Raw genomic sequence first — 144,179 nt, 5'->3', positions numbered from 1 at the left:
TAAAACAAAAATGACCTAAGCAAACAACTAGAACAGAAACAGAATCACAGAAATGGAGATCACATAGAGGGTTATGAGTGGGGAATGGGAGGGAGAGAATAGGGGAAAAGATATAGGTAATAAGAAGAATAAATGGTAAGTACAAAATAGACAGGGGGAGGTTAAGATTAGTATGGAGAAGCCAAAGAACTTATATGTATGACCCATGGATATGAACTAAGGTGGGGGAATGATGCTTGGAAGGGGAGTGCAAGGTGGAGGGGAATAAAAGGGGAAAAAGTGGAACAACTGTAACACCACAATCAGTAAAACATATTTAAAAAAAAAAATTTTGTATTCACCTGAGGAAAAGCAAAAGAGGAGAAAAGAATGCTATTAGATTAAAAATAATATACTCTTGAATTGTGATATCTGCTCAGGGATGAAACACCTAGAAAGTGTGTTGCTCCCAGCCTTATGGGGGAAAAATTTAAAAAGCCAGACAAACTACAAATTAACCACACTCCTTGAGGTTGCAATGCATCAAACTGAAAAATTGTGGGCAGGGAAAGCCTGGACATGAGCAATGGTTTTATGAGACAGTGGGATACTGGGAAGAGTACAGTTAGCACAGCTTGAGAATTGTAGGGCATTGGGAGCACATTGGAACAGATGAGTAAAGCCCCAGGGGGGGGGGGGCGCAGAAATTAGGGCATCCATACTCTCTCCAGTGTTTTTTCCTTGAACCCCACTGAATGCTCATGGAAATTATTGGATAAAGTTGTAAAAGATATCCTCTATGTTGTCAACAAGCAAAGGAGAATGGCAGCTGTGATGTGAACAGTGAGCAAGCCACATGTTTTTCTCCAGTCTCTCCCATTGGAATAAAAGTCCCATATGTGGATGTAAAAACAACAACCATTGTCATCATTGGGTGCTGAAGTACTAAGTGTACTATGCTTGAAGGACAGGAACAGGAAAAATTAAAAAAAAAAAAACTGTCCTGGAGGAGAGGTAGAAATGCCAAGTGGACTCAAAAATAAAACCAGGGAGGGGCAGGGGCACCAAAAAGAGTAATAGCTGAGACTCAGGGATTTGGTGCTTGTCTAAGACTAAGGCAAAATTAGAAAGACGAAGCACATGCTCCCCTCAATACCAGGCTAACAAGAGTTGAATACTGTATTAGTCAGGATTCTCCAGAGAAACAGAACCAATAGAGTGTACGCACAGTACCTCAATGTTACAGAATTTTCTGATTAACTTTTTAGCCACAGGACAGCTGCTTTCTGCTTCGTTTCCCTGCTTCTTGTACTCTACACTAGCCTTTTGGGGCTTGTCCAGTGCTTTATGGGCATATTGCTTATAAAATAATAGTTTCATGAATGTTTTTATAGTTCTTTCTTACATTTTCTTCATGATTATAACCTCTCACATCCTGGCAGCTTGGAAAGTGCTAAAACTGTGTTTATTTTATCCCTGGCCCAGCAAGCACTCAGGAGGATCTAGATTACTACTTTTTCTTCAAACTCTAATATTTTCCAGGAGTCAACAAATGGTCAAAGTGTTCAAGGAGTAACAGCACTGGTGAATCTGAGACTTCTTCATTGTCCTTATCTGTTCTCTGCAATCTCAACCCCTTGATTTTGGGCTGGTGGTGATGTTTTCTGATGGCTTCAAACAGCTGTTTGTTTTTCATTTTTTAACCTAGGTTTTATAAATATTAATGGTGGAGGTTTAGTTTTACTTTTTGCTGAGGTCATTGATGATGTGTATTCCAAGGTCATTTTCTTTCTGTTTTCACTACCAAATCTTTGTTTTGTGGTATGGCATGGTTTGTTAGTTGTTTGTTTTATTATTGCTATATTATGCTGTCCCCTGTTCTTAAATTTTGGCAATTCTAAGATGTGTGCACATCTCATAGAGTTTATTTAACCTGAAGGTAGATGCTTAATGGTTTATAATATAGTTTTCCTTTACTAGCTGTTATTGGGGCTAGTATATGCATACGTGAAGGGCTGAAACAGAAATATAGCTGAAGATGGTATAATCCATTTTACCTCCCATGACTGTGAGTTCACTACTGAAAAGTGTGCTTTATTATTAGATCACTTAGGATCTTAATCTTACCATGCCTACTGGACATAGTCAAAGCTGTGAACCTGTTGGGAACTTCCCTGACTGGTATCAGAAGCTGAAAGCCCTGCCTAGGCTAAGGCTAAGGGAACACCCTTGGAACCGTGAGCCAGCAAGGAGACAAAAGCTTATCTCCCTGGCAGGAATGCTGCTTCTGCTGCTTTATTCATAACTGAACCCCAAAAAGCTTGGTCGGTTAGCCAAAGATGGGTAAGATTCCCCAAGGGGTGAGTGACCTAAGACAGGCACGATCACTTTGGGAGGCCCCCCAAAAGAAGGACTTGGGGGGCTGCAGCAAAAGGGGGTGATGGACCCTCGCTCCTCGGCTTTGACATAGCCTGAGTTCTCATCGTCTGGGAGAAAAACTCCTTATCTCTTGGTTGCCTTAGTTCCCTTGCTCCACCTAAGCCTGAAACAATGACAGGGTGGTGCAGCTCTGTGCTGAAAAGGGGCAGATTCCCTGGGTGATCAGGCCTAAGAAAGAATATGTAAATTACCGTGAAACCTTCTTTGTTTAGAATGTTCTCAGTTGAATGAGAAGGGTCCAAGGAGGAAGTTAGTTTGTTCCTCAAAGTCTTACAGCTCTTTGACCCTGACTCAAAATAGACCAGCAGAGTTCCTTGTTTTCTATGGTTCCTTACTTCCCCCTGATAAGTACTGTACATTACCTGAATTATTATGCAAAATGAGCCCAATAAAAGCAGGTATGGATGGTAAATCGGCACGCTCCCCTCTAGGGGGGGTGGCCATTTTGTCCCTACTTCCCCAGTGAAACTAGTTTGTCTCTGTGCATGTTTTTTCTCGGGTGTTTTCGGCGAGCCATCCGCAGCGTTCTGTGGTCAGTGCTGGCTGGTGACCCACGCATCATGAACCTGTCCTTGACTCTCATAACCACAAACCTGAAATTGTTTCTCATGACTTAAAGAATAAACATTCTGTCGTTATATCCAGTTCTGAGGAAAGTTTGGAAGTGGGAAAGGATTTATAATTTTGTGTGAATAGTCCTAATACAGTACTGTTAGTTACTGTAGGGGGCTGAATAGTGGCCCCCTGAAAGATGTATCTAACTCATAATCCCTGGAATCTGTGACTATTATCTTATTTGGTAAAATATGTTTAAAGGTGTAATTAAGGTAAATCTGAGATGAGGAGATCATTCTAAATCAGTGACTTACAACTAGTGTGCTGCGATAATGTTTAAATCATGCCTGACTGTTTAGTCAGGAGCACTGACCTCTTTTCTCTTAGGTTGTCAACTAAGGAAAAGACAACAGCCAACCCAACAATAGCCATCCAATGTGAATGAGTAAAATTATATCCATTCTTTTGTCAGATCAGCAAAAAATATATTTTTTGGTGTGCTGCAAAATTTGAGTAATTTTGTGCCATGAGATGAAAAATGTTGGAAGCCACTGTTTTAAATTATTTGGGTGGGCACAAAATCCAATGACAAGTATCTTTTTTAAGGGAGAGACAGAAGAGAAGACCTAGTTACACTTAGAAGACAATGTGAAGACAGAGAGGCAGCAGCTGAGAATAATATGACTCCCATGGAAGGTCACCAGAAGGTGGAAGAGACACAAAATTGAATCTACCCTAGAGTCTTTGTAGGGAGTACAGCCCTGCCAATACCGTGATTTTGGATTTTTGGAACCAGAACTATGGGAGAATTAATTTCTGTAGTTTAAGCCCATAAGATTAGGGTAGTTCATCACAGCATTCCTAGAAAATAGTTACCTTCCTTTTTGTGGAGACATAACTTCTAATTTTTGAATATTTGAAATCAGTCACACTTTTTTCAGTGTACTTGCTCTATAAATTTTTGATACTTGGTTAACTTCTTCAATATTATCCAATGCACTTGAATTTTCCGAGATGCCTCATGAAATTTGGGTCATTGTGTGTTTTACAACTTGGAGAGAGAAGAGAAAGCTGCCTACCACAATACTCAATCCACTAACTTGAACCAATCTTCATCATATCCTAAATATACTAATTCTAATCCATTTAACACAGTTACTATATCAAGACAAAAATATTCAGAAGAAATTGTATTTTCATTATTTTTCAATTGTATTTTCTTTAGGGTTCATTTTCATTTTACTTAAATTTCTTCAACCAGAAAATAGATCATTATAAAACATGGACTGAACACTACAACTAGTTTTCTTTTCTCGTAGATCTTCTTTTTTGTTTATAATTTATGTTGAAGTTATCCCAGCTATATATGAAAGAAAGGAAACTGTAGAAATTAAATAATATTATATATAAAGAATATGGATATCAGAATATTCAACTTAAGAAATTTGGGAAGACATTTCTAACAGAATTGATATGAAAGTGTTAGCAAATTCTACAAAGTTTACTTAAGTATCTTTATTTGCTGATGCAAAAACAAGCAATAAAAATTAAAGAAGTAAATAATTTTCACAAGTTCCAGGGGGATTTGCATTATTTAGACCTTTGTTAAATTTCTATTTCACACACCAGAGTTTTGAGGGCTTTGATTTTTCAGTACATGACATACTCAGCCTTGGAAGACTGTGTTTTGTCACTGTAAATTAGTCATATTGCACACACTGAGATTTATCATCATTTACAGGCATTTCACACTCCTTTTAGAGGTTTGAAGCCTGGTTATGAACACTTTTATTACAGACTTTGAAGAAGCCCCTAGGGTTCATCAGTCAGTTTAGCAAGTTGAGATCTTAAATAACTAACTCATTGGCTGGGACAGAAAAGACAGGTTATTTTTGGAGAGTTTAACAGTCAACATAAAATTATTGGTCTCATGATAGAAATTCAAGTCTTGTAATTAAGCTGTGACCTTGGATGCTGATTGTCCAATTGATGTGGAAAGCCGCCACTGAGTCTTAAGTTTCAGTAAATAAATGATCTATATATAGCTGTTCTAGATAAATGTGCAAAAAGAAAGAACTTTAGTAAGGAAAATGATTATGATTAGACTATTATTTGAGCCTATTTTTTAACCTATGGGGATTGCCAGAAAAAGCTAAAGTGATATTGTTTAGTGCAAGTTTACAATCTCTTTAGTAGAAATTGAGAATGAAGCTCCATTAGCCTTATTTCAAAAAAGGCTTTTTGTGACATTAAGGAGTAAATGAACATGCCTTAACATTACATTTTAAAAGAGCTTGTTTTTGATAAGCATAAAATCATTAAACACACACTTGGTGATCTGACTTGTAAACACTTTAGTTTCTCTGGAGGAACATGTTTACAGACCATTTTTCTAGAATCCTGGAGGCTGTCATATACAAGTACAGTGGACAAAGAGCCAATAAATGAATCTCTTGGAAAATAAATAAATATCAATTGTTAAAAGTTGAACATGAAAGTCTCTATATACAGGGCATCAAATTTTACATATATTTGATTACAAGAATAAGTGATTTAAAAATTCTTACTTGAGGAATATTATAGTAACTGAAAAATTAATTCCAAAACAACTCTAGCTTTAGCAATGATCAGGCCTTAAACCGACATGTCCCACACAGGATTTTGCCCCAGATACTCCAGTTTCCTTGCTGGTTGAAGGTAACACAGTTTAGCAGCTTAACTCTGGCCTAAATCCATAACGAGGCTAGTAATGAGTTCCCAGTGGGTGAGCCCTGCTATCCTGGCTCTCATTTGCCTGGCCAACCATGCAGATCAAAATGAGTGTGTCGCTGCACCCAGTGTTTCAGCCTGTTGTTTCAGCCACTAAAAATATAAGGGGGTCACCACAGAAGTTACATCTCCCTGTTCCCCTAGCTGACTGTGGTTCATATAAATACTTTAGTCTGAAATATTCTGCAGTTCTAGTGAAGCTCAGATGCGGGAACATTGCCAAATAAGCCCTAACTTAAATTTTTTATATTGTTTCTCAAATATAAGAGAGCTATTCACAGATTCACTACATACACTATTGACCTACATGTGAAAAATATATACTAGTTATATATAATGAATAGCAGGGAGTGTTGTTAAATGAATTTGCCACAGTTATTATTATTTTTATTATTCCATGTTGGCTTAGCTATATTTAGAGATTTAATATTTAGAAATCTCTGCCTATTAGTTTATGACTTTTTTTAAAGATTTTATTTATTTATTTTTAGAGAGGAAGGGAGGGAGAGAGAGAGAGAGAGAGAGAAACATCAATGTGCAGTTGCTGGGGTTCATGGCCTGAAACCCAGGCATGTACCCTGACTAGGAGTCAAACCTGCGACACTTTGGTTCACAGCCTGTGCTCAATCCACTGAGCTACACCAGCCAGGGCTACTTTATAACATTTTTATAAAGTAAGTGTTAACAGAAATTTCTGATAAAATAATCATAAGTATTTATCATTTATTATAAACCCATATTTTGCCATGTATAATGTACATCCATGTTTTTGTGTGTATTATACATGGGATTATTATCATTGTATCTAATCATGGTATCTAATCATTATACCCATATATAATGCACATTCTTATTTTCCCACCAACTTTTGGGCAAAAAAGTATGCATTATGCCCATCAAAATACAGTACTCTAAATTTATAAATCACTTTTCATTAATATTTTCTATTTAGTAGAATTAGAAAAGCTCATTTTATCCAGAATTGGTAAAAATAATTACATTTCTGCCCTGGCTGGTATGGCTCAGTGGATTGAGTGCTGGCCTGTGAACCAAAGGGTCATAGGTTAGATTCCCAGTCAGGGCACATGCCTGGGTTGCAAGCCAGGTTTGCGCATGAGACGCAACCACATATTGATGTTTTTCTCCCTTTCCCTCTCTCTAAAAATAAATAAAATCTTTTTTAAAAAACCTTAAAAAATTACATTTCTTTTAATAACAAAAGTATTGCTTTAAAAAAACTGATAAAAATAATATATGTCCCAGCTACACTTTCCATCATTCTTTATTATAGGAGTTCAGTGTAGGTTTTACTATTTTTGGTTTTATTTGGGAATTGGTAACAATTCCCAAAACATATCTCTTTGAAACCTCACTTAACAATTTACTTAATGTAACTATTTCATTAATTTTTTAACTTAATATCTTTAGTTATTCAATTCCATCAATTCTTAAAATATTCGCTTTATTTAATGTTTTAGGTTTTTTGCTATTTTAAGCACCTTATGTTATCAATTAATTTGAAAACCTATGTCATCAAAACATAAAGTCCAGAAAACTCAACCAAATAATTTTTAAAAAACAGAATTATATCATTAAATCTACAGTTGATTGCTGGGTTAAAAATTGCACAGAAGAAACTGACAAGGACATTAGACAAAAACTTTGAATGGTATATAAACCAGAAACAAACATATCACAGACAAAGTCATATTTGGAATTTTACAGCAGAGATTATTTTCATTCATACATCGCATTGGAGATAATTTTTCACACCAACTTCCATTGCTTCTTACATTCTTTTGTTTTTTTTTTTCTTTCCCTCAACAACACACATACTCTGAAAGAATCTGTTTAAGCTGTAGTCTCATCCAGAATTCTGGTTTAACTTGGAGTAAAGTGGAACAAATAGTGCAGCAGACAACTCGGTGTTTACTCCTTAAGCCGTGTTTTAAAGTCCACCCAGAAGTGAGCTGTTACATATTATAATAGACAGGTTTTGCTTCAGAGGCTGATTGCTTTTATTGATTAACACTAGAGTTGATTTACTAGCTTTTGCCTGCCTAGAGAGAGCCTGATTATTTTAGGAATAAGTTGAAGCTTGTGGAAAAACATTGGCCAAACTGTGTCCACTAAAGCATAACAGAGAGGAAGTGTTTCTCTTTGCATTCAGTAAACCTGAATGAGTAGTCCTAGGAACAAATAAAAATTTTTGCTCTGGAAATACTGAATACAAGCAAAAGTTTAAACACTATAATTATAAAAGAAAAGGCTGTGGCAGTGATGTTTATAGAATCCTCTCCCCCAAAATTAGCATTTAAAAGATGCTGGAAATAATGACATAGATAAATTGCAGGGTTTTGTTTTGTTTTTGTTTTTTTTTACATTTTTACATTTTCAGTCTGTATATTAGAACTCTATGTAAAGATAATGGCATCCAAGAAATTATGTTTTAATACATAACTGAAATATTCAATGAGGTAATTACTATAAAAGATATTAGATGTCACTCTTTAAAATAATTTCATAGGTGGATGTAAAATGAGTTTCAGATATATTAGAGTAATGTAGGCAAGATTCTAAAGTCAACAAGAACCATGGACATTACTCTGATACCATTGCAGTTCTAGTTCCAACTCAATGGGTTGTCATTACAAGTAAAGACATGTTAATATCAATATTCAACACTATCAGTAGAGAGTGGATTAAAAATTATACTATTAATTTTTTGTATTCATAAGGTAGTGATTGTCATTGTACTTAGGAAAATCATAATCTTTAAAAAATTCTAACAGTACAAAAAACACACAGCAGCAATTAACTATTCAAGTACAAATGAAAAAATTAAAAGTTTTTACCGTGACTCAGCAGATAAATGAAGATGACTACTTAGATTTACAATGAAAGGACTGGATAAGGACTCCAATCCGAAATCATTTGAAAGGTGAAACCTGGATAAAGAATAATAGGTAAGAATGTAGAAAGAAGTCAGAGATATCAAGATTCCTCTCGGCAATATTTAAATATGACTTTAAAATGTTAGGAAAGAACCCTTGAAAACAAACTAACATACATACTAACAAATATATCTTTTTTCTTCTTGATACTGTTTATGTATGTATGTAAATAATTATAATAAATAAGAAGTGAGACATATAAATGGGTTTTATGCAGTAAGAGTTAAAGAGACAAAGGTTAGAGTTTATGGCCATTTAGGAATTGAATTTACAAGATACCAGAAAAAAACATAAGCTTTGAAGAGATTTTTATTATTGCCTATGCTTCAGAAATAACCTGTGTCTTCTGTATATTAAAAAAAATGAACATTATAACTACTTTCTTGGGGATTTTTAGATTTGTATTTCTCTTCTTACCCAAATGATTTTTTAATACAAAGTTTTCTTTAACTTTCTGTTAGAAGAAACTTTATTTTTTATTATGTTTTATTTTATTGACAATTTTCAGTTTAATTGTTTTGTGATCATAGAATGATGGGATTTCATTTCACAAAAATTATTTTACCCTATAATCATTTTTAAAAATTCATATGCATTTGGAAAAGTGATATATTCTCTTTATCACTGTATCAATCTGATACATATCTGTAAATCTATATCTTTGATAATATTTACTTTTTCTGTGTCCTTTGTATCACACCATAATTCCATTTTTATCTCTTCTATTGCAGAAGTAACAACTACTGTTCAGTTGGAGAATTTCCTCTTCATCCATGTTTAATAATTTTACTACACATTGCTGAGTATAATAAACAGATTTAGCCCTGACTAGTATGGCTCAGTAGATTGGGTGCCAGCCTGTGAGCCAAAGGGTCACTGGGTTAATTCCCAGTTGGGCCACATGCCTGGGTTGTGGGTAAGGTCCTTAGTAGGGGGCATTTGAGAGGCAACCACACATTGATGTTTCTCTCCCGCTCTTTCTCCCTGCCTTCCCCTCTCTATAAATAAATAAATAAATAAATATTTTAAAAAGATTTTATTTATTTATTTTTAGAGAGGGAAGGGAGGAAGAAAGAGAGAGAGAGAGAAACATCAGTGTGCGGTTGCTGGGGGCCGTGGCCTGCAACCCAAGCATGTGCCCTGACTGGGAATCGAATCTGCGATGCTTTGGTTCGCAGCCCATGCTCAATCCATTGAGCTATGCCAGCCAGGGCAAATTCTTTTAAAAATAGATTCATTTCCTTAATAACAGAAAGCATTTACTGAGGTTCTGCTGTATACTAAATGTGCTCAAAGATTACATATATTATATCCTTTAATTTGTCAACAACTCCTTGAGATGGGTATTGATTAAGTCAGATGACATAAATGTGTAACTACAATGTTCCATATACTTTTAAATTCTGGCAATATAATATTTTTTAAAGTATGAAGTTTATACCCTCATGAGTCTTATATGCTGATGGGATGGGGAGAGAAGAAAGTCAAAAAATAAACATAACAATTTATTATAATACAAAATGTTATATGGAGAGAGATGTTACTTTTAAAATACAGGGAAAGGTAATAGAAGGGGTGAGGTTGGGGGAAGTGCTGTTATAGATTGGATAGTCAGAGCAAGTCTCCCTTAGAAAAGTATATTTAAATAAAAATCTAAAGTAGACAATAGATTGAGCAATGCATGTATCTGGAGAAGACCATCCAAGATACAAGGAACAGCAGGACAAATCTCTTGGAGGAAGAATGAACGACATGTTTGGGAGTAGCTAGAAAGACAGTGTGGCCTAAGGGAAGGAATTTTAGGGAAGAGTTTAAATGGTGAAGAGAATGGCAAAAAAGTATCAGATCCCACAATATTTGAGATATTTGTAAGGACTCTGGTTGCCACTCAGAGGGAGATGAAGGGTCTCTAAAGTGATTTCAGCAGAAAATAACATACATCTACTGAAATACACTTTGGTTCTCTTGATGAGAATGATTGAAGAGAGAAGAGAAGCAGGGAGATCAGACAGGAAGTCATTGTGGTAACTCATCTGAGGGCCGATTATGGCTTAGACCAGTGGCCTTATGACTGTAGGGCTGATGAGAGTGTTGAGAAATGGTCTTACTGGGAAAAAGGCAGAGTCAGTAAGATTCTGCTGAAGGTTTGGGTATCAGATGTGAAGGAAGAAGTGGAGTTGAAGCATTTAACCTGAGCACCTGGAAGGAGGGAGCTATAATTCATTGAGATGGGAAAGATTAAAGTGAGACTATCAGAAGTTTATTTTTTTGATGTGTTAAGTTTGAGATACCAGTTAAGTAGCCAGTAAGTAACAGCAAGTAAGCAACTGCAGATACAAGCCTGGATTTCAGGGGGAGGTCAAGGTTGAAGATATAAATCTGGGAGTTGTTAATAAATAGGTGATACTTTATGAACTATAACACTGGATGAGAGCAAAAGGGAAAAGGGACTAAATATTGAGACCCAGTCACTCGGTGTTTGGAGGACATGAAGATAAAGAGGAATCAGCAAAACACTCATCAAAGGTAGCCAGTGGAAAAAACAGAGGATGCAGAATAAAGAATGATGCAGAATAAAGAATGCTTGTGAATAAATATTTCAAGAAGGAGAAATTGACCAAGGGAATTTAGCAAAGCAAAGGTTATTGCTGACTTTAAAAAATCAATTTTGGTTGAGAGGCTTACCAAATAAGAGATGATTTATGGAGACAGGAACTGTAGAAAACTCTGTTAAGAAGAAAAGGGAAGGAAACAGGGACATAACTGGAGGGTCACAGTGGGTCAGGAGAGGTTTTTATTAAGGTACAAGGAATATAGCCTCTGTGTTTACTGATGGAAATGTTACAGTGGAGAGGGGAGAAATAAATACATGATTATGCAAAAAGAAGGGAGAAGTCTGGGATGATATACTTGAATGAAGGAGACAGAATGGATGTATTAAGCAGTTGGCATCTTTTAAGAGCAGAGTACTCATACATATTTAGAGGAGAGAAGGCAGAGTACTGGAGCACAGATACAAGCAAGTGGGGGCATATGTGATGTTGGCAGCTTGCTGAAATGTTCTCATGTTTTCTTTCTTAGCAAAGTGGGACGTGTATCAACAATTGAGTCTGTGGATAAGGAAAGGTAGTAGGTGTTTGAGGAGAGAAATAGAAAAATGAAATAGCCATCTAGAAAGAGTACAAAATTGAATGTCAGAGAAATGTAGCATTATTGGTAGGCATAATTATAAAACTGGTAGAGATTAATTATCTTCTTTATAAAGTAAGACCCATCATAATTATGCTCATTTTGCAAATGAAAGAATTTAGGCAGCTAAAATAGTAGCATGTCAAATGTCACAGAGCTAGTAAATGCCAGAATTAAAACAGGCATTGCTTCTGAACCTAAAGATGGTTAATTAATCACTTTATTCTAATTAATTTTTATAGCTTTATCAACATTCCCCATGGATACCAGAAGGTAGAGTGCTATCAACATTTGAAGCAAGTCATTCCCCATTCCCTTATGAAAAGACACTACCTCCACAGCTGGAGTTTAGGAGACAGCAGCTCTGAAAGCTAAAACAGAACTAAAGAAAGCATATATCCCTAACTTGACAGAAACTCACAACCATAAGCAAATATAGAATAGTCACACCTACTTGTATATGCCATAAGATTTTGGTAATGATAAGAAAAAAGTGCACATAATTTTTAAAAACTGCAGAAAAACCAAGCCACTTATTTGCTTAATATTCTTCATTTGACACCTGCTGACAATATCATCATGATCAACAATTCTTTAAAATATCGTGTTGTATGCTTAAAAATAATTTAAGTGGCAAATTTTACTACAATAAAATCAAATCATATGGAGTATAAAAATATGTGGGCATTCATTCTCTAAAAATATGAATTTTAATATGAGGTAATTGAGTTACAAAGTATAGCTTGATAGACATAATACAAAAACAAAAGAAAAATAATTTATTGGGTATGAGCAAGGCAAGTTTCTTCATATTATTAAGTTAGGAAAAAAATGAACATCTATCAAATAAGCTCAATTTTAATCTCAGAAGTTCCAGAGCAGGTGGTATTAGGAGAAATAATCAAGAGGGTAGAAAACTTAATTAAATAGAGAGAAGGGAGAAGGAGAGCATCAGGTGGGTTGACCCTGTCCATATATCTACATGAAAGATTTCTCCTTGGACCACTGATACCATGTCCTCTGAACTGTTGACATCCTCGGCTACACTGTCTCCACACTGATGCATAGCTAATGAAAATGGAGTAAGATAAGCAAAGATTCAATATTTTCCAGACAGAAACATTAGCCATAATATATGGAACGTGGAGACTTGGTAGGATGGCTTCAAAGTAAACAAGGGGACTATGAAAGGAAGCAAAGTCATTCAGAGCCAATGAAAGGCAAGGAGCTGGTGCTCTTTAGTCAAAATGTTAATGTTATTTTTCTCAATTATAGTTGTAACATGAAATGTTAAGGAAGGAACAATTTGGACAGTCTTATATTCCAGAGTTGCAAATATTCTTGTCCCTCGTAACACACTCCAGACCAGATGCATCTTTGTGTATGTACATCCTTGCTTTTGGAGCCCTATGACCAGTTTAAAAAAATCTCATTAAGAAGGTTTACAATTTTCACATTGCATTTAAAATGTAAAAATGTAAAACCACACTGTTTTCTTTTATTCTCTTTTCACTAAAATTTTGTTGTAAAATGAGAAATGAAAACTGCAAGTTGAATAGAAGCTGGCCATTACCTGATCTCTTTCTGAAACAATCATTATTTGTAGTTATATTTTGGTCCCATAATGATGACTCAACCAGAATGAGAACCTACCAAATAATTCTAAACAACCCTACCTTTACTACAATATCTCCAGAGACATAATTATTTCTTAACAGCAGGAAGCTCTTTCTACCAATTGCCTTTTAGGGATGAGATGATGCATGGAACCTGATCATCAAAGATCAGAAACATTTTGTGGGTTTTTTTTCAGGTTTTACTATGAAACAAGGAAAATTTTAAAAGAAGTATTAAATCCATCAAGTTAGAAAGTTGCACTATAGAAAACAGGATTTTTCATTTTACTTTAAATCTTAAATAGGAAGGCATTAGTTTCCAGTTGTTTTGGTACAGCAAAAGTATGGATTTATTTAATTGATAAAATGTGTTTCTTAGACCATGTAAGATGACCTACCTGATGCACATTTTTCTGTGCACTTGCTTTATTGTCCCCAATTTAAACCTTGGATAAGTAGAGGGTGGGCATCATGTAAATCTCTTCCTATACAGAAAAGCTTGTAAAATTCAAGTCACTGCAATAGTTCAGAAACTAGCAGGTCTTTTTTAGGGCATTCAGATTTCCATCTTTATCTTTTCAAGTGTATTATCATGGTACCCCAGAAAAATCTAAATTCCTGCCAAACAAGTTTCTACCTTCTATGTTTTAATTACATGGTTCCTTCTAAAACAAATTCTCCCTGAGGCCCTTCCCCTATTCTCTCAAATGAAAATTTATTCTATCCTTCTGCTTTCAGTTGTCTTACCCCCTCCAAAGAGCCATCTTTGACCCATGAAATATTTTACTCTGAGTGAAAACACACACTGTCAACAATGGAAACTTACAGGACTTTTGGTCCCTCTTATGCTATTCCACACTTCTAATGTTTTATGAGAGTTATGTGTGCATATGTCTACTTTTACATAATAAGCACATACTTTTGTGCAGGGATCAGTACTATGTATCATGATAGTAGGGCTTCCAAAAAGAGTAGTTAAATCTTACAGAATATCAATGTTAAATTATCATAGGAGCACTTAATACCATATAGGTTTAACAAACACTTGACAGTAAATATTGACATTCCTACTGCCATGCCTTCCTGATGAAACCTGAATGGTGGAAAGCATAGAGAGGGCAATTTATAAAATGGTTATGTAAATTTTCTAGGCCCAGACCAAGCTACAGAATAAACAAAAAGAATGAGCCTCAATTTCTCAACCCAAGGATATTTTTTTAGACATCATTGCCAATAAATAAAACAGGAAAGACAATATACATATGCAATTATATCTACATTAACTTGATCAGAATATATGGGGGAAAAAAGAACAGATTTTCAAAATCCAGAAGTGCTCACAAACATAATTACTCAAGGTAATTCATGTATTCCTAACTTAAAGTGATTTTTATATGGCCTCATTAATTTGTCTTTATCCTAACAATTTCCCAAATTTTCTTTAGAGCTCGCACAGAGGTAGATAAAAATTTTTTATGACAATACATTCTGATTAATTCATTTACCTTTCATCGATGAGCAGGAGGGTGATGATCAGAGTACATAGCATGTTCAATATTTATTTATGCCCTAGTTCTAGCACTGTAGTAGTTAAATACCTGTTCTTCCATTGACTCATCTCACTTCCTTGGTCTAAAACATGCAAACCATTTCATGATTCTATTGATTTTCTCCACGTGTCTTATCACTCTTTTCTTGTAATTTCCAGTGATCTTTATATGTTTAACTTCAAATATATTCAAATCAATATATTTATAAAATTAATTTTATTTCCCTCCTCATAAAGTAGATATCCATCTCTTAAAATCCAGCAACCCGAACAACAAATAACTAATTTATCTATAATGTTAAAGGTAGTTATTTTGAATATTTATGATAACTTTTATTATGTTTATGTACATGTCTTGCCTAAGTAAGGAGAGAATGAATATATAATTATACAATATTCAGTCCATATATAAAAATGGAGCTGACACAAAATCTGTAGCCACCAATCCAGGAAGCCAAACCACACGCTGTTCAGAAAGCTGCCTAACAGTCAGGACAGTCAATAACTGACAGCTTCCCTAATTTTAGCCCTTACTTCCAAATGAGGATGGACTGGAGAAAGCCAAGTATGTTTCCCTAATCAATATAAAGCTTTCAAATTCCAAAGTGCTTCCTATCAATTAGCAAGCACATCATCCTGTGCCTTGAACCAGAATTTTTAAGTATATTAGCATTTATTTGCTAGTCTTTTCTAATCTTGTATACTGCCTATATTTATATCTAATACTTTATACTAAGTAACATGTTGTATGTATTTTATATCTTTTGTTACTCTCCAAGATCTATCATTTATAAGTGTAAATATTGGTTAAGTAATAATCTAATATATTATCTTATTAATCACTTACTTTGTGTGACTATGGTAGTTATGGTAATATCCTAATAAAATCTAATTGCAAGATATCACTGCTTTATAAAAGACATTTTTAAATGATTTAATTTTTTAAATTGGAAGAAATCTATTTCACTGATTTTACTGAGGTAGGTGATCTGTAAATTATCTTATTAAATACATAAATTAAGCCATTTCCTATGACTAATTAACCACTTACCTATTTATTTGATAGGATGGTAAGTACAATCAGGGTCACCCTCAATTCTAACCTTAATTCTATTTCTTTTACTTTCCAAATATCTCCAGGTATATATTTTTGGTTTGTTTGGAGTTTTTTGCTAATTTTTTGCATTTTTTAAATTTTGTTTCCAGTGTCTTGAATGTCTTTATGCTTTTAAGTTAAAACTGCTTGAAATATATTATGTCTTTGAAATATCCATGGATATAATAATTTGTACAAATAAAAATTGTTATGCTTACTGATATGATCTTGCTGGGTCTTTTTTAAAGATGGCTTTCAATTTTGTGGTGTGCTTTTTTAAATCTTCTTGTTATAAATAAAGTCCTTAGAAGTGATAACTTTTGCATTCTCTTTTAAATATATATAAAAGGTAAGAAAATATGAGGAATACTAAAATTAAAAAAATGAAGTATAGTTTTTATTTGGCATAAGGTAAAAACATAAACTTTAAATTTTTACCTAATATTGAAATCTTTCATTTTCATTTTCTATTTTAATGCTGGTATTCCTTCTTAGAAGTTTAAAATGAGTCCTTTTGAAAGCCTTAATTTTTTGTGAAATTCTAAGAATATAGTATATATTTAGTTTATAACCAATGAATTCATTGAGAACACAAATGCTGCTGTTGATAATATGAAGCTGGGACAATAAAAGATCATCTATCTTTCTATTCTATTTTGGAACAGACAACAAAAAAATTCTTATATTACAGAGCATACAATGCCTAAGTATTTTTTTCTCCAGACTTCTTCCATACAGTATATTCACTTATTTTATAGAAATAGGACTGTCCTTGTAGTGGAAACAAAACTCTCATTTGCTGTGTATCAGCACTTTTTAAAAATTCTCCTTCAGGAGACCTTTCTTTCTTATTTCATGATAAGGCTGGAAATAGAATGAGCTCAAGGGTATTATTTAATTACATGCTTTCTCAGCTAGACATCAAATAAGTCACTTTTCTTTGAATAAAACCTTAATGATAAATGAAAAAGGCATCAGAAATTTTATTAGAATAATGCTAGTAAAAAGCAGATACTGCTATGGGACAAATCAAGATACTTGTCTTCACTAATAATGACCAGTAGTAGGTACCTTAAGACTGCCTAGCCAAACCAATTTTTTTCCCAATCAAATCTATGCCTTTCCCCATGCCTCACAAGGGCAGACCTCCAGTGGAGGTGTCCGCACAGTGGGCCCCACCCATGCCACAAGTATCTACACAAGAAATCCTGACCTAACCTAGTACCCTCAGACTTCATGCTCCAGGATTTGAAATTAGTATTAGGCAATTGGTTTCTAAGAGCTTAAATTTTAATATGTGCTAATCTTTTTATAAAGAGGGGTGTCAAAAACTTGGACACTGAAGTACCATTTGACTATAGTATTTGGACAAATTTTCTGGTGAAACAAACAAAAATAACTCCTACAAATAAAGAACAAGAACAAAAAGTACCAAACAATGATCATAAAGTAGATAAAAAGAACCATAAATGAAAATATTTTGAGTTCCTAATGTATTTCTATCTTCTATTTTAGTTGTTTCCCTAGTCCTGGGGATAGTTGGGCCTTTTGCTTTGAATCCTCAAAATCAAGCATTTCTTTTTCTTAAACTCAAGTTGGTTTCTGTTATTTAAGGATGATGTTAATGTAGAATTAATATCACATATGCCAGCATAGTCTTGGCCAGAGATGAACTGCCTTTTCAAAATTGTTTGAGCTTCTATTTTTCTAGATCACACAGTATGGTACCCTAAAATATATTGAACCCACAGATTCTCATGGTCATAAACTGACAGAAGAAAATAATTTGATCATATAAGAAAATAAAAAATATGAATTTGAAGTCAGAAACTTCTAGGATCCTTTCCAATAGACAAATATTCTCCAGAGTTTATGTTTTCCCCAGTTACAATTCTTTGTAAAAATCTGGACATTTTTTTCAACTAAGGTTATGTAAGTTGGATTATCAGCAGAGGGAGGAATAAAATTATCAGTGGTGATCCCAAACCAGGGGGCATCATCCTAAGCAGCCTTGGTTGTCAAACTCTTAGCATGGGATCTCTGCCAAAACTGCCACTACAATACTTTGGGGTCCCCTATTTGGCCCTATTGTTCTGTCAAAGTTGTCAGACATCTTACACTGTGGCTGGCTAACAAGAGAACATATCAATGTGTAAAGGCAGAAGCGTATTTCTTGTAAGAAGCAACCTTAGCAGTTTATACAAGGTCACCTTGCCACATTCTATTGATCCAATTAGGTCACAAGGCCAGTCCAGTTTCAAAGGGATAGAAAAATAGATTATTTTTTCATATTAAGAGTTACAAAGGTTTTCATCTAAATTTAATTCATCACCCTAACGATCTGACATGGGTCCTGAATCTTCAAGACCAAAAATGGGGCTATCAACTTTAAAAATGACAATAGTCAAACAAGGGCCTCCCTCGCCCACAATATGCTATAAAATATTGGGTTGACCAAAAAGTCCATTATATTTTTTCTGTAAAATAAAAAATACATTTTTCATTTTCACCAATAACTTTATTGATTTGGATACTTTGAGTATGTCAGCTATCTTCTGCTATTAACTTCTAGTGGGTAGAGGACAGGGGTGCTGCTAAACATCTTCCAATGCATAAGACAGCCCCATAACAAATACCAATTTGACCAAAATGTCAATAGTACCAAAAAACTTCACAGACCACTTTTGACATGTTAAATCAGTCACAGCACCTTCTCCATACACTGCACAAATCCTTTTTTGTGTTTCAGTTGTGATTCTACCTTTCTTGTAATAGTAAAGTGTAATACACCAAAATGTTGCATTGTATATTTTCTTCCATCTTCAATATTAAAACGGCTGCACAAAAATTCACCAGTTTTGACAAGTTTTTTTAATGCACAATGATCTGACAGCTATCCCAATACAATCTAACAAAATTGTTTCAAATAAAGTCAAAGACAACTAAGTACTACTAGAGCCATTGTACAGAAAAAAAATGTAATTCGAATTTTGGGCAATCCAATAGTTTTAATCTGATTTTGGCTTCTTGAGCAAGATAAAGCTTTTAGATATAAAACTCTGGAATATATCTGGTATCACTGATTTTTAATATTAATAACTGTTACAACTTATAAAGAAATATCAAATAACATAGTTCATTCCCTTAGCATTTTATTTTCATACATTCTAAATCTAAAAGAGATGTATTCCATTACATACTTACCTATATACTGTTTTAGGTACTTATACTATAAGTAAATTGTACATCTACTCCTTCTCTAAGAATTGAGTAAACATATGATAGGGTATTTAGCAAGAAATGAAATGAGAGATTAAATCTTTGTCCCTGTGATAAAATATCATGAGTAAACAATGAGGTACTTATGAAAATTCCTTTTTAATAGTCAATGGAAAAACACATAAAATATATAAATGATATGTGATTTTGAGACAAGTGTTTGGAAACGAAAACAAGCTCCGGTCATAAGAGGAGGTGTTAATGCAAACAGAAATTCATAAAAATTCTGCAGATATTCCAGTGTCTGTGTGGATACTTGGCCTTTATTTCGCAGTGATGGTTATGAATTTGTGAACTATGGCATAAGCTCCTCAGGAGGCTGGAATGGGAAAGAGATTTTGAAATCTAGCCTTTGGCCAGGGAAACTAGATTTTTCTTAAGAAAGGATTTAATATTATAAGAAACTTCACTGGTAATTACTACCTGAACCTTGCTGTCAAAATTTCATGGAAGCCTCAAAGTTCAACTCTGCAGTCTTTGTCCCTTGTTTTCAATCTCCCTGGAACCTAATCCTGTATCTAAAATAACTAAACAGCTACATTGAGATGTTCCATTTTCATCTCAAATTTGGCACTTTGACAACTAAATTCATAATTTCTCTGGGGGAAAAACATTTTAGGCTTACTTGAATTATCTAGTTTTTAGTTTCTATGTTACTTCTCTCAACCATTCCCAAATAAGGGTTTTTTTATATTGTTATATTATTCTCATTGCAGTGTAACATAGGATACCAAGGACCTTCCCTAAACCAATTGTATAGATGAAATTAAAACAAACATAAATAAAACCAGGGAAAATTTGAAAATGCAATTTTATGTCTAAGCGGTTATGGATGATTATCTGTCACAGAGTCTGCTCTGCCTAGAAGAGAGATGCCTCAGACAAGGCTGCCCATGTGGTTGCAGAGGTTGATTACCACAGCAGATTGTTAAAGCAAAGCAACTCAATTTGAGAAATATTGAGGGAAATATCACTTACTCATATTTATTTGTTTATCAAACATTGAATGGTAACTTCCTTCTTAGCATCAGCCAGCTCATCTGGGACTTACTGAAAAGCATTCTGACAGGAATGGCAGCCTTTCCAAAGAAACACAAGCATAATTTGAAAGGTCAGCTATAAAAATGTATTTCTTTCAGTCAGTTGTGGTTTCTGTCACATGCCACAGGTGACGTGGTTTCTGAGTCCCAGAGGTGAGGTGCAATGAACCCATGTCAGAGATGACAGAGGATGGCTGACAGAGAAGGGACACTTGGATCCTTATAAAGGCACTGCACGCTCCCTTTGGGATGCCCCTTTGGGGTTCCTTCCAAGTGCCAGCTGGAGTAAGTCCACGTTGTCCAAACTGTCAAGAGTAGCTTTGTGATGTGCACTTCTTCAGAGTCCTGAAAACTGTGGATAGGGGAGATATTCTGTGCTTGGAGAATTCTGGTCTGTTATTCTGTTTCAACCCAGCTTTTACAAGTTTCTCTAGGTACTCATGCAAAATAAAAAGCACAATTCCCCCAATTATATTTCCATAATACTGACATCCTTTATAGATTTTTAACCTTCCATGATGTTATTGATTTTCTCAATGTAACTTTTGTAAGCCAAACATATTTTTGTGTTCATTTTGTGAAATTTGTGAGAAGACATCATTAAGCATTAAGTGATATATGTGATATTTTTAGTATGTGATAAAATGGGCTAAAATTAGGTGAGAAAAATATATGAAAGCTATAGATGATATTAATATGAAAAATATAAAAACATAAGTGGGCTCCAAAATCAAGCCAAATAAATCATTTAAAATAAAAAGAATAATATACCTTTCAAAGAATTTTTGAAACAAGAAAATATTAAAGTCTTATTTTAGAGGATGAAAAAGAATGACATGAGGATTTCAAATATTATCAATTATTAGTTGTATAATTATCTAATTTGGAAACAAAACACATAAAGAAAAAACACCTGTCTGAACCCATCCAAATATAATATAAGATGATTCTTTAACAAATTCTCAAGGATTACAAAACATCCAAACCCTATTTATATGATTTTTAATGCAAGAAATACATCGAAAACAAGGTGAAATAAGTTACTGAAGGTAATAGAGAAACAAATAGTGGAGCTAAGTCTATAGTCTTAGTTTTCAGTTTGGGATGTTGTTGTTCCTTTATGCTCCATGAACTTCCAAAGACATAAGTACACACATGTGATAAGAGATTTTATCTTTTATCAGAAACTAGTGGGACTAATGATACCTAAGAAAATGATGCATGATAAAGTTTCACACAGGATACTGGTTGTTGGACTAGCCTTAAAAAATGTTGTAGTTGGATTCATTTTAAACATGTATATTGAAAATACTGAAGGTTTCAGAAGTAGAAATACTTCTGCAATGGCAAAGCAGGACCAAATGGGTTAGACTGATGTTCAGGTAAAATTCCAAATCAATAGACTGTTGTAAGATGTAGAGAGCAGGAACATGGAAATACATCATCTGAATTAGACATTAACCCAGCCTCTTTGGGAAACACTGAGATTAATTTCTTCTTTACTGTTTAATCTACTGAGTTCATCTTTCATTTTATCATAACTCTAACTATAGAAAGTTAAAATTTTTGACACATAAAAATCACTTGCACTTGGAAAATCTATTTCTGAGGAAACAGTTTTAAAGTAGTTTAAGAAAAATAAATGTGGTTATTTTCTCTGAGATGAAAGACTTTTTAAATCAATATAGACACTTTTAAATCACTGGAAAATGTATTATTTTTGGATGATATTGACCATGATGACACTTGTGTCTGTTGCTTAAAATTCTCTGGGTCAATCTGTTCAAGTCCATGCTGTCATTACAGTTATGAGAAATTGTTTATACTGGAAAAGAATGTTCTGATCCAGGGGTAAATTTAGTAAAAAATGTGAATAATCAGTTTTGGAAAAAAATAGGTTTTCATTTTTTATAATAATGGACTTCAGAAAGTAAATTGTATTTACTGGTATTAAGAATATACTGTAAATTTTTTGAAAAGTCAAATAAGTATCATACTAAACTAAAGCAATAATAAATAAGGTAATGTTACTGTTATATTTTAGTTACTAAGTACTATAGTTTTAATATTTATGTGTAGAATCATGTAGTTACATAAGATTTCTACATAGTGACTAATATGTAGCATAAAGTTTAAATTTAATGTATTATTACATAATTTACAAGTAGCATATTTCATCATGAATAGTATATAACTATATATTTGTTTAATAAATTCAGATAATACATCATTGCCTTTAAAATTAACTGAATCTTTTAAAAGAGCATTTATTCTGATTCATTATCCTCCAGTAGCTTGAGCATCTATTTTTAGAAGTAGTGGAAATAGTGTATATTTGTTTAACTTTGCTATATTTAAAAATTATAGATATTTATTTTTGAAAGTAAAGGAATAGGGTTCATAAGTAACTTTTATCAAAGATATAGTTTGAAAAGGGACACAATCACTTGTTTCTAATAGGATTGGAAGAATAGAAAAGTAAAACTAAATGTTAAAATAATATTTAACTTATAAAATAAATTAAATAAAATTTAAAATTAACTTATCATAAAATTAAATAAAATAAAATAATATAAAAATCTCTTCTGCAGAGTATTGTCAAAGAAATTGATAGAGTGTTTTATTCCAAATGGACAAATATATACCAAACAGTGTGGTAGCACAGATTATGTCTGTCTTAGCCACCATTGTATCCCAGCACCTGTAAGAGTATTTGGTATGTATAAGATTAATAGATATTTGCTAAATTTATGAATAAATTAAATAAGTTGGCCTTTAGCAAGGCCAACTCCAACTGCCAATGAAGCTTCAGTCATGAACAAAGTATGAGATAAAGGGATGTTGGAAGAATGAAAATATTTCTGAGCACACAAATGACTATAATTAGCTAATGGACATTCACAATTCTATGGTGTAAATACAGTACTTTATTCATAGCGTTAATCCTCAATTCCTTTGTAAGATATAGAACCCCCAAAATATTGGAATTCTAAAATATATTAATATTTTCATAGCATTTATCTACTATTTAATTTGAATCATTAACCTCCTTCTGCACTTACCTGCTCCTACTTTTTTGGCTTCTGGTTGTTCTTCCTTTTCTGACATTTTACTCCTTCCTTTAACTTTCTTCAAGATACAGCTTAAATTAATGCCATCCATTCTTTCCTAACCCATTAGTCTTTCTCCATCCTTGTTAGACTTTTTCCAAATTTACCTTCAATAATTCTATAAAATGTATGGGATATGTCCTATGCAGCAGGGGGAACTATTTGTCTAATGTCATATTTGATGATTTTATGATCAATTTCCTAGTATTAACCAAAGTTTATTACTCAAAGTTTTTTTATAATCTAGTATGGATTATTTAGAATTCTAAATTCTAAATTTCTAAATTCTAAATTCTAAATTTCTAGTAATAAATAGTATATCTACTTTGGTTTCATTTGCATGTATCTGAATGTGCAAGAGTTTGAGATTTTCTCCTTGTTTGTTAATCCTCTGATTTTCTTTTTCTCTAAATTGCTCATATCTCTTGCCAACTTCTTTTGTGATATTTATACTTTTCATGTTAAACTATATAATTTGGGGGGAGGATATTCTCTATTATTCTCATCATCTGTTTTAGACATTGTAAATATCTTTCTCTGTCTATTTTTATACAACTTGTATATACTTATTATAACAAATTCAAATAATAGACCAATGTGAATTATGTAAGTAATTGACTCCCCTGAGTATTTATGCAAAAAATAGGGTTATTTCTTGTTGGTAGTTGGATCTCCAGCATATTATGCAGAGTCAAGCATAAAATATGGAATCCCTACTATACACATTTTGCATATATTAACAGAAAGTAAAAGCACAATCACCTTTAGAGGCAGGTAAGAGTTTTCATACCCAGGGCTCTGTGTTATAGGTTGGGGTCCCCAACCTCTGGGCCAAAGACCACTACTGGTCTATAGCCTGTTAGGAACTAGGCCACACAGCAGGAGGTGAGCTTGAATATAATGTGCTTAAATCATCCTGAAACTATCCTCCGTATCCCTGGTCCATGGAAAATTTTTCTTCCATAAAACCAGTCCCTGGTGCCAAAAAGGTTGGGGACCACTGTTCTGGGGCACTCAATATTGCTCTCCTTCAGCTAAGTCCTTTCCAGGGTGAGGGATCCATGTGATAAAAGTTAGCTGCTTTATAAGTTATATAAATGTCTAACTACTACGTGATACACCTGAAACTAATATAGCATTTTATGTGAACTATAATTGAAAAAGAAAAATAAAATAAAGAGAAAATGTGATCTGGTGTAAGTCTAGATATTTAAAAAAATTGAACAATAGAGTCCATAAAAATTTTAAAATCCTTGTATGACACACTGCTCAGAAAAATATATGGTAAATTTTAATTTCAACCCTTACCTCACCTCCTACCAAAAGTGGTATTATCCAGGTGAACTTAAAAGTTAAAAATAAGTAATAAAGTCTCTAGAAAAATATATAATAGAATATGAACAAGAGTTTGGAATAAAACAAATATATCTTAAGAGAGGTTTTTTTAAAAAGCAGTAACTATAAAATATTTATTGGACTTCTGCAAATTTAAAACTTCTACTCATTAAAAGGCCCTGTTAAGAAAATGAAAGGCATAGCGCAGGCTGGGAAAATGTTTGCAATACATGTATCTAACAGTGGATTATTATACAGAATACATAATGAAACTGACAACTAAACAAACAACAAAGAAAACCACCAATTTAAAAAATGGAAAAATACTAAAAGAGATCATCAAAACAAAAAATGCAGCAGTGACCAATAAATACTTAAAAAGTTTATCATGTTCAAGATGATCAATAATAAGGAAAATGTTAATGAAAATGTCTATATCATTTCATACTCACTCAATGGGCTAATATTGGAAAGTCAGAGAATTTGAGGCATTACACCCAGCCACTTGTTCTTTCTTTCTATCCAGGCTAATAGGAGTATTTGTGCTTCATCTAAAAAAGATTTTCTTATTGCTGATAATCCTACTTAAAAGCAACTGGATGCCATGAAATGGCAATTACACATTAAGATATCTTAATATTCTATTATCTAAAAATTCGTGATGAATAAAACTTTTTAAACGTGAGTGATATGAACATTTGAGTTACTTATTGTACTATTTTTATTCCAATTTCATCATGCTTTATCCTGAGATGAATGTCAGGTTTCGATCTGAGGATCAAGACATTTCACATCCTGCACCAGGGTGAAAAGTCGGCGTGGATTCGTGGAAGCAGCAAGGAGCAACTCTCTTAAGAAAACAGGAATGTGGCAGATCAAAATCTCCCAGCAGTTACTTCCTTGGGGGTGAGTTTGGATCTATGAAGATGATTTCTCTCATGGAAAGTAAAACCTCCTCTGATGCACCCCCACTTCTGCACAGCATTAAGCTCATCTAGTGATCAGGAACAAAATGCATAGAACCCTACTATATATTTATAAAAGCAGAATGGACTTGACAAGTTAAAACAGGCAGCTTAGTCCTTTTCACTATCTTATTTCTTTTTTCATGTAACACTGGGAAGACCCTAAGCTCTAGAAAGATTAAAGTGTGGAAAACATTCCTTTGATTGAGAATCCCAGCCAAGTTCAATAATTTATATCACAGTTGGTCTGTACAACCCCCATAATACTTAAAAGGATCTGCTATACAGAAAAACTCTAGTGGCGTGTCCATGAGAAAAGGCATGCAAAAGTTTAACAGGAAACAGATACATTAATAAAGCAGCAATTACCATGCATGCAGATCTGTAGAGGCTAACAACTTGTAGTTAACCTACAAGCATATAATAATGGCAGTGTGTCCCCACTGAAGGCTGGAGGCAAAATTATAGTCCATGGGAATTTCCTCTGGTTTCATCTATGAAAACTTCAGTATTTCCTGAAAATAATGCAATTATTTTTAAGAAACTTAGAATTTTTTAAGATCTTAAAAATGGGAAAGGAGATAGAATCAAAGCAAACACATGCATATCTGTGGGTAGGAAGGGGAGTGTGACAAAAGGTAACAGTGTTGAAAAGTACAGTGATCATAACTTATTACAGTTAAGTTACTTTTGCTAATTTATTTAAAAAGCACATGTGGGATCATTTTTCCCTAGAAGTTACACTTTTCATAACTTCTTACATTTCTCATAAGTTACACTTCTCATATACTTCTGCATCTTTGAAGAGTCCCACGCAAACAAGAAATCTCAATGAAAAATTATGGTAAATGTCTTCACTGGATAATATCTTCTGATTTCATTTCATTGAATACTTCATATTATTTCACTTCTTGCCTCAAGCAAAAAATTGTTGCAAAAAATAGGGAAATATACAGTACATGAAGTTGCTTAAGGCATTTACGTATATGATAAAAATAAACTAAAAGGGGCATGTACAAATATTTGTCATGCTAAGAGGAAAATACACTTAAAATATGGCAAATAAATTAAGGGTATTTTGATTGGGTTTTCATTGTCACTGTGAATTAACCAAAACAACATATGTTTAATGATGAGTAAACAACAGATTGTATTACATTTATGAGCAATGAATATTTTTTCCAAAAAACTTAAGTTTTGTATCTTCTATTTACCAGCAATAATTATGCTTTAGGTAAACCTCATAATCTGTAGCATTAATATTGAGTGAAAATGTCTCAGTCATTTATGTGAAAGTGGTTGAAAGAAAGCATTTATCTTTTTTAGAATAATGTACATATTTATTGGCTCTAACTATTAAATAGAGGAATATTCTCTGTTTCAGTGGTACTAAATGGACATTTCAATTATGTTCACATATACTATATACTTATAAAGTGGCAAACATGAAGAAAATGATTTTATATATGTTGATTATTCATTATTATAGCAATTTTAACATCTTAAGACTGTGATACAATAAAATATTTACTAATGGAGAACATATTGCCTATCCTTTTATTTTTTTTTTATTTTAATCATTGTTCAAGTAGAGTTTTCTGTCTTTTACTCCCATCCCAGCCCACCCTCCCATCCTCTTAAATGAGAAAATCTAACTGATAAACACAGAGTTAGGTCCTAAGTACATGTATTCTGGACCCTCTTGTAGGTCTTTGTTTCTCAATAGAAAGGAGGTTGTGGCGTATCTGCTCACCAAAGGGTATGCTTTTCTTTTTGTAGCTGAGAGTTGTCACTAGGCAGTGCTTACCAGCTGGGGGCCGTGTTTCGCAGCTCTTCTTACATTTGGATGGGTCTTTATGAATAATTTTCTAAAGAAACCATGATTGCAAATGAGATTTTGTAACTTCCAGGGAAAAGTTATGAGAAGTGTAACTTCTAGGGGAAATGGTTAAGAAATGGAAATACCTGGCTCCTCTTTTTCCCCTAAGGGCTAACTGGAGCCAAGGGAATCCAAAGCTTTGGCAGAGATCCAAAGGAAAAGATTCTGTGTCCTCGTATCATCAACTGGAATAAAGCCACAAATGAAACTCAAACATGTACATTGCTCCATTACCTGAATAAATATTTCTAAATTACAACTTGATGAAAAGTGATGCTTTATTTGTGACAGCAGCTGGAATTACTCAAATAAGATGAAATTAGTTAACTGGACTAGATAAATTCTAAAGTCCCTTTCACAAAAAGATATTGGTTTTCAGTTAAAGGAATGTAATACTATATATTAATGATAAACTATTTTCCGTGATCCATTTATACGACCATTTTGCAAAGAAGTTTATGTGTTAAAAGGCCTTCTTTTTTGGTACACTCACTATTCAATAAGATGACTCCTTTTTTAAGAATTTTTTTGCCTCTAAATCGTGTATTTAAAATTCTGCCTTTTTTTAAAGATTTTATTTATTTATTCCTAGAGAGGGAAGGGAGGGAGAAAGAGAGAGAGAGAGAAACATCAATGTGCGGTTGCTGGGGGTTATGGCCTGCAACCCAGGCATGTGCCCTGACTGGGAATCAAACCTGCGATGCTTTGGTTCGCAGCCCGTGCTCAATCCACTGAACTACACCAGCCAGGGCTTAAATCATGTATTTAAAAATTCTGCTTTTATACATAACTGAAATGTACATATTCTAGAGCCAATGACAAAGATTTTGTAAACATTTTCCTAAATTCCTAAAGCAATGTTATTATTGGGCACTTATTCTATAACCATTTTATTGATAAATGAACTAAAGCTCAGAGTTTAAGAAAGTTCCTGAAGTACGGGAAGTACAGAGAGTTCCAAACAAGGTAGATCCAAAGAGGCCTACACCAAGTGACTCCAGCGAGTCCATCCCCAGACACATTTCTCACAGGGGCAGTGCACCAACCACAAATAATGACTGGTTTGATTCCCAGTCAGGGCACATTCACAGACAAGCTAAATTGGCATTCAAGAGCAAGCCTCCTGTTTTCGGTTCAAGATGGCGGAGTAGGAAGATCCTGAGCTCACCTCCTCTCATTGACCCCAAAACTGCAATTTCATATAGAACAGCTATCTCTGAGAACCACCTGAAGACTAGCAGAACAGATTTTCTACTACTACAGGTATAAAGTAAAAGCCACACTGAAATGTGTAGGAGGGGCAGAGACTAAGCCTACTCAGGACCTACCCTATGCCCCACTCCTCACACAGTGACTCACAAGTGAGAGAGCTATCACCACGGAGGTCATCCTGAAAAGTGGAGAGTCTGACCCCTAGCCTGGTTGACTTAACTAGGAAGTGGAGCCCTCATAACATCTGGCTTTGAAAACCAGTGAGGCCTATATCTGGGAAAACCAAAGGGCTGCACAAAACCCAGGTTGCACTCTTTCTGAGTTCTGGAACAGAGGTAGCAGTTTGAAAAGCACCTAGGTCATACATGAAGGTGATACATTGACTAATTCTGGGGTGTGTGCTGGACGGACATGGATCTGCTGGAACTTGATCTTGTGTCAGAGGTACTGGTGGCACTATTTTCCCCTTCTTTAACCTAGCTGGCCTGAAACTGGTGGGCACCATATCTGACACTGTCTGTTAACCTTGCTAACAATGTTCACTCCACCCCAGCATTTCCCTGAGGACCAACCTAGGGTAGCACCCCTCCAAAGCACCCTCTGCCCTGCCACATCCAGAAGGCCACATCCCTGAGCACCAGCACACAGCAATGTGCCTGCAACAGCAAGGGTGGGCTTTGCAGCAAGCTGCATCCAAGGCTTTCCCTATATACCAGTGATCCTGCAACAGTTGTGGCCAGGCCTCACAGCCAGCAGGCCAGAAACCAACCTTGCCTGCCAGTGTGTCCAGCCACAACAGAAGGCCATGCTAGTCTACCCATTAGAGCACCGGGCTCTGGTGACAAGGGAGACATCTTCTAAATGAGAGCCCCAGAACACTTTCTAAATAAGGCCAGTTTTTCAAGACCAAGAGATTTAGCTGACCTACCTAATATGATACATAGAAACAAACAGGCAAAATGAGGATAGAGAAGAATATGTTCGAAACAAAAAAACAGGACAAAACCCCAGAAAAAGAATTAAATGAAACTGAGGTAAGCTGTCAACTACATGCAGAGTTCAAAGTAAAAGTCATAAAGATATTCATTCAACTCTCTAACTCTTAAACATTAGAAGAGTGCATCATGGCCTAGACCATACAGGGTAACAGTGACACTTAGAAAATGATCCCAAGGAATTTGCAAGATATGAGAAAACAGCCCTGGCTATTGTGGCTCAGTGAATTGAGTGCCAGCCTGAAAACCAAAGGGTCGCTAGTTTGATTCCCAGTCAGAGCACATGTCTGGGTTGCAGGCCAGGTCCCCAGACAAGGGGTGCATAAGAGGCAACCGCACATTGATGTTTCTCTCCCTCTCTTTCCCTCTTCCTTCCCCTATCTAAAATAAATAATTAAATCTTTAAAAAAATAAGTAAAATCTTTAAAAAAGACACTAGAAAACATAATAGTCACTAACTGATTGTTAAGTTATCTTCAGATAGATTTTAGCCTTTGTTAGCATACCTCTTTTGTTGGGAACCTTATGTACAAAGAAAATACTTTTTTCTTCCTCCTGGGTATAAAACATGCGAGAAAGGAAATATGCTCATATAGTTATCCATAGTAGATAGCAATTTTCATCCTCAATAAAGTGCTATTTCTAAGGAAAAAATTGTGAGGGCTTTAATTTTTCTTATGTTTATTTCTAGAGTATTCATGTAGGCACTCTCCTTCCAAGTAGTTCAAGTAAATATAAACATAACCAGTAGGCAGACCTATATAAATAAAAACAGAAAAGTCCATATCATAGAAAGATGTGTACAAAGAAAACATAATTTCTTATGGTGCTTCCATGCAAGAGTAGAAGGATGGGGTCTGTGACATTATAGTATGTTATCAAAAAGGAATATAGATATTTTAATAAAAGAAAATATAATTTGAGTACCTCTACTTTAATTTTATATTGACTATAAATGTAAGAAGATTTTAGGGGCTTTTTCCCTACTATTTCTTATCTTTTTAAAAAATATTTTATTTATTTAACTTTAAAGAGAGGGGAAGGGAGGGAGAAATAGGGAGAGAAACATCAATGTGCAAGAAACACATCTATTATTTGCCTCTCGCACACCCCCAACTGGGGACCTGGCCCACAACCCAGGCATGTACCCTGACCGGGAATCAAACTGTTGACCTTTCTGTTCACAGGCCAGCACTCAAACCACTGAGCCACACAAGCCAGGGCAAAGATTTTAGGTTTTAAAAATTAAATTGTGAAATGAAGCATAAGGGAAGATTGAGAGCTTCATATTCAGAAATCATTCAGCCAATCCAAATTCCAAAGTATTATATATATGTTTTATTGTACATGCTCAATGATTGCTGCAAATAAAATTAGATATCATGGGTATGTTGGGTTCACAGAAGAGCAATAATTGCCAAGCAAAATCATAAGTGAACTTGTAACTAGTTCTCTGTTGCTATGGTAAAGGAAAACCTGCAATATAAACAAGCATAGTTAGGATAACTTACTATATGACCTTGAATCACCACATACTTTCTCTGTCATTTTTTCCTATGGGTAAATGTAGGGATCTGGACTTGAGTGATTTTCAAACATCAGCATGCCTCAGAATCACCAAGGGAGCTTATTAGAAACTGGATTATTGGTCCCTGGACCAGAGCCTCTAATTCAGCAGGACTGGAACAGGACTCAGAAATTCATATTTCAAACAAACTCTCAGGTGATGCTGATGCTGTGAATCTAGGACCACACTTTGAAAATCATGTGAGTAAATTAATACTAGTTTTTTGAGCAGATGGTAAAGCATATTAGATTCACTATATATGCATTCTCCTCCCCACTCTTTCATTTTTTTCTTTTCTAAGTGATTCTTGGAGTCTTGCATACCTTGCTAAGAATCAGTGGATTATGTGGTAATTTTAGCCTAGTAATTTCTTAAATCTATGTCCTTAATGAAATCATATGTAAAAATATGTTAAAAAGAAAGAGAAAGGTAGAGGGGGAGAGGGAGGAATTCTGTTTGCACTGAGTTATTACCTGTACCTTGAACTATGATAGGTAATAGAAAAATGAAAGAACTATAAAGATCCTATTGTAAAAAGTTTAGTAATACATGACTAAATGCCATAAGAAGAGCAAATGTAAAGTTAATAGAAAAAAAGATAGAAGAAACCAGATCTGAGAGTAATTGAAAAAGCTAGTTCATTCTCTTTAAAAAATAAAGCATGTGATAAGCAAGGGTTATGTGCTGAACTCTGGAAGTTTCAAAATGAAACTATACATGAGTTCAGTAGAATACATACAGCATCTTAGAAATGACTGAAATTGCACTGTATAAATGGTAATAATTAACAAGATATGAACACTGCAAATAGCACACACAGAATCCTCACAAAGCCTCATCCTGGTTTTAAAAGACGCCATCTCCATGACAGCTCCTAGACAATGGTGCATGTGCAGTGCATTAGCCCTGTGAGGTGAGAGTCTCCATGGAGCACAAACACAATGGCCTGCAGAGTCACTAGCATTTGCCACTGCCTTGCAGTCTAAAAAGCATCTAGTGTTGCCGAGAGAGTCAACAATCCTGTTCTGCGGTTTGCAAGAGTCAGAAATATCAAAATATGTTTCCAATTAATGAGTTGAGTATGGGAAAAACTACTGCATTCTTTGGATGTCAAAATTCTTGAGGTTCTCACACTTTGTAAGAGATAAGAAATAATGACAAGGTTTGAAACAAGATGATCTCAATATGATAATGCAGCCCTAATGAATTTTCCAAGTAAGACTGTGTAGAATTCTGAGGATTTCCATGGCAGCTTCTCATTATTGCATTTCTGTGGTTACCAAGTAATTCCAGTAATAAAACACCCCACTGAGGAAGCAAGCCGAGGAAATGAAGGCATGTGACTTTCTTCATTTTTGAATTACAAGTGTGAAATATTTATTTGGGTAGGTCCCGTAAAGGAAGGGCTATGTTGCATATCTTAGGCAGTTTGCCGCACACCTGAAGACCACTGCATATTTTCTACAATTTCCCCCATCTGCATCTGCATCCCTGCCTTACTATAGTTCTGTGAAAAACATGGTGCTTCTTGAGTTTGGAATGATCTGGATAAAAGAGGCATATTGTCCCCTTTTGGACATTAAATGTCCAAAGGACGGAAGAAGGAAATGGTTCCATGGAAATGAAGTGAAAAAATTTATGAAAATTTTCTACTTTTTAATAATTGTCTACAGGTGTCTAACGATTACCTACATGTAAACAATGTAACACTTAAGATGACAGGAGTCACTTGGAAATGAATGATTGGAAATAAACATACATAGGCTTGACCTACATCATATAAGACATAGTGTCATTTACTGTCTTCCAACAATGATAAAAGATTTGTGAATGGAGCACACCATGAAAGTTGACTAAAATTCTCCTGTGAAGGAAAAAGAAGATCTTATGCATCTAGCAAAATTATAATCAGAGTAGAGTAATATAAATGCTTAATTTTGGTAGTTAACTACATTTGTAACTCTCTTAAAACTCTCCTTTGCTTATTTTGGGAACTTAACAAGGGTAAGATCAAGCACAGAAAAACGTATTTTCCACTCTAGACATCTTATTGATGTCTGCAAGACACGTGCATGAGGCATATTACTATGCCACTGACCTTGTTGCTACTGTCCTCAGGAAAAATGTCCCTTCCTCACCAAAACTTCTACCTACAGATGTATAAATGTATACTACATACACCTGTGGAGAAGCTTTGCATATTAGATATAACAGGTGGTAGTTTTCCAGCAAATAGTGATAAATTGTTTTATTCTTACAAATCTGATACACTATTATAATTTTCTGACAGAGGAGATTAAAATGTCCTTTGGAGGTGGGGGATTTATTTAATTTAACAAAAGTCCCATAGAAGTTATAGATAGTTCTTTTTTCCTTCCTAGGATATTTTCCAAATAGAAACCCTTAGTTGCTAATCAAAGTGTTGTGTGGAATATTTAGTGAAATAAATTATACAGCATTTACCATTTCAGGAATTTCCATAATAATAAAAATCCAAGCACATTTCCAACTATTAAAGATATGTCAATATGCTTTAAGATTAATATTTTTACACCATTTAAATAAACTAGATGACTTGTGAAATTTGCCATAGTTTCCCAAGTCACAAACAGATATAGATTTGCTCCAAATTCATAACACATCCAATTCAGACTATTTAAAGATCAGTGGGTTATATTCACAAATGTATTTCCTGATGGATATATGCAGTAGTTGGATATGTGAATGGTTTAATTATGAGAAAAACTACATCCATAGGGAAAGAAGTGACCCAAAGTTTTTACTTTTAAAAATGTAATTTAATGAGCCTTCAATTTCTCTACACCTTGGTATGAAATTGGATGGGAAAGTAGTTCATACTACTATAACTCAAAAATCAGAAATCAGACTGATACATGAAAAAGAAAGAAATCATATAATAGAAAATGCTTTTTCAATTGAATTCAGAATGGACAGCCTGGTAAAATTACAGAGACATTTAAAACAAGAAGCTACAAGATGAGGGAGATAATGAGAAAAGAAATCAGGAAATCTAGATGAGCTTCTCACCCAGAGACAGCTGTATGCTGTCCAATGGAAACCCTAATGGTGACCCATATGACACCAAAACATACCTCCCCACACACCCAGAGCTAGTGTTTCAAGGGAATCTTATTTTCCATGCCTTTGTGTACACATATCTTCTCAAATACTCTGATTTCCCTCTCTTTGTTAGTAAAATGGAGAAACGGCCTACAAACTTCTAAAATCTTTATATTGGTATAGATTGTCCATGATCTCATTTTTAAAAAGAAGCACTTTTATAATGTTTCTGTGATATTTAAATGGTTAAATTTAGAATTCATATTCTATAATAACAGTAATCACTCAGTATATGTAAAAAAGAAAAAATCTCTATGTGGCTTCGGGAAGTCATTTTACTTCTCTGGCTACAAATTCCTTATCAATAAAGTGAGATATTATGTGTCCTTATCTAAGAGGTTGTTGTGGACTGCTAACATCTTAAAATTGATTCAATGGGCCAAGAGCTCTAGAGGTGAGCAGGTCTATCCAACTATGAAATATTTGGTATGATGTGTTTGGTACCTGATTTTTACTTTTAATAATGTTGTTGACAAGAAACACCAATCAGGAAGACTGTTGTTTACTGCTTCTCCTTTTATTTAAATTTCATGGCAAGTTGAGAACAGGCTTTCAAAGTAAATTAAACATGATTTAATTTCTACATGTCTTTTTATTTTAGTCATCTAAATGGGATATTTTCAATGACTTTTTTTCTTCCTAGTATATGTTATAGCAATTGGGAACTCTGTATTGTGTATTGGTAAAACATTTTAGGAGTTCTGATGGAATAAAACAGAGATGCTATAAAGTAGGTGACAAAATATGAACCCAATGGAGGTAAATCCACAGAACTGCATAGTTAGTGCTCTGTGGAAGGCACCTGTCCAGTATATATGTGCTGGCGGATGCAAAGCAATAATACAATTCTTCCTGCTATCTCTTCAAAACACACATCGCACTCTGAGCACACAGGCTGCAGGCAGAAAATACAACAGATGTAGTTGGTCCACCATATGTCATAAAAATTTTGAATTAGTTGCAAACATTGAACAATTTGAGTATTTCAAATACAGGTCTGGATTTTTGCTTTGTTTTTGTTCTTTCATAAGAATGAGAAGGGGGAAAGAAGAAAGAGAAGGCTTTCTGGTGCATCTGAAAACATCCTATTTGTAAATGGGCAACAATGGTCAAAGGCCACTTATAAGTTGCTGTTTATCACGATGATTTTGTTGTCTTTCTCCCACCCAATCAGTATCACTTACATCATCTGCCTGCCCCAGTGGGCATCAGTGCTTACAACTCCCATATTAATATCATCACATATGGATTAGTGAAAAGATTAATACAACAGAAAGCATAAATAAAGCTAATTTTGATTAATTTATATTCACATTACAATCTTCTGTTTCTTTACCTTAAAATTGTGACAGTATCAGTCTCAAAAGGGTTATTGTGAGGATTGACTGAAAACATGTTTCTAAAAAAATCAATAAAATCTCAAGAAATATTTATTACAAATATTTCTGACTAAGATATGAGGACAACAAAGAAGTAAATGCTTGAACTGATACTAGGAGTAGATATTCCTCCATGGCCATGCAGATAAATTAAAATATCTTTATACACCTCATAAAAAAGCAAGCTAAATTAGAATCCAAATCAGCTATTCTTAAAACAGCATTATTTGGTAATCTGAAATAATACAAAAACATCTGAATTTATATTTGTATTTAATTTTAGTAACACAACTCAAGATGATATTAGAAAAAAGTCCCATAATGTCCAATTCTTAAGAACTACAATATTGTCTTTTCAAATCTCAAACATACCTCTTACTTATCTTTCCTCCATGTCAATCTCTTTCTTATCAGAAACATGGACAGCAACATAGCAAGCACTGCACTTTTCATTTCTGGAAAAGGCATAGAACACCTTGGAATAGGACTGCCACTGCGAGATAACCTAGTAAACTTGAATCTGAGGAAACTGAGATTAAGGCAGTTAATTGATCTGAGGTATCATAGGTTAACAAAAGATCAATGACTTTAATCTAGAAATTCTAACTCCAAGTTCAGTGTTTTCTAAAAACAGTATGAAAAGAGTATGCTAGTTCAACCCACATTTAATTATAAATATGCATGCAGTTCTTCAACTAAATATGCAATCATATATGCTATCGAACATTGCCCTCCTAAATAAAATTGTAATAGATATATATTTCTTAAAAGTAGAGCAATAAAAACAAATCATTTAATCTAGCAATTATTACAGTATATTATTGCCACTAGATTGACTGAGAGAGAGTAAGCTGAGAATATTTACAGCACCGTGACTGACAAATAGGAAGGACGTGGCTTGTTCAACCTTGCCCCTCTGGTTCTTACAATTAAGTCTTATTTCCAAAGGGATACATTTGAGAGCATTAGAGGGAGAACAAAAAAAGGTAAAAATATAAGCATCATATTGGAAAATATATTTTTTAATATCTGATAAGGATGTAATAAAGTGTTTATACAAAATAAACAAAGAAATCTTAAAATTCAATAGCAAGAAAACAAATAATCCAATTGTAAATGTGGAAAAGATCTTTATAGATAGTCCTTGGGTGAAGTATCCCAAGAAGATATAGATACTTTACCCCAGAAGTATCTATATAGATCTATAAAAATAAGCTTTTTATATAGATATAAAATAAGCTTATAGAAAGATGCTCATCACTTGTCATTAGACAAATGAGAATTAAAACAATAATGTGATATTCCCATAGATCTATTAGAATAGATAAAAATAAATTAAAAACTGAGACTACAAGTTGCTGGAGAGGATGTAGACAAACTAAAAATCTTGTTCATAGCTGTTTTGGAAGATTATTAAAGAACTAAACATACTTTACCATATGATCCAGCAACCGCACTCCTCAGTATTTACCTGTTGTTCAAAATTGATGTTCACACACACACTTGCGTACCAATGTTCACACAGATTTTACCCACTATCTCCAAAAACTGAAGGAAATCAAGATGAATGTTTGGATAAACAAACTGTGCCACATCCATACAATGGAATATCATTCAGGCATAGTAAGGTATCAGCTATCCAACTATGAAAAGGCATGAATAAATCACAAATGCTTATTTATAAATGAAAGAAGTCTGAAAATATGACTGCTTTTCAATCATATTACTTTCTGGAAAACACAAAACTACAGAGATAAACACACTGGTGGTTGCTGGGGGTTAGGAGGAGAGAGGGCTGAGTGGATGAAGAACTGGAGATATACCAGGGGATAAAATGTGTGAGGTCCTAAGGTGCCTACTTTGAAGGGGACTGAAGCATCAATGTCCTATGTTCAATGTTTCTTGTATCATGTATCTTCTTCAATAAATGACTACATTTTTCATATTACATGGCTGAATACTTGCTGGACAGTCCTTGTACATATTGTTTACAGTAAAACTGTTTCAGTTTCTTGAGGAATGGCTATGTATTAGAATACTCATATTTTTTAAATCATTAAAGGAATATTAAGTGCTTATAATGTATCTTCTAGGAGAAGAAATGAAAGAAAAATAATTTCTGCCTTGATAGTACTTTTAGTGTAATGGAGGAAACAGGCAATAAATAAGATAAATAAGTTATGAAAACTTAGATAATGATAAAAACAAAGGAGAAAATAAGACTGGGTAGTATAATAGTGCCAGGGAGGTGGTTACAATTTAAGTAGGGTGGTCAGGGAAGAGTTTCACTCAAAACCCAATTTAGTAGTAAAGACCTAAAAGAAATAAAGGTTGAGCTTATGTACATCTATGGAGGGGCATTCCCTACAAAGTGACTGGCAAATGTCAAGTCTCTGAGTTGAGAGCAGTCCTGTTATGTTTAGAGGAGTAGAGGGGAAGCCAGTGCAGCTGAGCCAAGGTGAGAAAAAGTGGAAGAAGTCCTGGAGGAGCTAGATCATGCAGACCCTCAACTATGTTCACAGTTTGCTTTTTCTCTGACTGAGATTAGAAGTCATGGTAAGGCTTGGGAAGAGACTGACATGAACTCACTTATATTTTCCTAGTATCACTCTGGCTTAATTTTTAAAAACAAACAGAAAAGCAATCAGGGCAGAAGCAGAGAAATAGTTAAGTTTCTATTGTGATAATAGAATCTTAACAGGCAATAAATTATGGGGCTATAGACTACCATGGAGTCTTACAATGATGGAAAATAGCTGAATTCTGTATGTGTTTCAAAACCAGAGAAATAAAAATTTTCAATATCACAAAGGTGCTTGAGCAGTCCTCTAGAGTTTCTTAAAAGGAAATTTGAGGTATCATTTGCCTGGAAGGAAGAGGTAGAGCTCAAACACTAACCTTCTGTAAAGAAATATATAACCAACCGTGAAAGCTCTTCTGCCAACATTTTCTCCTCACACACACACACACACACACACACACACACACACAAACACAAAAGAAAGAAAAGACGAGACTTTGAGTATAAAGTTAGAATAAGAAGAAAAAATATTTAACCAGAACTTTTCGAGGTTAAGTTTAGGGGTCCCTTCTTCCCAGTATGGGTTGTCAGTTTCAGTTCAGAAATATCCAAAGGCAGGAAAAGAATTCTAAGACTCAGGATAAGAAGCAGTGTGATAGCCCCCAGGGATAGCTAACCTATCTTCCACAATAAAGGGCAAAGAAAATCACGAGACCCTTGGGGCTTTCCTTCAAACAACTTTCTGCTCAACAACTTGAAGACAGAAGAGCTTAATGCAAAAGCAAAACCTTGTGCTCTTAAGAGTCCCTTCCTAGAGGAATGCTTAAACATAAGAATTTGTATATGCATCTTTCAACTAATTCTGGTATCGAGAGGAAAATCTTCTCAACTTTGAGTATTTGCATTTTCAACACGGAGTGGAGAATATAACTGTTTGCCAATTGCTCATAAAGGAGGTGATTTACACATATGTTTGCACACAAATCTTTGAGTTTATAAAGAATGCATATTTAACAAACTGTAAGAGTTCTAAGTTACACATGATATCTTTGTTTAGCTAATTCCTCGTACTAGCTATTGTAGCTATTGTACTGTGAGTACCCTTTATTTTCCCTTGTTGATACCCCTCCCTTATTGTACAATACCTTGCAACTGATGCTGCATTAGTTCATTTTAACACATTCTGTCCTCTCAAGTAAACAAATGAATACTGATTTTTGTCAACCCCAGGTCTCATCTTTTGTAATTTGTCATGCTAGATTTCATCAGCCACTTCTCACTGGCTTTATGGAAAAGCACAACAAAATCCAATTGATTCAACACCAAACAATTTATCACAACATGACACATTTTAAATGATAGTTCCAGGATAGATAGACTAAAACACATTGTATTATTTAAAAACTCTCATGAGAAAAAGGAAAATAAACACTTTCTTGATTATTCAATGTTTACAAGCATTTTGCTAGACATTTTCATCATTTTAATAAGAAATAATATTGTTTAAGAGTAACTTCCTTGATTATACATGTAGTGTATTTATGTAATGTGCATTATGTATATCAGTCCTTTTTTGCAGACTCAAAACCTGGCCAGCTCAGTTTGACACCGATGCACCAGGTACAGCACACTCCATGTTTACTCATCAAGTTTACCTTTATTTTCCAAAGATTCAATTCCAGCCTTTTAGCGTCTGCTGATTATGAGAAATTCAACCTCTAAGTTCATCTGAATAAAATTTTGGAGTGCCTCCAAAACCAGCACTTCATCAAGAAAAGTAGCTAGACTCATTATCCAAAAATCTGTGATTACGATGTCAAATGAAGCTTTTATTTTACTGGTTTTCATTGTATCATGGTTTTTCCTGGGAAGTCTACCAGCAGATAGATTTTTTTTTAGATAGCACCCAATGGGCATCCTGTAAAGCCCACATGTCAATTACCCTAAATATTACATATAGGGATAAAGTGAATGATCCTCATATACATTTAAAAAGACACCATCACTGCACAGGCAACTTCTTTAGATAGTTATCTTTCTAATTTACACACATTTAAGCATAACCCAAAGAGTTATACATGTTTATTATATGGCTAACATGGTATTAAGTATAAAATTTACAACTTACAATGATAGGGTATGGTTAAATTCTATTCATTCAACACACTGGAATTAATAATGGCACTGTACTAAGTCTATGATTTCACTTTATTTTCATATCTATCCAAGGAATACAAGTATATCTTTATTTCAATGGTAAGAAAACTAAGTACTAATTACTGGGATTCAACAAGCCCTAACCTGAGATTTATGAGGACACACAATTTAAAAATCAATTATAATTAAGTATAATGAATGTTAAAAAAGGGGTGGTGGATAACAAGGGAAACTGGTCAGCCTCAGAGGATCAAGAAGAATTCCAAGAGATAAGGAATTTTACAGTAAGAATTAAATCAAGACTAGAAGTTACCAGTTAAAAGTAATGAGGAGGATGAGAAGGAAGCTGCAGAAAAGGCTTTAGCATATGACATGCATTAGATATGGAAGACCATATGTAACTGAAAGTATAGTATGTTTGAAATCAAAGCTAATGGTATAAAGGAAAGATGAATCACAAGAGAAAGACACTACCAAATTGTGAAAGAGTTTGTACTCTGTGACAAGGAGTTTAGTTGTAAGGCTAAGGGCAGTTGTTAGGCATTAAAACATTTTAATCTCAATAGTTTCACGTTTTAGAAGGCTGCTTTGGCTTCAAATGGGAAAGAAAAGATGAATAGCTTTGAATTCACAGAAATTACTGCCATAACATATTTATTTAAAATTAAATTTAACCTGAAATGGGAGGGTAAGAATAAATAATAAAGGTAGAGAAAACGTACAGGAATCAAAATCAAGAGCGGTGCCTTTTAAACATTAGAATGTGCCAGAATCACTTGAAAGGCTTGTTATAACACAAACTGCTGGGTCCACTCCTGGGATTTCCAATCCAGAAGATAGGGAATGGGGCCAGGGAATTTCTATTTCTAACAAGTTCCCCAGGCAATATGATGCTGATGCTTCTGGTTAAGGGCTCCCTTTGAAAACCACAGGTCAAAAGAAGGAAAATAGGAAGAGAGCCAAAAATTCAATGTCCTGCCATCACACCCTCTCCTCACACAGTTGTTGAATTCAGGGAGAGGAGTTCTTCAAGGAATTAATTTGAAATAAACTCAAATTGTTCTATTTCCATTAGGACTCAGGATTCTGCCTTTCCTGAGACCGCATTTCCTACAAACTCTGTTGATACAGTACCTAATCACACTCTAACAGCATAAACCAAGAGAGAGCTTTAGGTAAAGAAGTAAATTGGGTCTCAGAGTCAGTTTTGGTTTCGTTTTAGATTATGCATGTGCAGAAATGCATTAATCATCATCCTCGTTTCATGACATAAGCACTGATCAAAGTATGGCCCACCTTTATGGATTGTTAGTTTAAATAATCAAGTAAGGATTCACAAACTGATCACCTAAAAACAAAGTAAGGATATTGACAAAGCAAAACAAAACAACCAAAAAAACCCTGCATTGAACCACATGGTAATCCCTTAGCCCGTGTACTTGTGGTGTTTCCCAGTCTGACTTAACTACCCCTTAAAGTTTAATCTCTTATGTCCCTTTCACGTAACTTTATGACTGTACTTATGTATGTGTTGCTGAAAAGAACATTTTTAAATCTTAGGATTTTTTTAGTTTTATGTAAGCTATAGTATACCTTATGTTATGTTTGGGACATAATTTTATAGCTAGTATAATATTGATGATTATCTATAATTCCCTCTGTCACTATAGATCAGTTATGACTACTATACAATATCTCTTTACATGAATATACAAGTTTTTCATTTTGTTCTTCTTTTTGTGAAAAGTGTCACAGTAACCATGTTTAGTCATTTATCATCCTTTAAACTGTCCTAAATTCTTTGTCTTGACTTGAAGGCAAGAATAGAGAAATGCTTTAAAAAGAGACTTTTTTTCCCATTCCAGAATTGGTGAGCATAATCATATTTTGCTTTACATTTACAGTCATGAACTCTTAAGCTGACAGCTACAACCAAGAACCAAAAAATGGTGCACTCAGCTTCTTGTAATTCATCTCTGCTAATAAATTATAAGAAATATAATTAATAAGAGAAAATATATCATTTAGGTGATTTCCATAAACAAGGGACCATATAATTCTTCTTCATTACTTTTCATCTTTGTAGTTTCTTTAAGCAGTCCAGAATGCCACAAAATTTTTTTAAAGTATTTCATGTAAGAATTGTTTTAAAACTTTTGTTATTATTAGAGTAGTTGTAGATACATTTCAAATATAACTAGTAATTTTTATTTTTTAAGTCATAGTATTTTTTATTGTTGTCCAAGTACAGTTGTCTTCATTTCGCCCCCACCACTCCTCCCACTCCAGCCATCCCCACCTCCCACCCTTGATCCTACCACCTTTTGCTTTTGTCCATGTGTCCTTTATAGATGTTCCTGAAAACCCTTCCCCCTTCCCCCCCCCATTATCCCCACCCACTGTGATTTTTAAAAGCTTGAGTACTGACCTAAGAAGCAATTGTATGAATTTACTCTAGAGGGAAGGGATGATCTCAATGGAGGTTGTATGACTTTTACACCTCTATGCCATCAAATAGAGCTAAGAAGATTGATTGTGCAATTCTGCTGTTTAACGGCAGCTAGTGGCCTCCTTGGCCTGATCTGGAAGGGCTAATATTTTAATTTGCCTATTTCATTGTAAATTAATCCACTCTAGCTTTTAAAAATTTGGTTGAATGTTTTTCTTTTTAAATATTAAAAAAATAAAAACTGGAAGTTCTTTGCTTAGTTATAAAAAATACTCTGGTACATGTTTGGCTCTTCAATACTTGATATAATCAAATAGATTTGTTTTTAAATTTGATTTCAAATGAGACTAAAATTGCATTTTATGGTGATTTCAATTTGCCTTCTTCATTCTTGATCACTAATAAGTCTCAGCACCATTTTTTGTATTTGTTAACTATGTGTGTTTCTTCTTGTATGATTATTCCTTTTTTCTAACTATTTTATTGTTTTTTTGTTTTTTTCTTGTTAATTTAGACTCCTTTAGATAATCATATTTCTATTTTCAGTTTCATATATTAATAATATAGTCCTCAAAGTTATAGCTGTCTCTTCAAATGCTTTAAATATCTTGATAATCAAAAGGTCTTGTTTTTATTTAAAAATATATACTTTTAAGCCCTGGCTGGCATAGCTCAGTGGATTGAGCACAGGCTGGGAACCAAAGCATCACAGGTTCGATTCCCAGTCAGGGCACATGCCTGGGTTGCAGGCCACGGTCCCCAGCAACCGCACATTGATGTTTCTTTTTCTCTCTCTCCCTCCCTTCCCTCTCTAAAAATAAATAAAATAAAAATTTTAAAATATATATATACTTTTTTACTTTCATAATTATTTTTGTTTTGTCTTAAGAAATCATTCAAGAAATAAAAGATATTCATTCACCTCTATTTTTATATATTTTGGCAGTTTGTTTTTTGACACTTGCATACTAAATCTATTGTTAGTTATTGTATAAAGAGATCAAATTTAATCTCTTATATAAACAACTTAATAGATACTAAGAAAATAGTATAGAAAAATGATAGAATCCAACAAATTTGGATTTATCTAAGATACTAAGGTTGGTTAGAAAAAAAACTATAAACATAATTTACTACCTTAAAAAATTCAAATGGAAACTGTATTATAATCACAAAGTGTTTGGTAAAGCTCACTACCATGTTATTGTTTTTTGTTTCTTTTTTAAAGAGGCCCTGAATAATTTAAGAAGGGATATTTCTTAGCCTTGTAAACAAATACCTATAAAATCACACAAACTAAAAACCTGAGCTAACTGTACCCTAAATATATAAACTTTACCTTTAAAGCCAGGAATAAGAAATGCCAACTGTACTGTTGAGAGTTTAGCTAAACTACTTCATGTCACTGCCTGAGTATCCATTTTGTGTGGCTAAGTGGTCTGAACCGGCCTGTCGCTGACATCAGTTCCTCTTTAGCCCCTGTCCTAGACAATGTTCCACACAGTCACAAGTAAAGGTAAATTCGTGGTATGACTCCCAAAAAGGCCCTCGTAAGCAGTCTTTCCCCCCTCTCCTTGGGCCTCCTCCCCATGTACCCCTTAGATAAGACTCCCACAAAACTGACCAAAACCCTATTGGTTTGCTTTGTGATTTGAATGAACCAATCTTTGGGTTGGTGTTTTGGTTTGGATTTGGTTTGAATTAACAATCTGGCTTTAGCCCAGGAATCCCAAAGCACTTCGACTGAGAACCCTAATAAAGGCACAGGACCCAAGTCCAGCCACTGCTGTCATTGCCTGCACCCTGCCTTGACTTCCTCCTATGGACTTTCTCTGCTCGCCCTCTATTTCCTTCAGGACCTGAGAGTAATGAACTTCTCTCTTTCAGTTTCACTGTCAGTCTTTTCATTGAATTTGGGCTCACCATCTGACACTCCAGGGCTCTACCTAACAAATGTTAGTTTTAAAAAGTCACAATGTATATTAATTTTATTTAATATTGTAGACTTTAGTTAACAGTATAAAACCAAAACAAGAATTTAGAAGCATAAGCATTAGAAAGGAGGAAACACAACTTCCTTTTTTTGTTTTACAGGTTATATGACCATTCACATAGAAAATTCAAAACAATCTACAAATTCTAAAAAATAATAATAGAGTTTAATCATTTAGTTGAATGCAAAATTGATATATTGGCTCTGATATCCTCTTTCCTTAGAATTAGTGCTTCCCAAAAACTCCATATTGGCTCACAATGAAATAGATTCCCAATTAAATTACCGTTCCTTTATGCATAGACACATTTGAACATCATTTCTAAATTACAAAGTTTAACACAATTTACTGTCAACCTGAAATCTCTCTCTCTCTCTCACTCACACACATATACACAGTTAAAATTTAATAGCAATGTTTTAGGGAATATAATATTTTTATTCTAGAAAAGAGAAACACAATTATTGAAAAATTATGTAAAGTACAAATAAGCTAAACAATGAGGAGTCATATAGATGATTAACATTAATTATTTGATGAGTAATATTTTATGCATTTTGATTAATTATAATTGCTCTTGACTGTATAAAAGCTCCATGTGAAAAAAGAAAACATTTTTTTAAATTAAGGGAACAGGGCATAATTGAGATAACCAGTTATCCTATGGAGATTATAAACTTTTCTTTGTTATTGTCACAAGCATATGCAGGGAAGGTTAACAACAATATTTCAAAAAATGGAAATGAACATAACACAGGGAGCACAAATAATGCATTTTATTGGGCATCTTTAATGCTTCAATAAAGACAAGTAACACTAGTTAAAATTTTGAGGGAGAAAGACAAGTAGAAAATCTATTTTAAAGAGTGACATGATGTTATATTTTCAACATACATCATACATTTACAGGAAACTGAAGTGATTAAATAACTTAACGTTTTAATCAAGAAAGTCCTTTGGATGTCTATGGAGGAACGACTTTCTGGTTCTGGGTAAGAAGCAGAATCACATTATTTTAAAATAACAGTGGTAATTTTAATCAAGATTTTTTGCCTAAATTTGAGAGCTAAGTGAATTACTGATTACATAATAATCAAAAAAAGTAATCTTGTGAGGTGATGCCCAAATTTTTGTGTCTAAAAATAATCACTCAAGTTTTCTCTCCAATTAGATCCCCATGTATTTGTAAAAGGGGGGGGCAGATGTTTTCTAAAAGGGGGGGCAGAGCAATTCTTATTAGTAGAATTTAGTAATGAAAATATTACTACTGTTGCATAATTGACCCGAAAATAATATTTTAATTTTTTAAAAGAATTGCTAAATTCTTGAAAGATTTCATATAGTTCAATATTATTTGAATACTTAGGTAGTAATATATTTGTTTCAAGTTTCTTATTTTCCTTCAATTATCAAAGTTTATTGAGAATTTACTATGTTTTAGGCACTGTCCTAACTTTTGAAGAAACATTAGTGAATGAATTATATAAAATTTCCTTTCCTCATTGGAGTTTAAATTATAGTGCAGGGAAATTATATACAATATAAAATTAAAATGCATATGATAAATATGAAAAAAACTAAGGAGAAAATCAGAGCATGAAAGAAGTATGTTAGCTCAGCACGAAAGGGTTCTGGAATTTGACTAGGCGTTTAGAGATGTACACTGAAACTGATCTATACATCTCAGATCCTGTGGTCCTATAGGACCCACCTAACCCTGAGTTTTGTCTGCCCCACTTCCAAGCTGCCGTGGCAATAAGGGTGGTTTGCCCAAACCATGAGAGTCCTGAGTCATATATATGCAGACATTCCCACTGTTGCTTCATCTCTTAATCCCAGTGACTGTACTTGGATTATCTCAGGAATGAGGGTAGGTCTTCCACATGCCCAGATTGATGGGCCTCAGCAGCCCTAGCACTCTGGGCCAGCTTAATTGACTGATGGAGGTTCTGTCTTCACCGCTGATAGACCGGAAGAACTGTGTATCACAAACTGTAAGTGTGTGGGAATTTATATGCAGTAAACCTTGATGAGTGAGAAATACAAGATTGCCAAAAGACTATATAAATTACTTGCTCTTCCTTTTTCTGATGGCTGGTTCCAAGAAGCAGTGGAAATGTCTTGAGTAACCCCAAAAACAGCGATATTTCTTGTGAGGCCATCATCAGCTCAATAGGACCAGTTTATCAGCTTATAGTACTAACTTCTTCCATGTTTTTGCATAATCTTACCTAAACTTTGTCTCAAACCCTGCTTGCTAGTGAACACAGAAATAATAGTTATCTCCTGTTGTATAAGAAATTTTCCTAAAAGTTGCTAGATTAAAAGAATAACCATTTGCTGTTTTATGAATCCATGGAATGCCAGGGTAGTTCTAGTAATCTTGGCTGGTCTTGGCTGATCTCAGCCAGTTTCACTCATATCTGTGGCTGGTAAGCTGGAGGCTGCTAGTTTAGGTTAACTTCAGCTGGAATGAATTTGCTGTAATGCACAAGGTCTTTCATCCTCCTGTCCCAGGTTTGTGTTCTTGGTAGTAACAGGGCTCCAATAGCGTAAGCATAAGTGTTCAAGTTCTCTTAAGACTTACACTTAGGATTGGAATTTATCACTTCCACAGCAGACTATTTCCTAAAGCAAATCAAAGGTCATACTAGACTCAAAGGGTGAAAACCTTCTAATCTTTGCCATCATGCAAAGTTATATTGCAAGGGATATTCAGAGGGAGAGAAAGAACTATAGCCATTTTTTGCAATCAATCTTATTACACTAGAATAAAACCAGAAGGCCTCACTAAAAAGCTGACATTGGAGTAAAAATATGAAGTAGAAAAGAGCTATAAAGTTACCTCAGGAAAGATCATCTCCAATCATAGAGAACATCAGGGCAAAGTCTCAAAGGCAAAAGTATGCTTGGCTATTAAAAGAAAAACAGGAGGTGAGTGCAGTTAGAGCAGAGGGAGCAGGGCAGAGAGTCCTTGGACATACGCCACTGAGGCCCGGAGGAAAAGCGAATGAATGATTTCAAATTTTAAAGCACCAACTTCATGACATAAAATTCACTTTGACCCTCTGGCTCTCAATTCCTCATCTCTAAATAGAAAGAGAAGTGAAAAGCAGTGTGTTCCAGGCTGTTTTAAGCAGCTGAGATTATTTCTTCCAGTGAAATGTTTTATGGAATTGCTACATATAAAAAGTAAGCTCGGACATGGTCTCTTTGAGTGACAGTCGGAGGAGCCGTGCTCAGCCTCTCACCCCGTTTGTAGCAGTTAACAGCCTCTTTCTCAGAAACACTTTTTAATAACTAGATAGATCACCATTAAAACCTTTTCTGTGTCTATGATTCCACAGAAAATAAAGTTTTCCACACACTGCCTAATATATCGGAAATTCAGCAATTAACTGGCCGTCATTCCTAGACCCTCCCTCAAGCAGCACTGAAACCTGTCACACACACACACAAACAGCAAACAAAAAACAGCCTTGGAAGATATTTTTTGTCATTAAAGTAGAATCCTAGCCACATATTTAAATTATGTATATTATGCCTATTTCAGAATTTTTCCTAATTGCTGTTTTGCAAGTTAACTCAAGGTAATATTTCCTAGAACCAGTTTCTGAGCCTCAAAAAATATCATTGGCTTCTGCTTATTTATGATTCCTAAGATGCCTAAAAGGAAGAAAAATATTACTAATATGAAAAATTGATTTATAATGTAATTTTAGAGTAGGTTTGTGATTCTAATTTAGGTGTGGGATAAGCTAAGATTTTATTTTTGAGCCCATGGTGAAATTGCAGATGCTCGGAGAACACATTGCTTGACTACATCCAGTGAGGTCAGTGGGGGAGCACCAAGGGGTGGTGGAATCTTCTCATTTTTATATCTGACCGTGAGATTCCATTCTTTCCAAAAGCCAGCAAAAGTAAAAATAAATATTAATGAAGTATATAAAACACTTTGAAGCCTTTAAGCAGGGATTTCTCACACTGAGGGCACCTTGGACTATATCAGTGAATCTTATACAGTATTTATAGTTCCAGCAACTCTGTTTGTGTACTGTCTCATGTTTAAATCATTTAGCAAAAACATGGAAAGATCATGTGTCCTATAAGCAAACATTTGATTATAAAATAGAGTTTTTTAGCTGTAAATTAAGGCCCACGTAGTATAAACTAGTGTTAGATACAACATTTTTTAAGGGAAATCAGTATTTCCTTAAAATGAGTGGTTCTCATTGGTATTTTCATTGATCTCAAATAGTTTTCACTTCATTATGATATTTAAAATAAACTTTAGTAGATATTCAACAATTTGAAAGCTTGTTATTATAATCTTTTCAATTATGTCATTTTTTTCTGCTCCCTTTGATCCAAATTACCTGATTTTAAATTCTCATTGCCTACATGATTTATGTCTTGATAGGTACTTATTTCTTTTCTGCCTATCCAGAAGTGCTGCTTTTAATTTTGAAAGCCATTTGCACAATATAGCCATTGTAGATAGTGCCACAAACATAGAGTCAGAAAATGTCAAAGACTATTTCTTCCCGTCCCTAGTAACAGTGCATGACATTTTTAAAAATTCCTGTCAGCAGAATACCGAAGATAAATAATTTCCTTTGCATTCCTGTAGAAATCAACATAATAATGAATCTTTGACCTAAAGTGATGGTTATTAACCTGTATATGACATTGACCACAACATTCATCCTAATATTTTAACAGTCATCTTTCCTCTTAGACTCAAAAATGTAAATACATTAATTCTGTAATTCTTATAAGACTCCCATGGCTAGGTAATTATTTTTATTCCTTTTTTATTGATGAAGAAAGCAAAGCATTTAAATTGCCTAAGAGTTATGCCAAAAGTTGTATCTGACTTTGCAAGTGAGAGTTGTGTTTTAATTTCTAGCTTTCTACTACAAAGTTGAAATTTCTATTCAAAATATTTTGGCATTTTTCCCCCAAAACATATTTTATCTAAAAGATAGTAGAGCACATAAAAACATTTCTTCTTTGGTAAAACAACCAAAAATAAAACTCACTCCTAAATATTGTCTTAAGATTTTTCAAAATGTGAACTATGAATAGTTATACTGAAGAAGCTCTTTGAATATTTACTGCGAGGAAGGGATGTGTGGAAGGCAGGATCTGAGGGTGTGTGTACATTAGCAATGTAAGATCAATTTTCATTATGTACATAATATTCTATTAAATTATTTAGTGTAGCCAAAAAGTGATGGAGAAAAAAGTGCTAAAGGTTGAAGCATTGCTACTCACATCACTATGAAAATGGCTACAGTGAAATACGCAATTTAGAGTTACAGATAGAGCAAGAAGTCCCACTGCAAGTACAGACACAGAGTTATATGAACATTTTCATGATCACACTTCATTAACAATAATACATCTGAGGAGTCATCATTCATCTCTCGGCCTATGTCAAAGCCAGTATGCTCCTGGAGCACCATGGCATTCTCATAGCAGTTAGCAAGCTGTGCATTTACCTTTGTTTGCAGAATCATTCAATTATCATTCTCTTTTGCTGGACTGCATGAGGGCAGGCATCACCACTCAAAGTACTTAGTATCATATCTTTCATATGTTCTATATGAAAGTATTAATGAAATAAAGCATTTTGAATGAGATATCTGACTAAATTGTATTTCAGATAAAGATATTTTTTATATTATGTATAAGGATATATTATCGTTATGGTGAAACATCTCACTCTATTTACTTATGTAACATAAAGGGGTGATGAGTGTAATAATGTTTCAGGCATTTTTTGGCCTTAAGATGACTTTTAAAAATGGGCCAAACAATCTACCTAAAATAATGTTAGTTCATAAATGTAGCTTATTTTGAGTTTATCATACTTCTATTGAAATAAAGTATTATAAATTTAATTGATTTAGTAGATCCCTTGAATAAAACTCAAGTATTTTGGATGAATTACTTTTTATTCTCAGACTGTGCCAAGCCTTTTGTTGCACCACTTTACTAAGTTCCTTTTAAAGCTCTAGAGAGCATTATGTATGGGACAGCGAATGGATTCCCAGTATGAAATTCAATAGACCTATTTAGTATATTGTTTAGAACTGCCCAGAATTTCTCAATTTCTAGAAACTTTATTATTTCAATAAACAACCTTTGTGGGATCAACTGAATTCTAAAATGGACAAGAGTATTATGTTGTATTACCTAACTTAAAAGAGTTTACACTGCATTAACTTGCTTAAAGTAAACAAGTTTTTAAAAGCTTGGTGCAAAAAACAAACAAAAGTAAACACATTGCATAGTACCACATTATAGAACAAAATGCTTAAACACAGTAAACATGACTTGCATTATAACAATTACTTGATAACAATAAATTTGCTATTTAAGAATGCCCTTAATCAATATCAGCATATGCATGTCAATGAGTGTGTACAATTGAGAACATGGCACAGCTCAACGAAGGCAAATGTAGAATTAAAAGATCAATTGTTTAGCATCACACTGTGACACACACCGGTCCTAGCCTGGTCAGGAGAGAAACAGGAGTCTTCTGAGGCCGCGGCCATTGCTCATCCTACCCACTGTCGTCAGAAGGTCTGCGCTTCAGGACAGCTCCCGGGACCCCACACCGTGTACGGTCCTTCCAGCACCTGACTCAGTGTCTAATCTCTGTATTGGAGGTATGAGAGTTATTTTTACTTATATAATTTACTGAAGTGCCTTAAATTTATAGGCAAATAATGGGCATCTCAATGTTTATTCATCATGGCATTTCTGGTGTTTAATAGTGTAAGGTTTGTGTGTATGGTTTAGCAACTCATGCTACTTTCAAATTTATTCAGTTTCATGGACACATAGCAGAATATGGTTTGCTTAATATAGAGTCATTTGAAACAGAAATCTCTATTTTTTATATTTTAATGGTTTTTCCTTTTTAATTGAATTTATTGGAGTGATGTTGGTTAATAAAATTATATGGATTTCAGGCATACCATTCTATAATACATCATCTTCATATTATACTGTGTGTTTACCGCCCTAAGTCAAGTCTCCTTCCATCACCATTTATCCCTCCTTCACCCTCTTCTACCTCCCTCCAACCCCCTTTCCTACTGGCATTCACCACACTCTTGTCTGTGTCCTTGAGTCCTTTTTCCTATTTGCTAAATCCCTTCAGTCTCCTCACCCAGCCACTGAAAAGAAACTATAGGGTTCCCAAGAGGCTCCTCTTAAAAGGCCCATGGCAAACTTAGAACTCACGCAGACACATCCACTCTGGGATTCAGCACCCAAACAACAGCTGGAAAGACACCAGTGGCATATGAGGAGAAAGTGAAGTGCCAGTACTGGGAGACAGATTCCTTCTGGGCAAAACTCCAGAGACTAGGCAGCAGCATTGTCCCCTCTGTGAGCTCTCCCCCACACAGCAACAGAGCAGTGACATGGATTGCCCTGTTCTGGTGATTACCTAAGGTTCTGTCCCATACAACTTAACAAGTGTACTTTTCTACAATAGGCCACACTACTAAGACTGGGAGTCGAACAGCTCTAACTAAAACACAGAAACAAACACAAGGAGGCTGCCAAAATGAGGAGATAAAGAAATATGGCCCAAAGGAAATAACAGAACAAAACTAAAAGAACTAAATGAAATCGAGATAAGCAATGTATCAGATGCAGAGTTCAGAATACTGGTTATCAGGATGCTCCAGGAACTCACTGAATACTTCAACCACATAAAAAAAAAAACAACAACAGGAAGAAATAAAGGTTGCATTAAGTGAAATGAAGAAAAATCTATAGGGAACCAGCAGTGGAGGGGATGAAGCCAAGAATCAAATTAATGATTTAGAACACAAAGAAGGAGAAAGCATTCAATCAGAACAACAGGAAGAAAAAAGAATTCAAAAAAGTGAGGACAGGCTTAGGAAACTCTAGAAAATCTTTGAATGTACCAACATCTGAATCATAGGGGTGTCAGAAGAAGAAGAGGAAGAACAATAAGCTGAAAACTTACTTGAAAAAATAATGAAAGAAAACTCCCCTAATTGGCAAAGGAAATAGACATACAAGTCCCAAAAGCACTGAGTCCCAAGCAAGATGGACACAAAGAGGACCACACCAAGACACATCATAATTAAAAAGCCAAAGGTTAAAGATAAAGAGAGAATCTTAAAAGCAGCAAGAGAAAAATAGAGTGTTACCTATAAAGGAGTCCCTATAAGTCTGTCAGCTGATTTCTCAAAATAAACTTTTAGACTAGAAGGGACAGGCCAGAAGTACTCAAAGTGATGAAAAGCAAGGGCCTACAACCTAGATTACTCTATCCAGCAAAGGTATCATTTAGCATTGAAGGGCAGTTCTTCCCAGACAAGGTAAAACTAAACGAGTTCATCATCATCAAGTCAATCTTATATGAAATGCTAAAGGGAATTACATAAGAAAAAGAAGAAGGTCAAAATGATGGCAATAAATTCACAAGTATCAATAATTGAATCCAAATATCAAATTAAGCAAACAAGCAGAATAGGAACAGAATCATAGATACAGAGATTATTTGAAGGGCTATCAGTTTGGAGGGGAAAGAAAGGTAATAGGAGTAAAGTTTCAGGAATTAAGACAAATTAGTAGGTACAAAATAGAGGGATGTCAAGAACAGTATGGTAAATAGAGTAGCCAAAAATCTTATATGCACGACCATTGGACATGAATTAGGTGGGAGGATTGCTGGAGGGAATGGTGGTACTAGGTGGAGGAGGACACAAGGGGAAAAACTGGGACAACTGTAATAACATAATCAATAAAATATATTTAAAAATTAAAAATAAACCTTTATAATATGTATCAGTGAATATGTCCTTCCATTCAGTGGGTTGTCTTTTCATTTTGTTGATGGTTTCCTTTGCTGTACACAAACTCTTTAGTTTGATGTAGTCCTACTTCTTTATTTTTTCTTCTGTTTCCTTTTCCTGAGGCAATATTCAAATGAATGCAGATGATAAAGCCATATAAAATCATAGGTATGTACATGAGTAGAATTTCTCCTTTCTGATGTTGGTCAATCTCAAATATTGCTACTGAGTATATTTTATATTTAATCAGAATATATGCATAAGAAAAAAAGAGCTTGATATAAAATCCTGTCAGTAAAATTAGTAAAACCTGGAAAGCAATTTCCATTTTAGTATGTGGATCAGGAGATAAGATGCAATATTAGTTCATTTTCACTATGGCAAAAGAAAGTGTAATTTTCAGTCCTCTCCCAACTTCTATTATCCACATGGGAGCTGTTATTATCTGCATAATGTACTGAGGCATTGCAATTAGGCTTACTGTTCAGATTAGTTTCCCTTGGTTTCAAGTCGCTTTCGCCTGAAATGATAAAATTAAATTAGCAGTCTTACCCTGGTCAACGTGAAGTTTTTCCCCAATGGATTTTGCAACCAATAGCAATAGTTGCTCTGCTAGTTTTCATATAACATTGGAAGCATTTGGAATACAAATGTTTTTGCCCCATTTGTAGGAATTTTTAATAAAAAAGGGCAATATATATTTTTCTTTAATTCAATTTCTTTCATTTAGCTCTTGTAAAAGAGTTAAAATAGTAATAGAATGCTTTGCTTTGGAGTTAATTGTATACTTTTCTTTTGGTGTTTCAGGCTATGTGATAAGGTTATATTAAAAATTCAAATATATTGGCATGATAAAATAACAGAGTCCCATCTGTAATAAAATAGCATTTTATATTTAAAAAAGGAGGCAGAATTACTATATTACATCTAGGAAAGAACTAATCTCTTGCTTGCTTTCATTTTCTCATTCTTTATATTCTTTTATTTCTCTTCTCTTGATATATAATTATCAAATATAAGTCTTATTTTTTTATTTGTTTCTTTGGTTGGCTTTGTTTGTTTGATTTGGTCTTCTCAGAGTATAGGGGGTCCAGGAGGAGTTTTTTTTTTTTTAAGGAAAATAGCTGGTGCAGATACCTAAATAATCGTATTCATATTCAAATTATACTTATTTATAACTGATAAATGAGGGGGTAATCAAATGCAGAATTGCCAAAAATCTGAACATCCTCAACAGTAGAGGTAGCTACATTTTGCTCTGCTTATTTAAAACAAGAAATAAATTTTGATCTTAGGCTTCTTTCATAAGGAATTGTCCTTAGTTCCTCAATTATTCCTGTCCCTTCAGTCTTCCCTCTATTGGTAAGGCTTTGTCTCATTCATTGCTTAACCTGCTTTCACTCTTCCTTCAAGACACAGTTCTATCACTTCTGGAAATGTTTCCGTAATAAACTGAGATAAGTGTGCATCTTTGGAATGCTGCAGCACCATGCTCTTACCTCTGCATGGTAACTATGCATTGTTTAGTTTATCTTTAAGGCATGAATATGAAATTTAAGAAATGAGTAAGGCATGAACTGCCCTATTCATTTCTATACCCTCAGATTTTTACACTCATTTTTTTGATAGAGTAGAAATTGAATAACTGTGGAAAGACTGACTGAATAAATAAATGAATTACTAAATGATAGGTTAGGTTTTTTTCTTTAAGAGAAGTAGGAAAAAAGTAGAATTGACAAGCAAAATGTGCGGGACAACCTAAGTTGTCATATCCTTTCATAACTGATCTGTTTTTATGCTACATACTGTATACGTATTTTCTGACTCAGAAATAACATCAGGCTGTGTGCATGAGAGAGAAAGACAGGCAGGCAGGCAGGCAGGCTATGAATACCTTTAGGCAAAGTATCCCATCTTCAGTTCACATTCTCTACCACTCTTTTTTGTGAATATATGAGCACCTCATGCCTTTCTGGTACTAGAGTCACCCTAGAAAGTGAGCGTTTGAATTCGGAACCCTTGTTATACACATACTTTGGAAATAACAGTGCTCAAATACCAATGGAAAATTAGAAATTTTCTTTAACTTGACAACTTTTCTTTATAATGGATTGACCTTTATATTACCTTGAAAATTTTAATATTGGCACTTTTTTTTTTAAATTTAGATTTTCAATTTAAATATAAACTCAGAGAAACACTCATGGGTACACAATCCCTATCCAGAATTCTTAATATTAAAACTTTCTGAATTTCCAATATTAGTCCATAATTGATCTGACACCTCACTAGAACTCATATAAAGCTAATTGTGGTCTTTGTTCCACCTAGTGTGAATATTTATACATTTTGCTGCAGAAATATTGATGTAGTTGATTATGCAATAGTGTTGATATTTGAAATCCCTAAAATACAACTAAAAGTAAATTTCGGAACTCATCTATTCCCAAGGATTTAATTTAAGGTAGTAAAGACTCAGATACATTAGACATAAGTATAAAACAACTTCAAATGTAAATATTCCTAGACTAGGAATTAAAGAAAATGAAGATGAATAAAAAGAAACATCCCCTGCAGCTGACAGAGAAAGCTTGCTTTATTTAGTAATGCTGCACAGGTATTCAAAATTTTCCCAATGGGAAAGTTATTTTTAACTTGAATCCAAGAACATAATTAATGAATCTACTTACTATAAAATTTTTCCCAAGATAGAAATTCTTATTATTCATTATTTTAAACATTTTTGTCACTTTTGTTGATAAACATTAGAAGCTAGACTGTTTATTTTCACAATAATATTTAAGTTTAAAGTTACCTCTAATGATGCTACCTTAATTGAATAGTTTTGCTTCTTATTCTCCTGTTTATACATGCTAACTACTTCACATGTTCTTGTCTTTGATAGTAACCAGAGACTCAATAGGATTATGAAAGATGGAGAGTTAATACTGTAAATAAATCATGTTCACTAAAGATAGAGTTCTCCCAGATACACTTAACAAAGATGATGTTTTACCCAGCGTACCTTACAGGCAAAAGCTTCCAGGTAGTGAGGGTGGGAACAGTGTCCATGACAAAGGAGATGTCCTCTGTCCTTTTTCTGTTTATACCATGGTTGAAGTTGTTGCTCTAGGTTTCAAAACATTTATAATTGCAAATTAAGATTTGCATTAAAAAAAAAGCCAAATTTAAAAATTCTTGCCTTCAGACATTTGGTTTTGGTTTTGATCATGTAAATAGCAAATGAGGTAATCCTTCTTTGTACCCAAACCAAGATGCCTCTCATTATTTTTATCAGAATCTTAACCCTGGCTGGCATAGCTCAGTGGATTGAGCGTGGGCTGGGAACCAAAGTGTCCCAGGTTCGATTCCCAGCCAGGGTACATTCCTGGGTTGCAAGCCAGAACCCCCAGCAACTGCACATTGATGTTTCTCTCTCTCTCTCTCTCTCTCTCTCTCTCTCTCTCTCTCTCTCTCTCTCTCTCTCTCTCTCGCTCCCCTTCCCTCTCTAAAAATAAATAAATAAAATCTTAAAAAAAAAAGAATCCTATCTGCTTGAATTCAGAAAAATCTGAATTTTAATTAATGGGATATTTGCAAAGCATAATGCTAACTCGGAAAATTTAACATAGTACCCAGGCTCTATAAAGAAAAATCTGATGTAATTTAAATTCAGAATTAACAGACATACACATGTGGACAAACACCCCGCTGTGGTGAATAGCAATTAATTTTAAAGGTCAGAATGATGGCCTAATCACTAAAATCATATAAAATTTTAATGAAAGCTTCATAATCTGTCCTGTTATATTACTGCTTAAAATTACTTTTTGCAACTGACTGACATAAAGTGTGGTTTAGGTTCACTAATATACAGTGTCACAACTGCTATGCTTAGTGGGTCCTGAAAATGTAATAGGTACTTATTACAAAAGTAAGTTTACTGAAAAGGCTAAAATACCTTACATGTTTTCAAAGTATGCAAACAAAAAAAAAAAAGGACCATCAATATTTAGACTAATTGAAGATGAGTGTAGCATCTTACATAATGAATGAATAGAAACTACACATTTTTTTTCTCAGCAAGCATGTCATAAGATGGTTTAGTTCAGACTTGTTTGTTAATGTATTAATGTAAAGGGTTTTTTATCTTGTTTTCCCAAACGCCTTTCTAAACCAATATCCTTGTGAATGCTGCTGAACTTTAACAAAGAAAAGGTGCTTTCTATGCAGAAGATAAAAAATGCCTACAGCAACAGAAAATAAGCCAAATAACAGTGAAGTCAAATTATCTCAGTAGGATAGGGACCCTACTATTTGGGAATCTGTAACACTAAATTCTGCCTTACAGCAATACACTTGTTCTGTATACACTGATATAATAGTGTGAATATCCTGAAAATTGAATGATAAGGTTCATGCAAATTAAAGGAAACTATAATGAATAGACCTATTTTTTCCTATCTCTATTACTCATTCCAAGAAGTATTTTAGTAATCAAGACATTTTAGAGTTTAAAATTTGTTCACAATGTGATTCATTTTAAATTATGTAATTATATAATGTATATAATTATATTTGTCATAACTACTTACTATGTATACATTTTAATTTGAAATTGCTAAAATTGGCTGTTTCCACTGATAAAAATGGTAATTCTGCATAATTTTAGTTAAAACATACATTATATTGAATATTAGTGTCATAGCCTTTCTCATTTAATATATTGTCACCATTTAAATATAATCTTATTTTTACTTCCCTCAGTAGTCTTTGCATGAATGATTCTATAACTTATTAATTTTTAGTATTTTAGTTATTTCAAATTTCTCATTAATTTAAATTGCTATGAATAGCCCTGTTTAGAATTTTTCAGATAGGTCTCTAGATATTGCCTCAGGACAGGTTGTTTCAATTATCAGACCTTATATCTTCAAGCATCTCAATCCACATAGGCAAATTTCTTTCTGGAAATGTCACGCCAATGCAGGTTGCTGGAGTGTAGTCTACGGACATCCATGTCACCTCCATCTCAACAATGGCAATACAATTCACACAGTCTAACTTTTGTTTATGCAACAGGTGAAAAATTGTTTTGAATGTGATGAAATAGAGGGATACTCACACTATTGTTAAAACATAAGATTAAGCATGTTAAGGTGAGCAACTGAGTCTATTTTCTGTCCTATTAAAACCCCAACAGAATGACATGAATGAAAAATTTTTGAAGTGCATAAGCTTAAAGCATAAGGAAAATGGAAAGGAAATCCTTGCCATGTTCTTAACCATCAAGAGATTTCAGCAAATTTCTCAAAAGATGGACAACTGAGAGGACAGTGTTAACTGGTTACATGGATTCAATGAGTGCACTGTCAATGGAAGGCAGGGATAAGAGAGATAGGCATTAATTAAAAGGTTATATTAAAATGTCAGACTTTCCCACATATTTTCCCTGTCCTTTCTTCAAAAAAGTCACCATACATAAATATGTCAATCTTAAGCAAATATATTTTTTAAACTTTTTTTTAAGGAGATGGAATATGAAGCTTGGTATAGAGTATGTTGAGAAGAATCTAGGGTAGAATGTAACAAGTGTTCTGGTTTCCAAAATTAAAGCTCCAAATATCTTAACATTTCAGAGTTAAGAACACTATTCCTTAAAATAGAGTTTATCCCTTGGACATGCCTAACCCACTACACAGAGCTTCTGAGTTATTTCTGTCTTTTTTTTTAAGTATCAGAGAAAATCCAAGAGTTCCCCAAAATTTGAGGAAAGTTGCAGCAGGAAAGAGAAAAATCTAAGATAATAAAATGCAGTCTTATTTTAAGCTAATTAGAGATAATCCAGGGAATGAAACAAACATTTAAAGCTCAACACTAATTTAGCAATCTCAGGTAAATTACAGAAGGTATTATAATGATAAAATAAGAACAAAAGACATTATGAAATAGGAGTTACCTATTGGAAATTAGAAAAGATCTCTTGGAAATTAAAAATATAACTGCAGAAATAATAGTGCAACAAAAAAAAAAATGCAAACCAAAATGGAGAAAGTGCCCAAGAGTGTAGGGTAAAAGACAAGTAGAAAATATGGAATATCTAGAAATTCAGAATGTCGAACAGTTTTCAATATGGACCAGGGTTGATTTCTAAAACATTTACATCAATTTCCTGGATTTAAGAGAGATAGTTTTTTTTATGTTTTCTTTTTATTTATTTAAAAGAGACAGTGAAATTGTCTTTCACTCTGAAGAAGTACATGTAAACCCATTGTAGTGAAATTTCAGAACACTAAAGGATTTTAAAATTCCTATAGACTGGGGAGGAAAAAAAACAAAACAAAACAAAATCACAAAGTGATGTGAACTAGATTAGCATTAAAGTAACTGCTAGAAGGAAACATTCTGAAAGAAAATAATTTTAATTATAAATTTTACACCAAAACTGTCAAGCACAGAGCAAATAAAGGCAATCTTTCCTCTTGAAAATATCCAGAAATTTTATCTCCCACATATCCTATATTAGGAAGTAATCTGAGGATTGCTTCAGAACAATGGTTAAGAGTAAAACAAACAAAATTCACGTACAGAAGGTGAGGAAGGGAAGTTAGAGGATGACATGTATGCAGAAGACCTGGAAAATTATTTAACCTGAATGGTGAGGCCAGATAAATGAAGTAGGAGGGGAGGGTGCAAATGTTTATGCATCTCTTTTGGATATGGACTCAATAAATCAACAGATAAACTTGAGACACTGGCACAGCTGAAGTGTATGTTATAAAAAATAAAAGAAAACTACAGGCAATAAATGACCTTGGAGATGGGAGACTGTGTCAACTGTGGCATAAAAATATATAGAGATATAAAACCATTGCACATCCTTTGGTTGTGCATTGAGCAATAGTTAATTTGTCATTACAAGGCAAATCCTATTAATTTTATATTTGACTCAAACTGGCTCTTGCAACTTTCATACCATTGACAAGAGTAATAGAGAAAAAAACACAAGGGAACAATATGATAGTCTAAATCTAATTATTAGGACCAAAGAATAAACTTAGACATATATTTAGAATATATTTTAAACAAACAACCACACTTTAAGGAACCTGAGATATGACCTTATATTTTTTTATATGAGTAACTTCTATAGATATATGTAACTTCTGTAGAAAAGGCTAAGAGTTAGCTAAAGTCTTGCTTTAGCAAAGCTCGATAGGATATATTTATTACCCATAGAAAGTTCAAAAACCAAAGGTAATCAGGTTCTAAATGCGTAACTCACTTCTAGATGAGTATTTTCTGATACTATTTCCTTCACATTTCTTCTCTAAAATAGGATGTAGACGGTGAGAAATGAAGGCAGTATAATTACCTGCCTTTGCGTGAAAAATGAAGCCAGGCATATTTTTAGGGCCCTAGTTATACAACTTCGAGACCAAATAAATAAAAATAACCTAGCACTTGCCCTAGGAAATGTTTTCTCTCAGAAAACAAGCCTGTAACCCAACAAAATTAGCCTACCTGTCAAAACTAAAAGCAAGATCATCAAGACTCATTTTAAGACCATCGCCCTGTTGTGTCCAGCAAACCAAAGCTATTATATCATAAACTGCTTAATTCCAGTCAGTTCTTTACCTTTCAGAATCCACCAAAATCTCCAAATCTGGGCCCTAAGTCTCTTTAAATAATATTCCCTACCTTCACTCTTTTGAGAAACAAATAAGGCTATCCCATTTTCACATTTTCCCTTGCTACAGTAAGTTTAATACATTTATTTTTCTAGACCAGCAGATTTCCCCAATGATTCTGTGGTGGAATGGAGAGTCTAACAATTCTGGAGGCCCCGTCAAGATCCCACAGAAACTACCTTGCTGCCATGGCTTAAGATTGTTGCCTCAGGACCAGAGGCCTCCATTAGGGTCTCTTTAGCCCTGTTTCTCCACTGGTAGGTAAGCCACATTTGGTGTTAAGTACAGACTCCTATTAACTGAAATTTCAAACACTAGTTTATTGTGTATTTTAGGAATTTATATCCATGTTTTAAGAATCCTTTGATAGACTGATCAATTTTGAAGATTCACATTCTTTGAAAAAAGCTGAATTCTTACTAACGTCATGGTGTGTCCATCTGCCTTCATCTCTTTTTTGTTATTCTGTAAACAGAAGTTCACAGAACAAAGGACAAATATAGGTCCACTAGTTTTGTCTTTCAAGACAGCTACAAAGAATAACAAGTGACAGGATGCAATAGACTAATGGCCTTATAGATCATTCTTTCCTCTGGGTCATCTCTCAAACAGTGGGAATGCTTTCCTCAGTGCCATAATTTTTTCTGCGGGAGCCTGGGTCTAGTGAAGATTTGCTGGCAATACCTTTCATTACCAGAAGCTGCATTTTGTTCATTTTCCAATTGGAAAGGACCACCTATTAGGTTGGGATCCTGAGATACAGTATAGTCAAGCATATTTGATCAAACACATTTACATGAGTTGGTATCAACCTATATACACATCTCTTTTGGAGCAGACTTTGGCCTCTTATATGACTCTTATTATAGCACCAATTTTGTACTTCTATTTCTAAATAGAAAAATATAGTAAAGTATAATAATTTACAAGGAAAAGGTCACTTTGGGCAAGTTTCATTATATTAAAAAAAGTTCATTTAGGAAGTTCTTACAGAAAGGGGAATTGGAATCAGCAATTTAAGGAGTTCAGATGCATCTCTCCCCAGTGTCACAACCACTTAACTGCTAAAAAATTAAAAAATAAAAATGCACTAAGTTTCTGGAAGTTGTCCTAAGGTTATACTGTAAAAGGAAAAACTTTCAAGAAAATGTACTAAATCTCAATAAAACAAGTGAGACTCTGAGTTGGCTTCTTTCCACCCCACCCAAAGCCCAATGTTCTCAGAGCTCTACTCCGAGTACACAGACTCAAAAGGCCACATGTCCTTCGATTCCATTTATATGAAATTTCCAGAATAGACGAGTCTGTAGAGACAGAAAACAAATTAGCAGTTGCCGATAGCTGGGAAGGACAGGAGGAATGGAGAATGTCAGCTAATAGGTACAGGGCTTTTTTCTGGAGTGACAAAATGTACTAAAATTATATTTTGGTTCTGGTTGCACAACTCTGAGTATATAAAAAACATTGGATCATTCATTTTAAGTAGGGAAATGGTATGGTATGTGGAGTATATCTCAGTAAGGCTATATATTATTTGAGGGTACTATCCATATGCCCAAATAGATTAAGTTTATACAGCACTCTAGTGTGACAGTTCTAGTTCCCTTTTACTGGAATAATACCATTATCTGTCTATGGCGTTAGTTATAGACATAAGAATATTCTTTAGCAGTGAAGTAGAAAAGGATTTAAGGTCTATCAGGTTTCTCCAGAACCTCTATGTGGTCCATAGTACCGGACTTGGATGCTATGAGAAAATAATTCAGCTAGGGATAATCCTGATAGGAAAAACATCAACCTATAACATGGAAATCTCAGCTATGGTCAAAATTTAGAAGAAACAAAAGGATTCTTCGAAAAATAAACAAGTCAAATTTTCAAATATTCAATGGTCTGCATTTCTGATTGGAATGAGGAAGGCTGCAAAAAAGAACTCAGATTCAAAATCTGTCTCCTTAAAGACTGCTTGCTCAAGACAAATAAATAATATGGAAAATTCAAACCTATGTTGACTTTAGATCACTCTAAATTATAACTTGGACCTATCTTTATCCTATATTCTCTTGCATACCTTTACTGTTCTCTACTTTCCCCCTTCTTTCTGGCTTTCTCCTTTCTACTGAGGTCAAATAGAAAATCTTACAGCTCAGCTGGCCCTTAATAGTAAAGCTTTGTTAAAGGAAGAAATCCCTGATGGTTTTGTTATAAGTTGTAGCCTCCATGAGAATTAAGAGTTATTGAGAAGACTTTCTCAAGCTTACATAAGACAGATGAAATAATTACACAGGAATGTTAGGATAGTTCATGGGATGGACACCATGATGCACTCACTGCCCAGATATTCTTTCTTCAGGAATGTGAGTCTTAACTGGCTCAATGTCACACCACCTTTCTGGGACAGACTAGGCCCAATGTCATATATTAATCTTTTTTCTAATTTTTTTAAATTTCTGAAACTCAGGTTACATATTCAGACTTTTTTCTTTTTAAACATGAGTATTTAGAACTATGCATTCATCCTTCCTGATATTATTTAGCTATATGCCATCCATTTAATTATGAGGTTTTTAAAATAATAATTCAACATTCAGCATTTTTAAGTTTCATAATGATTTCCTCTTTGATTCTTCAGTTCCTTAGAATATTTTCATTTATTTTTAACTTGCCTTTGTACACAGCAGATATGGTGTGTATGTGTTTTATTATTTGGGATTTGTTGAAGTTTGCTTTATGACCTAGCATATGTTCAATTTTTGCAAATGTTCCAATAAGCCTGAGGCTGTGGGCCTCCAAGGACCTTGCACACCAGGGCCACACAGCTCCAATGCTTACCTACCTTTCTGGTTTTCTACTTTCTGACTGTTATGGGCTATGAAAAATTTTCTTATTTAAGCATCCAGTTCAACAATACATTAAAATATGTTCCAAAAATACTTTATCCGCCAGTGGTTACTTAGAGCCAAGGATTTTGATGAAAATGCTCTATGTAGTAATTGTGGTTTGGTGTCATGTAGATAAATATATGAATATAAACAATATATAAATATATATAGAAATGTAAAAAACTAAATTGTACATTTAATGTGAGAACATTTTGTATTATCTAAGTTATAGATCAATAAATTTGATTTAAAAATTACTTTGCCTAATATTTTTAGTAGCTATACTGAAAGTAATTCTGTTGACTGTGTAATCAGCCATATTGCCTGTAAAATTGCCACCAAATGCTGCACAGGTAAACTGGCAAATTTCAGGCAGCATGTAGAATGTCTAAACTGATTGAAAGATTGAAGAATGTAGATATGAGAAACAAGACAAATTACAAGACTACTAAAATCAAGCAGGAGTTACAGATGTGAACTAAAGCATCAACACTAAAAATAGAAAGGGACTGAGATGTGATGAGAAAGATGAATGTGTTGGAGTCAATTTCTGGTGAGGTATGGAAGGAAATCCTCTTTGCCAAGGGCAGGAGCATGATAAGATCACCACAATGTGGAAAAACTTATTACTTCATATAAATACATGTATATTAAATAATTCACGTTAGCAGAGTAGCCGAGTACAATGTAAGTATATAATTATTATTATTATTTTTCAAAGGAACAAGGAAACAGATGAAAAATAAATCTCTCCAAGGAAGGTAGATGGCTACTGCAGTCTAGTGTCTCTGTCTGTGGAAATGAGATGCCAGGACAGGAGTACAAGGATGTACACAGACACAGAGGTTGTAAAAGGGAAGACATGGCCTGGACACAAATTTCAGCTACTTTCAATGTCACTGTGGGCTACTGCTAAGTAGGAATAATAATAATACTGTTTGCCCTGGCTGGTGTGGCTCAGTGGACTGAATGCCTGCCTGCAAACCAAAATGTCACCAGTTCAATTCCCAGTCAGGGCACATGCCTAGGTTGTGGGCCAGGTGCCCCAGTAGAGCGCATGTAAGAGGCCACCACACAGTGATGTTTCTCTCCTTCTCTTACTCCCTCCCTTCCCCTCTCTGTAAAAATAAATAAAATCTTTTAAAAAATAATAATAATACTGTCTCTCTGTTATAAGTTTTGCCATCCTTTTAGACCATATTGTTTCCCATTGTTCTTAGGAATTACAATAAATTTTTTTGGATTTGAGACTTAAACTCTGTTTAAAATCAAAACAAAAAATTTAAATGATAAGCCAAGGAAGATTTTAAGAAAATCTATAAATATCAACAACGTCAGCTATTCAATGACTGAACTATAGTTGCTGACATTTTCTAATAAGAATGGGAATGTCAGCTAAACACGGACCAGATTTAGTTAATCTTTCGAAAAGATCTCTCTAAGGAAATATCGTGTGGACATTTGTTCAGCAGTAATGGTATAAAGTCATTCTGTGGTTAATATGTTTAAAATGGTTGCCAGTTTTAATATGTTTTACCTAAAAATATAGTCATTTTTCCAAAGATTGCTCACAGTGCTAGTAGACTGGAAAAATGTGTCTCAAAATCTCAGAGGAAACAGTGAGAAAATGGGTACTTTATTCAGCCTGCCATGAGCAGTGTGTAAAGGAGATCTAAGACCATTGCAGTGAATTAAACAGTAAAAAAATTTCCCATCAAGCTACTTGATATACATATACATGTATGTGTACATATGTGCACAAGTGTATATGCATACACACACACATATATATGTGATCTCCTTGATAGTGGATGAATAGACATTTAGAAAAATAAAATTTAAATTATTAAGTTCATGAGTTTCATTCTGAATATAGAAGAAAGAGAAAACCATTTAAACTCATGATATGGTAAGATTTCTATTCTGCCAGGACAAGTGAACTGCTACCACAAAATATGTCTAATATGCAATATTTTTATTTTTTTATTTTATTTTTAACATGCTAAAACTTTAATTAGTTAACACTTTTAAAATGTACAATTAAATAGTTTTTGTATATTCAGAGTTGTGCAACCATCACCACAATCAACTAGAACATTTTTATCACTCCAAAAAAAAACCCTGCACTCAGTTGTTACTCCCCATTTCCCCCACTCCCACCTCCAGTCCTGGGCAACCACTAATCTACTTTCTACCTCTATTGACTTTCTTATTCTGTATATTTAATATGAATAAAATCATACTATGCAATGTTTTTCTGTATTATTTCATTTAGCATAATATTTTCAAGGTTCATTCATGTTGTAGCATGCATCAGTACTTCATTCTTTTTATTGCTGAATGATATTCCATTATGTATTCTACAATTTCCTTGGACATTCATCAGTTGATGAATATTTATGTCGTCTTCACTTTGTAGCTAGTATGAATAATGCTGCTGTAAACATTCATGTATAAGTTTTTGTGTGGACATATATTTTCATTTCTCTTGGGTAGATACCTAGGAGAGAAATTGCTGAATCGTATGGTAACTCTAACATTCGAGGAACCATCAAACAACTTTCCAAAGTGACTGCACGATTTTACATTTCCAGTATCAGTGTATGAGTCTTCTAATTTGCCAGCCTTCTTGCCAACACTTGATCATAGCCTTCTTGGTAGGAATGATGTGATATCCCATTGTGGTATTGATTTGCATTTTTCTGATGGCTAGTTATATTGAGAATGTTTTTATGTGCTTATTGACCATTTGCATATGTTCTTTGGACAAATGTCTATTGGGGTATAAAGGACAAAGTCAAAGGGGGAAAGGATGGAGGGTGGAAGGTGGGGGTGGGTGGAGCAGGAGAAAGTGGTGGCAGGAAAATGGAGACAACTGTGTTAGAACAATTGAAAAAAAGCATACCATCAAAGAGTGAACATGTAATCCAACTAACTGAATAAAAATACTTGTAAATCATATATCTGATAAAGAACTTGTGTCTAGGATATAAGGAATTCTTATAATGCCATAATAAAAAGACAAATAAGCCAATTTAATAATATGTAAGATTTTTTTTAAAGTAATGAGTGTAGCTAGAGTATTCTAAAACATACTGTTTTATGTCACTTTAGTGAATGTTTAACTTTTCAAGGATCAGCAGTAACATTTTACACCAGTACTTAGTGGGCACATAGATTGCATTTCAAAATTAATAATGTATATTCTTAAATATCTTTGATACAAATATTCACTAACTTAAAAACTAATTTTTTGTCATTTCATCCTTGAGTCTATTTTAGCTATATTGATTTTTTTCCTAAAGCAACTCAACATAAAAGATCAACTTTTCATCTAAGCAGTATGGAGGTCAGTGCTTTCATGCATGCTTTCAATTTGATATAGCAATGGACTCTTTACCCATTTATAAATGTTGGTTAAGTGTAATATTCTGAAGCTCAAAAGAGTAATAAATAGTAACACCTGCTGTTCCCAAGTTTAGAGACAATTTAGAAATAAGACAAAACTATTGACAAACAGACAACTAAAATATCATTCTGACTAATGGGTATGCATGGCATTGAGCATAAGATCCATAGTTGTATTGAAGTAATAGAAGCAAGTCCTCTGGCCTAGCAAGCAATATCTCTATTCCAGTCCATTTTGTTAAGCATTAAAATATTTATGGAGGGATTGAGCAAAAAAGAAAGAAGAAAGGACTCAGACATGGAAAACATTGTGGTTATTGCTGGGGGTGGAGTATAAGAGGACTAAATGGTAATGGAAAAAATACAATAAAGATTAAATTAAAAAAAAACAAAATATTTATGTCTACACCAGTCAGATCATCCTTTCTCAATGGCATATATGCTCTGAGAAGCAAAAAGTAATTTTGAATAGTAGCATTAGTAAGACTTGATATTAAAACCCAACCAAGCACAATAATGTGAATGTACCTAATTCACTAAACTTTACACTTAAAAAAGGTCAAAATGGTGTGTCTGCTTTCACACACACACTAAACTAGCTCAGTTCCTTGCTTCTACTTCTACAATATTAAAATTGTCTCAACTCTTAAAACTCTTTTTTCAAAAAGATTTTATTTTATTTACTTTTAGAGAGGGCAAGGGAGGGAGAAAGAGAGGAAAAGAAACACCAATACATGAAAGAAATATCAGTGATTAGATGCTCACCCTCCCATACTGCCCCAGGGACCTGGCTCGCACCCCAGGCATGTGCCCTGACTGGGAACTGAACCAGTGACCATTCCCTTCGAAGAACAATGCCCAACCCACTGCACCACAGTAGCCAGGGATCAACTCTTAAAACTCTTAATGATTATCTGATTCAAGCTTAGTTGGGTTTGAGGAATAAGGGGATTCCTGTTCATCATTTAAAATTACAGTATCAATTCTGGAACTCCAATGTGTATAATATATCCTAACTACATGAAAAAATGAATAATATTCATGTAAATACTATGAACATAATCAAATCCAATCTTCCATTTGGCATTTGGCATTAAAATAGACATTTTGTGGGGAGGTAGCTGAATTTTAATCTTCAATTGTAAAGTGATTTTTGAATTTAGAATACTTCATTGACACATTACTTTCTTTAAAGTGTATATAACCCTAAATGTTAGGGATCACAAAGTACTTTACATGCTCAACACACACTCATAATATTTCACTGTAATGCAAAGTTTAGGTTTCTTTGTTGTTGCTATTTTTGAATTTAAGTCACAAGTAATTGATTTATAATTGTGTACTAATATTTTATGACACAAATCTGTTATATTGTATTTAAGGCACATGCAACCATTCATATATAGTCAAATATTACTTTAAAACCATCTAAGAGTTTAGTATTAAGTGAATACCTTGGTAAGAACTAACATTTTTCTTTACATAGAAAGTTATTAAATGTAATTTATGAGAGAGTAAACAAACCCAAGTATAAATTAGAGTGTGTGCTTATCTGCAATGCTCACTGGTAAGGATCAGAGATTTGTTTCCACTCCTGGATGTTATGCATGTGTTGCGCATTTATAAACATATCCCCCTGAGGAAGTCATTAACTAAAGGCAGAGCATCAGGGGAAAAAAAGGAGCTTTGAAACATTATTATTAAAGCAATTTACTAATTTCCAAGCATAATCATATCCCTGATTCACTCGGGAGTTAAATATCTGTCTACCTGGGTAAACTCATAGAGGTAACTACTCTCACATGCTTTGTCTTAATTATAATTAAGAAGATTTCACAGTGAGTTTCTCCTCGGGGGCTTGTTTACAGATTTGACTAACAAAATGGAACAATGCAAATCCAGGTGTTTAAACAGTTACATTTCTAGAAATCAACCAGTGTCTGAAATGTTAACCACTGAGAAGTGGGATGTTTCTACCAACGAGGCGTGTCTGAGGAACATGGTGCAAGCGGGTTTTCCCCAAATATAAGAGAAACCTGTCTTCTAAATTTAAGAGCTATTGATATTGTGGTTTTGGGTTTGTTGTTCTCAAGAGCTTTATGGTATACTCTACTCAGAATAGATTTATACTGAAAAAAGGGTAAAAGTACAAATTTACTTATTTTTAAGTATCGTTTCTTCTACTTAGTGTAAGTTTGAAATGCACAAAGGATGGGTATTAACTTTTGAATTTTTTACCCTCTCCTAGACTAGAACCTTTTAGAAACTGAAGACATATCACTAACAAAATATCTATTTACTTGCAAAGTAAAGTAAAGTATCTATTTATTTACAAAATCTCTATGCTTACTCATATGGCAAACATTGCAGCGAGTTTTTTTACATTACTATCTTATTTAATTTCCCAAACTCTCCCAGAAAGTATGTATTATTATCTATTATACAAATAAACACAGTGAAACATGCACAGATAAGGGAACTTGCTTAGGATGTCATGGATAGTGGTTCTCAGAACTAACTCTTTAGCCCATATTCTTTTTTTTTAAAAGATTTATTTATTTATTTTTAGAGAGGGAAGGGAGGGAGAAAGAGAGAGAGAGAAACATCAGTGTGTGGTTGCTGGGGGTCATGGCCTGCAACCCAGGCATGTGCCCTGACTGGGAATCGAACCTGCGACACTTTGGTTCGCAGCCTGCGCTCAATCCACTGAGCTACACCAGCCAGGGCTAGCCCTCATTCTTAACACTAGCATGCACATATGTTTCTCATAGTTGGAGCACAAATGTACAGATGAGAGGCAGAGGTTGAATGATTCATGTGATAATGCATTAAAGTTAGAGACATTAGTATATGCATGGTTCACTTAATATGTATACAAATGCTTGTATATAGAAATATTTATACAGACATGTATATACATGTATCAGTATAATCACACATTCCTTTGCCCTGCCAGTAAAGAGGGCCCAGAAGCAATGACACCCTAGGAACAAAGAGCGCACCTAGCACCCAGACCTTGGTGTCTGATACTGTTAGAAATTCAAAGAAACCATTCTCAGAAGTAAAGATGTGACTTTAACAGAAAAAAAACACCCCACCTCGATAGAGTTATATCAAAAGAACACAGAATCCAACTGAAAATGCTCTGAATAGCCAAAATTTGGTGTATTTTAACAACAAAATAAAGTAGTATCAGATTGTAATTTAAGTTATAAAACAAATATTTATGAGTTCATAATTACATAAATAAGTGGCTGAATGAATAAACAAATGGGGAAAAGAGAGAAATATGTCTTTCAAAGAATTCCAAATAATGTATGTAGATACTCTATCCTATAGGAAGAAGGGCATAAATCACTCCTATTTAAGAGTGAGCTGTGCATTGTGACTTTTTTCAAAGAGCACATTATGAAGAGGGGTAGAAACAGTAATCACAGTGCAGAAACTGACAAACAGTATCTCAGCCACATGACCAAAGTCACTATCAACAGTGATAAATCATGTTGATTTTCTGTACCCTTGATATGATGTGATAGCTTTTGGCCTTGTGGTATTATTCCTACCATAAAAGAAACAGAAATACCTGTATCTAGTTGTGAGAAGAAAAAGCAAATTTTAGTAGAAAGGCATTTTAAAATATTGGGTTGGCCAAAAAGTGCATTTGTTTCTATCCATAAGGTGGCTCTAATAGTGCTTAGTTGTCTTTAACTTCATTCAAAACTATTTTGTTATAGTGTTTTGTGACAGCTGTGATATCAACATGTATTTTTGAAAAGTATCAACCTTGGTGTATTTTTGTGTAGTCATTTTAACATTGACAATGGAAGAAAATAACATTTTTGGAATATTATGCTTTATTATTTCAAGAAAGGAAAAAATGAAACTGGAATTTAAAAAAAAAATAGATTTGTGCAGTGTATGGAGAAGGTGCAGTGACCGACCAAATGTGTCAAAAGTGGTTTGCAAAGTTTCATGCTGGAGAGTTCTCACAGTCAGGTAGACCAGTTTAAGTTGTAGTGATCAAACTGAGATGTTAATTGAGAATGATCAACATTTATACCACACAGAAGAGAGATGACATACTCAAAATATCCAAATCAATAAAGTTATTGGTGAAAATGAAAAATGTGTCATTTATTTTATGGAAAAAAACATACAGACATTTTGGCCAATCCTATATGTTTGACCAACATTCCTCAAAACTGTCAGAGGCTTTAAAAACAAGAAGAGTTTGAAAACTGTTAACAGTCAATAAGATCTTAATAAGACATGAAAAATAAATGTAATGTGGTATCCTGGATATGGTAACCAGAACAGAGAAATTATATTAGATTAAAAGTACTTAGGCCAAAGCAGCTGAGCAATGGTTCATTACATTTATACGCTATAAAATATTAAAATTCCTTTATATTAATGTGTTTGAGATTTTTAAAGTGGGTATAGTTTTATACTTATCATATCATACTATGACAATCAAATCTCTACAATAAAGCATACCATATGCTAATAATATTTCAATGCTTTGCGGAAATGCCTGTTTGCTGAAATTTAAAAAATTACATAGGGGAGATATTTGTTTGCAAGATGAGGGCTAATTTCCTGTTACTGTAGTTTCCAAAGAAGTAATCCAAATACAGCTCATAAATTTTCAAATAATATTCATTTTTTAAACTTTTATCAATGTTTGAAGTTGTATTTATGAATATCATAACATTACTTAAGAAACAAAGATTTTCCAGAATTCCAAATAATGTTCTTTAGGCTGCCATCTAGTAAGGCTCCATTCATGTCCCACTCCTGACTAAGCCTGATTTTCATAGAGATTATGTGACACATTATAATATGTGCTGCACATGTATCATTGTCTCTCTGCATATAGAGCTAGTCACTTGATGCGAGAGGGTTACAGCTGATTGGGAAATAAATAAATAAATAAATAAATAGCTCAAGGTTTTTCCAGTTTAAGAAATAAAATGCTTTGTTATTTCCAAAAGTGAAAATCAGTAACCTTTGGAACTGGCTGTTTTATTAAAATGAAGCCTGCACCCTGCCTGCCATGAAAACATTGTGTATAATGAGCTCTGATTCGCAAGGACCTGCTAACCAGACTCTGCCTCTGCCAGGGTTACAGAATATTTTCAAAAGTATGACTTTTCCTCAGCTGTTTTAATACCTTCTTTCCTCATTTTATTGATGACATGTTAATGCTCAAGCTTTTCCCATTGTGATTCATGGTGCATAACTCCAAGGTGACACTTCACAGCTCCTTTAGGATCTGTAATGTAAATAGTACTATCTACCAACTGCCCTTTCTATTTATTGCTCCAAATTTTGAATCTATGCCCATATCTAAGGAAAAGCAATGTTACCTTGGGAATTGGTTACCCATGTGTCACTGGCTTAGCCTTGAGAAAATGGTTTCTATTCTAATGTAGCTTAAAGAAGAACACAACCAAACACTCTCAAAAGCAAAGGGGATCATGACTTATGTCTCAAGGGAGTCATTCTTTCTGAACTAAATTGATCAGAAATTAAAGTCCTGTTCCTGGAGAAAAAGGCAATGATCTAGAAATCCTCACAGAGCCTCTCCTTATCCTGACCTTGTGTCAAAAATACAGCATTAAAACTCTAATGAATCAAAAGCAAGCAACTCTGCTCCAGGGCAACATGCCCTGTTTGTGTCTGGGTGGTAAACCAGCCAAAGGGTGCACTGCAAGTATCACTAACTCATGTCTAAATCATCTACCGTTGCTGCAAGCACAGAATCATCATTACCAGAGATGTTATGGCAAGCTTTGCTAGTGAGAGGTTTGTAAAGTCACTTTTTAGACATTAAATCAAGAGTGGAGTTGTTCCCCTCTGCTTAAGAAAGATGTTTTGCAGTTTTTGCTTTATCTATACCATAATTTATATGTCAATCATTATGTGCTGAAATTGTATATTCCTATTAATCGGGGTATATTGCTAGAGATTGAGTATGTCATCTCTAAATTTATACAGTGAATCCCTAAATGCCAATGTCATTAAGTAGGGCCTATAAGAAGGTGATTAATGTCAAATGAGGTCATAAGGGTGGGGCCCCCTCATTCAATAGGATTAAGGTTCTTATAAATAGAGACATCAGAGAGCTCACTCTCTTAAATCCTTGAATGAGTACAGAGGAAAGGCTTTGTGAGGATTTAGGGAGGAGACAACTACCTGCAAGCCAGGAAGAGTCCTCCCCAGAAACCAAATTGACCAACACATAGATCTTGGATTTCCAGCCTCCAGAAGTATGAGAAAATAAATTTCTATTATTTAAGCCACCTGGTTTGTGGTTTTGTTATATCAGTCTGAAGTGACTAATACATATATTTACTGAGTGGTTAATGAAAATGTATCCAATCACTGCATCTCACTTCTTCGCCTAAACCAGTTTCCCAAGCTCTTTCATTTAAACATTTACTTAGCATTTTTGATCCATCATGAATGGAATGGAATCTTTGTTGTGTTTTTTTTTTCTGTATAATTGAGTGGTTAGAACCAGTATAGAACACACTGTTGGTTATCATTCTGTACATTTCCTTTTTACTAGAAGAGACCCTAAATTATTCTATTGTTTGCTCTCCTAAAACATAATTCTGTGATAAAAGTATGTTTGTTTTAAACCCACTTATCCCCTTACTCCTAGTGTTTTGTTGATGGGCATGTAAGGCATTCTGATCAATGCAATAAAATGGTAAATGTACTAGGCAGAAAAACACTTCATTAAAAGGTTTCTTTTTGTTGAAGGGGGAAATGTGAATGAGTAGCCTAGACATTATTGCCTGGGGATATGAAGTCTGGAACTGCTTAGCTTCTTGCAAACGTGATGCGCTCATTAGGTAGAAACTGATATACTGAAATAATATGGCAGAAAGATGAAAATAACCTAGACATCTGAGAAGAATATTGAAACAAATTAATTAGCATAGCATGGTGTTTTCTTATGTCCAGGCTTCTGGTTAGACAAGATAATAAATCTTTTCTTGTTTAAGAAGCATTGAGTTGAATGTTGATAATTACATTATGATAGTTACATTTTAATTTACAGATAGAGTCAGAAATTAAAATCCCTTGACTTACACTTCCTTGGGTTGTCTTCAACATAATACTTTTGCAGGTAATTATAATTGCTTATCTACTCAATAAATCCCTTCCACACTATAGAGAAAAACAGATACTTTGAGTTAATGATACTTCTATATTACTGTAAAATCAATGCATAAAAGTATCTGTCATAAAATCTCTGGAAATATACAAGAAATAAAGAATAGTATAAGGGATGTTGTGAACTAGTAGTGGGAGTGTCAGAGGTAGAATGGAAACTTTTCATTTCATGCAATTTTATATTTTGTTTTTAGAAACATAAATGTAATACTTATTAAAATTAAATAATTTTAAATGTTTTGAGCCTGAGAAGGCTATTAAAATCAGATATTTAAAGGAAATAAAAATGAAAATGTTACTGAAATAATAATGCCTTGATCTTATCGACAGAAGGCTAGTGTAATGAATGCCAATACAGGGGCATCATTAAACCAGTTTAGCAGTTTTCCTCTTCAACTCATACCTGCTTTAAAATTTCTAATGTGATTAGTAATAAACTTCTCTTACATTTTCTGAATTTCTTTATTACTTATTGTTCTTCCTAAATATCTTCATACAGAAACTTACATTCAGTGTATCCAATAACCACAGTATATAAACACAGGAATACATGTTTTCAGTGCTTATTTAATATTGTACACTCAGAGTGGAAGAATAGTAACATAACAATGATGAAGTCATCAAATCCTATCTATACTGACAATTTTAATTCCAAGTAGTCATACTGAGGACTATTTTGGTACCCAATTTGGTAACTAATCTAACTGGACTTTGTTAAAGTGTTGATAGTCATCTAGTTTTCTCATATGTTTCAAAAATCAATTATCTCAGCAATCTCATTAAACCACAACAAGAATTATGTTGCACTAAATTAATAAAATTAAGCATAATGCCTAGTGCTACCTGACCATAGTGAAATTAACATGATCAAAGTTCACTGATGGCAGTAATTTAGACACTGTATCTAAATATACAATTAAAAATAAATGTGTTGTTAAGCCATTAAATCATCCTACTTGTGGAAACTCATACTATGGTAATAATCCAGAAAAAAAATGTATGGGACTTAAGAAGTTTTTAAGATATTCTTAATCATATAACATAAAAAATAATTTAAGTATAAAAACAGAGTGATTTATGAAATAACATAATAACAGTATTATACAACACACTTATAGCAACTGACTATATGATGACTATACAAGAGAGAAATGTTCATTATATAACATGAAGAAATAATTCAAAATTATATGTCTTCTATGACTGTATACATAACTAGATACACATACAGATATACACACTTACATCTAGGAAGGGAGAGGAAAGAAACAGGGAACAAGGAAAAATCTGGTGACATATTTAAATTTTTATTATACTGTTATCTATATAAGAAGCCAATTATATATTCCTATATTTTTCATACTTATACTTTTATTCTTAATGAATAAGCTTTAGCTAATTTTTTCTAGTGAAGCCTATTATTTTATGGTGTTGATGTTAAGTAAATTAAAATGACCAATCCTTGGAAAGCATGGAATGAGAGAGACCCATGCAGCTAGTAGATTTTCATCAATGCACTAGCACCCCACTCGTTCTTATAGTAAACAGCTGACATTGCAATGAATAACTTCTCTATACTCTGAATTTTTCTTTCTTTATAAAAATTGTTTTTGCATCCCCCTTTGTCTTATCACTTATTGAAATCTCTTGTGTGTTTATGGTAAGAACCACCAACAGTTTCCAAATCAAAAATTTTAGTGGTATTATGTTTCCTGAGACCTATTCAATTGAATTATCTTGTTGCAGACCATTTATCATCTTGGGAAGATGTCTAAGTTATTTTAAAAAATAACCATTTCAGGGAAGGCTTCAGGGTTCAAGAGCTAGGGAAGAAGTACAGAAAAGGGAGAGTCACATTTAAGCAACAGTCTTCTAGAGGTATATACTGGTTCCAAAGTTATACATGGGAGAAGGGACTGATAAGCTGATTTGCCTGTGAGACTGACAAGAACTTTCAGTCGTCTTAAGTTTCGGGGGGCAGATACTTTCTTCTGGAGTACATGCAGGTCCATAAACTAGGATTTAGGGTAAACCGAAAAGAGCAGCTCTCATAAGACTTAAACCGGTTGTAAATTACCTCAGTCTCTGAATTCTAGGCATGATAGCTTCATATTCCTGGGCAGAAAAAAAAGTAAATTCTCTCTGTGAGAAAGTAACATTATCCTGAGCCTGTATTACCTAAAATTTTTATTTTCATAAGAAATGTCCAAGATGAAAAAATAATTTACCAGCCACACTAGAAAACAAAAACATATAATACAAACAACAACAAAAGAAAATACAAACAGTTCTGCTGAAAATCTGGGTGTTGGCATCATCAGATATTTTAAATTATTAGAATTATAATATTTAATATATTAGACTATAATATAGAGAATTCCAGGTGTCATTTTAAAGCTTTGGAAAATCAAGTTAAAATCTAGAACTAAACAATATAGTAATTAAAGTTAATTAAACAGATGAATAAAATATATTAAGTGCACAAAAGGGAACTCAAAGCTTAGATAACAAAGTCATTAAAATAAACTAATCAAACTGAAGCAAAAAGAAAATACCATAGAGGTCATATAGCACGTGATGAAAAGAATAAACATTTGTTTAGTAAGTAATGGCAAAATGGTCCAGAAATTGAAAGATTTCAAACCACAAATTCAATAAGTGCTGGAAATACTTGTGGGGCTAATATGGATACGAAGAACACTACACCATGGCCCAGAATTGTAAAATCATTGAAGACCACACAGAAATAATAAAATCAAGAGGCATGAAAATAATTACATTTATTCAACCTTATTAAGACAGCTGACCCTTTAATAGAAATAAAATCAAGCAAGAGACAATGGAATAATAAATAGAAAACATGAAAAGGCAATGTTATTCCTAGGCAAATGATTGTATATGCTGAAAATAAAAAAAATTCTCAGAAATCTATTAAAATTGATAAATGAATTCAACTAGGTATTTGTATAAAAATAAACAATATGTCTAAATACCATCAACAATAATTAGAAAATGAAATGTTAAAAAATAATGCAATTGAAATAATTCCAGTTCTTACTTTTACATATAGGGATCTTGAAAGTTCACCACTCCATCCCAACAAGAAGTAAAAAGCTAAACAGAAGGAAAAATCAACAACTATTCTAGAACCCATAAGCAGTGAGGACCCAGGGTAGACTATTGTCCCCCCGATTGGAGACACAGGTGAATAGAGGGGTCATGGCCTAGTGGACCAGAGACTCATGAATGGCAACCACTCTGGGAACCAGTGCCAGGGTACAAAAGCTGACATGTCGTTGATGGGCTGCTGGATGCTGAGAGTAGATAAGTCTGAGATTTAAAATCTTCAGAAGGACCCAGTCATAGTGGGGCCCCACAATTTTGTGAAATTTACCTCCAGAGACTTGACCAGGTTCTTTCAATAAAATATTGACAAAAAAGCCCCTGTGTTTCCATCAGGCAAAAGGCAAAGGAACCGTTTTGAAATATGCCAGAACACCCTGCTCTTCTTAACAAGGCCTGCCCTGGGGAGAAACTACTGAAACAGAACTAACTTGCTGGGATATTATCAAAGCCTCACCTAACTGGGAAAAGGGAACTACCCAACTCTATCAGCTCTAACCACCCACATGGAGGAAAGGAAAGAGCCAAGTTCAGGCCATTCTAGGTATCTTCTCCCACCTAAGGGGTGAAAAGAACAGAGAAATACTCCTGAAGTTCACGGTGCAGAGGCAGGGGCTCACTAAAAGACTGAAACCTAATCACAGAATGATAGAATGCTTCCCCTCCTCCACACCAAACCACCGTATCACTAGAGGCCTATACACAGCAATTCTTTTTACCCAGTACATCTGGCTACCAAGAAGAAAATTACAAAGTAAACCAAAAAGGCAAAAATCATTGTTCTAAGAGACAGAACAATCATCAGAACCAGACAAGGCAGAAATGTTGCAATTATTAGACTAGGAATTTGAAACAACTATGTTAGTATGCTATGGGCTCCAAAAGATAAGTAGAGAGCATGCAAGAACAAATGAGCAATGCAAGCAGAGAGATGGAAATCCTAAGAAAGAATCAAATAGAAATACTAGAGATCAAAACACCATAACAGAGACAAAGAATGCTTAGGTGGCCTTACAACTTTGACTGGACATGTCTGTAGAGAGGATTTTTGAGGCTCAAGCTATCTCTATAGAAAATTTGAAACTGAAAAACAAAGAGAATGAAGACCAGAAAAAAAAAAAAAAAAACAAAGTATCAGAGGACTATGTGTCAACTACAAAATGTGCAACATGTGTGTGATGGGAATTACCAGAGGAAGAAGAGATTGAGAAAGGAAGAGAAGAAATATTTGAAACAATAATGATGAAGAATTCCCCTAAACTAATGTTGGACACAAAACCTCAGACCCAGGCAACTCAGACAACAGGGAGCAAGATATATTTTTTAAATAAATTAATTAAATTAATTAAAAATTAAAATAAAACAATCTAGGCATATCTTTTCAAACTACAGAAATTAAAGATAAAGAAAAAAATTTTTGGATAGAAATCAGAGGAAAAAGACACCTTACATATAGAAAAAAAATGATAAGAATTACATTTGACTTCTTCTCAGAAACCATGCAAGCAAAAACAGAAGTAAATATTTAACTGTTGAGGGAAAAAAAATCACCAATCTATAATTTTGGAGCTTTAGAAATTGTCCTTCAAAAGCAAAGGAGAAATACTTTCTCAAGCAAAATTTGAGAAAATTTGCTCTCAGTAGACATGACTTGAAAAAAAAGTTAGAAAGTTATTTAGGGAGAAGGAAAAGAACAGGTCAGAAATTTGGATCTACATAAAGAAAGTAAGGGCATCAAAGAAGAAATAAGTGAAACTTCCACCCACAGATGTGCTATTCTGTGATTCAGGACCCCACGGAAAAAAGCACCAGTTATGACTCATCTCTTTCATGTGTATATCCCAATCTACTGCTGCTGTCACTCTGGTCTTTTGTTGCTGCACAAAATTATTGAAAGCAAACAAAAGCAGAGATGTTGGTGGCACATTCTAAAGACAATTTCTCACAGGACAGAAACCAAAGGGAAACTCCTAGGGGATTCTAATTGTAGACTGAATACTACAATTTACACAAGTGTCAATATTGAATAAGCCCTTTTGAATAAAACTTAAATACTGTTCCCCAGTATTTAATGCCCTTTCAAGCATTGGAAATATCAAAACTTTACAAATATCTGAGAGATGGCTTTTATCACAGATATATAGGGCATGATGTTATATAAAGTGTCCTCCATGGAAGTGCTCTAGTTAGAAATAGAAAGGGTCAAATTTATTTTTCTTAATCTAGCTGTGTATCTTCTATGAGATGGGCTAGCTGTCACTGAAACACCTATATTGAAAGCCAAAGCCATTTCCTGTGTCCAGAAGAAACACTGTCTAGTTTGATAATTAGAAAACAAAAGCTGATGAAAACATAACTTTAAGGCTTAGTTTCTTTTATTCTAAGATAAAATTATAGACACCCATCAAAATATGAGTGGGGACCCCCCAAAATGGAATAACCTTCTGGAGGGTGGGCCCATTCTAGCACAGGCTTCCCCTACTAGGTGAGTGTTCTAGGAACCCATCTGTATCAGCGTACCACCTGGTGTTGTTGTGAGAGGCTGCATTTGGCTTCAGTGAATTTTTTTTTGAAGACTCTTTTTCAACTCAGTTGCCCATTTCTTAAAGTGTGATTTACGAGTGCACCTGCCCATATGGTGCTGGGTGTTGAGCAGTTTTTGACCAAAAAACAGCATGACCCCTGTGCCCCATCCTCCCTGTTCACCTGATCTCACCCCAAGCAACTTTTTATGTGGTTCTCCCCCAAAAAAAGTCCTCAAAGGAAAATATTTTGTTGATGTGGAAGAGATGAAACAACAACAACAACAACAAAAACAGCAGAAGCATTAAAAGGCATTAAAATCGATGAGTTCAAAAAGTGTTTTGAGCAGTGGGAAGAAAATGTCTCAATAGGTATATTGCATCAAATAGAGAGTACTTTGAAGGTGACTGAAGTTTAAACATATAAGAATAAATACACACTTTTAATAAATAAATTCAGGGGGTTTGGGGTCCCCTTGTATTATCATCTTTATATTTGAAAAGTGTCTAATTTTTCTTTTTTTTTTAATCCTCACCTGAGGATATATTTGTTGGTTTTAGAGTGAGAGGAAACTGGGGGAAGGAGAGAGTGAGAGAGACAGAGGGAGAGAGACAAAAACATCAATGTGAGACAGAAATATTGATTGATTTCCTCCCATACATAACCTGACTGGGGATTGAACCTACTACCTAGATATGTGTCCTGACTGGAACTGAACCCACGACCTTTCAGTTAACAGGATGACAATTCCAGCAGATGAACAACCTGGCCAGGCTCATTTTTTATTTTCCAGAAATAATTATTGTGGGTTCAATAAAATAACTAAATCCAATTAAAATAAATAATTTTACTTTTAGTTTTCTCTTCTCCCCTCTCAAAAACTTTTGTTCAATATGTATTTTATTTATGAATATATCAGTGCCTTTACCAGTTTCCTAACGTAATGTCTTTGCTTTTAGTCCATGTACTGTGGAGTTCCATGAACTAGTCAGTTTGAATGAAAGCCAGCTCTTACTGCCATTCTTATTTTACAAAAGTCAATATTTTAAAAGTAGTAGCATGATGACGACAAAAATATGAATGTTACTTTAAAAATTGAGCCTTTCTATTTGTTAAAGTAATTGGTCACAGAAAAGTAATCCTAGACTGAGATCAAGTGGCAAGCATTAAAGTACAGAAGTTATAATAAAAAATTAAGTCACTGGGAGAAAACTTCCCAATGATTTAATTCAAATTCCCATTTGTATCTATCAGCCACACTATTTTTGTAACTCAGTTTCTGGGTTCTTAAAAGACCCAAAAGATAATTTAGTATTACAAATACACAGATGATGTTTTCTTCATGCTCTAAGGAAGTCATACCCATCATTCCATATATTTTGTTCCTGAAGTCCTAGCAGAAAATATGGAACTCTATTAAAAGAACCACAAAAACAATTTTATTGAAATATTTTAAGACAACCTGAAAAATCTATGAATATAATTCTCTCATTTCATTAAATTCATGCACAACTTTAGTACTGTTAACACTGAGGATATAACTCAGCCACTAAGGGTCAAAAACATGGAATAGTTTAATACAAAAGTAAAGTTTACACTGAGTTCAAAAAAAAAAAAAACTGAGTAGAGTACTTTTCAAACTATAGAGCCACAATTGAGAATGCCAAGCCTTAAGCTTCATTATAATATCTTGAGTACATATTAATCTTAAAACAATTATTTTAAAAATTAGAACACCAGACATAAAAGCTGGTGACCTAAGATGTTTGTAAAGCATTTTCATTTCTTTAAATTCTGTACTGTTTCTCCTGTGACCTTACATGAAAAATAAAGATGTTCTCCTAACCAAACATTTCTAAACTTTTTGGACCACTGATCTTTTGAGAATACGGGGGGTGGGGGCGGGGGGAATGCACATGTACACATATCTACAAAATTTTGCATACAGTTTAAGGAGTTCATATGTATGTACCCCACCAGAGGCCACCTGGACTCTCTGAGGTTTCATGCAGACAAGCTAAGAACCCCTGGCCTAAAACAATATATGTTCAGTTTCAAGGGTTTTCTAAACCTCCTGCCATCACTGCCAAAGGCCTTTTGGAATAAAAAGCACCCAGTAGGTGCTCATCAAATATGAATGGTAGATGATCATAAACATCTGTTTCCTCCACTTACATATATAATAACTTGAAATTATTTTATCTCATGAGTGCTCTGCCTGAACTATTCAGTATGCATCTCCTATTTCTTGTGATATTGAGGGCAAAGCAATATTAGAGGTTCAGTCAAACTTTCAATAAGTAGAAATTAACAAGGTCTAAAGTAGCTCTAAGTTCATGAGAAAAGCAGGACGTCCCAGTTCTACAGAACTTAGTCCTACAGTCTCAAAGTCTCAAAAGACCAATAAATCAGGAAGCAGAAAGCAAAAATCATCTGCAATTACACTGAGATGTTTATAATTAGAAAGAATGCCCTTCTGGGTGTGGTGGCAGTGACCAACTGTTACCATTAGCCATGTCTCCCCTCCTCTAGACATAAGACAAACATCTCCAACCTGCTTACAATCAGGTTAATGCAATTAGTTTCAGTGGATAGAATACAAACAAAAGTCACAAGTGTCACTTGGCTAAGGCATTGAAAAGCTCATGATCTACTGCCCTGTTTTCTCAAACCATGACAGCAAACCTAGAAACTATGTGTTTATACTACAAAACCATATTAAAGGATATTTTAAAACTCACTTGGAAGGGAGCTCCCCTAGAGAAACTAACTTAGGCCATTAATATTTCAGGGCTTATTTGATAGCTAAGAATGGCTTTGCTTAATCTAACAACTCAGGCCAGATGACATTTTTTATCACTTTATTTTAAATGTAATGGGAAACAGAAATGTAAAATCAAATGATAGAAATTGGTCAAAGGATTTTGAACAACTTTTTGATAACCCCACAGTTTGCAAAGTGTATTTAGATACACTGATGTTGTTTCAAGTGCTCTGTGTTAACAGAGGTAATATTTTTTCAGAGTGAACATGGAACCCAAGGTGGCCCTTCACTGCTCATGTCTGGGGTTATTATGGGAGCTAGGTGTGGAGTTTGCTTACCAACAATCACAGCTGAACACTTACCACAAATTTTAAGACCATCTAACTCATAAACTGTAACAATGAACTCTAATATAACTGGTAAGATGTTATGTGTGGTTGGTGAGAAAATCTCCACAAACAAGGAAAATTTTGATGACTTTTAAATAAAGCTGTTTTCTTCTCTAAGTAGACTATAGAGATGTATGAACCACAGGGAAAGAGAGTGTATTCCTAAACAAAAGAATATAAATTACTTACCCTTATTCGATGCTAATAGACAAATACCCTACAGAACAAATCTACAGCTACCTCTGGCAAATGTTCCTTAAAATAAACAATCGTATTTAAATGACCACTGTTTCTATTAGTAGGAAACATTGCTAATCGCAAATGCCAGAAGATTTATACCCCAAATTGTAAGATGTATAGATTTTTCCAGGATCCTTCCTAAAATCAATCACTTAGTTGTCACAGCTAACTTGAAGCCAAAGTAACTTTTAGATCAACGCTCAGCATACCTTCTATTATATTAAGTGTTATGCACACCCAGCGAGAAGAAAGCTTAACCTGCTTTATAAGCCAGATAATAAAGGCTGTAATTGCTAATAGAACACTTGCAATGACCTAATGTTGAGCTCATAAACACCTACATATTGATTGTCTCAATTGCTCTTAGATGAATCTCAGAGTGTGGCAGACCATTTTTTAGTGCAAACTGGCATTCAATTATGGTCTTCATTTAATTAACTACAGTATTCACAAGGTCAATTTTTTCTCTGTACACAAGCTATTATATCTTCTTTATCCAAAGGAGACAAAGCAGTGTCCCTGCCTTTCTGTCACTAGAGAATAAAATCAGATTAGCATCTTGTGTTAACGACCCTTACAGATAAAGGGGCATTGTTCAGCTAAATGGGAATATAGAGTAATATTCTAATCACAGAACAATATACTTTGAAAGCTGGAATATCATTTGAGAGGAATTAATTCATCTCCATGGTATATTGGGGAAAGGAATAGATGGCAATTCTTCTACCACTCAATAAGGAAGCAAAGGCACAAAGATCAGGGGGCCCAGATGACAGAACAAATGAGCACAAGCCTCACACAACTTCTATGGTTGTCGCAATCATTCTATTTTAACCCAAATAAAACAAGCTCCCGTAAGTTTAGGTTTAAGCCAATCCCGAAGTTTTTCAAATGTTATAAAAGCACATAAACTCATATCAAACACCGTAACCTTACACACACACACTTAGCACTCAAAGCAATGATGAACAGCTGAAATATTCATTGGATAGCAATCCCCTTTCTTTCTTCAAAATTACTGCTCAGAGCAGATGTTCATATCCTTTCTTTCCCTTTCTCCTGTGTCTCAAAAATCTCTCCTTATATCAACTAGACTATTATTCTTTCCTCACATCCCATCCCAATGCCTGTGTCTGATGCTTTCCCCCATCTTAAGTTCTTTTCTTTCAAGTGTATCCATTTGTTTCCAAGCATACTAGCCTTCTTGGCTTCCCTAACTCCACATCTACCCTCACACCATTAACTAAAAAAAATCTAGTTAGGAGAATAAATAATTTGTTTAGAAGTTAGCTGTATGCATGGAATTGGCTAGGAGAGGGACAAAATTAACATGTGAAATCATATACTTTCATGTAGATTTCATTGTCACATCTGTGTAACTGCACACATACAGCTCCTTTATTTCACCAAATTTATGACTGAAGATCAAGTTCTCATGAGGTGGTTACACTTGAGTCAATATTTTTCTCTTGAGCCACTAACTTTCCCTCTCCCTTTACTTCTGAATACTTTGTGTCTTGAAAAGTTTAGTCAAATCCATTCTGTTGCAAGTTTTCTATTTCAAGTATCTCCAAATCCAAAAGTGCCAGCCCCCCAAATCTCAAAAGTACAATCAACTAAGGTAATATTTGTGTAACTTAGGACTTGAATAGGAATAAGCTAAACCTGTCCACAGAAAATGTCTACCACTTGTTAAAGTCAGATTTTGCCTCCTTTACATATTAGTCATTTATAAAATGGAGGAGACAGTAACTGTTCTATCACTGTAAAAGTCACAACTAAATGCTATAATATATAAATAAAATCCCCTGAGAATTACTAAATTCCAACCCAATTAAAGATCTTTATATTTCCCTTTATCACTCAGCTAGATGATATTAAATAAAATTTCTTGGAAACAGGTCCTTCCATTGTTTTCCAGGTGTCCTTTTATGCATATTTTTGGTATTTGCTCAAGCATTCACGATCATTTAAACTAATGAGTAAAGAATTAAGAGAACAGAATCTTGAATTAGGTTAAAATTCTTGGTTCTACTGCTTTTTACCCATAAGACTATGGGGATGTCATTTAACCTCTTAATGCTTCAGAACCTGCATGTATAAACTGAAGATAAAGCTAGTACATAACTAAAGGTTTTGCTGTGATAATTTAATGTGTTCAAATGTGTAGTATAATCCTGGTGGTACATTAAAAATATTATAAAAATTACTTGAAAGAATAAATAGAATACTTTCACCATGTGGTATTCTATGTCAAGAGCCTGTTAAAAAAGTCAAAAGCTTAATATTACTGAAAATATTACTTAAAACTGCTAATTTGAACTTCATGCATTTGAAAATAAGATAATATTTCCAAATATACCCATGTAATTTTTAATATTAATTATACTTCACTATATATTATGAAGCATTTAGTGAAAGGAACTCAGTGTATGGGACAGATAGGCTGGGGTTTAAGTTAGTTTACATTTAAATAAGTTATCTAATATCTCTGAATTTTATTTTTCAGCATTTGCAAAATAATAATAACTCCTTTTTCTGGCTGGTGTAGCTCAGTGGATTGAACGCGGGCTGCGAACCAAAGCATTGCAAGTTTGATTCCCAGTCAGGGCACATACCTAGGTTGCAGGCCACAGCCCCCAGCAACCACACATTGATGTTTCTCTCTCTCTCTCTCTCTCTTTCTCTCTCCCTTCCCTCTCTAAAAATAAATAAATAAAATCTTTAAAAAATAATAATTCTTAGTATTTTTGTGAGGTTCAATATGAACCTCTTTATACTGTCCCTGGCAAATAGGTTATACAAAACAGAGCATAGTATGGGAGGGAAACTCCCAGATCGGCGGAGGAACAGAGCAAGTGGCCTAGGTTACCAAAACATTTTTGAAAACAGGACATCAAAAATTATAGCGATCATTGAAAAACCAGATGGTAAGGAGACTGCTTCAGGACAAAAGGGACCAAGGGATCAGCACAGGGACCAGGGGGGTTGCAGTCCCCAGGCCCGGTGCTCCCGGGTCTTTCTCAGGGCACCCGGGAGAGTGGAGTCGCTGCTCCCTCCCCAGACTACAGGGGTTGAGCAACACCAGGGGAGACCCTGTGGCTTGAAGGCACAGAGAGGGGAGTTGGACTGGGAGACAACTGTGCAGGGGCTGTGAGCACCCACCCATAACCCTGGGAGAAGTGAGTGCCTCTAGCCGGAATGACCAGGGGCAGCCTGGAAGTGCACCCAAACCCGCAGCCCAGTGGAAGTGTGGATCAGTGGAAAACCCAGACCTCGCAACCCTGAACAAGGAAAGGGCGTGGGCATTCTCAGGTTTCTGGAGCCTGCGGGGGGGGGGGGGGGGGGGGGGGGGGGGGGGGGTGAACTGTGTAAGTGCACGCCCCTTCGGGAATCCTGACTCTCACGCTGTGAACCCAAAAGGGACATGGCGCTTAGAGCATTCCTAGAGCCTAAAACTGAAAAATTTGGTGGATGGGCACGCCCCTTTATGATCCCCAGAGATTGCACTGTGAATCCAGAAAAGTTGTGAGTGCCCCCAAGAACAGAGCGCCCACCGTGGTGACATTTGGGGGAAGGGCACATCTCCTTGTGATTCCTGGATCTTGCATCGTGAACCCGAAAAGATCCAGAGCCCTGCAGGGCCCCAGAGCCAGGGAAACTGCAGCTGTGAGCTCTGGAGAGTGTGCTCGGGAGCACCCAGGGTCCTGTAGGGGAAAGTCAAATTGGCTCTGGGGAGAGCACCCTGCTGGCCTTGGGGATAGTACCTGAGAGACTTACTGAGATTTGACTGGTAAGAGTGATAAGAATTTCAAACTCCCCTCAGCCTGCTGAAGCCAGCAAGACCAGAAAAACTGGTCTGGCCAGTTAGAAACCAACAAGAGGCTTTTTTTGTTTTGTTTTGTTTTGTTTTGTTTTATTTTGTTTTGTTTTGTCTGCTGTTGGTTGATTGATTTTATCTTGTGTTTTAAGTGACTTTTTATTTTTCAATTCTTATTATTTTTATACTCAATCCCTTATGTTTCTCTTCCATTCATCCTAGTATTATTCCTTTCACTCTAAATTTATCTCTCCTGCACTCCATCTTCTGCTTTGTTTCCCCTTTTTTTTGAGCTTGCAAGTTACTGCAAATTTGTATTATCTTTTTCTCACTTTTCCGAAATTTTTTATTTTAATAGTATTTTGGTATTCTTTTTCTTTCTGTATAATCTTCTTTGCTTGGCTGGTTATACTGTCATTTGATAGGTTTCCCCTGTTATCTCAGTCACAGTGTGTTGATAATTCACTATCCTTCATCTGTGTTCCATTAGTAAACCTCTCAAGGTTCTATACTCCTTATTCTTGTTATCTAGATCTCATAGATTCTGCCACAAGATTGTTGCTTTAATATTACTATAAATAAGACCTAGTTCATACAATTGTAAATACTACTCAACACCCCTACCTGATCTCAACCCACTTCACAATTTCCTGAACTGTATTATTGTGGGGGTTGTCTCTATTCTTTTACACAATACTCCTGTTTACTAATCTTTATTCCAACCCTACCTCAGAATCTGACCTCCCACAGCCTCACAGCCTTCTAGATACAACTAACAATCCTTTCATCCCCAATAAGAATCTTACCTTCTTTCCATCCTTTCTAAAACATGGCTAGTGGGGTGGAGGATCACAGTTAACACTATAAGTAGCCAAAGGATATCCCATCACTTCTCTACTGGCTGCTAATGTAAATACCATAGTATACTGTCTTTCTGTCTTAAACCATTTTGCTTTACTCCTCCAACTGATCACAAAAAAAGACTATGGGGAAGTTGTGAACACCAGGATACATGAAGGAGACTGCACCACTGAACCTCACAGGTATTCTACCACAGAAGTTCACACCATAATCACAGGGAACCAGAACAGATCAATTTAAGAAACAAAGGCTAACAAGAAGAATCCCACAAACAATAAGAAAAGAAAGAAACAATCCCCAAATGAAAGGAAAGGAGGAAGCCTCAGAAAAAAATGCTAAGTGAAATAGAGGCAACTCAACTATCAGATAGTGAGTTCAAAACAATCATTATCAGGAAGCTCAATGAACTCACAATGAGCTACCAGAAACTAGAGGGAAGCTACAATGATCTCACTGCAAACTATATAAACATGAAAAAAGAAAAAGAAACTCTCAACAAAGGCCAACAGGAAATGAAGAATTCCATTTATGAACTGAGGAACACTGTGGAAGGAATGAAAAGCAGGACTGATGAAGCAGAAGACTGGATTAGCGAGCTAGAGGACAAAGTAGAAAAGAACACCCAGAAAGAGCAAGAAAAGGAAAAGAGGCTCAGAAAGAATGAAGAGGGATTAAGAGAAATGCAAGACAATATGAAACGTAATAATATTCATATAACAGGGATACCAGAAGGAGAAGAAGAAGAACAAGGGAAAACCTATTTGAAAAAGTAATAAAGGAAAACTTCCCTAATTTGATGAGAGAAAAAGTCACACAAATCCAGGAAACACAGTGCGTCCCAATCAAGAGGAACCCAAAGAGGCCCACCTCAAGACACATCATAATTAAAATGGCAAAACTTTAAGACAAAGAGAGAATATTAAAGGCAGCAAGGGAAAAACAGGAAGTAACATACAAGGGAGCCCCAATAAGGCTAACAGCTGACTTCTCAATGGAAACACTCCAAGCCAGAAGAGAGGGGCAAGAAATGTTCCAAGTAATGAGAACCAGAGGTCTGCAACCAAGGCTACTTTACCCAGCAAGGCTCTCAATCAAGATAGAAGGCCAAATAAGAAGCTTCCCAGACAAAAGAAGTCTAAAAGAATACACCTCCACCAAACCAGCTCTGCAAGAGATTCTAAAGGGACTGCTTTATGGAAAGGAAGGAAAAGAGAGAGAGGGGGGGGGGGACAAATGTACAGAAAAGACAAGGAATAAGTACCTATCAATAATAACCTTAAACGTAAATGGATTAAATGCTCCAATCAAAAGACATAGAATAGCTGAATGGATAAGAAAAATTGACCCACACATATGCTGCCTACAAGAGACCCACCACCTCAGGATAAAAGACCTGCACAGGCTGAAAGTGAAGGGCTAGAAACAAATCTTCCAAGCAAATGGACAGGGAAAAAAAGGCCAAGGTAGCAATACTCATACCAGACAAAACAGACTTCCAAAAAGGGTCCATAAAGAGAGACCCAGAAGGTCACTTCATAATACTCAAGGGAAGAATCCACCAAGAAGACATAAATATTATAAATATATATGCACCCAACATAGGAGCACCCAAATACATAAAGAAAATCTTAGAGGACTTCAAGAAAGATATGGACAGCAACACAATTACAGTGGGAGATTTTAACACCCCACTATCAAAAATGGACAGATCTTCTAAACAAAATATCAACAAAGATATTGTGGCATTGAACAATACCCTAGATGAAATGGACTTTATTGATATATACATAGCCCTGCATCCCGAAGAAGCCAAATATACATTCTTTTCAAATGTACACAGAATATTTTCAAAGACAGACCACATGATAGGACACAAAACAAGCCTCAACAATTTCAAGAAAATTGAAATCATACCAAGCATTTTCTCAAATCGCAAGGGATTGAAGCTCAAAACCAACCCCAAGAGAAAAAAAAAAAATCCAAAACCCTCAAAATCATGGAGATTAAATAGCATGCTATTAAACAATGAATGGGTCAAAAATGATATTAGGGAAGAAATCAAAAGGTTCCTGGAAAAAAATGAAAATGAACTCACAACAACCCCAAATTTATGGGACACAGCCAAGGCAGTCCTGAGAGGGAAGTTCATAGCGATACAGGGCCACCTAAAAAAGCTAGAAACATTCCAAACAAACAACCTAACCCAACATCTACAAGAACTTGAGGAACAACAACAAAGACAGCCCAGAGCAAGCACAAGGAAGGAAACAACCAAGATCAGAGCAGAATTAAATGACATAGAGACTAAAAGCACAATTCTAAGGATCAATGAATCCAAGAGCTGGTTCTTTGAAAAGATAAACAAGATCGACAAGCCTTTAAGCAGACTCATCAAGAAAAAAAGAGAGAAGACCCAAATAAACACAATCAGAAATGAAAGAGGAGAGATTACAACAGATACCACAGAAATACAAAGGATTGTAAGAACTTACTACGAAGAACTGTATACAAAGAAATTTGAAAACCTAGGTGAAATGGACATATTTCTAGAAAAATATAATCTTCCAAAACTCAACGAAAAAGAAGCTGAAAGCCTGAACAGACTAATAACAGCAAAATAAATTGAAGCAGTAATCAAAAAACTGCCAACACACAAAAGCCCTGAGCCAGATGGTTTCACAGGAGAAATCTACAAAGCATTTAAGGAAGAACTAACCCCTATCCTTCACAGACTATTCCAAAAAATCCAAAAAGATGGGAGACTCCCAAATTCTTTTTATGAGGCCAACATCATCCTAATTCCAAAACCATATAAAGACACAACAAAGAAAGAAAACTTCAGGCCAATATCACTGATGAACATTGATGCTAAAATCCTCAACAAAATACTGGCGAACTGCATCCAACAATACATTAAAAAGATCATACACCATGACCAAGTGGGATTCATTCCAGGGATGCAAGGATGGTACAATATTCACAAATCAGTAAATGTAATGCATCACATAAACAAAAGCAAAGACAAAAACCACATGATCATATCAATAGACGCAGAAAAAGCATTTGATAAGGTACAGTACCCATTTATGATAAAAACACTCAGCAAAGTGGGAGTAGAGGGAGCATTCCCTCAACATAATAAAGGCCATATATGAGAGACCTACAGCCAACATCATACTCAATGGGCAAAAATTAAAATCTTTTCCACTAAGAACAGGAACAAGACAAGGCTGTCCACTTTCACCACTTCTATTCAATATAGTACTGGAAGTTTTAGCTACAGCGATCAGAAGAGAAAAAGATATAAAAGGTATCCAAATCGGAAAGGAGGAAACAAAACTGTCACTGTTTGCAGATGACACAATACTGTACACAGAAAATCCTATAGACTCCACCAAAAAATTGCTTGACCTAATAAATGAATTTGGCAAAACAACGGGATACAAAGTCAATATCCAGAAATCAAAGGCATTTCTGTACACCAACAATGAAACAGCAGAAGCAGATATCAAGGGAAAAAATCCCATTTGAAATAACAAAAAGAAAAATAAAATATCTAGGAATAAACCTAACCAAAGTGGTAAAAGACCAGTATTTAGAAAACTACATAACACTCAGGAAAGAAATCAAGGAAGACACAAACAAATGGAAACATATACCGTGTTCATGGATTGGAATAATTAATATAATCAAAATGTCCATACTACCCAAAGCAATTTACACATTCAATGCAATTCCTATTAAAGTACCAATGGCTTTTTCACAGACATAGAACAAACACTTCAACAATTTATATGGAACCATAAACGACCCCAAATAGCTGCTGCAATTTTGAGAAAGAAGAGTAAAGTAGGAGGGATCACAATACCTGACACTAAACTATACTACAAGGCCACTGTAATCAAAAGAGCCTGGTACTGGCATAAAAACAGGCACATGGACCAATGGAACAGAACAGAGAGCCCTGAAATAAACCCAAGTCTCTATGGTCTATTAATATTTGACAAAGGAGGCAGCAACATAAAATGGGGTAAAAATAGCCTCTTCAACAAATGGTGTTGGGAGAACTGGACAGCTATGTGCAAAAAAATGAAACTTGAGCACCAACTTACACCTTATACAAAAATAAATTCAAGGTGGATAAAAGACTTAAATATAAAACATGACACTATTAAAGTCCTAGAGGAGAACATAGGTAGGAAAGTCTCCGATATTTTATGCAGAAACTTTTTTACTGATTTGTCCCCTAGAGCAAGGGACCTAAAGGAAAGAATAAACAAATGGGACCTCATCAAAATAAAAAGCTTCTGCACAGCTAAAGAAAACAGTATCAAAATTAAAAGAGAACCAACTGTATGGGAAAACATATTTGCCAACGATACCTCAGACAAGGGTTTAATCTCCAAAATATATAAAGAACTTACACAACTACACTCCAGGAAGACAAGGAATCCAATTAAAAAATGGGCAAAGGACCTGAACAGACACGTCTCCAAGGAGGACATACAGAAAATCCAAAGACACATGAAATGATGTTCAGTATCGCTAGCTATCAGAGAGATGCAAATTAAAACCACAATGAGATACCACTTCACACCAAACAGAATGGCCATCATAAACAAAGCAACAAACAAGTGTTGGAGAGGTTGTGGAGAAACGGGGTCCCTAGTGCACTGTTGGTGGGACTGCAGACTGGTACAACCACTATGGAAAGCAGTATGGAACTTCCTCAGAAAACTAAAAATGGATCTGCCTTTTGACCCAGCAATTCCACTGCTGGGACTATATCATAAGAATACTAAAACACCAATCCAAAAGAACCTCTGCACCCCGATGTTCATAGCAGCACAATTTACAATAGCTAGGTGCTGAAAGCAACCAAGATGCCCATCAGTAAATGAATGGATCAAAAAACTATGGTACATTTACACAATGGAATTCTATGCAGCAGAAAGAAAGAAGCTCCTACCCTTTGCAACAGCTTGGATGGAGCTGGAAAGCATTATGCTAAGCGAAACAAGCCAGGCAGTGAAAGACAAATACCATATGATCTCACCTTTAACAGGAACCTAATCAACAAAACAAAGAAACAAGCAAAATATAACCAAAGACACTGAAATAGAGGACAGGCTAACAGTGACCAGAGGGGAGAGAAGAGGGAATTTCAGGGGAGAATGGGAAGGGTATACAGGAACAAATTTAAAGGACACATGGATAAAAACTAGGGGGAGGGTGGTAATGGGAGGGAAGTGGGGAGGGATAGGGTGGGTGGGCTAGAATGTGAGTAAAAAGGAGAAAACTGTACTTGAACAATGATTAAAATTTAAAAAAATTTGAACTATAAAAAAAAAAAACAGAGCATAGTAGATACTTTCTCCTTTTGATGAGGTGTGTCTGTGTTCTTTCTCATAATGTTCATTACATGTCAGGTCCCTAAGGATTTCAGACTCAACTTCTCAATTTCAACCAAGAAACCAATGCCAAGTCTTAAGAAATTCATATTCTTAAGAAATAATACTTTAAAGAAGTAGATTATAAAGTGTGGCCCTGGACCCCTATGGGTCCAGCATTATTTCTGTAAAACCATATGTACAGTTAGTTATCCTGGTCTGCTGATTATATAAATCAGCATTAATCATTATATAAATAAAAAACACTCAAGTATTAACAGCATACAGAATAATTTAAAAACATGTCTTTCCCTTAAAAGCCTGGACACCACTAGTCAAAGGACACTCAAACTAAAGCATTTTGAAGTTATTGTAAATTGCTGATTCAAAGCAGGGCTCTTATTTTAACTGTCCATTTTCCCTCACACCCTGGTTATTTTTATAGTTTCCTCTTTATGCTGTTTTATAGTGTGATTGCTCATGCATATTTGTTCCAGGGCTCTATTTCTAATACGCATAGAATCATGCCCTCTCAGAGTTGAAAAGGACCTTAAAGTCATCCAGCTCAGCCATCCATCAAATGCATGAATTATCCCTACTTATGTCTACTACCACTATCATGGCTCCTTAAATATACCCTGGACATTAGCCCCATAGCCAAACATTAACTCTGACTCTAAGTGGAATTCTTAATTCATCAGCACTTTTAAAACTTTCCACTTGTAACAAAAATCTCAATTAAAGTGTATTTAACCGTTACTTTCCAAGATGACTGATTCTCCATAATATGTATTGAGCTAGCTCATCATCAGTACCCAAGTCATTCTCATGTACTAAATTAAATGCTCAGGGAGCTATATTAACTCTTTCAGACCACTAGGGCATTTAGTGCACTAAGTGCAGAAACTGTAGTAGAGCATTATGCACCAGATAGAGGCATGAATGGGAGATAGCTTCGTGAGAAGTAAAATATATACAGCCAGAAATAAGTGACCTTTATAACACTGGTGCTTTTTAGTACATGTTAGATACAAAATGAAACATTACTAAGTACTGTGAGCCACCATTTAAATTATTTCATCAGAAATTTAAAACTGTAGGCATTCACTCTTTGAAGCATCACATTAAGAAAGAGTTGCATTGCTTATTAGAGAGAGATTGTAATAATGACAGTCATTAAAATAACTGTCCAGTCAGACACAAAATGATAGGCATTAAATTTGTGTTGATTAATTGTTAACTGCCTTTTTAAGTTTTATAGGGATACCAAATGATAAGTACTGAATGTAAATTGTTTCCTACTTCCTCTTCTCTTTCTCCTTTTTTGCCTCTGTAAGAATCAGGTATAAAGGACCCATGAACAAAGGCAACAAGGGTGGGGATTGAATGTGCAAGGTGGGGATGGGTAGGGCAGGGGAGAGTAATGGGGGAAAATGGGGACAACTGTAATTACACAACAATAAAAAAATTAAAATTAAAAAAATAACCATATGCTATTCATGCAGCACTACAAATGACATTAAAATAATGCATCATTAAAGTATTCATTCTTATGTTGAATAGACCTTTACCAATAATTTTGGACATAAAAATAAGGAACATTTTTTTCACAAAGCCTTTTCCTCTCCTTTTACATTCATTGCTCTTAGAAATTGAGTGTATTCTACATGTAATGCTAATAGGCACCAAAAACAAATTGAAATATAATATTTATAATAAAAATTGCATAAATTTGACTTTCCTTGTTTCTGAGAAACAAACTGATTTCTACCATCTTTAAATATCCCACACAGCAATCACATATTCAGATAGGTTCAGTATCATGATAGAGGAGATAAAGAAATTATAATAGCTCTATGAAATGCAAAACATGTGCAAGTTTTCACAGAATTTATCAATAAAATACCTTGTATTAGTTTTTTTTTCTTTTGCCATTACAAATTCTTGTAGAGTTTGTGTTTTAACAGCCCTCACCAAGAAGCTCCAGACACTGGCAAATGTTTTCAAAAACAGACTCGTCACATGTTTCATAACTCTCAAGTCCAATAGACTCACTCCAAAGAACAACAACAACAACAACAAATACAACTGTGGTCCTATGTCCTAGGGAAAAAAAAAAACCAAGACTCTCAGCTTCTTGATGACATCTAGAATAAGGAATGACCTAGCAAAAAAAGTGGCTTTGTATTGTCAAATCAAAGCTCTGTGGCTCTAGACACTCTTGAATCTGAAACCTCCTCATTCATCTTACTTCAGCAGTATTATGCTCTTTCTAAGTTTCTTTTGGCAGGAACATCTGTCTACCATGGTTTTTTTAGTTTATTTTGGCAGGAACATCTGTCTACCATGAATATCTTCAAAGGGGAAATGTGTATGTTTTAATTTTTGTAAATAACTTTGTACCATTGATCTTGGTTTATTTCTCACCATTTTCCCCATAGGATTTTTTTAAGGTTTATTAATGATGCCTCAGGTTTTTTTTTAATACTTTGGAATACTGTATACTAGTTCATATATGCATCTATCCTTTATCATATCTCTTTATGAATTAGTTGTATATATGTTCTGTGTCTTAAGCCAAGGGTCAAATTGCTGGTTTATTAACAGGATTTATAAGCATACTCTTATTCTCATTATTTTCTAGGACCATTATTGACTTTGATATTGTTCTTATATCTAGCAAACTTTCTGCAAATTTGTATTAGTTCTATTTTTTCTGGTACAGTGACTATTCTATGTTGAAGCTCATTTTTTCCACAGACACTAAAAAGTATTGCCTTTCCCTCTCACAGTTCATACACTTACTGATTATTTTATTTATCTGGTAAATTAGGGCCTTCAGCTACTTTCATTTATGAACTAGAAGTAATACCAAGTATTCTTTTTTGTTGCCGAATGAATTAGCATATTTCCCTTAAAGTATGATAGTTAATATTAGCTAGTAAGTTCAGATAGACTTTATTAAACTAAGGAATTGTTCTATTTCTAATATTATCAGAGTTTTATCATGACTATGATTAATTTTGTCTTTTCTGCATTACTTAACATAACCATTTGATTTTGTTTGTCTTTCATCCCATCATTAATCTAGATTATATCAACAGACTGATATTAAAACATCCTCAATTCTACTTGATCATTATTATTTTCATTGCACTGTTGTTTATACTTGTTTATATTTAAGATTTCTAAAGGAAACAAAATATTTTTTGTAGGTGACTCTATAACTGTTATACTGCCTTCATCTGGTTTTAAAAGACAGTTGATTAGATTCAAATTGACTTAGTAGCATTTTCTTACATCTCTATATTCTGAAATTACATATATTAAATAGAGGTTATCTTGAATGCTGATAGTTTGGTAGAATGTACTGTCAGCCTATCAGAATTGGAGGGAATTTGGTTGGAGATATTTTCATTACTTCAATTTCTTATAGGATTTTTAAAAATATTATTCATTTAATAATTTTTCTTAAAGCTTAATAGAAACTATTTGGCTAAGTTTTCCTTGGCCAACTTCCTCCACAGTCTATAAGTTGAATTTTTACCTCAAAAACTTTTAGCTTAGAATTAGAAAATATTTTGTACTCCATTTGCTTTTCCTTGAGATACCTAAAATATCACAAAAGATTCCTTTAAATAAAACTAGTAAGAGCCAACTCTTCGATATTTTTGTGTTTTCTTTGTTCTGTTTCCTTAACACTGAGAAGTAAGTTTTTATTTTCTTTGTCACGACTTTCATTTCTTCAACACGGGGTCAGTCTGTTTCTCAAGAACTGGGAAGGGGAGCCTGGAAGTGAGTACTGCAGCCTGTGCTCTGGAATGCTGGTGCAGAACAAAACAAAGCAAAAAGGCTCATCTAATTCTGTGCTCTGGGACAAGGAGGGAGCATGTGTGCTTCCAGCTTCCTAGCCAACCGCTGACAGCACTCACCTGGCCACACAGAAATTCTGTCTGCTTCTATGAGAACTGTCATCGAGCAAAATGAGGCACTTCAAGATTTCATTTCATTTGTTTGTTTCTTTGCTTGTCTAGGCATTTTCTTTGCTTTGTTAGTGGTTGATTTTCACCTCAGGCAGGGAGGCAAGTTAAGTCCTACTGGTAACTGGCTGCTTTTATCTTGGCTCTCACCCCGCATCAAGGACCAGGAATTCCTAGATCTGGAGAGAGTTGATGAATTCTGATAGCTGCATCCCCCAGAATCTGCAGTTTGCCTGTCCTGGCTTTTTATTTTTTCTCCAGGCACTTATATGGACATGAGCAGAGTGAGAACAATGGGCCAGTCATCAAGGCAGGGAGCCCTGGCTGCCAAGAGACTGGCAAAACTGAGAAAACAGGACACAATCCCTCAGGGTAACCTTTTCTCCCCTAGCATATCAATTGTAACATTGTTTAGATCTCCTTACCTTTCATATTGATGGTCATTTGGTTGGGACCCTTCCTTGACCTCCCCTCCCCAGGCATGTTACTAATTGTCAGCATTAGACTCCTTTAGAGGGGGGACAATAAAAAGGGGATAGGGAATAGCCCTTAAGCATCAATCCCCCAGGGCAATTAGGTTCTGACCCATATAAAACACATCTAGGCCTCAGTTGTGTTTCAATTCCAGGCCCAGAAAAAAGCAACAAAAAATAGGCAAGTGAAGCCATGGGTGACATCAGCGCCAGCTGCGTTGACTAATGACCCTACTCCAGTGCCCACCAATCAGGAGAGATTATGACTCTGGAAAGACACACCTGAAAAACTGATGAATAGTCTGTTGGGATCCTCCCCAGAGATTCCAGATAAATACCCTCAGAGTGAGGGACGGAAAGGTGTGGGTATGCTCCCTCTCTAGGGTGTGTTTTCCACAGGGGTGTTTTCTTCATCTCTCTCTTTTTCCTGAGCTCCAAGGGCTCTTCTTTGCTTTGTAACTTGTTTTCTGAGCCCATTTCTTCTACCTTTGTGACTTTCTAAGTAAACTTTCTCTTATAGTTTGAGTCTTGACTTTGAATTCTTTCTTAGCCTGGTTCAGGTTGCTGAATCAGGGTCCTGTCTGACTCCACTGGTCTAATACCTAGGGCTGTTACTGCCACCAACATGGGGAAATTGAAAAGACAGAGAATCAGCTGTGACCAAGATATTGTTTTAAATATTTTAAATGTGTTTTCTTTGAAAATAGTTTCTATAATCCTAGGTAAAGTCAAATGATGCAATAAAATCACAAAAAGATCATGAAAAACAACCCATGAAATGAAGTTTTGCTTCCATACATGTCCCTCATCCTCCAGATCACCCTCATATATTGATACTGCTAGTAGTTGTATAATTCCAGAGACAGACTATGTATATAGTGTATATACATATAGACTATGTATATACTTTGACTCACAACTCTTAGTATAGTATTCTCAGTTATACTTTTTTCTACTTGCCTTTTTTATACTTACTGCATCAGGTCACCCTTCATACTGTAAAACAGATCCACTTTTTCATAATTTTTTAATCTTCGCTCAAGGATATATTTATTGGCTTTAGAGAAAGAGGAAGGGGGAAAGACAAACATTGATGTGAGAGAGAAATATCGATCGTTTGCCTCCAATATATGCCCTCACCAGGGATTGAGCCTGCAATTGAAGTATGTGCCTCAACTGGGAATTAAACCCGCAGACTTTTGTTGTACAGGATGATGCTCCAAACAGCTGAGCCACCCAGTCAGGAGTGACGCATTTGTTAAGCAGGCAAATGGTATGTATCTAATTACCTGAATGTTCCATAATTTATTTACCAGTATTTTACCAATGGACATTTGTTTCAAACTTACAAATATACTGCAATGAATACTATTGTATAAACTATTTGTGCATATGTAAAATTGTATTTCTAGTATAGATTCCCTGGAGAAGATTTGAGGGCTCAAGGGCTATATAAATTATGATAGTTAATAGCCAAGTTTTTCCACATGAGTATTTTTTCAATTTACACTTCTCCAACTAAGTATCTCTGAGAGCCCTGCTTTTCCTAAGCACTTGCAGTAAATAAGGGCAGTATCATCTAATGCACAGATATCTGCCAGTTTGATAAAAAATAATTTAATTTCCATTTTTCTTAATTTGATGGAAAATGTTTTACGTCAGATTAAGGCATAATTTGCAACACACACTTTAGGTTTTGTGATACTGTTTTATGGTTTCCACATATGTATAAGGCTGTGCAATCACCACTGCTATCAAGATATGAAACATTTCTATTACTCTAAAAAGTTTCTGTGTGCCATTTTACAGTCACTCCCCTCCCCATCACCAGTCCCTAGAAACCAGGGACCTGACTTTGGTCCCTATAATTTTGTCTCTTCCAGAATGTCATAAATTGAACCATGTGATAGGCAGCCTTTTATGCTCAGTGTGTTTCATTTAGCATGATTCTTTCAAGGTACCTGTGCTGTTGCATGTGTCAGTTGATTTTTCCTTTTTTACTGTATGATGTACCACAATTTTTATCCATTTCATAACCAGGTGATGGGCATTTAGATGTTTTTATTTATATATAGATATTTGGATAGATATATCCATTTTCTTTGGCTGACTACCTAATAGAATTATTGCTGGGTTTAATGATAATATATGGTTAATTTTCAAAGAAAATGCCAAAATGTTTTCAGTGGCTCTAGTATTTTTTATGCCCACTAGCAATTCAAATTCCATTTGCTACTAGTTGTTGCCAGCACTTGGTATAGTCAATTTTACTTTTTAAAGCTTTTCTAATAGGTGTAATAGCATCTCTAGTGGTTTCAATTTGTATTACACTAATGACACAATGACAAATGATATTATGCAAGTGTTCATGTTTATTTACCATCTGTTTTCATGAATACATGAAATGTATTCATGTGTGTTAAAGTTCAAATCATTCACCCTTTTTCTATTAATTAGGTTATTTGTTTCTCACTATTCAGGTGATATTTGTTTTTTTTAATACTTTTCAGATACAAGTCTTATATCAGTTATGTGTTTTTCAAATATTTTATGTTTTATCCTCTTCTTCAGAATATAGAATTGAATATATTCAAAATTAGTTTTACCTTGTTATTCATGTCTTTTATATTTTTATTTACTTTTTGTCTATGTACATTGTTGTACATTGAGAGAAGTGAATCAAATTCTTTTCATATTAGCAAGTTATATTATGTATTACTGAATATATTGTTTCTTCTAATAGATAGTTTACATTTTTATAATCTACCATGTTCTTCTGGTCACAATATATTACTATTTTTCTCTGTTCATAATAGCAAACATTAAAAAATGTTTCATAAATATCAGATGATCCTTTAAGAGATAGTATTTTCAATTTGACCCTCACAAAACCATAGAGTATTATTAGATTTGGAAGAAACATCAATCCAACTGCCTTTCTAGTGAAAGAATTACTTCTACATCATCCTTGACAAATACACATATGGTCCTTGACTGAATGCTCCCTCTAGGACAAATGACTCACCATTCTGAGACAGCCCATTTTTAATGTTGGGGAGTTCTAACATTGATCACCTATTTTAATCTATTAAGACAAATTCTGCTTCCACATGATTTTCAGCCTCGCATCCTAGCTTTTATTCCTATCACGTGTTCAAATAACTAGTTCAGATGATCCCACTTTCTTTAATTCTTCACAAGTATTAACAGCCTGATCTTAACTGTTCCAAAAATCAGCTTCTATAAAGTCTAATTTGTCAATGCTCTTTTTACATATAACATTCAATAAATTCAATGTTGCAAATATATCATCCCCAGTAAAGAAAAATGTGATAGTCATTACGTCAGCTAATATACACATCGTGTGTGCTAGTACAATCTAAAAAATCTTTGTGGCTTTTTTAGTAGCTAATTTTTAAAAGGAGCTCCAATCTTTTCAAACATGTCAGAAAAAAATGAAACCTATACATGATTATAAAATTACCATATTTTGCCATCTATAAAAATTTGAGACAAATAGGAAACAACTTTAATCCACTTCTTGTGACTTGGCCATTTCACTAATCCATTCATTTAGTCAATCATTCAGTAACTGTTTTTTGAGAGCACACCCTATGACAAGCTCTATTTCTTCCTTTGAGAGAACTCATCTTGTCAAACATGCACTCAAATAGGAGCATCAAACTTTAAGTCAACAATAGGGTTCATGGCAAGGGTTGACATTTTATTTAAAAATATATAATTTTGTATTATTAAAAAAGCTTCTATAAATTTATTGTAGAAAAATTTGTTCAATTCAGAGAAATAGAAGGAAGAAAAGAATTGCCCATAATTTTACCACCCAAAGATGGTCATTTTAAACATAAATAAACATTTATTTTTTATTCATGTATGTATGCATTTATGTACAAAATAATTGTGATATTACATATACACTTTTATACTTTTATACTCCTTTTTAAAATCAGAATAACAAAAGTATAGGATCTGTGGCCAAAGTGTTGAGGTTCCAGAGCTGTCTCTGACCTGTTCTACTGAGCATTTGTCAGTAGATGACCCCAGCTTGGGGGCCACCTCCCCACCACTGCATCAGGAAGGCAGCAGTAACTTAATACTTCCCTTTGACCCAGAACCCCCAGTCAGCCCTTCTATTCAAGAGAGGCTAATTGTGAAAACTAACTAGAAAATTGCTTAGGACACACCAGCAACCCACACTCATCTCTCTCCTTTTTATTTATATGTAAACTAAAAAGAGGTGTCTCCATACTGCTTTCCACAGTGAATGCACAAATATGCATGCCCACGAACAGTGAAAAAAGGCCCCCCTTTCTCCACATCTTCACCAGTACTTTTTGTTTCTAGATTTAATGATAGCCATTCTGACAGATGTGAGATGAAGCAATATGGAAATTGTATTTGGCCATGTATAATGTGCACTTTTTGCCCAAATTTTTGAGGAAAAAATAAGGATAAACATTGTACATGGGTAATACCAATTCTGAATCTATAAATGTTTTTAATTCTTTTATTTAAGTTTATGCATGAACACTGTAACTCTAAAAGCAATAACAATATCTATATGAAAATAATACCCTGGAATACGATAATAGGTTTTGTTTCTAAATATAAATAAATAATTAAATTAAAAAATTAAAATGAAAGATTTTTTTTCCTGAAAGTTTGGGCCAAAAACATGGGTGCACATTTTACATGGCAAAATACAGGTGTGTTAATTCACTTTCTCTTTACCTAACAATTTGTGAGGATAATAATTATTGCATTAAGTACAATAGATTACATAGATAAACTTGCTGAAAGGTAAAGTTCAGAGAGGACCAGATTGAGAGAAGAAATGCTCTCAGTTCCAGGAGAGCCCATAAGATTTCCAAGCATAGAGAATCACTGCCTAAGGGAGAATAACGACTCAGGTAAACTCAGGAACCTGGGTGAACTTAAGCACTTTGAAACTTTTTCACTATCCCATGTATGAACATTCAGGAAATAATTCCAGCTGCCACTTACCAGGGATGATTTTTAATGGAGGCACTGTCACAGTGTGTCCATAAGATCATCACAGAGAAAAGCTAAGAGCTAACATTCCTCTAACAAGTTACAGTCCCCAAAGAAAGAAAAGGGAACTTACAGAGAAAAGCCACTTTTCTATTGTCAACTATGTGAACATATTGAATCTATGCAATGAGAACCTCCTGGCATTAGTAAAGAACACATTCAGATGAAAATCACAATTGACAAAACAAAAACAAGAAATAGGCAGCAAACTGATTATTGAATACTGCAACATTCAAATTATTTATTTGGAGATTTGGCTCAAAATAATATGCCAGAACTTGGAAAAAAATATTTTATGAGAGTGAGATGATGAGCAAATTTATATGAAGAGATACTATTAATATGGAATTTAAGCCCTTTACTCTTGGATCTGTAATGTCTGAACATTTCAGCAGTTTCTAATTTCTTAATCATATAGGATTACAACAGATTTTAGGTAGATCCTAATATCTATATTTTTAAAGTTGATTATTTAAGGCTATATTTCAGATTATCTTCATCAATCTTTATCTATCTGTCTATCTATCACCTATTTATTTTTCTACCTTAAACTCATATTCTATGAACAAAGGAGGTAGTTATAAGAAGGAAGTTGTAGAAGCAGAAATATTTACAATGAATTTGTTCTTTTCAGATAGCTGGTAAATAATTCTGGAGGCACATATTTCAACTATACCAAGTAATTTGGAATGGTTATTTTAGTATGTTTGGATGGCTATAACAAAATACTACATGCTACTTAGTATAAACAACAGAAATTTATATCTCACATTTTGGAGGCTGGAATTTTGAGATCAAGGCACCAGCATGTTTGGGTGAGAGCTGTCTTTTGAGTTGCAGATTTTGTGTGTGCTCACACATCAGATAAGGGCAAAGGAGCTCTGTGGGGCCTCTCTTAGGAGGGCAGTAATCTCAGTAACGAATGCTCTGCCCTCCTAACATAATCATGGTCCAAAGACTTCACCTCCTAATACCATCACATTTGGCATTAGGATTTTATCATTTAACTTTTGGAGGGACCACAAACATCCAGACCATAGCAGTAGCATAGATACTTTTACTTAGGTTGCTAATAGTTTTGTGTCTACTAGACCACTATTGCCCAACCATGAAACAGCTGGTACATCTGTATGAATTTAGCCATCTAATGTTTTCCATGGCCACATCTGTATGCCCCATCTACTATCTACAAGGTCAAGATTGCTAATGACCTATGAAGCCAAATGTCAGAGAATATGATAAAAGTGGGCATCATATGATTGTCATTATAAATTCAAATTTAGTTAATGAACTCTGTACCAGAGTCTCATTTCTCTGAATTTACCTGTGTCTTACTTTCTGCCATTAATGTTGCTTCTCACATATTTGAGAAAATATAAACTTCTGGAGTAGTGCTCATTCATTTCCCCATGACATCTGTCAACCTGCCAATGTATGCTTTTAGCTTCTACTTCTTCCCTTCCAATGAACCAAATGTTTTGTTTTGTTGTTTGTTTTATCACAGGAAAATCTTTTACTCCATAGAACTTAAAGGGTTTTATGTTCTCAGTCTTTTATTTTTCCTCTTGGCTTATCAATAACTTCTTGTTAGAGTATTCTCTTCAACACAGAGAGCTCCTACTCTCTTGTTTCCCAGGTTCAGTAATTTCAGCCTCCTTTGATTTCATAGCCCAAACCAGAAAAATTTTCTCCATAACATCCTCCAGAAAATTGCTTACATTCCTCACCTGCACTTTCTGACATCACATCACTCCTCACAACACTACCACCTGACTTTAGTTCACCCCAGTCCGCATACCCCACCAATGCTTCAGCAGAGGTAACTAACAATATTTATTTCCATATAAACACAATATATACTTTCATGTATTTATTTCATTTAACAACATAGCACCATCGAAACAGGTGACCCTCTGCCTTATAAACTGCTTTTCTCTCAGGTTTTATGAAAAAACAATTTTAATTTCCCATGTAATTCTCTGGCTTCTATATACTCAGTTCTGCAAATTTCTGTTAGACATCAAAATGTCATTTCTTGGGACTTGGTTCTTACCTCACCTTTTCTCTATATACTCTGTGAAGATGATCTCATTCTCATGACCTTAAAAACTGTTGGCTTAAAGATGAATGTCAGATTTTTCCAGTTTCTACTCTGAAAAATATACAAGGTCTGTCCCAGCAAAAATCCAGCCATTGTTAATATATGGGAATGGTTTAAGAGACACTGATGTAACCTGGCAGCCAAGGAGAGTGGCCTGGAATGTGCACGTGTGAAAAAATGACAATTTCATTGTACTAGTCAGTGGAGGTGGTAGAAGCCATTGAGTGACCATGTGTACTGTGTGGCTGTCACATTCAAAATGACTGAGGAGAGCAACAAATCTGCATGAAATTTGCTTTAAGCTTGAATATTCCTCTGCAGAAACTATTCAGATGATTCAGGAGGCTTTCAGGGATGAAGCAATGAGTGCAATGCAAATAAAAGTGTGGCACAAATGCTTCAAAGATGGGCAAGAATCTGTTGAAAATGATCCATGTTCTGAAAGGCCCGTGACAAGTAGAATACCTGAGAATGTTAAATGTGTAGGGGCTGCAATAAAAAAAGGTCTGTAACTGACAGTGTGAGAACTGGAAGCTGATCTGGGGATTCCAAAAATTACTGTGTCTGAGATTTTGGCACAGGATCTTGGCATGACATATGTCATGGCAAAATTAATTCCACAGCTTCTGCTACCAGAACAGATGAAAATTGTGCTGCAATTGCTAATGACTTGATTCAAACTTCTACCAATGAACCAGATTTCCTCAACTAGGTCATAATCAGACATGAATAGTGGGTCTATAGCTATGATCCAGAAATGAAAGCCCAGTCATCCCAATGGAAGTCACCTGGTTCTCCATGCCTGAAGAAAGCATGGCAAAGTTGCAGCAAGATTAAGATCATGTTAATTGTGTGTTTTGATTGCCAAGGTATTGTCATCACAAGTATATCCCTCCAGGCCTAACAATTAATAAAGAGCACTACCTCAATGTTCTTCATTGGTTGAGAGATGCAATACAATGAAAATAGGCATAGCTATGGGCAACTGGAGATTGGCAGCTTCATGTAACAATGCACCTGCTCATGCATCACATCTTGTGCAGAGATTTCTGGTGAAACATCAAATCACCCAGAGATTTCTGGTGAAACATCAAATCACCCACTAAAGTCCAGATTTGGTGCCCCATGACTCCTGGCTTTCCCAAAAACTAAAATCACCTTTGAAAAGGAAGAGATTTCGGACCATCAATGGTCCGGAGGCTGAGGAAAATACAACAGGGAAGTTGATGGAAATTACAACAATGAATTTGCAGAGTGTTTTGAACAGTAGAAAAGACACTGGGAGAACTGTGTGAGGTCCCACAGTGCCTACTTTGAAGGGGACTGAGGCATCATTGTCCTATGTACAATGTTTCTTGTATCTTGTATCTTCTTCAATAAATGTATCTATTTTTCATAGTAGATGGCTGAATACATTTTGGACATACCTTGTACACCTGCATACCTGAGCTCAACATGCTCAAATCTAAACTGTTGACTTTACCCCAAACTTTATCCTTCTAAGCTTTCATTTCCTCAAGTGAAAAATATCCAAATTATTGTCACCAGAGTATCATGTGCTGGTTGTCAAGGGAGTAGCATACCGTGCAAAGGTTACCAACCCCATAGGATGACTCTAAACACTTATGCCCCTGAATCTTGGTATAGGAATTGCTGAGCAAAACACAACATGGTCAAACACTGGATGGAAAAACCCTTTACTCACATAGAGAGGAGACAAAGCAAGATCATCTTCAGTAGCAGGTACTGGCCTCACATATCCAGCAGGTGTTTCCAGGCAGCCATAACAAGACAATTGCCCATATGTACACCTCTTGTGCTGCAGTAGAAAGAACTCTGAGCCCTCCCCTTAAAGGATAGAACAGTGGGGTTAGCCAGGTACCATATGACACATACTTTAAGCACAGATGATCTAAGAGCATTCATTAAGCTTGAAACAATGAAAGATATCCCATATAAGGTGTAAGCCTGGCACAAGCTCTATGGGCTCTTCATTAAAGGTAAGGAAATGTTCCAAGTGCAAGGCCCATGATTATAAAGCCAAGTAAAAGCAGAAAGACTGCATGCATGAGACTGCCTTTCCCAACAGTTATATTTCTTTTCTATCCCCAAATTCCATCAAGTCATGTTTAACACAGATATATAATCAAACCTAGTTCACTTTTTTCTACACCTACTGCCACAAGCTTATACCAAGCCATTGTGAGTTCGTAAAGAGAACAATGAAGACATAGCCAACCTATCTGATGGAGAATTTAAAACCCTGGTAATCAAAATGCTCACATATCTGATTGAGCTTGGTTGAAAAATGAAAAAGCAAATGAAAGATAACCAAAATGAAATAAAGCAAAATATTCAGGGGTCCAAGAGTGACAGGAAGGAAACCAAGAGTCAAAGCAACAATCTGGAACAAAAGGAAAAAAGTAAACATCCAACAGGGACAGAATGAAGAAACAAGAATTCAAAAAAGTGAAGAGAGTCTTACAAACCTCTGGGAGAACATGAAATACTTCAATATTTGAATTATATGGGTGCCAGAAGGAGAAGAACAACAGGAAGAAACTGAAAACTTATTTAAACAAATAATGAAGGAAAGCTTCCCCAATCTGGCAAAGAAAATAGACTTCCAGGAAGCCCAGAGAGTCCCAAAGAAGTGGGACCCAAAGAGGAACACACCAAGGCACATCATCATTACATTACCCAAGATTAAATATAAAGACAAAATCCTAAAAGAAGCAAGGGGAAAGATAGCTACCTACAAAGCAGTTCCTATTAGGCTATCAGCTGACTTCGCAAAAGAAACTTTGCAGGCAAGAAGGGGCTGGAAAGAAGTATATGAAATCATGAAAGGCAAGGACCTACATCTAAGATTACTCTATCCAGCAAAGCTTTCATTTAGAATGGAAAGGCAGATAAAGTGCTTCCCAGATAAGGTCAAGTTAAAGGAGTTTATCAATACCAAGCCATATTATATGAAATGTTAAAGGGACTTATCTAAGAAAAAGAAGATCAAGAATATGTACAGTAAAATGACAATAAACTCACAACTATCAACAAATGAACCTAAAAGAAAAGAAAAACAATGAAAACAAAAACTAAGCAAACAACTAGAAGAGGAACGAAATCTGAGAAATGGAGATCACATGGAGAGATTTCAGTGGGGAGGGGGAAGGGAAAAATGTGGGGGAAGGTACAGGGAAGAAGAAGCATAATTAATAGGCATAAAATAGACAAGGAGAGATAAAAAACAGTATAGGAAACAGAAGACTGGAGATCTTATATGCACAACCCACAGACATGAACTAAGGGGTGGATGCTGGAGAGTTGGGGGGCAGGATGGTGGAAGGATAGAGAAAAAAGTGGGAATGGGTAGGGTTTACAGGAACAAATTTAAAGGACACATGGACAAAAACTAGGGGGAGGGTGGTAATGGGAGGGAAGTGGGGAGGGTTGGGTAGGTGGGCTGGAATGGGAGTAAAAGGGAAAAAACTGTACTTGAACAAAGATTAAAATAAAAAAATATTATTAAAAGAAGAAAAAAGTGGGAAAACTGTAATAGCATAATCAATAAAAATCACTTTTAAATGGCAATGGAGAAAACAAAAATAAGCAAAATAAGTTTTCAGACAAAAAAATAAAGACTGTGGTATCATTCTAAATGGTCTTCTCACTTCCTCTTTTACTTTCACTCAATTTATTCTCTACCCAGACTACAATTACACACACACATTTAAAAAATCAGATTATGTGTCCCTTGTTTAAAATAATTTAGTTGTTCTTCATATAAAATACAACATATTACAATTATCAGTAGGTCTCTGTGGACTCAATCTCATCCAACATGCCTGCCCTTTCACTTATTGGACTAACCACACTAATTTTCATTTACCTATTTGAATCTGAAGAATGTTTTCCTCTCTCAGGGTCTTTGGACTGTTGGTTCCTTGGCCTGACGTGTTTTTTTCTTTAAACATAGGCATGGCTGACTTCTTATTGTTCAGGCTTCAGCTTAAATCCCAACTTCTCAGAAAGACCTTCCTGGCCCTCATAAGAGAGAGGTCCACATCACTACCGCCCACCATTATCCACATTTACAGCATCCTGCAATTTCTGAAAATTTGTACTTCATTTTAAATTTTTTTACTTGTAATTATCCCCTGCTCAGTTTATGTTTAATATAACCTCTAATTTATCAGGAAGGGAAAGGATTGTACCATAATCATTATTTCTCACAAAGTCCCTTACATGTAGCAGGCATCCCAAAATATCTATGCCATTACCTGACTTATGCCAGAAATAAAACTGGAAAATTAAAATAGTAGGCAATTCAAGACTAAAATAATCAAATAATATAACAAACAAGTATTTGGACAATCTATAATTCCCTGATACATAAGTTTCTCTCTGCTATAAACATTTAAAAATTATTTTCAAACTTAAAATGATGAGGCTATCTTTGCAAAGTTTGCATGCTCATCGTATTTATGTAACCTCCTAAATAATAGACCCACTGTTTGGATTTAATCAAATAATAACAAAGTATTACTTCTATTATAACATTTAATTAATTCATGCAAGATTTTGATAATTTTAGAAAGCTTTCATATAACTTGAAATGGTAGCATCTGATAAAGAATACTCTGTCAGTGCTTAGGGAAAGCATACAAAAGAGTAGAGACTGGTTATGTAATGTTTTGTGTGTGGGAAAGGGCCTTGTCCTAACAATTTGGTATTTATACTACAGAACATAAAAGATGGGATCATTTTCCTTTGAAGGGTGTTATTTCAGTTCTGTGCAAATATGGAATTAGAATTGATTCTGATTATGTGATGGTGTAACTGGCTATTTCATGAAGCTCTCAAGTCAAATTTTCTCCTAAATGAGCACAGTGACTCACAGGATATCTCTGACAATCACAGATATACAGCAGAAGAATTATTAAAAGCTAAAACAAAAACGTGTCAGAATCATACGGGAGACGCATTTTAAAAACTGATATGTTTTTTTTTCATTTTCAACCTATTTAATTGATAGACCCAATCTTTCTCTACTATTATGTTTCTTATAAATGTGTGCTTTAAAGATCGTTTGTCTACACCAAGGGTGCACAAGGGGAAAAAATAATAAAGAAACCTGGAGTGGCTTTTTTAATATTATTTATTAATGTTTACACTCTGCTCATCTGTCTGTAATCAACTAGTTTTAAAAAAATTATTGCTTTTATGGGATGTTAAAAGTTCTGTATTATTTCTAAAATGAACACTTCATTGTTCTTTTCTAAATTTTCGATCATAGGTCAGATAAACAAAACCCAAGGAGTAGGAGATGGTGCACACCCATTCAGAAATGTTTGAGTCTAATGTGAGCTAAACTCTGATATAGATCCTGAGGATACACTGATGAATATGGTTCAAAAGATCCTTGCTTCATGGAGCTTAATTGTGGCAAAGGAAGACAGATTGCAATTAACAAGTCATTGTGTAACATGATTTCCATTTGAGACACATATTTTAAAGAAAAAACCCAACACACAATGCAAATGAATTTAGATGGACCATCGGGAGGTCTCTCTGAGCAGATCATATATAATCTACAACCTGAATGTTGAGAAGCAACCTGTCTCAAAGAAAACAAGTTCATAGGATGGGATAGGACTTAGCAGTTCAAAGAAACACAAAGAAATCTAATGTGACTAGAACACAGTGGAGAGAAAATGGTTGTTAGATGAAATCGGAAAAGTATATGAGAGCTTCTTAAGGTAGGACATTATGAGACATTCAAGGTAGATTCTGAATTTTGCTCTCAGGACAATGGGAATCAGGGGGAAATTTTGAGGGGAGAAGTGGTCTTGTTTGTTTTTGTATTTTTACAAAGAACTGCACATGTGCATTGTGTACAATTTGGCAAATTTGGACATATGCACATACCCATAATAACATAACTACAATTGAGGTAACAGACATATCTAATACCTCCTAGTTCTCTGGGTCCCATAGTTTTGGGTTTGTTCTTTTTGTTTGTTTTTTGTTTGTAAGTGAAAGGGGAAAAAATGAGTCTAAATGCCAAGAAAAGTGCGCCTCAAAAGATATGGGTGAGATTCTAAAAAGGAAGGTCACAAAGGTCATTGCATTAGGAAGGGTGAGAGGTAATTGTGGTGTGGCGATGAAGAAAAGTACCCTATTTACTGTTAGAGTGGGCACCTACATTTTTGGCCCAAACTTTCAAAAAAAAACACCTTTGTTTTATTTTTTTATTTGTTTATATGTATAAGCAAAGCTGATTATTGTATTCTAGGGTATTATTTTGCATACAAAAACCATTATTACTTTCTATGGTTCTACTTTTAATACATCAGCATAAAAGAATCAAAAACATTTATATAGATATGGAATTAGCACTATCCGTGTATAATGTGCATCCTTATTCATCCCTCAAAAATTTGAGCAAAAAAGTGTGCATCATACATGGCAAAATATGGTAAATAAATTTGCAGTATATTTTAGAGGCTGGGCATTTAGAATTAAACACTGTTTCTATCCTGATTAAAAGTCTGTATTTTGTATATGGTTACAAAAGAAAAAATTGAATGGCCATCTATCTTTTATGTTCACCTGTATAATGTTTTTTATTTTAGTAATTTTAAGATATTTACAATCTATTTTTCCACTAAGCATGTCAAAACTTTTAGATGAGACATTTCATTGCAATGTGGGAACACATTTTGATGCAGGAAGATACATTCTGATGAGAAAATTGCCCCTTTTACTTCACTCCTTATATTATGTTATTTCTTAAATTGAGGTTCCTCAGACTAGGATATTTAGTTAGGGTTAATTATACAGTGACACGTAGTTTTTAAGTCATTATTAAGCTTCACAAACACTCACTGAATTTTAAGAAATATTTTAAGATGTGTCATATGAACAAAACCATGAGGGTGAGTGCTACAAATTAGGGACTGTGTGACAGGAAAAAGTTAAGTGGTGATGAACTCCTTAAATAATTATAAATTAAGTTAATAAATGCTTATCTAAAATTTATCCATTTCAGTTATATAGCACATTAAGACAGAATAACCTGCAATTTCATTCTGAGAAATTAATGATAAATCTAGTATTCATTGTACTCCTGTCTAATACATTTGGAGATCCACACTAGACCCATATTTCCAGATGCATTCAATGTTTTCTAAAATTTATTTTAATTTAGGCCTTCAGTTTAAATGTATGTGTCATAATCAGAGAGTACAATTTTTGAATATAAGAATTAAATAATTATCATATAAAGATGATGCTTTCTAAATGTAATAAAGTATCACCATGGGTTGCATAATCAGACATTTGAATTATGTGTTCAGTAACATTTGAATGCAGGATCCAGGAATAAATGAAAGTCAGCAGCAAGTGACAGAGAATAGGCTGAGGTAGTGATCATTACTAATTAAGAAAGAAAAAGCAAAAGGGTAAAAATGACTTATTTAGAGTATTTCCTAAATCTTTACGTCAAACATAATGTATCTTAAAGTCTTATTTGATCTGGCGGGGCTACCTTTAGGATCTGAGTCTTTGAATTAATGATATTTTACTTATCTACTTCAGAATATAACCTGAGGAAATAATCACACTAAAGACATAGAATTAACTGCAAAATCATTCATTGCTATCTTTCTTATAAATGCTCAGAATTTAAAATTATAATAATGAATATGCATACATATTTGTTAGATGAATTTTACTGCATTAATTGAATAGAATAGTCTATAACTATTTTAGTAGTGCTTTAGAAAAAGTAGACTTGGGTCTCTAAGCAGGTAGAAATCTAGTCTGTTGCTTTCATCACTATTTTACCAGCACCAAGCACAACATGGCTCATTATAAAGAACTTAAATACATGATAGACACACAGATAAAATAATAAGTACCATATGATTTCAGTTGTAGCTCATACAGAATATTTATCAAACTCCCATAATCTCACATACCTTAATAGTACTGGCAATACAAAAACAAATGTATTCTTTTGTTTGAAAAGAATACATTTTCTTTTCTTTCCTATTCTTTTTAGTTTGAATTGACCAATAAGGCCTTATTAGCTCAGGAATACTGAAGCACTCTACCCACAGAACCTAATAAAGGTGTGCGCCCCAGGTACTGCCACTCTCTTTATCCTCCTGGGCTTTTCATAATGACATAAAAAAGTCAACCAATTAAAAGTTCAGAAATAATATGTTAGTGGATAATAAGTGAAATAAAGAGGTAACAAGTTATTGGGTGAGACAGTACAAGATAGGTAAAGGTTATCATGTTTTATGTAGAGTGGCCAAAACAGTCGTTTGATAAGGCAAAATTTGAATAGCACCCTGGAGAAATTGAAAAAAAAAAAGTGACCACAGATATCTATACTAGGGCAATGTTAATTTTTTGCTTCATTTGTATTTTTTTGAAGCAATCAGAACTTTATTTTATTTTTTTAAAGATTTTATTTATTTATTTTTAGAGAGGGAAGGGAGGGAGAAAGACAGAGAGAGAGAAACATCAATGTGCAGTTGCTGGGGGCCATGGCCTGCAACCCAGGCATGTGCCCTGACTGGGAATCGAACCTGTGATGCTTTGGTTCGCAGCCCATGCTCAATCCACTGAGCTATGCCAGCCAGGGCTCATTTGCATTTTCTAAGTATTTTATCCATGATAAACTAATGGATATTATTGAATGAATGAATATTTTTTTACATTTTAATTGAAGTTTTTATTGTCACAACTATAAATTTGCATGCAGTTGTAAGAAGAAACACCAAGACTTCCTGTGTATACTTTACCCAGTTCCACCAATGAAATTGGCAAAACTACAGTATATCACAAAGTATTGACATTTGTACATTCCACAAACTGTTTTCAAGTTTTCACAGTTTTACATGTCCTACTCTGAGTGTGTGTGTGTGTGTTGAGTTTTATTGCTGCCTCAACACCAGCATCCATTTGGTGTGGACAACTGGCCTGCTGGGGCCTTGAGCTGACACTAGCCTCTGCATGATTCCAAGTCCTGGATAACAGCCTACAGAATCATTAACGAATGTAAGTTCCTGAATTGACTTTCCGAGCAGGCAATGTGAACAAGTCTGTCATGCCTCCCAGATCTTATGTTCCATAGATACTACCCAAAAGCCTTATCAAAACCCTATTCTTTTTAGTTTGAATTGAGCAATAAGGCCTTATTAGCTCAGAAATACTGAAGCACTCTACCCACAGAACTTAATAAAGGCACGTGCCCCAGGTACTGCCACTCTCTCCTATCTGCACTCTCCCTTCAACTCCCCCTGTCACCCCTTAAGGTATGCAGTGCACCTCCTAAGGAGCTGTAACAAAATTCTCTATTTGACTTGTAGTATTTTGTTGAAATACTAAAAATGACATAAAGTTAGTGAATTTCCTAGCAAATCTGTGTTCCATCAAATACTTTAGAAATATATATATATAAGTATATATGTAATATAAAAGTTTATTAACTTTCAGGGAATTTTTCAATAAAAAAGAAATCCTGAAATATCTGATTTTTTAATTTTTTATTATAGTTTATCAAGTCTCTATTTTAAAATGTTGACGTATCTAATTATATTTTTAACTGTAGTTATGGATCCAGGGTTATATACAGATCATCTGAAGCATAAACATAGACAATTAAATTAAACAAACTGAAAGAATTTCAGGAACTTGGAAGTTGTAACAAGCATGGCATAGTCTACAATGATTTGTAAAATATGTTCAACATAGAAGATAATTATGTAATACTCTATTCAAACTAGAAAATCAGTTATAAGCAGCAAAAGCCAACCTAAAATTCAAAGAAATACCTGGAAGTTTAAATAAGATGAATCTTGATACTGTAATTGAGTCCAAGCTGGGGTTGCTCTTCTGCAAAAAATTCCCGAGCAGTGATTATATAGAACCACCTCATGTGACTAGGCCTTAGTAACTCATCATCGCCACAGTAGCATATTTTGCAATAAAAAACACTATTTTTAAACATTAGAATCATAATGAAAAACAAAAAATTCCACATTTTTAAAAATTGACATCTGATTTCCTCAGTCAATATTCTCTGCTTAAGCCTCATGCTGCCACTTGGTTAGCTGCCATCCGTGGGTTCTTTCCCTCTTCCACCAACAAGGACCACCCCATACTGAGCTGTGCCATCACACAAGCTGCAATTCCCCCTTTGTGCCTGAAATATTATGTCTGCAATAAAAAAATAAGATGTATGGCAATAAAGTAAATATTCTGCTTGGTTTGTCAACCATGCATAAAACTCACAATTATGAAGGTTCAAATAATCCTTCTCTCAATGCAACAAAGCATGAAGAGTTCCCAAGAGTCTTTACTGATCAAAAATGTAAAACACATAGGGGATGAAATCACTGAGTAGCAAGATCAAATTTAAAAAATTATAAAACTAGCACTGTTAGGTAGTTTCTATAGCAGACATGGAGTGGAGATGTAGATAAAAGAAAATTATTCATAGCACTGGCTGGATGGTTCAGTTGGTTGGAGTATCCTCCCATGCACCAAAAAGTTGTGAGTTTGGTCCCTGGTCAGGGCACATACCTAGGATGCAGATTGAATCCCCAGTTGGGGTGCATACGGGAGACAATCAGTCAATGTTTCTCTCTCACAATGATGTCTGTCTGTCTGTCTCTCTCTGTCCCTCTCTCTCTTCATCCTCCCCTTCCTCTCTCTAAAATTAATAAAACTTATCCTCAAGCAGGGATTTTAAAAAAAGATTATTCAGAAAGAGTGAAGCCCACTAATAGGACCACATGCTGTCCACTAAGCTCACTTGCTCATTTCAGGGCTAGTTTAGAAGAATACAGGATGAAGAGGCAAATATCTGAAATGCACTGAATTAGAGAATCCCATGGAAATCCAAAAGCCAGATAGAAGATTTTAACAATGTTTGGCTGGTTGTTTGAAGAGTGATGCTCCTCCTCCACTAGAGTGTATAAATGCAAATTACATCAAAAATTCAGCTTTCCATTATAGTGTATAATTTCAACATTTCTATGGATCTTATCACACCAAATCTAAAATGCTCTGCATGGCATTCAAGAACTTCTATTTTTTATTTCATGGAGCAATTGAAAACAATAACTTTTTATTACCATTTCACATTTCTGCCCACAAATAGTTGTCACCAGCCTGATAATGCTCCTTATTCACTGGGTTTGCTTTATAATGACATTTTATTTGTCCAGTAAGTTCACCAAAATGTGATGAGTTGGTATTAGTGTGGATGGTTCAAATATACTTTGATGTTATTTGAGTCTCCAGGCCTTTTTAAAGATGGGATCCCACGTGTTTGGAGCAAGGGTAGTTAATAGCATGTTACAGAACTCTGGATTGTAAGAAGGCTGCAAGATCTTGACACATAAAAAAGCCTATGAAAAATAAGAAATGTTGATTCCTTTCAAAAAGAATTCAATTTTTTGACACTTCACCATAAAAAAAATGGCCTGCTTCTTTGACAACAAAAATATTCTATTAAACCATAGTTCAAATTTAGTCTGATTCACAAGAACACTCGAAGCAGTCGGATGAAAGGGGAAGTAATTCCAGAGCATCTGTTAAGTTTATGTTGTCCTTTTAAAGACTTACAAACATTCCTGATTATATTTTTAAGTTCAGATGACTACAAAATAGCCCTCTTTTAGCCAGTGGCAAATCTGTGTCTTAAGTTTATGCCTATGTTAGCATTATACAAGATAATATGCAATATTTAATTTTAGCTATACTGTGAAAAATACAAGAGAATGAAGCAAAAATGGAATGAAATTATTAATAATACACTCATAGGGATAAACTTTTTGTCATTTTATAGTTAGAATTTAACCTTTTGGGTATATCTCAGTTATAAAGAGCAAGCAGCACCTGGTTCAAGTAGGATCTTAGAAAGTTGTTTGTGTAAATGAAAAAACAGACAGGTCCTCTTGGAAAAAAGAGATAATATTAGTCCATATTATTCTTGCACTGACATTTTTTGAGTTTCTCTTTAAAAGGTTATAATACAAGTTCACTATTATTCAGAATCTCATAATCTATTCAATACTTGCCAAAAGAGCAAAAAGCTGAGAAAACAATCTAACTTCAGAAGAAGAAAGAAGCTAACTCTCTTAGTCATTTAGATGACCAAAATCTCATATACTGGGTGGCTTATACAACAAACGTTTCTTTATCAAAAGTCTATAAGATTGGGAAGTCCAACATAAAGGCACCAACAGATCCAGTGTCTAGTAGGAGCCTACTTCCTGGTTTGCACACCGTCACCTTCTAGATGTACCCTCACACGGCCGAAAGTGCAGTATTTACTCTCTTTCTGTTTTTATTTGGGCACTAATCCCATCATGGGGGTTCCACCTTCGTGACCTCACCTAATTCTAAACACCTCCTACAGGCTTCATGTCTAAATGCAACCACACTGTGGGTTAAGGTTTCAACATATGAATTTGGGGAAGAAACAATATGCAGTCCATAACACTGACTACTAGTAAGAGAGTTAAAATCCATACTTCCTTAGGACCAATCACTTAATAATTTAGCAAAAATATATTACATTTACCCCTTTGGGTCTAAAAGAGTCAATAAATTTCACAATTTTAATAATCTCTAAATTCTAGGGATTTAGACATGGGAAAGAACTTTAAATATATAGCAGAGGCAATACTAAAATTGCATTTATTTAGTCCTTTGTTGGTGAGAACTTAACATTGCTCCTAAACTAAATCTTATGAATGTCATTGCTGGATAAGGGTCTGGCTGCCTATCATTCTAGTGAAAATATATTCTTTCAGATAATGTAGTCTTCCTTGAGTATAATTTGTGCAAAAATTAATGACTTGGAAAGCTCATCAATGTAAAAAGGGTCTTCAAAAGAGGGGTTGTTAACTAGACTTGAAAGAGCTAATGAATCATTCACTGGAAAACTTCACTTGAACAGGAAGTACAATCCTATTTGGATATTACCCTTTCAATTTAAATGCAGGAATTAATTATAAAGTGAATCTTACTCATTTTCATTAAATTGCAAAGAAGTGTGGTATAATGCAGTTTACTGATAGTTAAGACAACCAAAAAACAATTTTCACACCTCATTGCTACACATAAATAAGAGATAAAATGAATTTGCGACATATAATAGGAGCCCTTTGAGCTCTTTGCTCACTCATTATGTGGATTTATCCCCTACAATCACATTAGCTTTCCTGCTTTAAACATCAGAACTAAAAATGATTCAGATCAGAGGTAAATGTTGCAGGTGATATTAGAACTCTGGTACAGACTCCTTCAGCTCAAGTGATTGAAACAGACCTTAATTTTTCATTTATATGATCTTCACCAAATCATACTTCCCCAAACTTGTACATCTTATTAACACTGATAGAATCGATGTATACATAATTGCAGATGATTTGAGCACTTCATTAATCAATATATTTATTATAATTTTTAAAAGTAACAGCTCAAGTTTTTCTAAATAAGTATCTTGAATTTTTAAAAAATGAATAAAATAGTGTCAGGGTATGTTTTCCTATGTTTGTATATAGGTGTGTATATATGTAGATATACACACACACACATATGGCTGATAGATAAACAAATTGTGCTTTGTGCTAATAAAGTATAAATTATCTGTGTAATTTGGTAAATTTAGCATAAATTTAGTTTTTTAGAAAATATTCTTAAAACACCCTGACATTACGATGAAGTATCTGAATCACAAGTGCCAGAGAAAACTATTGTATTCAGAGTATTGTAGTCATTAAATGGTATGTGCTTTGCCCTCATATAAAACAGGCATGAGATCCCGCTTGCACATTTAACCCTGTATTTTTCAGCCATTTACTAACCTCAGGAAGCCTCAGTTTCCTCATATGAAATGGAAATATCACTAGTAACACTTCCACAATACGTGGTATAATATGTGGTATTAGATGAGGTCATGCAAACAAAGCACTTTAGCAGTGCCTGACTAGGGGTAGATAATGAGACCCTTCTTTTCATTACTTATATTTAAATATATGGTCATACTAATAAGACAATTGACCCAAAGCACCCTTATAGTAGTTTAAAGCTGTTTTCTTTAAATAATGACTAAATAAAGGAAAACATGAATGAATGGAAGTATTCTAATACTACTATTAGAGGCAGAACTAAAGAAACATATCATTTCCTGATACATTAACTCTTATTGTTGTATCTTGTATAATACTCATATGACTAATTGAAATTGGGATAATGATAATGTTAATAATAATAATAAGAGATTGACTGTCTAATAATTGCCTAATTAATTGTCTGTGTAGCTACATTCAGTTACAACTGTTATACTTCATTCTTTTTATATTGACTCGAAAATTGTTCACTGAAATATAAAAGTACTTTTCTAGGTGTTTTCAAAATATTTTTATCTCATAGATTGGTTAAGTATTAATTGTGAACAGGTTAAAAGTAGGCAACCCTGTGAATATACATTCTGTACCCTTCCATGTCAGGTCAGGGGGTCCTGAATTTCTGGTAGGTGGCTCCTCACTCCTTACACACAGCCCCACTTCAAACCTTGCTCCCTGTGAGCAAAGTCACTACTGCAGTTTTTGTCTTAAATTTAAAGATCAGCAAATTCTGAAAAACTGCAGCACTAACAGAAAATCCTTTTGTGTGTTGCCTCGTGAACAGAAAGGCTGAAAAACACTCACAAAAGAAAGAATTAGAATAAAAACTCAGATATGTTTTTTATTCATAGATTTTTTTTCATGCATTATAATCAAATGTTAAAATGGAGATACCAGATGAGCCACATTCCAAAGTCATTTGTATTGTAAGGCACAAAAAACTCTCTAAGAGAAGGTAAGTTAGAGGATAACAGTTCTAAAAACCTCTCACACTCAAAAGACAATGAAAGAGTGAGGAGAATGGAATCTGACAGATTATTTTTAAAGAATATTTCTTTAGAAAGAACTTAACTATGAGCCTGGGGATCCTAGGGAAAAGGGAAGGGATCACTGCCTCCTGTTGAGAATTCAAGAGAAATTGGCTTTCATCCTATTATTTGGAGGACTTAATATGTTTACCTTTCAGTTTGGAGAGAAATAGGTCTGAGTCATGCCAGGAGAGCCTAAAGAGCAAAGGGCTGGCTAAAGCATTCCCAGAGCTGGCAGAAGCAATGATGCTTGAACATTTTCTGTGAATCAGAGGCCTGCTACACAGGAGAAAAATAGTATAGGGTTATCTTGTATGTTGTGCAACAAGGCTTCCTAGATGGGTAAGAGATCTGAAGGGTTAAAAGGTGGAGGATCATTTTACACCCAAGGCTCTGAATGAACTCTAGAGTGACCAGCCAAAAGAGAGATATATTTGCCATAAGTAACCATGAACTCACTAGCATGGGCTGTCTCCAAAAAAACTAGGAAATCATTAAAAAAAAGTCATCTTTAAAATCCTGCCATATTCCAGAGAGCATTAGACAAATTGTTTGTTTTCTCCTTTTCTTACTCCTGCAAGCATCAAAAAGCAAAGCTAGCAATATAGTAAAGAAAAATTAGAAGTTTGCAAAACCAAAAAAGCCACTTTTCTTATAGAATAAAAGGAAAACTGAGATAGGCCTTGGCTCTCAGAGACCACACCCTGTGAATGTGGAGCTGAGTGACATGGGGGAAAGACTCATAGAAGACGAGAGAAGGGAGTGCCTGGAGAAAGAGGCACGTGGCTTTGTGGGAGAGAAGGTCATATAAGACAAAGATTGAAAAGTGCCTAACTTTTGTGAGAATGATTTCCATAGAGTGGCATAAATGGAAGTAATTTCAAACTGGAAAAAGCATTTATTTTTCCCCAGTGGAGACATTTCTACAGTAGATGTTCCGGATGTTCTGAAAACTCTGCTGAAAGTTAGAACAGCCACTTCCATCCCTACCACTCCTTTGTTGCATAATTATAAGTCATTTGTCTTCTCTTGTTTCCTTATGTGTAAAAAAAAGTTACTCAGAATTATATTTAAGTTGATAAAAGAAGATAATTTTGCAAGTGGCTGACAATTTAGTTTAATTTAAAGTTTTTCAAATGAAGAAGTTTCTTTATTCAAATGAATGTTTCCATATGGGTTACTTAGATAAACATTTATACATGGTTACTAAAAATTATATAATTAGTTAAACTATTTTTGGTGCTCCAGTAACATTCAAAATGATTGATTGTGTTACTGGAAACATCTCAATTTTCTTAAAGAAATATTTTGGAAAAAATGACAATTCTAAAAATGGCCACAGGTTTTTATTTAATGCAATTTCACTATAATTTTTATTCTTAAATGTCCAAATATACAAATAAGTAAAATTCTAACTCACAGTATATTTATATACAAACAGTAAACTTATTACTATATTTTCACCAAGGGAGATTATGACTCAGTAACACTAAAGTCACCCTTATTGCCATCAAATGGTCCTCACATTGAGGGGAGAAAAAGGCAGGTCATGAAAACTGACCCAAGAGTTTCAGTGATGACTCTCTCCCAGTCTCACCAAATCTGAGGAAAGGTAAGACAGTACTTGTGTGTGTGATGAATGCTGAATAATACCTAACATACCTCAGATTTAAGTCATAATTTTCCTGCTAGATTTTCAAGAAAGAAATTTAAATAATTTAAATAAATTTAAATTATTTGTATATGATAGTTTGTGACCAAAAAAGGTACCCACAGACGGGTTCCATGCAAAAGAAAAACTCTCATTAAGATACTTTTTTAATGCCATCTGTGTAAATTATCTAAAATTTAGAGAATGTTATTGGCACTTTATAACTCATTAAAGTGTTCAAAATGCAATGATATAAAAGCATAAGCTAGTCAATTCAGATATATACTGTCTTGAAATTAATTCGCCTTACCCTCCAATTCAACAAAATTGCACAAAATCATGCCTCAAACATTGTATTTATCTCCATGAGGTTTTTTAATTAAGAGGAACTATTAAATACCTAATTATTGAACAGAGCCTGGAAATCACACGTCTGATTATCCATGTTGAATATCCTTTAACAATAATTGACTTAATAGAAGAGGATTATCACTTAAAATCTGACCACATATTAAAATATGTTATTTGCAATGATATTATGATACTTTTATGCATGTCAGAGAAAAATTAAAGGCAACATTTATCACTTTAACCTACTCAAAAATAATAAAATGTTATTTTTAAAGAACTGCCTAATACTAAGAAATGTAAAATTTATACAGTGACAATATCCCTTTTCTTTTTTTTTCAGAATAAAAGAAAAAAACAGGAAAATACATAATGAAAATAAGCTGAATAGTAGATAATATACACACATATATATATACACATATATTATACATGCCAATAAAATGTTCATATATTCCATTTACACTTAACATTATAGCATATCTTTAAATTATGTCTATAGAAAGAGAAATTGAATAATAATATAGAGGCTTTAGAAAGACTGAAATAAATGTATTTTGTTTTAAATATCTCACTTGTGATTGTGGCAGCTAACCTCAAAATGGCTCCCAATGATCCTTTCTTCTCTTGTTCACATCTTCTCCCACGTTGTGCTTTGGTGGGCCTGTGTGTGTCACCAGTATAAAATGGCAAAAATGATGGTTTGTCACTTCTGAATTACATTATACGAGACACTGCAGTTTCCTTTTTGTGTGTTCTTTGTCCCCCACCCCTTTCCTCTGTCCCCTGGAAAAGGCCAGGTGCCACATTACACTAGGAGAGGCCCAGGTGGTGAGGAACCAAGACGTCTGCCAGTAACACCGTGAGTCAGCTGAGTGGATACACTGTCTCTGGTTGGACCTTCAGGTGACTGCAGCCTGACCGACATCTTGACTATAAGTCTGTAAGAGATCCTGAGCTAGACCAACCAGCTGAGCCATACTCAAATTTCTGGCTCACAGGAAGTGTGAGATAATGGATGTTTGTTGTTTAAAAAAATTAAGTCTTGCCCTGGCTGGTGTGGCTTAGTGGATTGAGTGCCAACCTGTGAATCAAAGGGTTGCTGGTTAGATTCCCAGTCAGGGCACATGCCTGGGTTTCAGGTCCGGTTCCCCAGTAGGGGACACATGAGAGGCAACCACACTTGGATGTTCCTCTCCCTCTCTTTTTCTCTCCCTCTCTTTTTCTTCCTTCCCCCTCTCTAAAAGTAAATAAATAAAATCTTTTAAAAATACTAAGTTTTGGGGCAATGTGTTAAACAACATTATAAAGATATCAATGATTTGAAGACAGTAGACATAAATAAAGATAAAATTTGTGTTTTCTTTAAACTTAATAGTAGAATTTTCAGACCAAAACTTTTACATATATCCCATGCATTGGCTTTCTCCCATCTACCTTTTATTTGCTTATTCAGAGGTCAAGCTTTCATAAAGTATTTTAGTGGTTCAAAAGACTAGATGTTAAGGCTCATTTTATCTACTTAGTTTTGTGTCTAATGTTTGTTCTGACTTCTATTGATAAATGTTAGTCACTATTTTTCTCCCTTATGTGAAAGTTGAGATATGTGAAATATGTGTACCCAGACTTTTGAGCAGATTCTACCCTTGAGAAGCAAGAATTACTACTTGCATGCAGTAGTAACTATACACAGGAAGATTCCCCTCTCAGCTTTCTTTTCCTATCAAGGGTTTTAAAAACACTGTAGTTCATTTCCAAAAAACAAACAACCACCCACGAAATGATGAACACAAGGATCAGAAAGAAACAATCATTAAGCATTGTTTTTATTCTTTCTGCCATCAGGAATCATTTAGAAATTGTAACCATACATACTCATCTATTTTTCTTTATCCTTCATTTTCTACCTTGCATTTCTATTGCTGTACTTCCCTAAATGCACCAGCTTCTACAATATGCTCCTATTTTACTTTTAAAAGGTATTTAGTGAAACAGTAGAAGCAAAAGGACAAAAGTGACTGCTAAGCTAAAGGTCAGATGTGACAATGCTTGAAAATAAGAAAATGTCCAAACAACAGAAAATCAACCTATGAGACAAGTGACCTTTTTTCAAATGATGCCATAATGTGCTTTCTTTTGTACCTAAAACTGCAATGCACAAGGCCAGCTGATTAAATGTTATACTCAAACTAGACTTTGTTGCCCTCTACCAAAAAGAAAGAGCTACATTTAATATTGGTGTGGAATAAAATCTCCCAAATGGATTATACGTATTCTGTAGGATTTTATAAACTAAGGAAACTTTTTGTTCTCCTCAAGATATCCCAGCCCAGTCACCAGACCAATAAGGAAAGAAACCAGTTTGCAAATCATATTATCTAATTAAACATTCAGATTACTTCAGCTCCACCAAACTTTTGTCTGAAACACACACGACTCCCAGTGAAACACAGCTCAGCTGAACCTCATCAAAACACAAAATCATGAGTGACAATTATATATTTTTGATTTATATGTTACATTTTAGAGCAATTTGTTAAACAGAAATAGGTAACTGGAAATATACTTTTGTTTGGCTGACAAAATTTGGAAAAAGAAATACTTTGACCAGCAACAGATGAAGTACACAGCAGAAAATTTAATGATATATGAAAGACTTTTAATGTGAAAACATTGTTATGTAGTAGATAAAATGGAAATTTTATATTTAGCTGGCCCAAGTCCAAATCACCAGTCTGCCACTGGCCAGATATGCAAAATTGGGTGGGAAATAGAATATATTAACATCTAGCTGTCCATCCATACACTCTGCCAATATACCTGAATTCATCCAAAGTTAAACCCTATCCTGAACTGTAACAATATAAATTTCCTTTGTCTCTTTCTAAATTTTATTTACACAGAAATCATACAATCTGTATTATTTTGTTCCAGGCTTCCCTCACTATTATGAGATTTATCTATTTTGTCCCACAGAGCTGTAGTTGTCATTGCTCAATGTTTTATTGAATTCAGTTATGTCTGTACAGAATGTATTTATCCATTCTGCTGTTAGCGGGAAGCTTCCTTGTTTCCAGGTTTGAACTGTTGTGAATAAAGCTGCAAAGATCCTTCCTGAATACACCAGGCTGTGCATGTGTGTGTGCGCTTCTATGAGAATAAAATTGCTGAGTCAGAGGATATGTTGATATTTAGCTTTAAATATCAGAACTAGGTTTTTTAAGTGTTTGTACAAATTTAAAACTCTATAGACTTACCAACAAAAAAATTCCCACCCTAAATTTTAAGTAGCAGACATCTTAATTACAGATTCTAATTTCCAGTAAGAATACTACCCCGAGGGTTAGATGGTATGTGATGTTTCTGTTCTATTGTTCCCTACCTAATTTTTGAACATGAGTGGCAGTGAAGTGTAAACCTTCCTCAAAGGAAATATACCCATATAGACCAAAATGATCAATTGCTTATTTCTAAGCTTCCCTTGTATTCTCTGAAATTTCTTATTCTCCAGAATAAGCAAAGCCTAGAATGATATAGTAATACTTTGAGTCAATAACCATTTCTAGCCCTAAATAAATAGATTTCAGTTCTGCCTATTTTGCAGATTTACCTGTTTGTTTTCACCAGAATTTTACCATCTGCAGGATATATTGTGGCCAATTTCCCACTGCGATTCAACTCCAGATTTTGGAATTCCCATCTAAGCAAACTACATCTTGGCATCAATGCACAAAGCAACAGGTAACAGGCAGGTGGAGAGGTAGGGAGGTCCACCGAGAGATCTGTCATCGGCCTTGGAAGGAGTCAAGTAAGATGTTCATGTATGTGGTCCCATCTCCTGAATTTCTCCTTATCATATGTTGTGGAATAAAATATGTCCATTTTGTCAGTGAATTCTGCTGAACTACTCTTTCTCCACCCTTCTCTGACATTACCCAAGACATGAAAGTTCCATTTCTGATCCCAGGACTATCTGCTGTCATTCATCATTAGGGTCACTTTTCACCCATGCCCCCAGCAACAAGCTAGCAATAGTCTCAAAAGATCTAAAAATTGCCTCTTCATCTTTTGAGATGCTCCACAGCTTGTAAGTCCAAATCTCCATGATCTCTATCAAGTACAATATTCAGTTTCTGCCGAAGGTTCCAGTCGGCACATCTTACTTGCAGATACTATTAAGTCAGCCTGCAATCTGGTTAGAAGGTTCAAGTTGGTCTTTTAGTGTTTGGTTTTACACAAGCCTCCATTCAAATTCTGTTTCTCTTTTTCAGGTGTCTTTGTGAATTGGGACTAACAAAATTCTTAAGTGGGGAATGTGATTTCACAGAAAACCACCTCCCTTTAGGCTTCCCATTTAGCAGCAGGGTCAGTAAAGATAGTCATTTATTTCCCACAGTTTGAGGGGCATTTCTGTTTTCTCCAGGCAATATAATCTCTCAAAACTTCACACACTAGGGCAACCATCTAGTTCAGCTATGTTTCTCCCCAGCTACCACATGTCAATATGGAAGACAAATTCTTCTGCTTCCTTCCTCCAAAGAGGCAATTATGATGACATCATCAAAGCAAGAAACCAACTACTCCCAATAGTTATCAAATTCACATGCCACTACATTAAATTATGATGTATGCCAATGTACTTAAATATCCCTATGTAAAAATTATAAATAGAGACTAAAAATTATTTCACAACAAAATGCAAATAGTCTCACATTAGATCCTAAATAGGTATGAAAAACAAGGCATGAGCCAAGTCTTTTATGGCATACCAATCACCTCTGACACTTCTTGTACAGTCTGGACCAGATTGGTTATGGTTTAAGCAATAAAGGGAATCACCTTGTTATGTCCTCAAAAACTATGGTCACATTCCAGAAGTGAGTGAGATTTAATGCCACTCTTCAATCATTTTCTTAATGAGAACAATGGTCTCATACTTTCAGAACTCTACATTGTTTAGTTTTCCTACAGAAAAGTGTTTGGGCAATACAAAGGTTCCCATCTAGCATGCCCAGTTAAAACTAGACAGTGTCCCTTTCACACATAATTAGAATTCCAATTATGCATTCAGATCAGGGCAACAGAGCCTCAAAATACATTCTCCAGTCTTATTTTCCAATTGCAGCTCAGTTAGAGGCACCCTCCACCCTCTATCTGCATTCTAGGTTTCTCTCCCTTTCCTGTGGGATCACTGCCAACTAGTAGTCCCAAGAAATTTCCACACTATTCCCAGACCATCTCACTCACGCCCTTGTGAAAGACTTTGCATCCCAGCTGGAAGTTGGGTGAACAGGTCATAACACTTTTGTCAATCATTTTTATATTCTATTTCTTTATCTGGCAGCATAAAGTCAGCACCATGTTCTAGTATTTTCTGTGCTAAATCACAACTCTTAAAATAGGATTTAAATTTATATAAGCTTGGTTATATAAAGTTAATTTAATGGTCCAGTTTAAGAAGTGTGTGTCATTTGAGGAAGAATGGGTAGACTATTACAGATTGAATAATTGTATCCCTTTCCAATTCATATGTTCAAACCCTAATCACCAATATGATATTTGGAGATGGGCCTTTCAAGGTAATTAGATCATGAGGGCAGAGCCCTCATGATGAGATTAGTGCTGGTGCTCTTTTAAGAAGACCCAGAAGCTGTGCCTACTCTCTCTTTCCACTGTGACAGAGTGCAGCAAGAAGACAAACAGCTGCAAACCAGGAACCTTGATGTTGGACTTTCCAGCCCCCAGAATAGGAAAAATAAATCTTTCTTGTCTAAGCCACCCAGTCTATAGTAATTTGTTATAGCTGCCAAACCTAAGTCAGCTGGAGTGAAAAGAAGCATTTCTCCATGTCCCAGGTTTTGATAATATATTTTCTACTGGCAATACAATTAGTATTTTTCTATTTTTATTGTATTTTTAAATAATTATCTAACATCTCTACTGGTTAAACAATAATCACTCCCATCACCTGCTACCATTTTTTCTCAGAGAAATTAAACTAGTAAATTAATCATTGCCTCTTAAATATTTTTTGGCGCTTATTAGCAAAGTTATATAAAAATCCCAAAATTGGTGTGGAATCAGGTAGCTGGCTGTATCACAACATCTGTCATGGTCAAGGTCAGCAATATCAATGAGCTGTGTGACCTTACCATCACACACCCAATTTAGTGTTGGAGTATCTGTGATGCTTCTACTTCTTAAGTAAGTGTATTCTACTTAACCATTACAGAGAGAACAGGACAGTTTCTTCTCCCTGGGGTAAGCATGAAACACTCCTTTATCTTTACTCATGAGGACAGATTAGTTGGGTTTTTTTTTAAGTTTTTACAAATATCTTATTATTTTTATTATTTTTTAATTACTTTATTGTTGTTCAATTACAATTGTGTGCATTTTTCCCCTACCAGTCCCCCCCATCCCAGCCAAACCCACCTCCCTCCCTTGCTTCCACACTCCCCCTTGGTTTTGTCCATGTGTCCTTTATAGTAGTTCTTGAAAACCTTTCTCCCCACTGTCCCCTCTCCCCTCCCCTCTGGCTATTGTTAGATTGGTCTTAATTTCAGTGTCTCTGGTTATATTTTGCTTCCTTTTTTCTTTTGTTGATTATGTTCCAGTTAAATATGAGATCATTATTAGTTTTAATACTATTCACAATAGCCTGCTTACAAAAGCTTGTAGCCACTTAGGATCAGTTGACAACCCAAGTAATTCCTTCAAGCCATCATTATCTAGTATTAGTAATGTGACTCTGGAATTTTTATTGTGGAAAACAAATTTTAACTACAAATTGAATTGTGCCCATTGTGGGATAATCTATTTCTCCTTGACTGAATTTTGGAAATTTTTAGCCATTCAAAGAATGTATTAATTTTATCGAAGTTGTCAAAATAATTGGCATAATGTTGTTTTCTATATTTCTTTATCATCCTTTTACTGTGTCCAGAATTAGCAATGATGTCACTGGTCTCATTGAAATACTGTAGACTGATTAATTTTATTGATATTCTCAAAAAGCCAGTTTTAGAATGTCAAAAATATTAAATATCTCATTTTTTCAGTTTCCTGTTTTAGTAATTTCCACTTTGATTTTATTGTTTTTCCTTTATTTACTTTAGGTTTATTTGATTTATTTTTCTATTTTTTCATTTGTAAGTTATGGTAATTAACTTGAAACCTTCCTTCTTTTCTAATATAGGAAATTAGTATTACAAATTTTCTTTTAAGTAATACTTTAGCTCTATTTCACAATTTTTGATTTGTTGCATTTACATTTTCATTTACTTTTGGTCATGTTTCCATAATTCTTCATTTACTTCTTAACTTTCCCTTAACTTCAAGCAGCTTTTTACAAATATTTTGTCTATTTTTTAAAATTGGTATCAACAGGAGGTTTGGTTCAAATTACTTATAATTTGCCATTATCAGAAGTGATGCTTTTTGCTTCTTTTATCATCTTATGTCTTCTATTTTATAGGTGATTTCATCCAGTCCCATCTAAATATATGCTGATAGCTCCAAAATTTGTAACCATAGTGTTTAATTTTTACTTGTCTCCAACTGCCTATTTGGCAAAATCCCTTGGATTTTTAAAATGTATCTTAAATGGAATACACCTAATATAGTAAAGATCATATATGACAAACCCACAGCTAACATTATATTCAACAGTGAAAAAAATGAAAGCTTTCCTTGAAAATTAGAAAAAAAACCAGGATGCTCAATCTCACCACTTCTATTCAACATAGTACTGGAAGGGCTCACCAAAGCACTTAAGCAAGAAAACAGATATGAAAAAGTATCCAAATTTGAAAGGAAGAAGTAAAAGTGTCCCTATTTGTTGATAACATGATCTTATAAATAGAAAAATAAGAACTACATCAGTAAACTGTTAGAACTATAAAAAAATTCAGTAAATTTGCAGGATACAAAAATTAATACAAAAATTAGTTGTGTTTCTATACACTACAATGAACTATGAGAAAAAGAAATTTGGTAGAAAATACCATTTTCTACCTAAAAGAACCAAAAATAATAAAATATTTAGTAATTTAGCCTTGGAAGTGGGAGACTTGTATATTAAAAACTATAAAACATTTATAAAATAAATTAAGACACAAACATAAAGACAAACTACATTTATGAATTGGAAGAGTTAATATTGTTAAGTGTTCATATTACTCAAAGCAATCTACATATTCAAGGCAATCTCTATAAAAAAACTAATGGAATTTTTTACAGAAATAGAAAAATAATTCTACAATTCTTATGGACTCACATAAAACCATGAATGGCTAAATCAACCTTGAGAAAGGAAAGGAAACCTGAAGACATCATACATTCTGATTTCAAAACATATATACAGAATGTATGGTATGACCATAAAGAGCAGACATATAGAGTAATGGAACAGAATAGGAAGCCTAGAAATAAACCTCATATATATGTAGTCAACTGATCTTCAACACGGTGCCAAAAATATACAGTGAGGAATGAACAGTCTCTTTAATCAGTGGTGCTAGAAAATCTGGTTATCCACATGCAGAAGAATAAAATTACACCTATTTTACACCATTCACAAAAATCAACTAAAATACAAATTAGAACTTCAGCATATGCCTTTAAGCTGTACAAAGTTAGACAAGTGAGACTACATTAAACTTAAAAATCTTTGCATATCAAAAAAAAACAATTAGCAAAATGAAAATACAACCTACAGACTATGAGAAAAGAACTGTAAACCATATGTTAAACAGTTAATATACAAAATACATAAATAATTCATATATCTCAATAACAAAAAATTTAAAAATGGGCAGAGAAACTAAAAGATATTTTTCAAAAAGGACATCCAAAGGGCTGATGTGTACATAAAAAGATGCTCAACATTAATCATCAGGGAAATGTAAATCAAAACTAGAAATAGATATCACCTCATACCTATTAAAGTGGCTATTATCAAGATAATGAAGTATTAGCAAGAATGTACACTGTTGGTGGGAATGTAAATTGGTTCAGCTACTTAGAGAATAGCATGAAGATTCTCTGAAAAATTAAAAATAGATCAAGGTGGAAAAGAGTATAAGAGGTTCACATGGTGAACCTTGACCACATTTTGCTAAGTGAAATAAGTCAGACAGAGAAAGATGAGCAATGTATGATATGTATGTGTGATACCTAAAAAAAGCCAAACTTGTAAAAGCAGAGAATAAAATAGCAGTCACCAGGGCATAAGGAGTAGGGGATAGGACAAATGGTGTTTAAGGGTATGAACAACAAAGAGTAAATAAGTTTTAGGGGTCTGTAGCACAGTATAGACAACAGGATAGCATTATAATCATCAAACTTGCTAAGAGACTAGAACTTAGTTATTTCAGCCACAAAAAACAATGATAATTATATAAGGTGGTAGAGGTACTAATTATAATAGAGATGCTAATCTAAAATAGCAATAACATTACAATACATAAATGTATCAAATTAACATACCATATACCCCAAATAAGTCTGCCACATCTCAAATCCAAAGATGTTACTTTCAATTTCCCCTTCCCTTTATCCCCCACATCCAGTAAATTACTGGGTCATCCATCCTCACCTGTTCATCTTTACTGATATATTTTCTTTCTTATGGTTGTATCAGCCTACTTCAATCAATCAGTGATTCCCATTAGCCTTAAAATATAGTCTAAGCTCCTTAGCAAATTTTTCACAGCCCTTAATTCTTCTGACATACCCTATTATCTTCTCATTTAGTAACTCTAAAGTTTTAGTAACTCTTGAGTTTAGTAACTCAAGTAACTCTAATTTCCTCCAATATGCCTTTTTTCACATATTGTTTTTTATGTTTCTAAACTTTTCTTTCCCTCAAATTATACTATGGCTCTAAAAAATCATCTTTTAGGCCTCAGCTAGTGAGTTATTTTCTCTGGAATATAATCCATAATCCTCCCCCTACCCAGATTTCCCAATATGTAATAGGTATTCTTCCTTCGTACTCTTAGAGATTTATGGACATTATGAATTTTGTTTATCATTATACCCCCATCTCTGAACCAAATTCCTGTTAAACACCAGGCCATCAATAAACACTGTGGAATGAATGCTTAATTAAATAAATAAAATTCTTTGCTAGGAAAAAAAATCCATTAATAGTCATATTGACATTGCACTTTCTTCCTTAGATTTACTCTTAGATATTTCAAATTGTTGTTTGGTTTAAATTTAAAGACTTTAACTTTTCATGAATTTTATTGTTCTGTGTGGTGTGGGAAATAAATTTATTTTTTTCTAAATAATGTTATTTAACATTTTATTGTTAATGAGTTACAACTTATTTGTGACATATTAAATGATCACATAGGTTTTGTTAAGTTTTGAGAATTTGAGAATTAACTAGTTTATTGTAAAATCTAGTTGTCATGCAATTTCAATTTTTTTTTCATATTTTAAGTTTGGTAGAATGTATTTCCTGTCTATCATGTCTCGCTTCTACTGTATTTTCTTGCTTGCTATTTTCCTATATTACATATATTAACTTATTTTCAACTGTCATTAAATTTTTAAACTGTATTTCAACTAGCACAATACCAAGCATATAACAGTGCATAAATATTAAATAAAAATTCTGCATTAAACACAGGGTGCATCTTCCTCCTGAGTGTAGTAGCCCCACACCCTCTCCCATGAGAATATATCACTTAAATTTTTTAGGACATTCTTTTATTTTGACTTTAGAATTTTATATCAGTTCAGTTTATGTTTTCTATTCCTCTTGTTAGGCTGAGTAACAATTTAATTTTTGTTTATATTTTGAATGAGTGTTTTTTTACATGTACATCTGCACGAAATCCTTTGCTGTTTATATTTAATTTGTAATTACATATAAAAATGCATATCCAATTTGTCTTTCTTCCACATAATCTGAAAGTCTCTAATAAGATAAAAGACTAATATTTCTGAAATAGGTTTAAACTTATTCTAACCTGCATGGATCTGGTGCTGTTCACCATTACTCTTTTGATTTTAATCTCCAAAATATACCTTGTTTCCCTTGTTTTCTGATACCAAATACTCTTATTCTTTGGATTTTTTTTCTTCTCAGTTCCCTTTGTACAAATTCATCTTACTTCTGTATCCTTAATGTTCTCTCTCCCTTTTTTGTATAATTCTGCATCATTTCATGGATAAATGTTGTTTCAAAGAGTCATCTTTCTGATTATGATCCCCAAGGCCTTAAATTTTGTTCAGAAATCATTCATAATCTCTGGACATTCTTACCTTCAGGATATCTCTGTCTAAATTTTCTAAAAATCCAATGACAATACCTTTAAAACTGAGATAATTATGTTCCTCACTCCATCCCCTGAACTATGAACAGAGTCAATTTAAAAAATTATTCTCTTTCATCTCATATTTTTTATGAATGCCACTCAGGCAGTAAACCTTGTTACTAAGACCCTTCTCTGTACATCACTGTGTTTGAATATAGCCAAGTATTGCCAAATCCTTTTCTACCTCTAAAAGATTTTGCACTTTCCTAATTGCGTCTTCGTTCAAGTTCAGCTCTTCAGTATCATTTGATAATTGTATTATTGTAATGACTCCTTCCCTTATGTTATATGCCAAATACTTTTAGTTTATTCTCCATAGTTCTGCAAGATAAATCTGTCTAAAAAATAAAATATATTTAATGGATGCAGTAATTTCTCTTGCTCTCAAATGCACTTTTTAAGGTGTCCAAATATTCACCTGCAAAGCAAAAATTTCAACACTGTCTGTTTAACTTCTGTTTTCAGTGAATAAAACCTTGGCTGCATTCTATAGTATTATGTAGGTGTGACTTATTTGATCCTCCTTCCACCACATTTGCAGAATGCACATTATAAGCCAGGAATTATGCCAGACACAGAAGATACAAGATGAATGTTATTTCTACCTTGGTCTGCACAAGAGATATCCAGGAATATAAACAGAAAAATCTCAACACAAACAATTTTTGCAGTCCCTGGATATGAACATAATGTTATGGCAACATAAGATATTGAAAGCCAACAAGAACTTCTGCATTTGCAGGCATGATAAAGTTCATAAAGCTTTGAACTGATTCAGGAAGAATGACTATGAATATAATATAAAGAAATAGGAAGGCTTTGGGGGCAGAGGAAAATTATATTTATCAGAGTACCAGTCAAAAACTGAATGTAGCAGAGAAGCAATGAAAATTCAATATTCTAGGGGTGTGATGCATATAATAAGAGAGTATGGTGAGTTAGAATCTCAGAAGGAAGCAAAAGAGCTGGGAGGGTATCTCCATTTCACTGAGAATTTCTTTCGTGTATCACATAAGCACATAATATTACAACTTTGATTACAGATAATAGATATAGAAAATCATATTAAGTTTGCCTTTAGCATGCAAATATTCCAAATTACTTGGAAACCTGAATATATTATTTTTCTTAAAAAATCTAAGTAAATGTATGTGGTAGGTAAAATTATAGCAGATTGAAAATTCAGTGAGGATTTATTATATTGTTTTAATAGTCACAAAAATGTAAATAAAATCACTGCTTCTAGAATTAGAAACTTAATATAAATCTGAAATATAAGAACAAAAATCTGGATAGTTAACAGTGCTGCTTTGAACTAAGAGGTATATTTTGGAGATTAAAGTCAGAAAACATGAAACTTACTGCAGCAGTTAGAATTACCAGCCTATTCCAAGAAATTTTCTTTGTCATTGTTGCCATTTTTTATATAATATCATAACTCCATCTCATCTTTGGGATGTGTTCTTTCTGCTGTGAAATAGTATAGGTTTTCATGGGTAGTATCTGTCTGATAACTGAACTCCACTATCTCTCTGCCTAAAAGACTCTGTGTTCTCCATGGAGCTCTTCAGTACTGCTCCAGTTGAAATAACTGTGAAATCTTTTCATTTGCTTGAAATGACATTTCATCTTTTCTGCTCCAACTGAAATATTTTAGTACTTAATATTTTCTGTCACATCTTTTTAATGTATGTATAATTCAGGGCAAACAGCCAAGTAAATCTCATACCCATGGAAGTGAGGGGAGTTTTTTCTTTTTTCTTTTTAATGTAGTTAAAGAACAAAATACAGAATCTCTGGAAGTTAAAAGAACATAAAATTCTCATCCTTTGTGACAGAACTCATTTTTTCTGCCCCAAAATAAAAACTATCAAGCTACTTTTTCAAGTGCTGTCACAGAGTTCCCCACACTGCAGCACGGGTGTCACCAGGGTCATCTCAGAAACTGTCCATAGTAGTAGGTGGTCATTTCTTTATTTTGATAGTTTTGGGTTTATGTTAATGTTTACTAAAAAATTTAAGCCTGCAATATATGCTTTCCCAAACATTATCGCTTAAGGTGAGGCAGTAATTACTTAAGTATAAAATTAACTAATATATTACTTTTTAAAAGTCAAATAAATAAGACATGGTCAAAGCTCCAAGAAGTAAATAAGTGGTGATATGTGGATAAGGACAAAGTTATAGTATTATATAAAGATGACAATTTTTTTTGCAAAGTGAAACAGGCAGAAATCTATATCCTCAAAGACTTTATGATTAACAAAGTACACTTTCTACAGCACAGAGCTCTAAGAAAAAGGCATATTTACCCAAGAAACATCTAACTGTACAGGTTAAATTTGCTATGTTGGATGATTACATTACTTTTATATTTTCTTCCTTAAAATCCCAAGTTTGTGGTACTCGGTCAAATTTTGTTTGTGTTTTAGAAGTCATAGAAAATAAGTGGACTTAAAGACTTCCAACTGAAGTTTAGTATACTTCTTTTTAAATAAAACAATTATTATGTGGGGAGTAGACAAGAAAAGAAAAAGAAGATATCCTATTTTATTTTAACATTCATAAATAGGGTAAAATAGAAGCACTAAACCCTCAAACATTTGTTTTACAATTGTAAATGTTTTACATTTGTCTCCTTGGTTCCACAAGCAGAAAAATGGAGCTTGAGAGACAAAAGTCATAGGTTATCGTGACAAACTAGCCTCAAAAACCGGTGTCATAACAACTAATCCCCCAGTCTTTTGCCCCGATATTTTGGGTGACTGGGAGGGAGATTAAAATAATCTTTCTAAAGTAAACATAATTATTAGGAGTACAGAATAAAGTACTTTTTTTCATTTTTTTAAATTTTATTTAAATTGTTGTTGCAGTACAATTTTCTATCTTTTACTCCCGTCCCAACTCACCCACCTTTAAATGTGTAAATAATTGCAAGTATTAGTTTGAACATGGATTATTTATTTACAGCAGTAAAGGCAATGCAAGGCAGATGGAGACAGAAGCTTGATCTTTAAATCCAGTTATTTCGCTCTTTAGATCCAATTATAGTTTTGATAAGAAGTCACAGCTTAGTAAATCGGACCGGATGGCATGCTTAGATGCATTTCTTTGGGCAAACTGGCATAATATATAATAAAAAGCAACAAACATTATTTTCCGTGTCATTATGAATCACCAATCTGAAGTAGAAATGTTAAAAAATGAAACAGGTTTTGAGGAACTGTCCTAAAAGAGTCACAATTCTGTAAGAGGCCTTTCATTTGTTTTTTTCCATTAACTGGTCCTGCACACCCCTCAGACACAGTCAGGAACGAGAAAGTGTTTGCTGGACAAGTTACCTGAATCCCTTCTTCACTCTGTTTTACAGCCAGAGGCATATGTGTGTATCATTTCAAACAGCTCTTTGATTTCTGATAAGTGAAAGAAAAAAATATTCTTTTTAATGACAGCTTTTGTTGGGTTTACTCACTAGAGTTTGTGTATTTTAAATATACCTTAATAGTATATAATTATTGGGGTTTCACAGGTTATTTGATATTTATTTGATATTTGAGAGTTTATAGGCAGATTAAACTCTCCCTATAGTAATACCACTTTAATGTAACAAAAATTTGATAAGAAAACCATATTTACTTTCTTTACCCTTTGCCTATTATTCTCATAAAGAAAAGTTTCAACAAAGTTCTGTTGCTGTCTCTTCAAAATAAGAAGTGATTTAACACTGGTTTTGTTCTCCTTCTACAAGGAAGTGATCATTATATTAAATACATGTTACTTAAAATGAGTGGCCTGTAAAAACATACTTGCTTTTCACAAAGAAAATCATAATGCTTCAGAAGCAGAGCAACACAGCAACCTGATGTGCTTTTTTCCTTTAAAAATTCTTGAACCATAGCATGCAGCACACCAGCATTTTGTGATGAGTCTTTCAATTATAAGAAATCAGAAAGGGAGATAGGATGTGACAAACGAAATGGAGAGAAACTTGCACCTGAATATGAATTGGGAAAAAGAAAATATTTCTGAAGACTGATCATTTCTTGAAGCTAATAGTCTCCTGTAGCAGCAGCCTCCCAGCACCTGCTTCTCTCCCAGTGTGACTTCTCTGGTGCACAAAGAGAAATGGATGCTATAAAGGCAAATCGAGATCTATTTTCAGTGGTTCTTTTGGCTTCTGTGAGCATTAAGTGTATTTTGCTTTTCATTGAGCATGAAATGATTTCCATCAGCTAATAGCTACGTTTATGAAAATTCAGGGAAAAGAACCTTGTGATATTAAAGACTGTAATGAGAGCAATGCATTTGGTCTGTTACAGTAATCATGAAATCATTTACATTAGTCACTGTGATGAAAACCCTTATATGTATGTATATACAAATATAACATTTCAAAAGAGAACAGCTGCAAAACTGATCAAAAAAAGAAAAAGCAATAAAGATCCATGGTCTAATTTTTTTCCCTTAACTTGAAGAACATTTTAAGGCCTTCACTTTGAAAACACTGCTTTAAAATTGAGATAACTCTTGTTTAACAGCCATGCATTTCTAGGTTATTTTTACATGTATATACACACCCATACACACATATACATACATGCAAATACACATATACAAAAACTTTGTATGTACATGCTGTGTATGTATTAATGTTCATTATATGTTGTGCATTTTCTATTATATACATATATATACACCTACATGTGTACATACACATGAAGACATTTTTTCACTTCTGTTTGGATTTATATTTAATAGTGTTCTATAAACCTGAATAGCAGATCACAGAAATTCTAACAAAATATTTTTATCTTATCAGAAGAAACTCAACCCTTAGGTGACTTTTATTTTCTCTCTTTGTCAGTAAATTAAATGAGGCAGGTGAACATCTGTAAGAGGCTGAAATCACCTCAAGGCCAAGAACGATACTTCCAGAAAGATAAGGTGAAAATAGTTTAAAAAGAGATTTGTAAATATGGAGTTATTTATTCAGGCTTACCTGACATTTTCTTTCTATAAAGTTATGTGTTTCTAAAATCTTACAACAACATCTCCACCTCCTAATGAATATTTTTGTGAAATTTACAATGTTTCTGTAAAAATCAGAACCAAAAAGTGAGACAGTCTAGGTGGGCAGGGACACAAGGTCACTGTTTGGGAAATAGCACTGTTTCTGAGGGTGTGGGGCTGTCTTAGAGAGATTAAGTATCTCACAAACCTCCAAATGAAATGCCCATCAGTTGGTAAGATGTAAAAGATTTTAAGTTTTTCTAAAAAAAAAACACTAAGATTTCATGGCTTTAGATAATAGTTCAATTGCTCTGAGCCACCAGGAAACTGCCTATAAGTCCTAATGATTATTATATTATCATGCAGTAAAATTAAAATGTTTACTTTCTAAGATTATATGGAAAATTAATGTAAAAATACATACAAAGTATATGGGACAGTGCCTAGGACACAGTAGATAGTCAATAAATAATAGCCACTTTATTGAAAATAGCATTAGTTAATAGGTGCTATGAGAGAATTTGATTTTTGCTATGTAATTATAGAGGAAGTTCAGCCAAATAGCCAGACTTAAATATAATGGATTGAGTCTCTTGGTACCTTCTCAAAGTATGATCACCCACTTCAATTGAATCTTGAAGGCAGGACAGGATTTAGTTATATGGAGGAGTGATTCAGGCATAAGGAATGGCATGAGCAAAAAGCAAAGGTTCAGGGATCACTAAATAGCTCAAAATGTAGCAGATTCAGTATTTAACATATATAAACATAAAAGTGTAAGAATATTATCATGCAACATTGTAACTTATTTGTTATAGTTTGGTTTCCTTTAGTAGATTGCCATATCACTGATAGCAGTGCTTTGTCTTGAGTGTCCGAGTATCTCCTAGTGGTTTTCCAATATAATGAACATTTGATGAATGAATGAAAAAAAGAGTAAGATATGGTCATCATTCTTCAGGAACATGTGCCAGGAAGGAGGAAAATAAGTGATATCAGACAGGAAGACTAATTTCAATGCAGGGAGATAAAAGAAATATGCATAAAGTACTGTGGAAGCAAGAAGAAAATGTGATCATTTGTGTGAGAAGGAATAGAAGACTATTGGGCAGCCAGAGTAGAACTTGGAACACCCAGTGATAGGTTCTGTGAGACATGCTATTTGCCTATGTTCTCTCAAGGAGCTGATGACTAAGGAAGGCTGTAAGTAGACCATGCCTATTTGAGGCAGAAAGCTGTGAAAGAAAGCCCAAGTGACAAGGTTCAGGCTGGCAGGAGCAAAATTCATCATGTCCAACAGGCTGCTGCAACCCAACCAATGCCAATTTCTCAATCGGAAAAGTCATTATTTATCCACAAAAACAAGCAAAAGAAGACTTTAGGACAATGATATAAGCCTTGTCACCAGTACTTCTAAGAGAGGACAGAAATAGTGGGAGTTCCTAGTTTATCTGTACTAGCATTAAGAAAATGTATGACCCAGTGAACATCAGCTTGGTTTTACTTGCTAGAATCTCCCACAGTATAGGTTCCACATGTATAATCAATAGGATCTACAGCAAATCCCTCACAGCATAATTAAGCACATAAATGGCATTTTCCTTGTTTCAAAAATGTTAGTTTTTTTTTCTTTCTCCAATAGATTATGATTACTGGGGGAAAGTAAATTTTATCATTTTCTTCAGGTTGTAATGGATACTATCAATGAATACAGTACCTTAGAAAGAGATCTCCCCTCTCGTTCTAGGGTAAATGCACTTATCCCTCTAGAGTAAATGCATCCAGTGTTCCTAGCAGCTGGGGGCTCATACTGTATGCCCTTCATGGGAAATTACCACTGGCCACAGGGAACACCCTTACATGAAAACTATGGCCTTGCATAGGGTTCAATGTGAAGGCAGTGACTAGCCAATACAGGGATACAAATTCCAGCTCCTTTGTCTCAATTCAGGACATTCTGAAAGACCATCTGGCTTCAGAGCTCCCCATAAAATTGGTTGAAGCCTCACTTTTATCTGCATTGTGGTGCAGATAGTTTTTTTTTTCTCTTATTGTATCTTCCTCAGTTTCTTACAGGTGTATCACTCAAGACCATTCTTCAAAAAATCTGGATACAACTCTCTATCTCAGAGTTTATTTCCAGAGAACACAGTTTAAGAACAGCCACTACCAAAGGTAATTCTAGAAAGCACACTATAGTATGGGACTTTAGAAATGGATTGCCTGTTGGCTAGCTTGCACTGAAAAGCTGTAATTGGCAGTAGATGGAGTATGAATAGCCTTTGGCATGTTACAACAATGCAAATGTTAAAAATTCTACCAAAGGTTAATTGGGATGGGATATCACTGAAAGAGCATCTGGCTGGTACAATATCTTCCTTACTGGAGAAGTATGACAGAGTGGTTAATCATAAATGCCATGGAATTAACTGCTGCTGACTTCCATTGATTTGTAGAAGATAGGTAATGACAGCGTTAGGATGATTAATCGCCAATTCAAGGCACAATGTGAAAGCCCACTGTCTCCTAAGCAACATTATGGAAACCCTAATCAGTTTATCTATTAAGAGGCAGACAAGCCCTGGCTGGCGTAGCTCAGTGGATTGAGCTCGGGCTGGGAACCAAAGTGTCCCAGGTTCGATTCCCAGCCAGGGTACATGCCTGGGTTGCAGGCCATAACCCCCAGCAACCGCACATTGATGTTTCTCTCTCTCTGTCTCTCTCCCTCCCTTCCCTCTCTAAAAATAAATAAATAAAATTAAAAAAAAAAAAAAAGAGGCAGACAGAGCAGAGGACCAGGTTTAGAATTTAACTATAACAGAGAAACTTTGGAAAATGTTGAATTGTCAGTCTGAGAAGGTCTTCTAAGTCAAAGTCAAGGCCATAATAAGGAAGAACTGGGACCCTTATGTTGAGATGAGGAATCTGGTTAAGTACAGCTCTGAAACTTGAAATCCTACACTCCTCTGAACCCACTGGTTTTCTGATGTGGTTCTTTGCTCTTTGGTGTTGGAAGATTATAACTCCTCATACATGAAGACAATGCCAACATCTAGCATGAGACAGACACAATAAAAGAATTCCCTCCTGACAATCTACCAAATAATGAGGGTTTGATCCCTTTCAATTCAGCTCAGCTTCACAGTAAAAAAGAGAAAATATGCATCAAAGAAGCTGCAAGACTTAGACAACATATGCTGGCAAGAACTCAGAGAATGTACCTAAAACTAGAATCTGAGAATATAAAATATAAAATTCATAAGCTAGCCCTGACTGGTGTTGCTCAGTGGATTGAGTGCTGACCTGAGAACTAAAGGGGTGCTGGTTCAATTCCCAGTCAGGGCACATGCCTAGGTTTTGGGCCAGGTTCCCAGCAGGGGGTCTGCAAAAGGCAACCACACATTGATGTCTCACTCTCTTTCTCACTGCCTTCCCCTATTTTTTTAAATAAATAAAATCTTTTTAAAAATTCATAAGCTAGAGTTTATCAATATGGAATAGTCTCATAATAAAGCACTAATAGTCTGGTTACAGACTGTAAACTCAGGACACAGAGCAAAAACACTGCTTGGATGGCTTTTGGAAACTTAAAAATGTGTTAAATGTCTTTATATCACCAATATTTCCTGTTGTCTCCCCAAAAAATAGTTTCTCAGGGAGGATTTTTTGAAGGAATAGCTAAGAAAATCAAAATTAAATCCTATTAAAGTCTTTGCTTATACTTATTTCCCATTGTATCTCTGCTTTTATATTGTTAAAACATATATTTATTTTCACATAAATCATTGTATGTCAGTAAAATGATAAGATGCCTTATGAAAAATGCAATAAATCACATTGTATTAAGTTCCTGGACATATTTAAGTTAATAATTTTTAAAAACACTGAGCTTAGTGTTTATAGTTTACTTTATTTTAAATGATTGATATTGGATGTGATTGGAAAACCAGAAAGGCATTTAATATATGAAATGTTGTATATATACCATTAATTTTCCTCAAATAGAAAAATGTTTGATTTAGCTTTATTTTATTACTTTATAAATTGTATTACAATTTTAAATGTTACTACATTTTAACAGAATGGCAACTTCCTTTAAATTTATCTCAGCTTACTTATTTTTTATGCTAAATTCTTTATGTGAGTAAGAAAGAAGTTAAATCTAAAAAGAATTATAGGCAAGAAGCAATAATAAGCAAATATATTAGAAAATACATTGAAAATGCTAAATAAGCCTTGATTTTAAACTATGTGTGACTTCTGGTCAAGATCGAGATATGGGCAGACATGCTTTGCCTCCTTGCACAGCCATAAGAAGGATCACAACTAACTTGAAAACAAAAAACACCCAGAACTGCCAGAAAATCAAACTGTATGAAAAGTTGACACCAAGGATTTAAAGAAGATATATTCATCCAGATGGGTAGGAGGGGCAGAGATAGGTAGCTGGGGCAGACAGCCCCATTGTGTGGTGGCAGCGAGGTGGGACTGACCTGGTGATGGTGGCAGTGGCCAGTGGCAGCAGCAGCGGCAGTGGCAGCAGCCAGCAGTACAGGCAGTCCCATATTGGAGATACCTGGGAGCCCCAGGTCAAACCATGCTGCCCAAGGTTCCAGTGCCAGGGAAATAAAGCCTCATAAATTCTAGCTGTAAAACCCATTTGGAGTTGGGCCAGTGGAAGAAACTGTGGGTCTCTCAGGAGAGTCCATTTAAAGGGCTCATAGGACCCTAGAATGTATGCAAACCCACCCACTCTGGGAATCACTACCAGGGCAACAACTAGGGGGGGTCGAGTCGCATAGTGAAGTAGGGGGAGTGTCCAGCAAGCCCCCAACAGTCAGGTAGCTGCACTGCCCCCTCTCTGACCCCTCCCCCATATACAAAGCCACAAAATGCTGAAGTGGGCTGCTGGGCGTGGCCATTACCCCAGGTCCCACCCCATACAATG

The sequence above is a fragment of the Phyllostomus discolor genome, chromosome 3 (genome assembly GCF_004126475.2).
Source record: "Phyllostomus discolor isolate MPI-MPIP mPhyDis1 chromosome 3, mPhyDis1.pri.v3, whole genome shotgun sequence".
Taxonomy (NCBI): Eukaryota; Metazoa; Chordata; class Mammalia; order Chiroptera; family Phyllostomidae; genus Phyllostomus; species Phyllostomus discolor.
Note: the sequence above shows the minus strand (reverse complement) of the source record.